We start from the raw sequence: 144,179 nt of genomic DNA, 5'->3' as shown, positions 1-144,179 counted from the left end.
ATGCGTTCGTCATCGTGCTCCTCGCTCAGTGTTGGTGTTTGTATTTGCTCTTAGCTTTGTTTATGTGCAACACTGAATCCTTCTCCTTTCACTCACTTATTATCTGACATCCCCTGAAGTTTTCTGTCATAATCAGTTTGATTAATAATTGATAACCTATGAGAAACACAAGTCAGGTTACTGTCAAAGTACAGTCAAATGTTCGATGTCGGTATGGATGTTGCATAAAGTCATTAATTCGTACTGTACCTAAATGTACCATGTGCATATCCTGCTAGAGAAATGAAGTATTTTAATTGCCAAAATCTTGCAGTATCTAATACCCTTGCAGCTGTTTTCCAGGACCAGACTTTATGACTCACTATATAAATATTTTATCTGCACCATAAATATAGCTCCAGTCTGTGATGTTAGCTTTGGTCAAGTGCTTATTTTGGATCATCAAGAGAGCTACAGAGACTGAATTGGTTTTGGCTCATCTATCTTTTTCACTTTTCACCTCTCGGTTTCTGTTACTTTTCCGCAGCTGTGTGTGTGAGGCTTCTGATACAACCCATTTTTATTGGCAACGCAGAAAGGAAACACTAATAGCAACGAGCAACAACGCGAAACAGATCATTTTTTATAAAAAAAATGTATTAATATGTGTTCTCAGCACAAGATGTTGCTATGTCATTAAATGTGTAGTTCTGGGCAGCTCCTCGCTGTCTGGATGTGCTGTATGGACATATTTTGCTGTTTGAGTCATGTTCAGTTGCGCAAATCTTAGAGGCATTCGAACGTATCCTGTCCTCTGACTTAGAGTCCCGACGAATGATTTGTAAGAGTGTTCTTTGGATGACCAAAACTTGCACAGGTTTCATTATTAATGCTTTTTTTTTTTTTTTTAATTACGTCAAGTTTCCTCCAGTGTGTCTTCGTCCTTTGCTGCTGCTGTTGTTACTGTACATTCCTCTACTTAAACCTGAGACACGCACTAATTACCTGGGTCTCTCATAATGAATGTCCTCATGTTTTATTTACCTGACGAGACTTTAATCAGCTCCCTGATTTCCTCTGTTGTTCCACACTTACCGTGAAACATAGCCTGTGTATATCCTCTTATCTGACGCCGGTGCCCACTGCGCTCGCCAGCCGGCTGCCAACAGGAGGCCGGGAGGTGGCAGACAGTGTTGGAGGGGTAGGATGAGGAGGAGGTGGAGGAGGAGGAGGATGTGTTTGCCTGTGTTTGTGCAGGTCTGTAGACGGAAGTGTTTTTTTTTTTTGTTGGATGGTGCCTTTTTGTGAAATACTCATTTTATACACATGTGTTTGTGTGTACTGTATTCGCGAGTGTTAACGTGTGTGACAGGTGCCAACTCCTATGTCAGGGGTGAGGTCGCACCCTCCCGTCTCAGCCTATAGGTGTCTGCAGAGGTTTGTATCAACTCAGCAAGTGACAGGGTGAACACCTTTTACCCCTCCGCACACACACACACACACACACCCATACCAATATGCATACACACATTCACATACACAGCCCCCCAGATATCATTAGCCTTTACACTAACAGCAGGCCCCGAGACAAGTTGGGAAAATGAGGAGGGTCATGAGCAATTCTTGAGCACATGTTTTTTTTTTTTTTTTTTTTTAGCGATGCATGCAAATGTTGAGCGTTGTGCATTTGCTGCTGGGATGTCAGTAATGTCACCAAGGTCTAAATGCCAACAGAGGTGACGCCTATTGGCAGAGATGTTTACAGAGCGATGCGTTTAGGTGAAGCATGTCAGCTGCTCAGCAAAGAAAGTGTCGCCAGCTTAATTAATCAGCATTCGTAACATCTGAGGACGCAGTCACACCCTTCAGATTGTTTTTTAGGGGTCTTGCAGAAAAAAGTTTTGATTGGAGCAAAATCTTTGCAAAAACAGCAAAGTGATATGAACTCAGAAGTATTTTAAGAGCACTTTGAGTCACTTGACTTCTCCGTGACACTGTCGGGGCCTCTCCACCAGTTCAGGAAACAGTTAGAAATGTGAGGAGCTGCTGGCTGGGAGATGGTTAAATCCACATCAATAAAAGTGAGGCCTATGTGGCCTTCAACCACAGTTCACTTGGAAGACAACAACGGTATCATAACTGTATTCTGGTGCAGTTATATGGCTTCGATCACATTATTCACCTCTGCTCCAACAACGCTTACTGTAGGATGCTTGATGTGACTCCACGCTCAGTATCAACATCTCAGTGTCTGGTTCTCTCATATTTGACCCTGCCTCTCTCTCTCTCCCTCTGATGTCCCAAAAAGGTGCTGGGATAATACCTCTGCATTTTTTCTTTGACTCATCTGCTGTGACGTACACACATCCAAGTCGTAACACCTTCTCGCTTTTCTTTAATATAAACTCAGCGGTAGCTTCACTGAGCTGTGATGTGTGTAAAAGCCAAACATAACACTGAATTTGGCCATAACCTTCAAGGTGTGACACAGAAATCACGCTCCATGCAGAGTATGACATCTGATTTACACTAAAAGTTGTCATTTACTTTATAAACACTCGGGTAGGGAGAAGAGTCTTTTTGACTAAGTTCCCATCGAAGTCTGTACGTGCGATGTGCACACGGCATCATTCGTGACCTAATATGGGCATAAGGTGCTGGCACTGCAAACTGTCAGTTCAAATATCTTGATTTAGGTCTCATTCAGTTTAAGCTTTTATACACACACTGATACCAAGTGACTGAGTGGCCACGCTGTCACGAATAAACCCCTTAGCAGCAGCACTGCAAACAGAGCTGCTCTCCTGCTGCTGTATTCCTGACTTATATATTATATATATATAATTCCTGAGGATATACAGTACCAGGGATTAATAAAGTGGCGTTGAGATGTTTGGTTGAAATCAAATTCCTACAATGTTTTTGCAAGTTTTAAAACCACTGGTGAAAATATATTTCAGTGCCACTGTAACCTGTTCAGCAAATATTCAGAAGCTGCAGGTGCCTCAACACCCTCCAGTTCCTGTATCATTCTGTGCATTTATAGGCGGTGAATCCATATTTTACAACCTATAACGTCCTGTTTTGACTGAAGAGGATGCTGGACATTCCTCGCACATTTCTGATGTGCAGTTTCTGATCCCAGTTTGATCTAGAGAAGTAAAACTCTCCAAGCTGAAAAGCAACCAGAAATATCTGGTTCAAAAAGGAAGCAAGCAATAAAGCAGAATGATTTATGTTTGTCATTTGACTTGATTTTTATTAGACTATATTGGCTCTGTTTGCAAGCAAGTAGAGCCAGTAGCGATTGTGGAAATGCTGTGGAGTTGTGCCACGAGTTTCTGATGAATGACACAGTAACTTTAAAAAAAAAAGATTATTCTCTTGCACTTATGACGTTAAACTGGTGGATTTCGCAAAAAGCACTGAACAAATTTGCACGAAATGCGGTGGAGGGATTAGATACGGGTCTGGGAAGCTCCACTGAGTCCCATTTCAATTAGTTCAATAAAGTAGAAAACTAACCTGGCTGAAATTGAAACAGGTCAGTTGGTAGTCTGGTGCTTTCTCTGCATCACATTCACACACAGCAGCTTGTTGTTTGGTTGGATACAGAGATTAAATCTGATACGGAGCCATCACTCTCTGATCTGTCGTCACTTGGAAAGCTATGGTTAACTCTCACGCTGCTCCAGATACAGTGGAAACGCAAACTGTGGTTTGGCCGCAGAGCTTTAGTTTCTGCAGTTCCTATAAGAAGAACCACACGTCACTGCATGTGTGTGTGATACAGTATCAATTAAATATTACTCATCAGGAATATGAATGATCCTAGTTTGACAAATCACTTTGACAGGAGGCAGAGTAATCACAGGGATGTGTCAATATTACTCTGTAAATGTCACGCACACGTGCAGGTGTGTATTTAACATTTAACTACAAAGATATTTGCCCATTGATATGTCTTCATGGTGTGTGTGTCTGTGTGTGTTGTTACTGAAACACAACTGGAGCAATTTGATTTTAAATATTTATACTGGGTGCAAATGGTGCGTAATATCCATTTTGCAAATAATAACAGGTGGCTTAAATGGTTTTCAGGCTGCTCTCCAGCCGCAGAATCTTTTTCTTTTTTCATATTCCCTTTCACTGTCACTGTTCGACCCTACAGTATTTATTTACACTGTCTTTCTCTCACACATTCCTTCCCAGTGAGCCAGCAGGCCTTGGGCTGCCAGCGGAGGACGTGAAGTCAAGCCAGGGAGCCAAGGCCACTGTCAGCTCTCAGTGTTTAGAATAACCCAGTAAAAACCTCCTGGGAACCCCGGGCTGGGATCGGACCGGCGTTGGCAACGAAAATGAGTGAGAGGTAAGAGCAAAGATGAAAGAGAAGAAGTTGAAGGAGAAACTGAACCTAGGTTGAATATGTGGAAATAAAAAGAGGACCCCTGACAATCGGAGATCTTTGATATCTGCAGAAATTTGGATATCGCGCTCGTTCACACGGTTTCTCTTAACATCCCTGCAGTTTGTATTAAATTTACTAGATTTCACTATTAAGCTGAGTTTTTTTTGGTACCCACTGACTTAATGATCTTTTACATTCTTGAAATATACCGTCACAAATGGCCTTACTTCATAATATTAGAAGTTTTTAGTTTGTTATATTTGTTATAAATCAAGTCAGAGGTATTTTTACATTGCGTTAATTCTTCCCTGATCAGACTGTGTGAAGAAGTTAATCAAAATCTGCAGATGGATTTTTATTATTATATTTATATGTCAGTCTTCACATGCCCACATGCAACTGTGCACCTGACATCGTGGACGTTAGGATGAATCAGCCTGCTGCATCTAAAATGTATTGATACAGCGTCTGAAGACGGTTTTCTGTTTTGACAAAATTCTCTTTAAACACTGAAGGGATTTTCAGTGTCTCCACAAACACGATTAAAATAATTCTTTTTCCTGATGGCACGCTAATGCTTCTTGCCACATGTCGCCACTTTTCAACCTACTGTACCAGACAAAAGCCAGTCTGGAGTTTCCCTACGTTTAGTGAACTATTTCTGTCAGGGGCGGCTGCGATCAGTTCAGCTGTTTAAAAAAGTACTGGACAGAGTAAAGTTAATCACCTCATGCAGAGTTATATATATAACACACTTTACTCAAACACTTTGCACACGGTTTAAAATCTTCTTATCACGAATTTGCACCTTTCACAGTGTTACAATACAGATGCAGAGTGAGTTTTGTGGTTTATTTTGAAATATTATCCTCCATGTGCAGCTTTCCAAATACATATCAATAGTTTTCCATTCACAAGAATAAAATTGAGTGGACTGGCCTCCACTGTTATCTGCTGCTTATCCAACTACAGTACACAGCTCCTCCACTCACATGACTCCAGTTATAAACTGTCACACATTATCTTAGATCTGTCTCTCTCTCTCTCTTCTTGTTCATTATTCTCAGTCTCGCTCGCCCCCCTCCTCAGTTCCCCCCCCTCCCCCCTGTGACAGTGCGCGCCTTTGACACGTGTGCAGGAAGGACGCACTATCAGTTTTTCTAATTACTTATTGGTCATGATCAATTAGCAACATTTTAAGGCACTTCAGTAACCTTGTATAAATACACTGGTGGAGTTCAACAGCCATCATGGTTGACAATTAAATTGGTCTGTCACTGCTGGGCCCTTCATTAATCTCAACTTGTCATTCTTGTTTATGCTGGTTATAATGGCTATGTGGGTGTGTGAGAGGAGTTTTCTTCAGTGTGTGTGTGTGTGTCTGAGTGTGTGTGTGTGTGTCCATGCTTGTGTGCAGAGGAAATCAGATCTGTGATGTGAGAGAAGTTGGAAGTTGTGTGTACATATGTGTCATACGCACACATGTGTTTATTTGCATGGATCCGTACGTGCACATGTGCAGCAAAGTGTATATTTTCTGTGAGCGTGCGTGTGGACGTGTGGTATGTGGAAATCTTTTTAATCGCAACTGTCATGTTGAAGCCAGTTGGCACCCTGAAGCAATTACCTCATGTGTCCTTGAGTATTTTTTTAAATTGCTCGGCGATGTTTAGAGCCTCTCCAAATGACTTTCATAATCGTGCAGTAACGCAGCCACTTACACCATGTGAGAAAATTCCCACTCACTTAAATCCGCCTTTACATCGATTGAATGAGACAGAAAAGCTTTTGTATGTTGCGTTTAGTTTCACATCCTTAATCCTCTCTCCGTTTCCCCTCAGATTTCCCTGAGTGTGTAATTACCTCCGTATACAAATTCAAGCATTAAGTTGCAGCATAACTATTTAAATTAGTCACATTGTTGCTAATTGTATTAACATTTTGCTTAACTGGGTACTAATGCGATCTCTTAAGTGATGTAGGCACTGCGAAGTAAGATGCACGCACACGCACACACACACACACACACACACACGCACACGGATGGGAAACAATAGTCAGAGCCACACATACACATTCAAACTCACTCTTTTGCTGCTGACCTCTCACCCTCTTCACTATCTTCTGACCCTTGCGGGGTGACCCCCCTCTTGGCAACAGGGTGGTTTGGCATTGGTCACATATCTCCGACCCCCCCACCTCCCCCCACTCAGCCCCTCTGTCATTGTTTCTGACTGGAGACGAACAAAGGAGCGTGTGGGTGCTCGCGGACACAGGCTCGCCTCTGCTCTGCATTTACATATGAATGTCAGCACCTATTTTGTAACTTGTCTCTTATATGCAGCTTTCAGCAGTGATATGATGAGTGTGTAGATTTAGGGATGTGTGCACCCGTGTGTGTGTGTGTGTGTGAAGGGAGTCAGTTAGTGAACTTTCTGGCCTCATCAATTGACGTGGAAATACTTTAAACGTGTTTTTTGGGCCAATAATACCGCCTCTGATGAATCTGTTTTTGTGAAACATTTCCATTCAGTTAAAAGGAAGAATTAAAAAGCTTGTTTTTAACTCATTAACTTTATCTAGTTTCTGCCTTGTAACCCTCTGAGGTTGTAACTACAGAAGATGACAAGCTGAAACTTGTTTGATGAGTTTAATAACTGATGAAGATGTATTTTATTTTGAAAGCCTTCTATTACCTCTTTTTAACCAAGCCAGTTAGTTAATATATTAAATACAAGCATATGTACATATCATGCAATAAGTTAGCATGATCAAATAATATTCCATACTTGATGTATTTCATAATAACAAAGTTACCATATGCGTTAAAGCAAACTATAAATGCAAACTCAATCAGAGGCAAATGTGTAAAAATGTATTAATTAAATCAATCATTTGATAAATAAAGACCAAAATAAATTCAGTTTGTTTAAAATTCAAAGAGTGTGTAGTTACGAGTAAAATATGCAGAAAATTATACAATATACTGTATATAAAAATATATATATTAGCTCTTTGTTCTTAATTGCTGCCAAGAACAGACCAGCTAATGATAATGAATTGAGGGGGAGGGAGGGTGGGAAGGGAGGGGGCGTACGGGTGGGGGGTCACACTAATATGGACAGACTCGTCCAAACCGTGGGTGACTGGCATGTGGACCCAGAGGACGGAGACGCTCCTCGCTAATTATAAATCCTTCATATGAAGTGTTGTGTGTGTGTGTGTGTGTGTGTGTCTGTCTGTGTGTGTGCGTTTATGTAAATGTGTCTGTATCTATTGTGTGTGACTACGGAGAGGTGAGCAGTGAGCGTTTACTGTACGTGTGAGTAGGTGAGAGTTCATCCTCACTGACATATTGTCGGTCTATGATGTCCACTGTCTAACATTAAACAAACTGGACTTTCAAAGTAAGAGCGTGCTGCAGTCTGCTGAGCTCTAACCCTGAACATCTGACTGTGTAACACAAAGTATTTGACTGATGAAGCTTGTTGTTGTGGTTATAGACCACGATCTGGGAGGAGAAGCCACCTGGGAAACGACTAACCCAGCAGAAGTCAGCACGCACTAAAGAAGCAATTAAACTCCATTGTGGAAAAATTTCAACATTACATATTTCACAATTTATCTCCAGCGACACAAGAGATGAGTCTTTTTAAATTTCTGAGATTGAAAGACACGGTCTCTACAAAAACATCCACCAAACCTAAATAGATGTTTATTCTTTTACAGTACACTGTGTGCATTTACGATGTGCATAAAGAGACGTCGTCCTGCTTTCTATGTGTGTGCGCTGTCATTCTCCGGTCCCGAGTGCAGACAGACCCTCATTAGGGTCACTGGCTGGTAATTGGAGGGAGGTGGCTGTGATTAAAATTCATATTTTACCCCCGCCCGTCACATCAGCGTAGCCACGGGACAGGCCTGCAGCCGCCCCGCCGTGTCTGGGACAGGCGGCTGGTGGAGTTTCTGCATTTGAGAACCACTAGTCACACGTCAGTGGATGTATCAACACACGTAAACACTCATGCATATACACAACCTCTAATAACACACACACATACACATGCACATGCACTTACACACATGGTCACCCTGTGCCCTCCCTCCTCTCCCCCCTGGTTCCAGCTGAGTAAGACCAGGCCCGCGTCGTTTCACCTCAGGGTGCCGGCCGGGGTCAGAGGTCATGTGTAATGGCCCAGTGCATCTCCCAGCACAGTAAGCCTATACTCCAGGAGCTGACACACTCCGCTACTCCCTTCTCCCCACCTCCCAGCCCCTTTATCAAAGCCTATACAAAGAGAAGGAGCGTGTGTATGCATGTGTGTGTGTGTGTGTGTGTGTGTGTGTGTGTGGTGAGTGTAAGTCAGTCAGTCAAAAGATCACATTCAGAGTCTCAAGTTGCTGAACCACAAGGTGGGACAGAGCTGTGACCTGCCTCGTGCCCACAACTGACACTTCACTGCGATTATGAACCGTGGCCAACATTCACTTTGTCTGCTTAGTTTATTTAAAGTTGCACTCGACTCAACTCGTACTTGTAATAAAATCGCCTGTCAGTCAAAAACAACAGGATTGTGTAAATCACAGACCTCCCAGTGAAAACGTCATGTCATGAGCAGGTTCCTGATCAAGTTGTTGGTGTAGGAGATTGTCCTGTTTGTTCCACCTTCATCAACAGAGACATGTTTCGTCATGTTCCACTGACTGAACTCACAAGTTTTATATCGAAATATCAAAAACAGCAGTAATGTAGTTCAACCCCCCCCCCCCTCCTTTTTTTTTCTTAATCAACAAGGATTGTTTAGGAAAGACTGTCTGATCGGCTTAATGTCCCATAAAGTGTGTTTACATACACTCTAATAATGTGATTGTAACCAGAGAAAGGCAAACACCTAAACTGAGTTACTTTCTGACTTGAGGCCATGATTGGAGTGAGCATTACTTCACTTTCAGAGCCGGGTCACTTGTCAAATGAAGTTGACTCATAAAGCAACCTATAAACAGTGGAGTCATTCAACTTGGCAGATCTCTACACAGTGAAAGTTGTGTTTGTGGTTTTCTTTCTTCCGACTTTCTTCTCTTTATCTCTCCCACCACCATCGACGGTGGATCAGCGGCACCGACATGTCGGCCGCTTCACAAGCTCGTCATGAGATCAGACATGTGAACAGTTTATCTGCAGGGATGCATGTGACGGTAAACTTGACCTAGTTTTGATTTGCATCCGGTTGTCACTTTTGCAATTCATGTGCATTAAGATTTTTAGGAATTTCGCATTAATGTTTATGAGACTGACAGATCGGAGGAGGTGGGTGTCGTGTTGAAAGCAGGATATGAACCCTGTGTGTCTCCACAGCAGTGACGGGACAACCTGCCCATTTCAAGCAGTAAAGACCATGCAATATACTTTGTGTTATTTGCATTTGCTTAATAATTTATTACTGCGTGGGCCTTTTTTTTATGTGAATGTGTGTGTTATTACGCTGTGGTTGACGGTGACAGTTAAAGTAGCAGGGAAACTGTCGCTGCTGAGATAGAGAGAGATAGAGAGAGAGAGAGAGAGCGGGGGGAATGAATAATGAGCCATAAGGTTATGAATTATGGTTTGATGCGACATTGGTTTAGCTTCCTCTTAAGTTTTACGCAAGGTCGTGTCAGTCTTATTTTAAACAGATGACAATCCCAGAAAAGGGACGACGGTGGAAAAATCAGATGCGTTTATTTCTTGTTTATCATCTAAACAAGTGAGATGGATTCAGAGTAGAGTATATATCTAAACTATATTCTTAAAGGGACAACGAGGAGTTTTGGAAAAGCGAAGCGTTTTCACACTACATTTATGAGCCTCCGTGCGCACCGTAGATTTCTTTGACCGGGCGCAAGACGGACTCATGTTTTCATTCATCAATAATTAAAGTCAGAGGTTCAAAGAGGTTCACATACCACCGTAGTTCCGACCATAAACGGCGATGCGGCTGCGTTATTCTCATGATTCGCAACGAAGGAAACGCTGGTCGGCTCGACCAGCACTTCCGCCACCACTAATAATAACAAAATAACGATAGAGACAGAATGATATATTTATCGAAAATGGGCCCATTAACAAGTGTGGGTAGCGGAGATTCATCCACATTAACGTGAGACTTTTTTATAACCGAATAGAAACTCCTCGTTGTCCCTTTAAACTTAAAGTGACAATATTAATATATTATTTATGTAAGAAATTATTTGTAACTGTTTATATAAATGAAAACCAATTATGAATTTAATGAGCTCGAGTCTAGATGATGTCGCCATAACAACACTGTCCACCATGCACCGTCTCCTTTACACCTGCAGCCAGGTTTCCCTCAGATGTGATGACTTTGTGTAAAACTCCCTCTCTCTGCCTAATTCTCACCTCTCCTAACCGCTTCCTCTCTTCACCTGTGCTCCCTTCGTAAGTGGCAGCCTTGCTAATTGCACCAGTAGTACGATGGGAACTCATGAATGTAGCTGACACTTGTAACAGCAGACCAGTAGGTGAGACCCACGCTGGCTGTTTTGTGAGAAAAACAACAGCCCATTTATAATTTATAGGACAATGATAATCTTTTTCTTTTTTGCCTCATTAAGGAATTCATGAAAATGATGTGCTTTGCCAAAACACACCTTTTTTGTTTTTATAATACATGATATTATTTTTTATTACATTCAGCTTCAGGAGTTTTTAGACTCTACATTTTTAGCTGAGACTGACATAATTTTCTAATAGATATTGGCCAATCATAAATAATGATAACATCTATTGGATCACATATTTAAGGCAATGTACACTCTGATGTGTACTACTTGGGTTTTTTATTTTTATTTTTTATATATATATTTTTTTTTCTTAATTCTAATTAGTCAAAAGTTTGTGTTTCTGTGAAAACTAGATAAATCATTGTATAATGCAAAAGTCCATTAATTGTATATGATGCAAAGGCCTCAGCAACTCTGTGTTGTTGAGCAGTTCTCACTGTAAGACTTAGTATTTACTGGTTTAAACAACTGGTGTCAGAGTCACCTGGGAGAGGGTCCAGCCACCAGCGACCCAAACCATACACATGTAGGGTTAACGAATGGATGGATACAGTGTCCTCCTTTAGGCTGTATAGATATTATATTTTTATTAGTTTTGGTTTTACTGGGGAAATTCGACATCACATTCTTCTCCAGTTACAGTCTTTCAAAGGGCTGAACAGCTGAAACTGTGACAATGGCCGAATGTAAAAATGGCTCAAATTAGCACAAAACAGCAGCTGCTAACAACTTTAACACAAATACAGTGTGTTGCTCAGTGAGAGGTTGAGTTTTGCCGCCCACTCAAAACATTCACACACTGAGTTTTTAGTGTGTTTATGTAAGTGCGTGCTTGTACTGTAGCACAGGCCAGTGGTCACTTTACTGAAACTCGATCGTTGAGCTTTTATTCAAGAGCGATTCTTGAACGAACATCAAAATCTTTCTTTGATTAGACTTAAATATAGTCTAACGGCGTGTTTTGATTTCTCTACTGTCATTATGGTGACACATATCGAGGGAACTGCATTTCCCCCCAAAAAAACCCCCGTTGGTTGGTTCAGTAATGGGAGTCGGTGCAGAGACGGGCAGACAAACAGTCTGTGTAGGCCTCACATGCCTAAGACCGGGGATTAGTGTGAGTGTGTGTGTGTGAATGTGTGTGTGTGTGAGGTAGCTAGCTAGCTAAGTGACACAGTGATGTCATATTCCTTGTGTTTTCACATGGGAACCTGATAGCTCTGAACAATCCAAGGCGAGCAATTTTTGGCTCAAGCGCACTTGACATAACAGAGAGATAATTGTAGACTTTGTGTCCGTGGACCCTCCAGAGATCCCCAGGATCAAACCCTCTAGGATTTCGGACACTTTGATGACGCGTTAATGCCTGGAAAAACATTTACCGCCTCAGAGATCACAGATGGAATGATGTAAATGTAATGCGGTTCAAGTTAACTGCCCCCTGATATCAGGAGATGATGTAAAAGTTTAGCTAGCTAGCTCGCTTTTCGAGATATTTCGTCTCAACTATTGCCAAGAGCGTTGAATATAAAATACATTCATATTGTATTCCACTTTCACACCTTTGATCCACAGAGTCGCCATTATATATATGACATAATGAATGATATTATTTTGTGTAATTTAGTAATGGGAACTCCAGTGTATAGTGACTAATTCCGGTGAGGTCAGCCGAACTCAGTCATTATCATTAAAGCCTAGGACGACTGGAGCCTTCATCTGATTCTCTGGACAGGAGTTGACATTAATGAAACCGTAATAGCAGATCATATTGACCGCGCTTTAGCCGTGAAGATTTATTTCACTTTTTATATATATTGGTGAAATTTCTTGGAGCGCACATGTTATTTCTCAGCAATTGCACATGTTCACACCAGGCAGCTGGCCAGTGCTGTACATCTGTGCACTCCTGGAAACACGCAAAGCTGCATTTCAGACTCAGTCTCCTATCTTCCAAGACACGAAACCCAGTGTCGGTAACTTTGCAAAAACAAACATATTAACGTAACTTAAGAAAAGAGGATACATCTGCAAGAGTGAAAATGACTTCACCCACAACTCATCAATTACCCTGTATCAATTACATAAACCAGCAAAATGTTTTACCCACCAAAATAAATGTAAGTTGTCTCAACTCAAGGTCCAAGTACTGAAACTTGATTTGAGATTACACAGCTTTTATTTAGATAAAATGCATTTGATTGTGTTTCATGGGATCAGATAGACTGAGGTTGAATTAATGTTTGTTTTGATTGAACTCTAATTGCAAAACACTACATGCAACGATCTCTGGCCAAGGTTTTGTTTTATGAAAATATCTCCACGTCGAAAAGTTATGTCAGATATGTCACTGGGATTCAACTATAGGTAGAAGTTGAAATAATATATATTCATATTATTCTTGTGTGGACAAGGATCAACAAAAGACTTAAGGAACAATATGTTTTGGTGGCTCACTTGATTGACTGTTCCTGCTTTAAAACTTTAGAAAAAATGGAAACAAACGGTTTTCGAGTTTCCCTTCGTTACTCTGAAACCTGTAGAACCGGAGTCTGCTCAATAAATATTTATCGATGATAATTATGAGAAGACATTCTTAACCTTTTCATGTCTTGACATTTTGCACTTTGCACGCAGGAGGAATAAAAGTATCAGCTTCTCTGACTTTTACAAGAAGGATGAAAAAGAGGTTTTTAAGGATGCTGGTTGCCTCGGAGCGAAGCAGAAATACCTCCTGGATTGTAAAACATCTTTGAAAAGGTGTGAGAATGAGAGATGCGTCATTTTAAAGCTATGTTTAAGATTTAACAGTCCTCTTTATATTACTTGACACCTGGCGTTAATGACAAGCTTTGACAAGCAGGTTACTTTTACTTTAGGGCTTTCCATACACACGATCATCAGCACTCAGCCTGTGGGTGTGTTTGTTTGTCTTTAGTGGAAATGTCTTGTCAATTTATTTGATCTACGTTTTCAATCACAGCGTGTCTGGATAAATATAATGACTGAGATCAAACAGACTCTCTCAGAAAGGCCAGAGACAGCTGATGGATCTGAACTTCTCTTAGTGACAGTAAAAGCAACTTGATTTCAGAAAGACTGTATGCACACGGCCAAGGCATAAATCAATACGTATTATGGATATGTCTAATGATGACTTCGCCAAAGAAGTGACGAAAATCAGCACAACTGCAGTCCAGCTGTAGAGCTGTCTCCCTGCATTATCAAAAACTCTATAAACAGATTCATCCCAGAATTTAGCTCTTTTCCTTGACATGTTTATGAGCTGTGGCGTGCTTATTAGTGCTGTTGGACTGTGTTTTGATTATGCAGCTTATAATGAAGATGTATCCTTGAGTTATTTTAATTTATTGCTCGCAGTCTAGACAAGTTAAAAAACGCCAGCAGTGCTAGAAGTAGCAGTAGTGGTAGTGATATAAATAGAAAACACAATACCGACAAATTAAGCAGCATAGGTAGGTGTAACAGAGGTGGAGATCAGAGCAACTATTGTTAGGGTTGTTTTGGAGGGATGTAAATACACAGGGGAGTGAAAGGACTTAACTGTGGTTGAGTCTTGTTTGTGTGGGAATTTATATGAGAGGAAATTTGGGTTTTATATGATATTCTTTTTGTCCAGTGATTGATCTCATACTTTCCGTTATTATTTGTTTTGGTCAGACTTTGACTCTGGCTGGCACCCCAGACTTATGATCAAAACTGTTACAAAGTAGTGATAGAAGAGACTTTCAATAAATAATAGTATTAATGCTGTTTCATGTGGTAATTGTGGTACTAAGATGTCAATATATATAACTTTTATCTTTAATTAAAAGGTCCATTCTTGAGTTTATTGTGTAGCCAATGAGAAAATAATTTAAACTCAAGGTCACCTCCCGACTTCTTTTTTGAGCTTTCACTCACTCAGTTCATTTTCAGTTCTGGAAAAGTAAAAGTAAAACTCGATATGAGATTTGAATAACACACCTGATTGTGTTGCATGAATTCAGATAGAGCTGAGATTAAATCAATATTGTGTTGGTTTTAATTGCACTAGCATAACATTGTTTTTTTAATAGTATTTGTTGTATTTATAGTGAAATAAGTGGTAATAATAGTGAATGTTTTCCCCCAAGTGGCCATTGAAAATGTCTGTTATAGCTGTAGTCACAGTTAAAGTGCAGAGGATGTTGCACTGCTTGTTATAGTTGTGTATTTGTGCACAACAACGCTTGTAATATTGTTAGTTGTGTTATTATTATTTTCATTACCATCTCTGTGTAAAGTTAAATCTGTGCCGTTATTATTTATCCCAGCAGACGTGTCATGTCTGTCTCGTGTTATCAGTGCATGTAGGAGTTCAGCCTGTTCACTCTGATTTATGGCCCAGAGGTCTAACAGTGTATATTTACAGTCTCATGACCTGGGAATGACACCCACTGTGCTCAACAAGGAGGGGAGTGAGGGGCAGGGGGGTCACACACTGAAGCACGCACACACACACACACACACACACACACACACTGAAGCACACACACACACACACACACACACACAATAAATGTTTCATCTTGTACAGTCACACAGGAATACACGTTTACTTTGACAACAAAGATGCTTCCGCCCGTACACGGACAACAAGATAAAAAGTTTCCACTTTATTCAAACATGATTTTGTTAATCATGTCGGATGTAACTTTAGAAGTAGATGTGTCGCTGTGATGTGCAATTATTTGTGATTAAGTTGACTCTCCTTGCTGATTTTGACTGAAAGTATAGGCCTGTTCAAGGAAAAATGAGACGGTGATAAGTGCGGTACAATTAGCTGCAGCAGTCCTGGGACTCTGCGTCTCAGACATCACAGACACAGTGAAGTGGTGGATAAGAAAATGGCTGAGCGTTAAATAAGGCGACAGCTGCCTGTTTACACATCCCAGCATCCCCGGGTGATCTGCTGCTGGTGGATTGACACCTCAGCTTCAGGCTGTCACAGGCCTCTTTCCAGAGAGGCAAATGGCGCTTGGCAGAAAGTACAGTTCACATGGGTTTGATTAAACCGCTGCCGATGGTTTGTACCTTCGCAGCGTTGTGCTAAAAAGGTCGAGGGCAGTGTGTGTGTGTGATTTACATGTGTGTGTGAAACTCTACCGAGATAAATAGCACGGCCTCATTTGTGGTCGACGCTTTTTCTGTCTTTTCTCACCCTGCTCTCTCCTTTTTTCCTCTGTTTTTCTAACTCCACAGCCTCGATTCTCCTCTTTTATCAGTGGTTTCTTCTCTTTCCTTGAAGTTTTTTTCTCTCCTCTTCCTCCTCTATTTACCTGCTCCTTCTCAAGATTTAAATGAGTTGTTAAAAGTTTTAGAATAAAATGTTCTGTTACGAAGAGTGATATCAAAAAATGATCCAACCACCACCTCTATAACTCACTAATTTAGCAATTACAGATGTGAAAATACATTATTTTCTGGTTGTAAGTGCAGAAACTACTTCTTTGTGAACAACAGTAAGCAGCTTCTTGAAGTCTTATCTTCAGAGTGTAGTTGCCAGGTTTGCTGCCATCAATTGCAAAAATCAAAAGTTTGATCGCGATTTTTGGAAACCGCCACCGCTGCTGCTGCTGCTCAGAAATACTCATCTCAGATTGTCAGATTGTCTCACTCATCTGTTTGTTCACATGTTGAACAGATGAGATCTGTGTTGGTTATTTCTGACCGACACTGACACTCAAATACGCCACTTCTCCCAAAAAATGTCAAACTATTCCTTTAACTCCCCTCTGTTTCTCCCCCTATCCTCCTCCTCCTCCTCCTCCTCCTCTCTCTCTGCCTCCCTCTCTGTGTTTGGAGATTGAAGCGATCTGATTGGTCGAGCAGGAATAAATGCTGTGAAGCTGGGCTTGGAGAAGGAGTCACTGTGTTTTATGAGCCATTAAAGTTTTATTCATCCCTGCACTGAGGCAGCCTTCGGCCACGGGGTCACCATGCTTTAAATAAACTCCCATCATTCCTCTACCCCCCTCCTCCCCCTCCCCCTCCTCCTCCTCCCCAATATCTGCCTTGCCACCCCCCCCACTCCCCCACCCCTGAACCTCTCCACCCACAGACTTAATGGACTGTTTATTGTTTGATGTTCAAGTCCGACTTCATCATTTTTTCCCTCTCTCTCGCTGGCTCTCTGATTCTTACCCTCCACTTGTTCGGTTGTGTCGAGGTTTGAGTGATGTGGTCGGCCCGTGTGTTTGTACGACATGTGTTGATTCATTTTGTGTGTGGGTGAGTCCATGCCTGTGCTATTCTATACATGCAGTACGTCTATAAATTCCTTTGGTGTGTCGTGTTTTGTCTTCATCAACTCGTCCCTCAGATGAAACTTTTGTATTATAACCCAGGTGATGGCGTAATAGTTAAAGAGACCCCGAGGAGTTTGTATTTGGTTATAAAAGAGTCTCATATTGATGTGGATGAATCTATGTTACCAATACTTGTTAATGGGTCCATTTTCGATAAATATATCATTTTGTCTTTATAGTTATTTTGATATTATTTAGTGGTCGACTCGCCCAGCATTTCCTACTTTCGGTTTCGCGGTCGCATGCCCGGCGGGTCATGGGAATAATGTCACCGAATCGCAGTTTATGGTCATAACTCGACGGTATGTGATCGTCTTCAAACCTCCGACTTTCGTTCTAGATTAATGAAAACATTCTTGGCAAGTGTTTTCTCTTTCGTCCGTCTTGCACCGGTCCAAGAATTTCACCGTGCGTGCGGAGGCTCATGGGAAATGTAGTGTGAAAACACTTTGCTTTCCAAAACTCCTCGTAGTCCCTTTAAATGTCCATGGTTGTAGATTTATTAGGTTAAAAATACATCAATGAGGCAGATCTACACCGGATGACGCATTCCCTTTATTACCATCAACTCAGCCACTGTAGTTTATTTTGACCACCGACCGTCCTGCAGCCATAAATACACAGCTGAAAATGGTTCCCAGTAAATAAATGTCCTCTTCTCTTCAACTCTTGTTTCAGTTAAAAACTACAAACCTCAGCTGTTGATTTTACCTTTTTATATAAATAAACACAAGCTGTACAGGGTGAGTAGGATCCAATGGGTTTGGTGATGAGTTCAGTGGATGTTGGAAAGTAAAGCACATCAGCAGCAGGTTGAGAAAAGTGCCTTCACCTCTGTGTGTGTGTGTGTGTGTGTGTGTGTGTGCAGGATAGTGTTGTTGTTGAAGCTGAGCTGCACCAACAACAATAACAACACCACAAAAAAACTGCAGGGTTGTGTGACAGAGAATCTGATCCTGGTTCAGACTTTTACACGACACAATGCAGCATCATGTTGGCCACATGTGCAAACACACGTTTCTGGTTGGATTCCTTTCTGAAATCGATGTCGACGTGGTGATAACTTACCACACTTGGCCGATAATCCCTCTAATTTACGGCGATGCGGATCAGAGTGGACTTCCTGGTTTCATACCTGTTTTTGTGTAACACAGTCTGCGCGCTTCGGTATTATTCGGTAATGCTCAGTTGGTTCTTCTTAACTCCTCTCATGGGTTTTTGTTGACAATAATCTTATCTTTATACTTTAAAGTTGCAATAGTTCATCACCTCCGGAGGTTGTGATGCACTCTTCGGGGCCAAGAGACAGAGTGATAGAGGAGGGAGAGAGGGAGAGAGGGAGAGTTTACGGAGTTCTCCTGCATGTTGTGATACAGCTGACCCTGTCCTCAACTCTGACCCCTGACTCCAGCACAGATCTGTCATGAGAGGGAGCTGCTTAACACAAAATGGAGCCTGGTTCAAGAGTCAGGAGAGAGAGAGAGAGAAACATAGACGGAGCAGGAGAGAGAAAGAGAGGGAGAGAGGCACACAGATGACTCATTTATCTTCGCTCTCTCAACCACAGTTTTTTTTTCTTCCTCTCGTTTGCTTTCTCTTTTGTTTTCACTGCACAGAAACTGTTGCCCTTTCTTCCTATACATCTCTTCTCTTTCTCTCTGCCCCCCCACCCCCTAACCCTCTCACCCCCACCCTACTTCATCCCCCTCACCCATTCGCCTGGTTGCTCTTGGACAACAGCATGCCATCATCAGCGGCCGCCACCACCGCCACCGCCACCACCACCACAGGTACTACGGATTCATGGCGGCGAGGACCAGCAGGATTCTGGGAGGGAATTTGTGAGACGAGGCTTTAATGAGAGTGAGAGAGAGAGACGGAGAGAGAGACAGAGAGAGAGAAAGAGAGAGAGAGAGAGAGAGGCCTCATCAGCCGGAGAGAAATGTATGCAAATGAGATGCACACACCAAAAAGGACCCTGGGTAGGCGAGGCGAGCGCCGGCCGAGCTCCCGCTGAGCTCTAAGGAAAGATGAGCGGCTCAGGTCAGAAGAATGGCAACAAAACACCTCCTACTCCTTTTCTTCTCCTTCTTCTTCTTCTTCTTCTTCTTCCTCTGCCTCTTTCTTTCTTTCTTTTCCTGCAGCCTGCGTCTGTGAGCGAAGAGACGAAACAAACTGGTTAACACATGAACTGAGAGACACGGCTGCAGTGTTGCTCCACAGTGATGCTGCTGTTGATGTGTTTTCATTTCTGGACTGCAGTTGCTAGGTAGATTTTTTTTTTTTACTCATCTTTGTAAGCACACTGGCATTTGTGGGATGAACTAGCTGGAGATTAAACATCTGTTTTCCTCTTTTAATTGTCATAAATGATGACAGTAAAAAAAAAATGAATAAAAGGCAGCAGAGAACTTTTTTGTCATTGGATAAATCTGACAATTTCTGTTGACACTTAATTTGGTCATTCAAGCTCACAACATGATTATTTGCTCATGTGATTTAATTAAAAAACCTGCTTTAATTCTACAATAAAATGCATTTGTCCATGATTACTGGTAGTTATTTCATGCTAAATGTGGTGTAAATTTACTTTTGGTATTTTCAAAACTGCTTCTAATATTGTGTATTGTAAAAATTATGAATTGAATATGATTTTTCTTTAAATATCCTACATAGAAAAAAACGTAGCATTTTTCATTATTAGTCTGTTTCCTAATTCAGTAAATGAAACGCATTTATTTCTCTTTAAATCTAATTAAATAAATGAAAATAAATTTTAACTTAAATTAATATTTTAAAATGCAATTTTTTCTGACTTCATAATAATTATGTTTTATTTTAGGCAACTTAATTGAGGTTTTAAATCACGGTGTTTATACCTAAAATGACGCTCTCAATCCAGAGAAGAATAAAAATACACAGATTTCCTCCGCATTGAACAAAACACATTGTTTTCATCTTTAATTGGTCTGAAAATGATTTAGTTAATTTGGAATAATAATTTAACCTGTCAGGGTTTTTTTTTATTTAATTTTTTTAAGCAGCTGAGCAACATCAGCCGCAGCCCCCCGCTCTGCTCCGAGCATCGCTCCTGCACTTAAATGCACCGTCGAAGGAGAAGAAAGAAGAAAAAAACATAGAAAAAAGGGAGAAATAGAAACGAATAAAGGATGATGGGACACGTCGCTACGACAATCTCCACAGCGTTAACTAGTGCGCCTCCGTCCAGACGCATCACACATGGAAACCTCTTTTCTTTTTTTCCACCGTCGCCTTCGGCTGGAATAAACAAGAAGAAACGGGAGGAGAAGCAGAAGAAAAGGAGGAAGAAGAAGAAGGAGGAGGAGGAGGAAAAAAAACATCCAATGAGTCTTGGGAAGAAAATGAGAGTGGCACCTGATGATGTCGACTTTGACACGTGTTAATTGCTGCTCAGCTCTCCTCATTAGGGAGTCTCAAATTATTTTAGCGCTCCGGGCCACAACGCCTTGTTTGCTTTGCTTTGCTGAGGACAGGAGGCAATCTGGTCCAAACCTGACACGGTGAGAGCTTTGGCCACGAGAAGGAGGAAAGGAGGAGGATTTTGGCGTCAAATATCACAAGAAATGAAATTATAAACGAACCTAGAAAGATTTTATATTTACTGACAAAATAATAAAAAAGAAAGGAAAGGGAAAAATGCCGAAAATAAGAAAATTATCCATTTATAGTAGCTACTAGTTAATTGCTGTGGCTGTAGGCTGTGTTTATGAGGGAGGAAAATAATTAATTAGTTTCATTTAATTTGACATAAATTCAGATTTAAATCTAATTTGTTTTATTGAAATAAATTACAATCCCTCTGTTTTCTCTCCAATTAGGATTTTTATTTTTGCTCCTCTGCCAATAATGAAGACTCTGAGTATCATCTTACTCTCTGATAATCAAAGATTTACAGTGGAGTATTTGCCTCTATTGCTAAATCAATAACATGTTCAAAATCAATAACATTCCCAGATAAAAATGGCCTCATCAATAGTGTGACAGAACTGCTTCACTGCGTTTCAGCCTCCAACAAATTGTGACTTGCGCTCAGTCAAACGTATATACATTCACACACACACTAAAGTCCTCTTCCTCATGTGATTATTATATATATTCAAATGTGTGTTTGCAGCCTCGACTTCAGTGTGTCGCTGCATCCTCACAGCAGACACACACACACACACACACTATAACACACACACTGATTCAGTCCAGTGCTTGAGAGCACCAACCCTCATCCATTCAGCTAGATTACTTGTTACCTGTTGACATGTATTTATATGGCCTTGCATGGTGAATTATAAAGCCTTTGTTATTGCCCTGGCTTGGGGTCGGCCACTTGTTTATGACACCAGTAATGGCGGTAATTGTTATTGTTGAGATTACCTGTCAAGAGGACCCGGGCGGCGAGCTCGGAGAAGGCGTCCCTCTCTTGACAAGGGGTGACAGGGAGGGGATGGGGGGTGGAAAGTATAGAGAGATTGGGGATCTGGTGGGGTGGGAGAGGAGAGGAGGGGAGGAAGGGGGGAGAGGCTGGGACACCCTGATGACTTCTCCGCTGATAATCAGTTGCCGCGGCCTGTGGGATAATTCAGCTGTCAATGCCACCTAGCAGGGCCCAGCATCAGCCGGCCGACCCCAGCTGGCGTCATTCATTTGGACCCAAGATGGGGACGGAGAGGAGGAGAGGAGGCGAGAACCGGGCGGGGGGGTGAAGAAGAAGAAGAAGAAGCAGCAGGGATGGAGGGATGGAGGGAGCGGTGGTGGTGGTGGTGGTGGTGGAGGCGGTGTCTCCATGTCATGGCCTTCAAATGCACTAAATTCAGCCATCATGAACCATTTTGCAGTTCCGACGTGAAATATCTCGGCTTTTAAAAAATGTCTGTCCCCCATCATTTCATCATTACAAAATGACACCATCAGTTATCTTTAATATGCATTGGATGCTCTGACTCCTGTCTGCAACACTCAATATCAGAAACTCAAAGCTTCCAGTGGTGATTTTCTGAATATGTTTACCAGACACTAACCCCATCTTTATCATCAAGACCATAAACCTCCTATATTCACTTTTTCACAGGATAACAGTTGTGTTTTTTTTATGTTTTACAAATGAAATTAATATCAATGAAAGGGAATTGATTTTAATACGTGTGTAGCAGCTCCTCTGTGGTGAATAATCCGAACGATGAGTTGAAGCATTCCTGCAAACACCACCCACTAAAGCGACTGCGACAGATTCTGCAGACGTGGCCTTATAGTTGCATCTGAAAATGAATGTGACACTGTAATGGTGGATTTTTTTTTTTTCTTCTCAACTTTAAATTGATTCACTCGATCAAATATGGAAGTTTAATAATGCAAAGATTAATTGCATTTAATATTTCATGTACATAAATGGGGAGGGGAAAGTTGAGCACCTATTTGTGCCCTTTTAAGGTCCCACCTAATTCCTCCTGTATAAGCAGTCTCGTTGTCTTCCCGGACACGTGTGCATCATAAAGAGGGCAGCGGCAGCTAAAATGGCAGGCAAATCACTTTTCGAATGGTTTTGGAGCAGCTATCAGTGTCATCCCTGAAAGGCTGTCTTTATCAATGATTCTGCCTGATATGGAGGAGGAGGAGGAGGAGGTGGCGGGGCAGTGGGTAGAGGGGTTTCGGGGCTGGTGGGGGTTTCCCTGTATCTGTCGCTGGAATCTTTCACAGTTTAAGAGCTGGGAGCTGCTAAGAAACTGTCAAAGATTTGGACAGCTGAAGTCCCCGGGTAGCGAGCGCTGAGCTGTTCTCTATCTGTATTCCACTGTGGCAACACGCAGGGTTGTAACACCGCGCCACTGCTATTCCAGTGGGATAATGTCACTGAGGAAATAGTGCCAGGAAATTGTCTGCACTGTGTGTGTGTGTGTCTGTGTTTCTTCATCATATGCAGGATTGAGGTATTTTTGGTTCCTATTCTCTTTAACTTCCTATATAAAACAATAGTGAAAATGCACAGTTTCTAAATATAATGAAATGAATGAGCACTTTACACTGATGTGGTGTGAATAACATGGTTCTCCTCACTCAGGTCACGAAGGTAGCGTTTAATAAATTAGACAAAATACAGCAAACACCTCACACAGTGTGACTATTAACACATATTTTTGGTGTTTTCACTGTTATTTGGTTCAGAATTACATAAATAATAATTCAGTTTCCTGCTGGATCATCCAGTTATTCTGTGAGGTTAATGATGATTCTTAAATTAAAAGTTTTAAGTGAGTGACTGAACTTTTTCTCTTTTTTTTCTTCTTTTAGTCCATTTAGCAATCAACACGTTCAATATTTCATCCAGCTGAAGCGTGATATTATTTTCATAACAGCTCCTGTGTTATTGTGATGATGTTTCGAGCGAGATTTGCTTTTCCTCCGTCACTTTAACAGCTCCAAAAAACTGCACTTCGCTGCATTGGATCTGATGTTATACGGCCGAGGCAGTTTTAGTAAATGCGTCAGAATGGAAAATAAACACAGCGAGAACTTCTGCACATACATCAGAGCTCATGTGAGCGAGGTTGGATTTAGAGAAACCTGTTTCAGCGTTTGAGTAATGCTCACAGAGCATTTTGTTTTCTTTCTTTCTTTTTTTTAATTTTTTAATGTCTGACTCAGTAAATCCACTTTTCACTTCAATGCAATTCCCTTTTTTTGCTTTTAACCACTCCTGTTTATATCTTATTGTCACGGCCCATGAATCACAAACAATTGCTTCATAACTTCATTTTGCATCTTCACAGTTTTATTGCCACGGCTTAATCCTTTGGCTGCTTGACAAAATGGAACATCATCATCATCATCATCATCATCATCCTCAGCATAATCATCACAACTTTACCAAGAAATTTATATTAACACAATCTCTCCCCGATATTAAAATAAAGCACAATCTCATTTCTTATTCTAATGATAGCATTAGGCGCGTATGCATTTATCACCCCATACAGGAGTGAGGTTATAAACAATGCCATTCATTATCTGGCCCAGATGCAGCGATTGTTGATTAAAGGGGCTCTGAATATAACAGCCACACACACACACGCGCACACTTATACACACACTTACACACACACAGATGGGTGGACATTAGGAAAAGAGAGAGGCCATCTGAATAGGCTGGAGGGACATTAACGGCAACAATGATTGATATTTGCCGCACAGGCTTTTTAATGGTATTGTTATTCCTCAGAGTTATACCCCGTCCTCCCCACGTCTCGTCTCGCAGATAAATGGAGGTGTAATAATGAATAGAAATTATCCTGATTATTTTGGTGGTGGTGGTGGTGAGAGAGCCACAGCAAGGAGGGGAGGGGTGTGTGATTCATAATCTAACATGAGGCTTAAAGCTTAGTCAACAGTGTGTTATGGATATTCTTTAATGTTGAAGGAGAAAAATATGTTAATGTTTTGAATGCTGCATTTTTTTTCTTCCTTTAATCAAAATTTATTCAGATTGCTCAGTATTAAAAAGCATAATGCACAATTTGCATAGTCCCAGCAAATAAATGAAGGTATATATTAACCTGAAAGAGATTAAATATTCATATTTATAATCAAATGTAGAATAAATTTGTTTTTTGTTGTTTTTATAAAGGGTTGAATAAGTCAACCAGAGACCACAGGTAATATTAAAATACAGATGAATATACATTATTCTTTATTAATTTAAGCTGCACAATGTTGGCATAAAAGATGCAAGAAACAGACATGAAATATTTTCAGAATTTTTAATAATATATATGATCAAATTGTGTAACGCTCATTTCAAAATAAAAGTCTCCATTTACCAGATTTGATACAGTGGTTGAGAGGAGGCACCATGCAACAGAGGAGCTGTGACTGAACCAGAATGAGACTTTACTATCGATGTTGTGGTGCTGGAGGATCCCTGCTTCCCTGTGAGAAACTGTAATATTAATTAGTGGCGTTTCCTTGAGAGGCTTCGCCGCTGCTGAGTGTTGATCGTGAGAACAGCTGAGGTGGACATCGCCAGAACACATTATTTGATGTGAGAGGCCAGCTTGTCCAAAGCAGTTGTGTTTATTACACACTCCTCTGGCACCTGCTGCAGTGAGTCGGTCTGCCAGGACACACACACACACACACACGCACTCAGACACACACAGTCTTCCAAAAGCTCTTCTCCATTTAGCCACTTTCCACTCAAATGACGGCCATTATCACTTTCCAATTACATTTGCAGGACTCAGCTGTTGTTTCAGTGGCGAGCTGCACTGTAAGTGTGAAGCTTGAAGATATGCAACCAAAACACTATGAGCCTGACGTCTTTTAATTTAAACTTTTATTATCACATCATACACCTGGAAAAATGTCATTAAAATAACATTTTTAGAACAATGAAGCACTTTATTGATCTTTAATGTGCTGCAGAAATGCAAGAAAAGAACCTAAAGCTGCAGAATGAATATTATCCCATTGACCCGTCTCTTGATGCTCGTCCTCTGCGGCTGTCACCTGTTGTTCCCTATTCTCTATGTCTCTATTTTCTCCTCTTCTTTTTTATTCTCCCTCCCTCCCTCCCTCCCTTAGTCATTGTTGTCTGTCTCGATCACACCACTGGAAACTGACATAGTTCTTGCTTGAAGGAATAATTCTTTTTGCTTTACGGCCACAGTGAGAACATGACGGTCCGTACTTTGTTACTCCCATGCTACGGCTCCTCGGCTCATCTTGCTTCTTGTTTGCAGAAATGAAACGCTGCATTTTTTTTTCATTCTTTCTTTTTTTTTTTTTTTTTTTTTGTCTTTTTCTTGGCATCTTGCGTTGATCGGATTTTCACTTGAACCAGAACAAAAAATGCGGCCCAGTTCCCCATTAAAGCTCGTCTACTGGACACACTCACAATAAAGTGAAATGAAATTTCTTTGACTGCTACTTATTGTCGTCTCTCTCTCCAGACCACTTGGACGTCTCCTGGTCTTCTTATCCTTTTATTTTATTTTTAACATCCTTATTCTCTCCATTTCCCCCCCTGAGGTGTTCTTCCTCTCCCCTCCTCCTCCTCCTCTTCCTCCTCCTCCATACCAACATGTTGTGCATCATCCACTCACTCCCTCCATCCCTCCTTCCTCTCTCCTTTTCCTCTCCTAGGGTGTAATGGTGTGATGCTTCCCTCCAGCGCCCCCCCCCCCCCCCCCCCACTCCACCCCACCTCAACCCAGCCCACCCCGCCCCACCACACCACCCTTCCACTCTCCCAGTAATCAGGGCCAGATGGAGGCAGAGATGGAGTGATGGAGGGAGGGAGGATTGGGTTTGGTCCTAGCAGTGTCTTAGAACGTGGGGAGCTGTCAGCCCTGCAGGGAGAGAGGAATTCTCCAGCAATAAAATAGGGATTTATCACCACTCTACCACAGAGAGAGAGGAGAGAGATGGAGGGAGTGGGTGTGAGGTGGAGAAAGGGACGAAGAGATCAAGAAAGTCAGATAGAGACGGGTGACGTGGGGGAGAAAAGGATATGGAGGGGAGCAGAAAGAGAAACCCACACAGGGATAAAGAGAGAGGCAACAAAAAAATAAAAAAAGATAGAAAACTCTTCATCATTGTAAAGCTCGAGACAGATGAGGGAGGTTGAAGGAAGGAACGTGCGCCGTGCGGGGATGATAGACACCGAGAAAGGTCTGGAAGGAAGGAGGACAAAGTCAGAAGACGAGAGGGGGAACGAAATTGAGAGAGACAGTTGTGTGATGACACCCGCGGCTCATCTGCTCACTTTCTCGCAGCCTGACAATTTCTCTCCCGCCATCTGTAGCATCAGGAGACAGGCGAGCGTCTGTCCACAAAGTAATGCCCGGTTGTGTTGTGTTCGAACGAAGGGGATGGGGTGTTAAGCAAAAAAAAAAAGACTCAACCTCCCCTACTGGGCCAAATGAACCTGCTAAAATAACCAGCTCTCCACAATCGGCTGTGTAATTGAAACCAGAATGTGCAGGATTTGATAAATTGCTTGACCCTGCAGGAATGTTAAGGTCGTAAATTTTTAGTGCATTTTGGCCGTGCTGAGGTGTGCAGAGGTGTACGTTAAGAGCATGTCCATTGGTGTGTGTGTGTGTGCGAGTCTGAGATTCACACAGAGACGCCGTGTGTGTATTTATTGTTTCAAAACATAAAGGTCCTCCAGAGTTGTGTCGGAGGTGGCAAGACGCAAAACACTGGTGCATACATACCCACACTGTGTAGAGACACACACATGCACATACCTACAAATTACACTGCATGTTCCCCCTCCAGTGACCAGATAGACTATAAATTGTGCAGCAGCCGTTTACATCAAAGGAGTCAATTTGGAGATCTTCCTAAAGCAGAAATGCAGCTGCTCAGAGTGCACACATATAAAAACATACATGTGTATAGTGTTCAGTTTTAAATTTACCACATCAGATATCTTCAAATCTCAAAAGGACATCGCTGATAAAACTACACAGTTTAAAGTCGGTGGATTTTAGCAGTTCATCCAGAACTTGATGCACGCAATAAATACACCATTTTCAAGAATGTACCTGAGTAAAGCCTCCATCTGCTCTGATGATACGTTTAAAATGTTTATGTCCCTCTCTAGGAGGAGGCAGTAAAGCGCTGCCTTACTCCTCTGCATGCGTGATAAACTGAAAGCTACTTTCCTTAAAAGAGCTTCTTTCTTTCTTTCTTTCTTTACAGTTGAAAACATCTTCCCCTCTTTCTGTCTGGAGCGAACGGTGGTGGTAATGAGCGTTTTTTTCACACGAGTTGGACTTTATGACTGCTGCTCACACGCGGCTCCGACTCTTCCAAATGCTCTGCGGCTGGCAAACATTTCTGTTCACTCAATAGTCTCGTGTTCGTAAAAGCTGTTTGAAATGATCTCTCGAAACGTGCGTCGGTCCATAACTAACCCTTGCGCAGTCAGCTGTAAAGCCTCGGGGTCAGGTCTCAGACATCGGTGATATTCAAGAGTTGAGAGGTGGTAAAAATAAAAAAATCATTCAGATTCGTCTCGATTTTATTCAGTTGCTGATTTGTTTGTAAATCAGTCTGTGGGTATAGACATAGTTTATTAGCAGGATATCAGTCAAGCAGTTTGCACTTGTTTACCTTATAAAACAGATTAGTCCTAGACTGTTGCCTTGACCTTGACCTCGTCTTTCTCCACTACCAAAATCCCTATCAGTGCAGATACCATAAGTGCACAGGAAGTCTGCAGTTGCAGAGGCAGAATAATAAATCTGTGGACTATGTCAAAAGGCAAATTTGTTGGTACCTGGTCCAGGCCTCTCCTGAGCATCCATGCTGCTGCTGCTGCTCTTGTTTGGCGTGAAAAGAGACAGAGGTAGACGTGTTAAAAAAGAAAAAAAAATTATAACTTTGACTGAAAAAGTTCAAAACCTGCATACTTTCTCACTCCTGCATACCAGTCGCTGAGTAAAATGGATGTTCCTCGGTGGTTCTGCCAGTTGGATGAAGCTACAAAAAAATAGTCCGACGATGTTCAACAATTCAACAACCACCTTGTTTGAATCATATCATTGCCTCAAGTGCTTCTTCTCATCTCTCTGGTGGGTGCCAGACAAAAACCTGGCTAATGTAGAAGCTGATTATCCACTAATCAGATGATGGCTGCCACACCCCCAATGTGGACTCAGTGGTCTTCCTCGAGCCAATGGCTTCACCACCTTAGACCAAGGCAGCAACCTGGACCAAACAGGACCATCAGTAACAACCATCCTTAGCTCCCAAAGCCATCAAGACAAGCCCAACACATACTGCACATGCATAATTACTGTACTTTAGTGAAAACAGAGGTCACAGGATGAACAGTCTGACTACAAAAGCCAGTGGCATCACAATATGAATGGAAACAACAACAAAAAAGCGTACGAAAATATGGAAAATGGTCTAAAATCATCCCGGTGCAGACATAACACAAGTCATGGAAGTTTAGCAAACTCATACAGTGCATGTATATATGTGCACTAGGCTCCATGTGTATGTATGTCAACAGTGCTGAGGGCATGGAGAGCCCAGCCAGGACCAGAGGGCATCCAGAGGTCAACCCAATGTAAACACACAGCGCCACACGATTTACGATGTTTGCTGGCTGCTAAGACGAGGGTCTGCACATTCTCACAATCATAATTGCTTTTTGCAGCTTTTCAATCAGCCCGACTCCGTGGACATTGTTTTTGTATTTTTTCACCTCTCATTTTTGTCCCCCCCCACCCCACCCCCCCCCCCCCCCCCCCTCTGTGTCGTCGGAGGGGGAGGGAGGCCGCTCTGTGTGTCAGTAGCTACCCTTGCGTAGCCGTGACTCAAGTCTAAACGTAAGCAAAAGTCTAAAACTCAGAGATCCTTTCTCTTTTTTTTCTTCCCGTCTCTTTTTTCGTAATTAGGAGCAGACATTGTTTCTCTCTCTCTCTCTCTCTCCCTCTGCTCCCCTCGTTCTTTCGAAACCCCGACATTGGCCACTCTGGCTAACTGAAAAGGGGAAACCCAATCACACATATGGACATCTGGTTGGACACAGGGATCGTGCAGCTGGTTGGACACGGCGAGCATGCAGTCGACCCCCTTCTTCCCCCACCACCACCGCCACCTCCTTGCCTGTTGACAGTCGTTACCTGTGCCCCAACGGGCCCTCGCTGCCCCAAGATAAAACGACGTCTATCCAGAGCCAGACGCATAAATATTTCTCTTTCTATTTTCCAAAATAGCTTTTAATTTTACAAGTTTTATGACCCTAATATTAAGTGCACATGTTTTACAAGACACTGTGTCCTCTGCCTCACCCCTCAGGTTCACTATTGCAGTTTTTTTTTCCCCTTCGTCTTCTAAAGAAAGAAGGGAAGAAAAGTAAAAAGCATAAATGGAGGAGGGGAGAGGTAAGCCAGAGAGGGATTCTTCTGCGTATCTTTGCGAGGAACCTTTCCACCTTCATACCTGTGGGGTTCACTTAATGAGTATGTTTCATTTCCCTGCTAATGCTAATGCTAATGATTTTTAAATAACAGCTGACATGCTCATCGTCATGACAAGGAAATGAAACGAAAATATCAAAAAGGGCGTTTTCTCTCCGACTGCTTCGCTTTTCCATGTGTATCTGTGTTCATAGCCTCCCCGTGACCTCCCTCTCTCCCTCTCTCTCTCCTCACTGACATGTGTTTCACTGACCAGTCACAGCACCGAGCTCTGATTCATCTTACAGGCCAACAGATTTTAAAATTTCATCAGCATATGCAACCCAACGGCAGGAGGTCGAGTTCACTTCACTTGAAAAGAGCTTCCTCTGAGAAAATAATAGGATCAATATTCACTTAACACATCATGACAAGCTTATTTATTGGATAATTCAAAAGTCCAAAATACAAACATAAAGAAAAGTTATCTGCCTCTCTGTAATTAATGCGTCACAGATTTATCAGTCTGCGATAACATCACTAATGTGAAAAGAAATAAAGAACATGTGACACGTAGACAAATTGGAAATGATAAACATCATAAAAATGTTACAACTGTCGCTTCAAGTGAGGTTCGGTTGAGCGATCTGAGTGTGTTTTTAATTCTTCTCGTGTTTTAAGTCGTTTACCATTAAATAGTGCACATTTGACTCGATTCTTCATTTTTCTCTGGCACAGCCACAAGTGAGATCACACTTTTTTTATAGATCATATACTGACGAGCGTATGCCTTGAGTCTTTGTTGCATGAATCCTCAAGATGTTGGAAACGTATCTTTGAGATCTGCTCCATGTTGACACGACCGCTTCACAGCATTTCTGCAGATTTGTCAGTTGCCCGTTCACGCTGCGAATCCCCCGTTCAAAACCATGATTGGTTCTTAGTAAGGGGGCCGAAGCGAGCCAAGGAAACAATCTGTTGTTGCAGTACGTACTGTCTGCGTATACCTCAGTGGAGATCCAGACTCAACAGACCAGGCTATGCTTTCCCGGTCTCTGGTGAGTGAGTTTGTGTCCACTACAGACTTAGATTTCTGCTCGTCTGCTGTGCACCATCCACTTCATGTTGTGTTCTCTGAGGTGCTGTTGCATTACAATAGTAATGGTGCAGTTTTGAGTGGTTCTCTGTGTTACTGTAGCCTTTCTGTCAGCTCCAACAAGCCTGGCCTCCTCTGAACCCTCTCACCAACAAGCTGTTTCTGTCTGCAAATGTATTTTTTTGGGCTTCATTCTTAGGAAAAGTTCCCAGGAGTTTCAGAAACCAGCCCAACTGACACCAGCAATCCCAATCCTGACATTTACCCACTCGGATGCTCCTGACTGATTCTGTTCATTGCCCGCTACCACCTGATAGCTGATTGACTGGCTGCTAGCATGAATAAGCAGGTGCACGAGCCTTATACAGTGCTTGGTGAGTGTATACAGAGTAGGCCTGTCAGTTGATTAAAAAGTGTAATCATGATTAATTGCATGAGTCTCCGTGAGTAATCAGCAGTTAATCACAAGTTAATGTTTTGTAATTGTTCAAAATGAACCTTTTTAAAGTGATATTTTTCAAGTGTTTAATTTTGGACAAAGATGCAGCTTTTTTGCAAGTGGAACTTTTATTCTACATTAACCAAATATTGTCCAGACACCCTCAAATGCCTCACTGCTTTTGGCTTAAAACGATTATGATAAATTGCATGAAGGCTGTGTCCAAGTGGTGACTGTTAGCAGAGACGGTTTAGCTTTCTATTGTGAATTGATTAATTTCCATGACCAACTAATTCAAGTTCAATACAACAGATGTGTGTGTTAATTGCATGTTAAGAAAATAGGACTTTGCTTTAATGTGTGTTTATTGTGTTAACTTTGACATCCTTGATATAGAGATCATAAAGTTATGATGTTAAATCAAATGAAACGAGACAAAGTCATGAGGAGAGTGTTTACGTACCTTGATGCTGTTTGTCGTACGACACCGCTGTCCCGGTGCCACTCTGCACAACGATCCCAGCCCACAAGTGCAAAACAGACATCAGAGCAAGACCCTGCATTTGCCTCGGATGAAATATGCCACCATAAATCCCCCCGTGTATATCTCCAACATGCTTGCATCACGTTGTCCGCTGTGCTCAGATTGAGCTCCAGTGGCGACATGAGTTACGGTGCTTTGTCTGAAACCACCTTGTGAGGATTTATGACTATGGCATACAACTCTGAAAGGAGGAGTATTTTGGACGGGGCAGAAAAGGGGACAAGCAGGAAAATTCATCCATTTTGCTTTTGAGTGGAGACAGAGGCATTTGGATGAAGGACAGTGGCAGGATTGTGGCAAAGTATGAAATTGAGCGAATATGGTCTTGTTCCAAAATGAGATATTCACAGTTTGATAAAGATGACACACATCACAAGAAGATTGATAGAAAAATGAAAACAAAGTAATGATATCTTAAAGCTAATAAATAACTGGATGTCTGTTAATGACACATTGATGAAACTGTGATCGAGTCTCTTATATTTTAGATATATCGACTGATGAACTTTGGTATTTTTTTCTTTCCAATGAAACAGATGTTTTCAAATGTTTTTTTGATAAATGGGAGATGTATACGAGGGAGCAATGGAAAAGTCGTTGCTTTTGTTTTATCGCTTCCACTTTACAGATGGTGGAGACAGAGAATAATGAGAGAAATGAGAGTCAGGCAGAAAAAGTCCCCCCATCCTTTATATTATTTGTCTTTTGCTACTTTCTACGACGAGCTGATATAAAACAACTGTGATTCGGCCATGTGAGTTCGGTTCATGTGAGTTTCTACATCTGCTCTTCCAGCCACCAGATGCTTGATAATTCTTTTCTCGGAAAAAATAGTCTCTGGCAAACAGGAAGTGAAACGTTTTAAATATTATTTGCGGAAAACAATAAAAGAAATATTGATATATGTATACATACATGGGCCTATAGTTTATTCAGTAAAGGGCAACGACAGCAAGATAGAAAGCAAAGAGGGCACAGAGAATATCTAAAGAAGATGAATGGCCTTTGGCATCAGATGAAATTCCCAGGAATCCTGAATCAGTTTTCAGGAACTTTTGACAAGAGCAGAAATTGGGTTTGAATTTTGGCTCCTGGTCTGTTTTTCCTGGTGATAACAGCAGGAGAGGAAAATTTATTGTAATGTTTATTTACATTGTTTGACCTTCTTGTGTCCTTTCTCTTTAAAAGAAAATTTGTAATAAAGTGGAAAAACTTTGCTTTTTATATTAGGAACAGTACCAGATACCAGAAAATTTGAAAATCTTTCATACCGTTTGTCTGTTTGTCCAGTCTTCCTGTTTGCTTTTGCACATCTCCTTCTCAAATATCACATTCTCATAGCAAGAAATAACCAACATAAAGACACTGACTCCTGACCTCTGCATTTATTAACATGTTGCACAAATCTGAGTTAGTTGTTTTGTTCCTGGGACAATTTGCTTGAAAATAACCAGAGGTGACTGGGAGCATTACGACACAATGAGCTTTAAAGTTGCTCATTATTGTTTTTTTGCAGCTTCTCACTTTGTATCTAAACTGAATGCGGAACAAAGTCTGCAGGATTTAATCTGGCAGTTTCAGACCGTTAGACTCGTTCATCAGGCCACAGTCGTCCATTTGTTCGTCTCTTTCATTTCTCCTCAGATTCAAAGGATCCCTAGCTGACTGTGTCTTCCAGATGTTTTCTAAAACTTGTTGGTAAGTGCCCTCTCATTATCTCAAGTGGTGAAAATCTGACAAAACAGCTGGAAGAAATGAGGAGAGCTGATTTGGAACAAAAAACAAGTTCTGAGTGTAAGATTATTTTTTTTCTTGTGCATAATGTAAGCACACACACTCTCTGTCATGGCACGGAGATTACTCACAGCACGGATTTGTTTTATTCTCAGTCAAATGTTTTGTCATCAACGACCTTCCATATAACTGGGAGGAGTGCAAAAAACTGTCCGTGACCCTTTTTATCACCATGGATCTCGCCAAAATAAAAACATAACAGTCTCTCGGACGATCACAAGTTCGTTTACAAGGCTCATTTAAGACAACAGTGCGTCAGACTCTGAGTCAAGGAGAGCTGCTCAGTACGACTGTGATCGTCTGTTTGCTATACTCACCTGTAAATTCAGGTGTAAAGTGCCTTGCTCGAGGACACGTCGGAGTTCGTTCTGCAGGGAGAGGAGGCAGTGTGTCTTTTCCAGCTTGTCCCATCCAGATGTTTTGAGGGGGGGGGGGAGACAGACAGAGAGAGAAGAATAAGAAGAAGAAGAAGAGCTTTTGGCCGGGAAACGGAGAGGGGAGAGGGTTTTGGGAACTTGGCCTGGGGCCCCTCCCCTACAGGGACAAATTGATGTCAAGTCTCTGTATCCAGGAGGATTAAGTGTGTGTTTGCTTTGCGTTCACACGTGGCACCGAGGACAAAACAGCTTGAGTCCCCACACGTCCTCACAAAGACACTGAGACCAGTGTGTAAGCTCAGACCGGGAGGAGATAGCTAATCTTTCCACCTAATCTGTGCACACACACACACACTGTGTTCTTGGACATTTAAATGAACTAAACCAAGAGCTACCATGCTCAACCTGCAGATAAATACACAACAGCCAAACGGGGAACATGTAAAGCAGCGTAGTAGTAGTAGTATTAGTAGTAGTAGTCGTATGTGGTGTCGAGTATCTACAGACCATTTGCTGGTCATTTCATCACCTTCATCCTTTGCACACCATAATATTTGATTTGCCGGTAAATGTCAGTGCATTAATTACCACAATGTTATCCATCAGCATTACTGCATAGCCACAAATTATTACACAGACAATGTGACTTGTGTTCCACCTCCCAGCTCCTCTCACCTCCTAACAACAACATCGCCCCCACATCTGAATTTAAATACTGGACACTAATGAAATAAAATGAGTTTGAGTTTGCTCTGCTCCATTAGTTTTATATTGAGCGCAAGTCCACTGAGAGATTTTTATCAGACTTCTCTCATAATATAATAGTTATATAACTTGTGTTTGTCAAGTTTTATATTTGTAGACTTTATCCGAGAGATGAAATAAGAATTAAAATGAATCACTTGTGTGCATGGGGATCACAAAAGAGTGTCTTAATGTGGACACTAAAGAGACTCGCCCTCAGATTAAGCCCGTAATTCCTCTCTTTAATGGTAGACTGGATGTGCAGATTAGATTTCGGATGTAGAGTTTATATGATATCAACATATCATACGTATGAGATATACACAGAAATTTGTTATAATACACCCTTTATGAAAACAGGCCTGTCTCTAATTTCTTTACTGAGGCTACAGGAATAATTTGGAAATATGTCACAAACAAATCAGTTTTATTTTGTCCCTCTTTGTGTTTTTTTTTTTTTCTTCTTTATTTTTTTTTAAATTCCAGGTTGAAGTCTTGTCCAGATTGTCAAACACAAACACAAACTCAAACCAGCGTTTCTGTTCAAACCTTTCGTCTCCAAGTGACGCTTCATTTTTCTCCTCTGCTCAACAGACCATAAACCCCCGGTCTTGGACCGCACTCCTCCAGCCTGTGTGTTTTTAGAGAGCCTCCTTGTCCATAATGCTATATAACATAAACACATTGTGTTTGATTGGTAGACATAAACATTGACTGTGGCTGGAGCACAGTTTAATGCCAGGCCACAACTCATGGCCGCTGTTAACGGGCTCGCTGCCATAACGGAGGGAAGCCAAGGTCGACCGCTGCCCCGCGCGCTCAGGGTCACAGAGGAAGACGAGAGAGAGATGGGGAGGAATGCTGGGAAAAGGGGCGTGAAAAAAAATGACACCTGCTTTTGTAGAGATGGATAGATGAGGAGAAGACAAGAAAGTAGAGGTGAAGTAAATGTGATGACGAAGCTGCGATTTACCAACACGCTGTGGTGTGAGCAGCTTCGTTAACATACATAACTTAACCTGTTGGCAGCCACGGAGGTTGCTGTGTTCATAATGTTAAGATGATGGCAGACGTTACTTCACTTAATAATTGATTTCTGATTGAACACAAACATGGAGTGAGGAGTGAGCGGCCATATTGGCAGCCCTTAGTGAACGGGCAGTTGGATGTATGGTTTATGATACTGTACATTTGATCATTGCATTGTGTTTCAACTGTTGTTGGGTGATTGATGTCTTGTAGATATAAAAAACAATGCACACAAGCTAATGTGAAGTCAGAGTTGGTGGTGACTGCCTGTGATGTATCAGGCACTTCAATTTTTACTAAAGCTATGAATGCACAGATGTAATGGCAACATAGATCCACATACATTTAAAATAATCCACGGCTATAGACCACACTCAGTCACCTGCACCTTAATAATTGCCCCAAATGACTTGCTAAGTGATCTTCGAGTCAGGATATATAGCGGTTATTATTCAATCAGGATAGCATGTAGAGTTTGACTAACCACACTCTGGTGGGACATGTGTATCCCCATGTTTTGATCTGTGGGGATATGTTGGAATAAACAATGTAGGTCTTGTTTACAAAGACTTGTGAACTGTTACTTATGTCCTCTTGATATAAGTAAACTCCGATTTCACTGGTACCGTCGGTCCACATGGTGCGCAAAGATGAGCTTTAGGGATCGTCCAACACAGGAACAACTTATCCTTATTTTTTGTAATTGCAATATATTTTATATTTAGCTGCAACGATCTAATGTCACAAAATAATTTGAATATCGCGTACACTTTCACTGTAGGTAGTATTTTCATGTCTCATTATTTGGTCATGTTGCGCTGAATTCTTAAGTTACTCTTTGAAATGCAGCGCTGGCGTTTTTACAACCTCACCACAGACACAGATCCCGTCTTCACAAAGCAACGCAAATGACACAAAATCCACTGACATGTGACACTACAGACTGGAGGTGTAATGTGTTTTATCACAGCTACAATCCTGCTGTTTTCACCGACTCTTCAGATTCTGTCCTCACTTTCCTGTTTTATAGGAAAATAACATGCAGTCCCCCCCCCCCCCCAACCCCCCTCTCCCTCTTCAACCAGCCACCCTCAGTCCACAGTAATACTAAACCATAATGTACTCCATGTTCATGTTCAGGTTACCTTCTCACACAAGTGCTCCTTATTTACCTTTAAATTGTATTTGGCTCATTGGCGTTCCATTTGGAGGTGATGACCCTGCTTATCCGCAGCCTAATAAATTCAGCCGTGTTGTAGTCGGTTAACACTAACATACCTCCGCTTCATCCATCACAGAGCTTAACAATAGCTGCGTCTTCAGCTGCTCCTGCTCTGCTAAAAGCTTTTCATGAGAAACCTGCAGACCTGCTGTGTGTGTATATGTGTATGTATGTGTGTCTCCAGGGCTGTGCATGTGCTCATGTATGTGTAAGTGTGTGTGTGTGTGTAAGTGTGTGTGTGTGTGTGTTTGTGTGTCCTGAGGCCTGCAGTTCTCGTTTAAACCTCTTATCAGATGGATGTGTTTGATAACTCTGCTGCCAAGGATTTCCCATATATACATAAACAACGTCTGAACCGCTGGCAGGTTGCACCGACGGAGGCACGCCGTTGAAACTCTCCCATGTTTAGGAGTTCAGTTTCAGAGCTCTTATGTCGCCCACTTTCTGCTTCAATCTTTCCCCTAAGCTACATTAAACAATATAAACCCAGTTGATGAAAAATGGCCTCATATTCGATTTTTCTCTCTCTTGACACCGGAGCTGCTTTATTCAAAAACAAAAAAAACAAAAGACGTTTGAGTATGTGAGCAGCAACGTGCCGCCCATGACATCTTCATTGATGTCAAGCTACAGCTAGCAGTTTGGCCTGTCAGTGTCTCACGGGGGACGAATCCCTGCACCCCCAACCCCACCCCCATTTGCATAACAAGCCGCCCTGGTGACACCGACGCCTCGACAGATGTCAGGCCTGTGAGGGAAGTTGTTGGTCACATCCTTGTATGATTTAGTTGTGGCTCCTTGTTCTCTAGCTGCCTCTGCAACAAACATTGTTATTTTGAGGTGAGTCACGTCTCATCGAGCCTTTGCCTCGGAGTCGTCACAGTGTTTGAGGAGTCACTTGACAGTCATAAACATCATGTGAGGACATAATAAAAGTGGATCATTTTTCAGAGGGAACATATAAAGTTTCATACTCGATTTTATTGGAATGGAGGAGCTGTTTTATTTTGGTTTCAGATAACAAGTCGTTTGGGCTATTATAAATTATATATGACATATGTATTATGAACTGTAATAACTATTCTCCTCCTCTGTCTGTAAAGCTGCGGCTGTGTCTTTTTAAAAGAAAAGTGTTTTCGAGGTGAAGCTTCCTCTCAGATGATTGCACGGTGCGGAGAATCTCCATCTTACTCATTGCTGACAAAAAACCTGCAGGCACAATACAAATTCCTACCTGTTTCCAACTCGCTCCAAGTATTTCCTAGAATTCAGAGCTTTTATTTTGAAAACAAGAAACATGAAGACCAGTGGCTGCAGAAGACACATGATTTTTAGAAGATGCATTGGCTGAAACTTGTTGTAAAGATACTTCTTTGCATACTTGCCCTACATTTAAGTAAGTGTGCAGCTGTTACAAGTCAAACTTGCAGCAGATGTAGTAGCGCTGGTATTTAATAGTGGCAGGCAGCAGAAGCCTAGGGGCAGTATTTTTTATGGCTAAATTGGTATTGGACTTATGTCCACACATTGAGATACTGCATAATAAACTATTGATGTCATGCTCTTTTCAGTAATTATCCTCTACATCCTGACTCAAATACCACTGACAATTACTTTTGGGAACTGAACTGAGTGATGAAACAGCCCACAAGCACCACAATCTCAACATCTCCACATTTCACACAAAGCACACACTGGAGGCAAAAAAAAAGAAGTATGGCAGCTCAAAGACTCTCTTTCATATTTGGTTGGAATAGTAAGTGGCCGTTGGTGCTCCCCGCTGTTTTACGTCACAGGGGAAACATCTTTATCACGGCGTATATTATTCCAAAACACAGCTTCCTGCATGGAAACGAATCCCCCCTGTCCTCACTTCGCCTGCCTCTCTGATAGACTACATTGCTTCTTATAAACTGTCCATGGTCCATAAATTGTGCAGCGCCGAGCATAACACTGCACAGTGTTGGCCTGCAGGGACACGCACATTCAGGGCCCCCGCCTCTTCTCTCTCCCCTGGCTGAGATTTGCTTAGTAAATTGTGCGATGAGATCCCCGGGTTCAGAGCAAAGACAGGGAAAGATCGACGTAGAGAGAAGTCTTGAAACGTGCCATCTCTGTGTGAGCGACCGAGTGAGAGTGCTTCACCTAAACGTCTGCTGATGAGGCACATAGTCACTGTTTATATGCAAAACACAGACTATGACTATAGTATACTGTGAGTGAAGCCATAGAGATAGTACATGCCTTACTAATAGTCTGCAGTAGTTTTTGTTCTTTATTTATATTGTGCTTCAATTATATTATTTATGCAGACATGTTGCCTTAGCTCCAGTTTTGTATCAGGTGTGTTTTGAAAAGCTTTTACTTCTAGTTGTTGTGAATAAATAAAACTCCCAGTCATCGAATTTGCACAGTATTTTGCAGAAGAGCTAGAGGATTATTATTATATGTAATGTGCAGTTTACAAATGAATATCAATCAGTATTTATAAAATCTGACATATGACAATATGAATTATAGCACTATAAAACTACCCCTAATGACCACCAGACATCTTAAAAAGAGAAAACACAATGCATACACTGCAATGACCATACATGTGTTACTCCAGGAGTCACATCTGTGTTACACTGAGCAGTTTAAATAAAGGACAGAACTGCAGTAATGAGGCATATTTCTTTGATCCATAGGTCCATAGGATCATAAGTGCAGACAGAAGAGGCAAATAGGACAGAGTTGTGTTGTAGAGACAAGACAGACATCACAACAATATTACAGGATATACCACAGCTGAAAGTTTAAGACGAGGAAGAGGAGGAGGAGGAGGGGAAGGAAAAAGCTTTCGTCCGAGACTCTGACAGAATACAAACCAACGATTGGAAGAAAAAACTCTACTTCAGGTGTAACGTTTGTCTGTAAACTAGAGCACAAGAGTCTGAATCTGCTGAAACTCGCTGTAATTAAACTTTTACCTAATTAGAAAAAGGTGTAAAAAAAAAAAAATTGAATCAGGAGAGAGACAGGGAATACCCTGCTGCTTCGTCCTGTTACTCTGTCCACGTCCACAAATTAGACCAGAACTAAGATTCTCTGTAAATGACAAGGTCACACACACACACACACACACACACACACACACACACACACACATACAGACACACACACACAGTCCCAAAGCTGCATTTTCCAGCAGACAGGGAGAAATGGAGACAGAACAGCAGCAGCAGCAGAGATGAAGACGCACATTGTCACGGCTGGAGGGTGGAAAGCGGCTGACAGGGTGAGAGCGCGTGGAGCTGACATTTTTCTTCTACCCATCACTGTTGTGAGGCTGATGAATATGCGAGATGGGTCGCACATTCACCAGCTCCAGCAGGAGTGTGTGTGTGTGTGTGTGTGTGTGTGTGTGTGTTGGGGGGATGTTTCACTAACTGTTTCACTTCCCGGCTTTATTTAGATGAATTTCCAGATGCAAATGTAGCTGTTCATATGTGTATTAAAAAAAAGAACAACTCCTTTATTGAGATCAGAGATTATTTCTGAATGAAAATCAACTTTAAAATGAACCTTTATGTTGTTAAAGGTTCATTTCCATCTTAAAACACATTAAAAATGTCAAATACTTCTCTTATCTGTATGGTATTAGAGTAAAAGTGTTGCATTTAGTGACTCATTCCAGTATATTGCACTTTAAAGCAGCTGTTCTCCTTCCTACAAATAATAAACTCACTATTTCACTCACTTTTTTTTAACAGCCCAGCGACTCCCTAAACACTCCCAATCACCACCATCACCCTAAACACAGAGTGAGATTATAGAGCACGGATTGGATTGTGGGACAGTGTATGATGAATGGTGAAGTAGCCTCCACGTATAAACTTAATGACAGACGTGGCTCTGGGCCAATAATTTATCAGTATTGTGCCGTGGCTGGAATTCAGCCCCTCTGTCCTGTCTCGACTCGCCTCCTCGCTGTTTACTTTCGGAGGCCGAGCCAGTCGCTCACTTCCCCGCAGCCGCTCAATGGCGCGTCTGTCTGTGCTGCAGAGGAGGCGGCGGCGGCGGCGCGCGGCCCTGCCACTGCACACGCAGGCCAGGCGCGAGACAACAGAATTAAAAGTCAGCCATGCACGAGCTGATTGATGAGGGCGGCGGCTCCTCATCCTAAAGCGCAAAACTGGTTTGACGCACTGGAAAGCTGGAAACGTGAATCTTCATTTAGATCATGATGTTGCTTTGAAGGTAATAGAAAATTATAAGTGATTCCCACATTAATCTTTTTTGTTTTTAACGCACAAAAAAAACAAAAAAAGAGTAATCTATAAATGTCGTATACTAATTGTTTGGGAAAGTAAACATATTGTTCAGACGCAGTGCTTGGAGCCTGTTGGTGACGTCCGTTTTTACACACAACTACAAACAATGGCGCCTTTCTTTCTTGTCAGACCTGGTCTCAGAGCTTGGCAGCGACACCGAAGTTTTTTTTTTTTTTTTCAAGATCCTCTTCCTACAGGACTCGAGGCCGAAGCTGAACGGCTGAGTCACAGCTTCTTGTTGCAGTGGATCATTCACTGACGGGCTACTTGGAGAAGAGAGGCGGGGAGGGGGGGTAGAGAGAGAGAGTGCTGCTGGTTGTAAATAAGCGTTTACTTTATGAAGAAAAACAAAACAAGGAGCTGTGAGACTCTTGTGCCAAAGCTGCTGCTGCTGCTGTTATTATATCCGCGAGCAGGTGGGAGGGAGGGGGCGAGATAGGTGGGAAGCGTGAGCGTGTGTCTGAGAGGAGAGGAGGGGCGGGGTGGGATGGGGGGGTCACTATTATTGGATCCGGCCTCACCAGGTGAGCTGAGGAGCCGACATCCCCCACCCCACCTCACCACCCCTCCTCACCCCCTGCTCCTCTGGCTCTCCCTCCCTCTGCCTGGCGCTGCCAAGGTGACTTTCCAGTGTGTGTGTGTGTGTGTGTGTGTGTGTGCGTGTGTGCGTGTGTGTGTGAGAGAGAGAGAGAGAGAGGCGGATATTCAGGAAGGTGCTGACAGGAACATCTCTGGTTATGAAGCAGCCGTGGTTTGCTTCTCTCCGCTGGAAAGGTGCGCTGCCAGCGGCGTCTCTCTCCTCTCCTCCCGGCAGGAGCAGCGGAGCACGGGTGGGGTGGGGAGGGGGGGTGGGGAGGGGGCACCGAGGCCAAACCCGTGTGTTGTCCCGTCTCTGGTCTCTGGTTTGGAACCGGAGAGAGAGGGAAACACACCGAGCCGCCACAAAAAAAAAGAACACCCCGCGCTGCAGAAGTCAGTTTCTCCACAAACCGGTCACAGGGCTGTTTACCTGTGTGTGTGTGTGTGTGTGTGTGTGTGTGTGTGTGTGTGTGTGTGTGTGTGTGTGTGTGTGTGTGTGTGTGTGTGTGTGTGTGTGTGTGTGTGTGTGTGTGTGTGTGTCTCTGAGTCCGGCTTTTTGCCACGTACCGCCGCTGTCTGGCTCATGATGCCCACCACACATCCACTCTGCTACCTGCTGACAGGCCCCCCACCTTTTGGGCGCCGCGAGGGCCAAGCGCCCAGCAGCAGCCGCAGCTTCTCTCCCACAGAAACTAAAACAGATCACTGAGAGAGAGGGAGAGAGGGTTTCTCAGAGCATGCAAGGAAGCACGGGAAAAAAATATTCCCCCAAGTAGCAAAGGAACCTTTCAATCCACGGTGACTCCCCCATTTAATTTTATATTTCAAGAAGCAGAAGATGTGAAAATGCGAAGGAACCACCGAAGAACCGCACTTAACTTTAATGGGAAATGTTGTGTTCATGCGCATCAGTCACGTCTCTGACAGGATGAATAACTTCAGCATCTGATTCCTCCACCAGAGCCCTGAGAAAGACTTTGTGATAAGAGATGTGGGTCCTGTGCCCGTGAAGATGCGGTGGTAGGGTGGATGTGGATGTGTATGTGGGTTGGGATGGGGTGGTGGGGGGGTTATGGGCCTATACTTGAAGCTATACCACGTCACAGTAATTATGTCGGTTTTCCTTATGGTCGTTTGGAGAGGGAGGGTATCACATTCTGTTTGACGCAGGAGAGGGGGGGTCGGTTGGCCTCTGAAACTGGATCTCATGACTTCATACCCCCCAACAAGACCAAGAAACAACCTCTGATGCCCCGTATCCCACAAGTCCCAAACCTTGGTGATCCCAAACGCATCACTTCAGACGTTTCTCTCTCTCACACACACAGATTCTCCACTTCTCTTCTCTTCTCTTCTCTTCTCTTCTCTTCTCTTCATATGCATAAGGTCAATTTAAAGGCTTTAAGCACGAGGGCATATTGTTATAGATATTTTAAATCATCACAGGTTATATGACCAGTACAAGACGGATGCCCAAGGGCTTAAAGCTGTGCGCTTTAATTCAGAATCTCGTTTTTCAGACTTAATGGAACTAATAACATAACACTTAATCACGTTACTTTCACTCTCCCTCTCTTTCTGTCTCTCCTTTGCATTTCTAATTTTTTATCTGCAGTGGCTTGGGGTTAAACAAATGAAACGAGCTGTTCCCCCCCCTCTCCTCCTCCTCCTCCTCCTCCTCTTCCTCCTCTCTCTGTGAAACCTCAGAGGGGAGCAGACCAAACGTTACTTAGCCTGAACGCAGAGAGGCTGCAGATAATGAGAGCCTGGTTGCATTAAATGGACAAACAGCAATCCGGCATCTCCTGACCCCTCGATGCTCCTCTCGGCTCCATTGATCATCCCCCCTTATGAGATAATGCAATTACAAACATCAATAAGGAGCTGCGAGGGGAATCATTATGTGGTGACAGTGATAAATGATGCTGCAGAAAATAGCGGGCTCCTCTCAAACAATCCGTGCGCCCAAGGGGCTTTTGAGGGCCGGGGCCCCGTCGCCAAGGAGACAGATGACATCCAAAATGGCCCCCGCTCAACAGTCCTCCTCTCTTCTTCTCCTTCTTCTTCTCTCTAACAGATTTTTCTGTTTTTCTCTCCCTCCCTCTTTCCCCCCCCTCCTCCTTTTGTTTCAAAACCAGCTGCCGCTCGACCTTTGAAGGTTTGAGGGTTTTTTTTTTTTTTTTTTGAGGGGTTTGGAAAGTTTGTCCTGTGAGGCGTTTGGAGGCCGCAGTTTAATTTGTGCTTGTGTCTATATTGATTTCACAAAGCACTTGTCATCTCGGCCACGTGTGTAATTCCTTTATTATACATTTCTATTGGAAATCATGGGAAGTTGATTGGCTGGTTATTGTCTTGTTGTGCGTTCACCTCACATCTTCACTGTCTCCTTCCTGCAGTGGCCGTGAGCAGAGGCATATCTACATAATCTGCACATTTTATGACCAACATTTAACTTTCGGGCTCTCAGGAGGAGAGTATAAATGTAAAATAAAAATATCTATGGCTATATCGCTTTTTGTGTTCAGTCACTTTATGAATGAATTTACAGTCTAACTTGTGATTTTAATTTCATTTCATTTTCTAAAAAAAAGCAGACAAACAATCTAATAAACTCTCAACTGAAACATCCGGTGTAAAAACACAGCTAAAATCGTTTCTACTGACAAAATATCAACATGAATATCTTGGTGAGAAAAGATACATAATGCTGCAAGTGCGCGTATTTCAGCATGAGAGAAAAAAAATACATTGAAATAAAAGCAGTTAGACGTGAAACACGCTCAGCACAGAGAGAGAGAGAGGAGCAGCTTGATTAACAGGCCGCGTCTCAGCAACCGGTGACAAATCGCTGCTTTGAATTAATAAGCTCACACACACGTTATTGCAGCCGAGATTTGTCATGGCTTGTAGGCAAGTGAAGCAGAGAGAGAGAGAGAGAGAGCACGAGGCGCACGGTGACTTGTCCAAGTTCCCGCTTCAACCAAGAAAAGACGCATAAATATCTGCGTTGTTGTGGGAGGAAGACAGGCCTGTCCGGGCACCTCCACTGCTCTGGAACACATTTCTGCTCCATTCATTACTCTGACAGTTCACTCCGCGGTCAGTGTGTGTGTGTGTGTGTGTGTGTGTGTGTGTGTGTACAGACCGACCACCGTCATACTTCAAATTACATTTTGTGACTTTCAGCTTTAAAAAAAAAAACTGGCACAAGTCAAACTCTATGTGCACTTTTACGCATCAAATCTGTTTCAGACAAAAAACCAACACGTCAGAAGTTTGAGTTGTTGATCAGCTGTGACTAAAAATGCACCCAAACATGCAACATCACAGTCATGTAAACGTTTCTACATCTGAAAAAACAAAAGACAATTTACACCAGTGCTCACAATAAAAGCTCCATATTTAAATAAATATATAAATGATAATACATTATTATTATTTAATGGCGTATTAAGACATTTTAAAAACTTTTGAAACGTAAAAAAAACTCGTTAATTCAAGAATTTATTGAATCAAATGTCTGTATCATTCATGGACACAAGTGTTTGGTTTATAACAGTCAAACTTGCTGAAAAGAAAATCAAATGAAAAAAAGCAAACAATAATTTTACATGACTCAAAAAACTTTTAAAAGATCATAAAAAAAAAATCTGGATTTCCATATTGCATTTCAGACATGTGTAGGCCTTGGTGAGAAAATAGTTTTCATTTGACTTCACTGTTGCAGTGCACTTTTTTAAAAAAAGCAACGCACTTTCTCTGTAACTTGGCGTTTACACTTCACTTCCAAACGCGTTTTTTGTGCGGTTACGTCCGTGCGTAAAAAGGAGGGTTTGGTGCTGTGCTGTGCGCCATCTCCAAACGCCCCTTACCCCGGACAGTTACCAGGCCTCCCTAAAGAGGGCAGTCAAGTATGGGCTTTCTCCTCCTGTCTCCACAGCTCCCAGCGGCCACAGGCTCAGGAATTCACATTTCACAGCCTCGGATTTTCCAGCCATGGTGGAGAGGCGAAGCAATTAAAACGTCGCCTGGGTTTTTTAAGAGCGTGTCTTTATTCCTTCTTCTTCTTCTTTTTCTTTAGTGTAAATATCATTCAATTCGGCAAAGGCAGTAAAAACACAATAGTTGCGCGGGGCACAGATAGAGAGGGAGAAGGGGAGAGTATTGATTTATACGCGTATATTGTTATGGATAAAACAGACTCTCTCTTGTTCGCTTGTTTTTGAAAAAACACAAGACACTGACTTTGGGATTCTGGGCTGCTTCTCCGAAAATGTATCAATTAGACTATAAACTCGCTCCTCGGCTTCTCCTCCTCTCCTCTCGTCTCGCCTCGTCTCGTCAGTCGGCTCAGCCTCTCTGCCTCCTGAAGTGGAGTGTATCCCGGAGACAACATCGGCTGCAGAGCGCTGGGCTTCAAGCGGAGCCCTTTGACTGCGGGCAACAAGGCGTGAGGGAGAACTAATCTTCCCATTTACATGTTTGTAGCAATTTTACCTAAATGAATTTTAATGCTAAATGAAGGATAATTCGCTTTCTGGCCGAGCCCCTCTTTCCTCGCCTCCTCCTCTCCATGTGTGAGAAAATTACTGCATAACGCATGCATTAGCTCCACATTATCCACAGCAGTGGGAGGAAGGTTGACTTAAGTGCATGTTCCTTTAAGTTCAGAAGTGAACCTCCTGTTTTCTTCACTGGGCATTTGTTGACATGTAAACATGTTTGTGCCTAATTTAGCTTCACAACATTGGGTTAAAAATGACTTGGGAAGTAATAAATGTCTTAGGAAGTCATATCTGTAAACAGGAAGATAATGTGAGACTAGTTATGATTCTGTTATTTGAACAAAAAGTATTTATTTACAACACAGATGCACATATATACCCTTCAAAGTAAAAGCATAAGAAACATGACTTGTCTTCAAAGGAATCTTAAAGATGTGCGTTATACATGTTTGAAGCAATGGATAATGGATGCATTGATAACCCACACAAGGATGTATGCACACACACGCACACACACACATACATGTACCCTCTCGCATACATACTGCGCCCCACACACACACGCACACGCACACATTGTGACTTTTACATTCTCTCCTGTCTGTTGATCAGCATTACATCATCTGGTTAAATCAAAGTGGACTGTGGTTTAAATGGTGTTTTCCCATAGCCTCTGCCTCTCCCTGTTATCAGGCCGCATCAAACACTGAGGGGGAGAGAATCCATTGGTCAAGCGAGTGCTCGGCCTTGTGACATAAAACACATCAATAGGACACTAGAATAGACTTTCAGAGGCCCTCAATCATAGACACAGAGAAAAACAGGAAACAACATGTTTGCGGGACACACACTTGTAGTTTCCCATCCACAGTGACTTTTTTTTTTTCTTTTTCAAGATTGTTTGTGAGCTTTGACCGAAGCTCTGTCTCATGTTTGTTAGCCTGTCAGGATGTTAGACCATGTCGACACCTTTACATTAAGTGTCTGTCCTCATTTGAACCAAGTAAAAAAAAAAAAAAAAGATCAAACGAAGAATTGGACAGTGGCAATTGGATTAAAAGCCTTCTACATCCAAAATGTTAGCGTCTCGAAAAACTTGTATTTATCTTGATATCACTGTGTGTGTGGAAGTTAATCCACAGATTTATACTGTAAGAGTTTAAAGTCCCCAAATAGTCAAGATAATTTTCTATCCCAATAAAGTCATTGCACCAATAGAGGAACATATAATCAACTGATATGACAATATCTTTAAAAATAATCACCAAAATTAAAGTCAGAAGGTGAAGACACAGCAACAGTAATACACTAAGCTTCACCCTGCCAGTATGTGGATGGGCTGTGTACTGTATGTAAAAAAAAAAAAAAATTAAAGAAAAGAAAAGAAAAAAAAACAACAGGACGTCTGACTCGCCATCACACTCTCTTTACCATCCAAAAAAAAGGCTTGCGAGAAATGACAGACTGATCGAATTGTCTGTTTATTCACTTTTTTTTCTTTTAAAAATGCATCGTGATTTAATGGAGGGAGGGGGCAGGAGATCAAATTCGATGGAGAGACGGCACACACACATAGTGTGGAAAGAAACCAGAAAAAAAACAGAAAAAAGTTCACATCCTTTTTTTAAAAAATCTATTAGAAACAACATAATATGCAGAACAATACAATAGCATTTACAATACTTAAATTCCCAGTTCTTGTGAGAGTCCAGCGTAATTTTACAACAGTATACAGTATATTTTCTTTCTCCACTCGTTTCCCAAACTAGGGTTTGATATAGTTATACTTTTAATTTCTTTTCTCTTGCTTTCCCTCTTTCCATGTTTCAATCCACTATATTTTTTAAAGGGCACCTCTGTTGCTTTGTTAGTGTCCTGTCAGATACAGACATTGGCTTCTCCTTGGTCCAATTCCATCGTCCCAAAGAGTGGAGTGCTCTTCGCAGGAAGTCTCTTGTGTTCGCCAAAGAGTCTAGAAAATATCACCAAGTGCCACATTTGCCGAAGGTACAGGCGGAGGACCCAGTGTGTCTCTCGTTTGTCATCTGTTCTCGCAATCGCAATCACTTTCATTGGAGGAATCCGTGTAAAACTAGTGGGCAGCAAGGGGGGGCTGGGGGTGGTGGTGGCAAAGTCTAGTGCCCACCAGAGAAGAAGCAGGGAAGGGAAAGGTGGTTGGGTGGGTGGGTTGGGAGGCGGGGCGGTCGAATCTGGATCAGGTGAGGTTTGATCTTCTGTGCATCACCATCACTGGATACATAGACATACGTAGGATTGCAGGCAGCCATGGAGGGTTTCCATGTTGCAGATATCAGCCGAATAAAAATGACGTCGGGTCTTGGAAGTTGACAGAGGGGTCACCGTTGGTTGATGTCATCAGGGAGTCCCGTTCCCGTGCTCTGTAGGCCTCTGTGAGACTGGTGATCCCCGGTTTGCCCTGCAGTTCTGAAGACAGAGAAATCAAAAATGGTTAATCAATGATCTAATCATCCGAGAAATTACTCAACTTCAACAACTTCAAACCAACTCATCAGGGATTGTGTGTGTTCCACCTGGCAGCAGTGATATGTAAATGCAGTTGATGTATGAAGCTGAACAAATGAAAAGCTCAACTGTAAGTGCAAAGTCATGCAAATATTTTCAAGCCCTTAGCGCGCCGGCGTTTTGTCTCCAGCGCTGTGGCTGAAAGCGTTTAACTGCAGAAGAAAACTATTGAATGAGTTCGATATCATTAATCATTCATTAAACACGACAATAGACACACACACACACACTAGACTTCAGAGAGCAGACTCTCATGTTACAGCTCCGGGCCAGACCATGCTGATAAGACCACAGAGGAGCAATAGCCTATAGTATATGGCAAACGCAACATCGTGTTAATCCAGGTCAGAATACAGAGTGTGGCCGGCTCTTCACTAAACACTGTGTGGACGTCTGAGAGACAGAGAAGGCATTGGAAGGGTTTAGCGAGTTAATCCTACACCCTCAGTAATGCTACTTTAACAGTAGGAGAGGACTTAGAGACCAAACACATGATCAAGTTGAAGTGATACCAAGGTCCAGTACTTAACATTTCCTGGATAATCTGTTTAAACGGGCTGCAGGGAAATTTAAAATTAGCCTTTGATTGTTTACAGTCGGCGTTTGACTAAATAAGATTCCTGCATAAGCGAAGCTAAGGTATTTCAGGTTTAACCTACTAAGCTGAGTCAGTTTAACCTAAACTGTCACCAAAACCTCCTCATAGAATGAAAAATGAGGCAAAGAAATCCATCTTCACCCTCTTCTCTCCCTACAGCCCTCTCTTTAAAGCCAACAATAGCCTCCATCCATCTCTGAAGGTGGAAAGTCACCGCTGAGAAACCGCGGCCATTGTTGTCAAAACCAAAGAGGAGAGGTGAGGCTCGCGGCCGCCCGTCACCTGAGAGCGCCCGGGGCCCGTCCACGTGTTCACCACGCACAAGAGCGCCACTACGGATGACACAAAGGCAGGCAGGGAAAAGGACAAGGTGGTGCAGCGGGGGGAGGACAATAGGGGAGCGAGTGCAAGGACCCTCGGTTTGTTATTCCTCTCATCCATCAGTGTTCACCTGGACTACTGAGGAGAATAGGTGCGACTTGTGTAAGAGAAGGGCGAGCTATTATGTGAGCCGCGCTCGCTTCAATTAGCTTGCTTTCAATGCATGAGTTGGCGGCGGTGACATAGCTTTCTGCACCGGCTGGCATCAAACCTGTGACCTTTTCTATTGTGGGGTCTAACCTGTGGTGCTACAACAAGCTAAGCCATTAGCGATGCTAGCTTAAATGCAGTGCAGAGAAAGCTCATCCTTAAAGCAATGATCCATAATCAAATATTGCAAGTTACTGATCACTCAAGTCAATCAAAGAATCTGTTGGAGATAACTAAACTACTAGGCTCTAATAAACGCTATGCGTGCTTGAAAGAGCACACATTGCTAATACGGTTTTCACCTAATAAGCCAATCAATACATTGAGCTGTAGGCCTCCATTCTCAGACCCCAGGGGGGAATCCAGAGGGGCCAAATCAACAGGGACACACATTCACACGGACAATACAAGGGGGCACAAAATCCCCATTGGGATTTTTTCCCAATGTTCGTTAATAGTAAAAGTTCATCCACCAGAAAGAGAAGTTGAGGGTGGGGGGGTGGGGATGACGGTGTGGGGGGGGGAGATGAGTGGGGATGGAGGTGGGGGTGAGGGGAGATCTTGACCCCTCAGCAGAAGGTTAACAAATTTGTGCTTAATGATTGAAGCAATGAATCATGGGACAAAAGGTCTCCAGCCGCGGCTGGCAGCAAAGGGGTTACAGGCAGCGTTCACTCAAGCGTTGTGCCCGACATTTTGGGGAAAAGCTCTGAGCGGAGCGAGAGAGAGAGAGGGCCGGAGAAAATTCCATACGCTCTGCGCCATAATTAATTCTTCCACCCTGTGATAACTATTGTCCTGAAACTGAAAATTACAGTTTTCGGGGGCCACCCTCGGCTAATTTCGTGGAAGAGGGGAAAGCAGGGGAGAGAGGAAGAAGGGAAAAGGGGGTAAGGGTCATCTGAGAGTCATTTTCGTTGCTATCAAAGGCTCGGCTCGCTTCTGCTTCACTTGCTGGGCTTCATCTCTGCTGACAGGTGTATTGTTTCGCAAGGGGATATAAGCTCTGTAATCATCATTGGGTGGAAAGCATAACGCTCTTCACTAAGCAGGACTAATTGGCTTTAGTTTTAACTAATGTTGCAGTGTGACTGCTAGGCACACCTTCTGTATCAAGGCTCAGCACTCCCCAGCACAATAACCGCTCAATTTAGCCCCGCGGTAACAAAACCTCAACTCTGCTAATGAAAATTGCTTATAAAATATAATGAACCTGTGCTCTCTTAATCAAATAAGATAACCGTTTCCCCCCCCCTCCCGTAATAACCTATTAATTTAATTGGTCATGAAAGAATATAACACATCACTTACATTTAATTGACCTAGAAAGGAAAGTAGCAATTTGACGGCTATGCTAGCAACTAGCATCGGCTAGCTGATGAAGCTGTAAAGAAAACGCTTAGTTGCGAGGAAGAGTAGACATATTTCTGTCACCATCTCTCTCCCAGCTTCTCTCTACTTCTCTCCCTCCTCCTCCTTCTTTCTTCCACCCTCCCTCTTGTCATTTACTCTTTTCTCTCTAGCCATCTCTTCATCCGCCCCTCCCTCCCAATATCTACCCCACACTCTCTCCCTCCCTCCCTCTGTCTTTTTTTTTTCTCTCTCCGCCGTCTACTCGTCTTCTCTGCGCTTTGCCCGTCTCGCAGAGGATTCCTCTGGTGGCCCAATTACGAGATTCAGCAGGCAAATTGAGGCTGTTTAAAGCAAGGTCTGCTGGGAAGGCTAGCAGCTGCTGGAAAGAGGCTGCTTGGACACGGCGAACCAGCCCTCATGTTTACACACTCGCTCGCATAAACACAGACACACACACAGACACACACACACGTCTCATTCTGAAAGCACAGCCGCTCTATTACCATGTCTCCCTGCATTTCAAACCTGAAAGATGCCATTCGATGTGAGATTTTCTGTTTTTGTTTTGGCCGTGGACATTTGTGACGGAAACAAGGGCGACATATTTTCATCATGACACGCACACGCATGCACGCGCGTTCTGTGGAGGGTTAATGGTCTCTATTTTTGTAAACCGAATAAGTCAAATCCATTGGTCACACCTCTGGTGATGGCATATTTAATTTGGATCTAGTCAATTAGGCCCAGCTAAGCTCCATACCCTGCTGGCTACGTCCTCCATTTTGCACTAGTTTGTGTCCCCTCCCTGTGCCAGGAGTAATCCTATTACCATACACACACATGCACATACACACACACACACACTCACAGTTGTACAGACCCACACGTTTGTACGCGTGCACACACCCACACATGGATAGATGCATGTATTCCACATATGGATGTTTGTGTATGGTATAGATGCATCAACGCAGGTATAGACACACACACACACACAGAGACACAGGTGTGCACACATATGGCGTAAAAACACACACACACACACACACACACACACACACACACACACACACACACACACACACACACACACACACACACACACACAAACACACACTCAAAACAATGACATTTCAGAACGATTGGACCCTGAGCCACTTTATACACTGTGTTCACTGTGACAACACCAAGCCTGTATACATCCAGAATTATGTGGGAGTCTATTTGGCCCTGGGGCGAGAGAGGGAGGGAGGGAGAGAGGGAGAGGGGGGGGGGGGGGGAGAGAGACAGAGAGAGAGAGAGAGAGAATTAAAGAGAGACAGAAAAAAGGTGTTTGTGAAAGAGAAAGAGACAGTGAGAGAAACCACAAAAGAGGGAGTGAGAGAGAGAGAGAGAGAGAGCATTAGACAGAGAGAGAAGGTTGGGTGGTGAGGGGGGGAGGGGGGGGGGCTCTTCTAGCTGGTTAGTGTGTGTATTAATGTGGCTCATGCATCAACAGCAACCCGGCAGATTTATGACACTTAAGGGGCGCTCACTTCTCTCCCTCTCCTTCTCCTCCTTGCACCAGCGACGACTGCTTACATTTTTGCCAATCAGTCTGTTACCATGGCAACGTCCTACCTGCCCCCCCCACCACCACCTTAGTCCCCCCCCCCACCCCAACCAGCCCTACCCCACCTCACCTCACCCCCACCACTGCCTCCTTTCCTTCTCATCACTCCCCCCAGCCCACTTTTTATTTTTTATTTTTTATTTTTTTGCCCCATTCGCCTTCTCAAACACAAACCAAAAAGAGTGGTTGTTTAATATGAACACGTGTGTGTGCAACAAAACCACAGCTTGATTTTTTTTTTAAAGATTTTCAATTCACATGTACTGTTGATACACAAAACGCAGTCGTATCACTGATTATCATTTGTGTATCGTATACGAGCAGCGAACACGTGTTCAAACTGTCTGTTTCTTCCTTCTCTCTCTTTTTCTTGTGGCTTTTGTTTTTTTTTTTATCCTGAAAAACATTCTCTTCTTTCCTGTCCTCCCTGATATGCAGGATGTTTAGTCCTGTAGCTACTGGATATGTGAGAGAGCTGCACACATGCACACACACACACACACACACGCACACACACACACACACACACACACACACACACATTACATACACATAGAGTTACAAGGTTGTGATCAAAGGCTCTTATCACCACACCGAGGGTGGGAGAGTTAGAGAGAGAGAGAAAAATCAGCCTGGCAAGAACAAGAGGCTGTTTGTAACAAAAAAAAAAAACCCATTTAAACACAGAGGGGGGAAAAGTAAGAGTGAATTATTCCTGAATATATCAGAATGGATAACAGACACTTACAGCACATTATTTTATAGGAGCATACTGGTACAAAACGTCAGAGATTATAGGTGTTTTAAACAAACAGCTAGAAGCTGATCCACACCTGAAGTGTACATGTCCGTGTTGACATGAGTACTGTGCTGTAAACCCGAGTCTAAGACCCCCATTCAAAATGTTGTAGCTGTAGCTGTGTCTCTGCTGATGTGGAAAGTTCAATAAATCTGCACGTGCAAAGCAGTGTGTGTCAGTTTGTACTTACATCCCCCTATGTGTTGCGATTGGCCGGACTGGGGCGGGGCTACATGTAGTGCCACTGACCTTCCATGCCCATGTTCATGCCCATTCCACCCATTGGTCCTGAGAGACAAAGAGGGAGTCAGTTTAAATGTGTGTCTACGTGTGCGACCGAATCTCAGTTTACGGCAGTTACTGCAATCAACTGTGTGCGTGTTTGCACACTGAAAGTGAAAACACTGTGGTAAAAATACCAGAGATGGTCTCACCCTGAGCATAACTTGACAGACAACATAGCAGAGGAGCAAAACTGGCTTAAACCTGGCAGAGCGAGGAGGAGGAGGTGGAGGTGGAGTGGGTGAGGAGGGGTGAAGGGGGGGGGTGAGGAGGGGTGGGTTAAGTAGCCTGGCAGTTTATCCAAACCTGCTGACTTTGAGTGGAGGGTGAGATAGGGTTAGAGACTTGAGAGAATCCCAGAAAACAGGGGATAGAGGAGGAGGAGAGGAGCTTAAGGACAAACTCTGGGATTAGACCTGATGGCGTGAGAGAGAGGGACTGAGGAGTGCGAGGGAGTAGAGGAAGGAGATGGTTGTGTAATGTGATTGACCACACCTGTTCTGGTTTGTGTGTGTGGAGGGAGTGGGAGGTATCAGTGTGTGTGTGTGTGTGTGTGTTTGTGTACATTACATGTGCCTGTGCAGAGTGTATCTTTATCACTGTGTTGAGGGTGCACAAGCTGCACAAGCTTACACTTAAATCACCACACAGTGACCATATAGCTTCCACTAAGTACTCGTGTGTGTGAGAAAAGACAAGGAGCACGCTGCTAGAATCAACCATAATAATGGCAGATGCTGCTGCTGCGTGAAAAACACACCGACACCTTAGAGGTATTGTTAGAAGGCGAGAAAGGTGAGCGAGAGAGAGAGAGAGAGAGGAAAAGATGAAAGCGATGAGACGGGAGTGCAACTACGTGAGGAAGGACTGATGAGGGAGGGAAAGGAGGACAAAGGCGTGAAAATGAGCTCAGGACAGTAAGGGAAAAAAAGAAGGAGCAAGACGGGAAGAGAGAGGGAGGAAAGAAAGGGACAGACACGCAGAGAAAGCCTTACCAGGTGGTCTGATTCCCATGTGCTGCTGGCCGTCCATGACGAAGCCCCCCATCGGCTGGCCATCTGGATTGTAGGGAGCTCCTTGACTTACTGTGGATGGAGGAGGAGGAGGAGGAGACAGAGGGAGGGAGGGATAGAGGGATTGGAGGGAGGGGATGGAGTGGTCAATTAGTGCTTTTAATTAAGGCTCAGTGGCCGAAGCAGGATCATCTGTTGGCCGGTGCACGCACAGGGAGCCGCCGTTGTCTCTGAACGCCATTGTGCTCCGTGTCTCTGCAGCCGACTCTGCACTGTAAGCCCCTGGTAGACTTTAATGCGTCTAATGCTCTAATAGGGATCGGACTGAGAGAGTTCAACGCACACTGAGGTGCATTTAAGACACACACAAGGACTTTTGTTTTAAAATGAGATTTGACCCACGTGGATGAAGTTTTGACATGATGACTTTTTTTTTCTTCCCCTCTAAGGTTGTTAAAATCATCATAATCCACACTGTCTGACAATATGAGACATATTGTCTGTCAGTTTCTTTCAACGCTAATTGATGTTTATACTACAAAGCCCAAACTGTGATTTTTAACGGCTGCTCCATCCAATCAAATGGGAGCACTCAAGATCTTTAATTTCATAATTAAAAAACTTCAGCTTGATATATTTGGGATCTTTGGTAACTCCAGAATAATTGAAAGTTGTGAGGGTTCAGAACAACTGACCTACAACTGAGTATGGTTGAGGTTGTATGTGTACATTTTATCATCCACAGAAGAAAAATAACATCACTCAAAGAATAAAAAAATGTATACATTTTCATTCAAACATTCAAACATGGTTGCTTTTTAATAAATAAAAAAAAGGCACTGAAACTTTTTATGTAGCACAAACTCACACTTGATTATACATGTGATCAAACAGAACAAAATGAACTCCAGGCTAAAGCTCTAATTGGTTTCCCTTTGTGACAACACTAAGTTATTCTTGCTGACTGGCCTCAGAATCTGCTCCTACCTAAATGCTTTATCTAATAAATGCTGCCTATAACTGAGCAGCAACGATAAGTGAAACCCGATAGGGTTCCTATTTTTCGCTCGCCTCCATTGTTCTGCTCTCATAGAAATCCACTTACCTTCGATTTAGGCTGTTTGGGGGTCAGTCAAGCAAGAGCAAGAACTCAGCCCCACTGAATGCCTTTGAACTTTACTGCGCCCCTAATGCCACCCTGACCTCTGACCCCTATTACAGGTAATAAAGTTTACGGCAGTCCAAACCAAGCCATGCACCAGGGGGACCGCTCACTCACTCCCCTCGCTCCCTGAAACAGCCACAAATAGGGTCGAGGTGGGGAGTTTAAAGGAGTGAGGGGGGGTGGGGGGTGGGTAAAAACAGGTCTGGAGCCAAAAAGCCAAACAACGGTCACCCAAAAAAAGAAACGGGTGTAGCTCTCTTTATGTTTTGGTTTGAGCCCAGGGAGGAAGGGTTGAGTGTTTTTTTTCCTTTGCCTGGTTGGCAAAGGGGGGAGGAAGGGGTTAAGAGCAAACTTGACTGGGAACACAGCGAGTTTTGTTTATGGGCTAAGAAAAATAAATCCACTCATCGTTAACTCATTTTCAAATGATTATATTTTATAATTAATAAATAGTTTCTCACCCCAAATGTCACGTCAAAGTTGATTAATGATTGATGTTAATGTTGTAACGTTAATGTAACGCAGGGGACAGCCCCTGGAGGTTTTGGACATTCCAGGATGGGGGAGGGGGGAGAGGGGGTCAGTCCTGTATTTACCAGCTGAGAGGCCTCCGAGTGCATGGATTGTGGACGGCTTTCGCCTGCGCGACTTGAATACAGTAACTATAGGAGACTTGCCTGCACGGTTTGACTGGTCGATCATGGGCTGGACTATTCTCCTCCTCGCGTTAATGAACCTGGAGGAGATGAAGAGGAGCGGGGAGGGAGGAAGAGGGAGGAAGCAGAGGGGACAGAGACAAAAGAGATCAGGCAAATATTGCTTACTAAGACATAGGAAATCTTGGCACACAGCATGAAAACAAACACATTGCCAAACCAGCCTCTGTCTCTTAGCTAACCATAACAGTGATATGGAGAAATGATTCTCCTCTAAGCAACCCTGAGCCCTCGTAAAGCCGCTGCAGAGCCACAGCGAAAGTCACATCTTAATAACCTTAACAACCGAGGCGGTTGTCTTTCAAAACGCAAGAACTCAACGACTTGTGCAAACTTGCACAGCCTCAGTGTATACACAGTCACATCGACCTAAACACTGGGGTCTTTGTGGGGCGAGGCTTAACCGGGATTTTCTCTCTCTGCCTGTTTGAAACATGTCGACCCATCTCGCTTTGTTGGAGACGTTCCATCTCACGACGAGCTGAGATTGCTGACTGTTTAACACACTTGGCTTCGAGCGCAGCAGTGTGGCAAGTGTTGCTGACAGAAACATGTCACGTTGCCACTGGTGCGAGGCATTGTTTTGGGTGATACTCTGCTAAGACAGGTGACCATGTGTTACTCTGTGACAGCAGGAGCTTTTTTTAGCGTGTGTGTGTGCATGTGCATGTGTGTGTGTGTGTGTGTGTGTGAGTTTCCACAGAAGCAGGATTTGGTACATACAGCCTTGGACCAACCCCTTTACCCCATGACCTCCAATAAAAGCACACGGTCAGACCATTTATTGTGCACGCAACCACTAACACACACATACACACACACCATTACTCATATTCAAGTCTCCTGCTCGCTCATTTTCAACAGCATACACACACACACACACACACATACACACACACACTCTTAATCTCCCTCTCCTACCTCCATTCACACACATTCACGCCCTCGCACACACTCGGCCATGCAGGCAGCGCTCTGGCCTTGCTCAGCCTAACCCCTTGTGAAATGACCCTTTGACCTGTAATGACCCCAAGGAGAGAGGGGCTTTTGGGGCTTCTGACTTGATTTATGTGTTCCTGCTGTTGCCCCACCGGACTCTTCTATTTCATCTCTAAAAGGGGAGCATTAGCTAAACTTTAAGGAAACAATAGCCCCCGCTGCACTTCTGAAGCCGGAGAATGGAGCGTTTCAAGGGGGCGAAGGAAAGAAGAGCAGGAGGAAGAGAAACAAAAGGAGACTAGCTGGTGGATCAGTTTGACTCCTAATTAGTGAATGGGAACTCTCTTGTTTTATATCTCTCCAATATTCCCTCTCTAGCTGCTTCGTGGTGTTTCCTTTGCTTTTTTTTTTTTCCTGCCTGCTATCTCTCCTGTATCACCTTCTAAAGACAGAGCTGCAGGGAAATGACGGGAGTGTGGGAGACAGATAGCAAAGAGAAAGAGAGAACGATTAGCAGCTTAATTGTTTCCCTGCTTTATTTTTGTATAATTGCTTTGTTATATCTTGTAAGCTGCTCTAGAAAAAAAAATGTTAATTTGTTAAATTGTTAAAAGTGGAGTTTCTCCTTGAGATAAAATGATGAGAGAGGGAGAGAGAAAAAAAAACTGACAGTGATCTTGTGAATCTTTGAGCTAAATTTTTTTTGTTCTGTATTTGTTATAATAAAGTGTTGAATTGGAATTTTTCTTTGTGGGGGGAGAGAAGCAGAAAAAGCCAGGGAGGAATGCGAGAATGCACTGACATGGCAGAGCACCATCAAATGAGGGAACGTCTGGAGTTTTATCACCAACACCCCCCCATCCCTCCCTCTCTCCCTCTCTCCCCCCTCTCTCCCTCCCTTTCTCGCTGCCCCTGTTTTGTTGGGGGAGATATGGGAGGAGCAGCGAGGGAGAGAGAGGGCAAGGAGGGTTGAGGAGGCCTGAGCATTCCTTTAGCTCTCCTCTCCTCTCCACTCCTCCTCTCATGGTCCTATATAGAAGGATGAGGTCAACCCGAGGCCAGCGCTGGCTAACTGTTGACCTCTCCCTCTCTTCACCTCCTTCCTCTTGTCTTTTATTGCCGACTCCTCGCCTCTGTTCTCCCCCTCTCTCTCTTTCTCTTTCTGCCTCTTTTGCTTTTCTTTCCTTCCTCTTTAGTTCTCTCCTGCACAAAAACCCCGGTCCTCCTTCCTTCGCACTGCACTGATGCAACAAAGGAGGTTGCTTTGGCAATAGGTGTGTGCACGTCGGTCTCATCAAGCCAGGGTGTGTTCATGATACAGCTGAGCTCATCTTCATGTGACCCCCTCCCCACCCAACCCCATCACATCCCATCTCTCAAAATATGGCACCAGCACTTATAAGGATTAAACAGACTATGTATCAGTGAAGTAATAATTCAACCGTCACTGTTACGAGCTGTTATACTACAGAACAACTGCAGTGACTCTCATACCTCCCTCCCTGTCCCCCCTCTCTCTATCTGTTTCCTTCTCCTGCTCGCTCCCTCCTTATCATTCCTTCCCTGTATGGTGGAAAGTGGCGGTCCACCTCCCAGCAATGAACCCACTCTCTAACCCACAAACCCCCAACCCGCCCCGCCTCCTTGCAAAAACTCTCGCCGGTTTCCTGTCCCCTTCGTCCCCATATCTGAGGCCAGATGCACCATGGGGGCTGGAACAAAGGATAAAATGCCTCTCATAATAGCAGCCAGGGGAACGGAGCGATGGAGAGCGGGAGAATGGGAGGGAAGGAGGAGTGAGAGAGAGAGAGAGTGACGGGGGGGAAAAAAAGGCAAAAGGGGCTCTGGTCTGCAAACCAGACACTCTTGCTGTGACCATTAATAAGCTAACAGAGAGGGAGACTGTGAGAGGGGGGAGAGGTTGGGGTGAGGAGGAGAAAAGAAAGGAGGGGAGGAAACAAGAAAGGGAGAAGACTCGCAGAGATAAAGAGTGATGGAGAGACAGAGAGGAAGGAGAGAGGGAGAGAGAGAGAGCGGGAGAGAGAGGGGAGAAAAGCGGAGCTCCTCTATTAGGGGAGTGAGGCTTCACCTTTGCACGACCCCTGGGTGCTATAGGGCCAGTGTTTATGGCCTGTTCATTCCCCTGCCTCCCATCACAACACAATGAGCTGCACTATTCAGCTCCGCTCGGTGCAACAATAGCTGGGCTATTTTGGCGTGACACACCCCTGGTGGTACGGCTAAAGTTGGGCAAAAACACCGGAGCACAAGAGGGAGGAAGGGGGCAACAAAAAAAAAAAAAATTTGGCCATGTGTAGCTGAGCTGAGCTGACCCAGCCTGGTGCAAAAAGCCCTGCCAGGGGTTTGATTCCCAGCATGGGCACACGTGCTTGACACATGCACCCGTGGTAAAGTGCATCAAGCAACATGTCAGCCATATGTTACGCCAGAGCTGACGCCTCTTAAAAGTCATGTAGGAAGACTGGGTGAATTTATTCTTTGTTGTTTCTTTTTTGTTTTTTTTTGCCTCCAATCTATTTCTCCTTCTCAGATTGCTAATGTCTGGATTAATCCTCCCGCCCCTTCTCCCTCCTTCTCTCTGGAAAGAGTGGAACTGATTGCGACGGCGTCTGCCAAGCCCTTGCTAATGTCCTATTCTCATTACACCCGAGACACGCACACACACATACACAGGCACACTGAGCCGAGGCAGCCGCACACAGGTGTACACGAAGCACACGTGAAATGCCCAATTAAAAGCAAGAAATTGTCTTTTTCATCAGCTGCCTTTGATGCGTGACCAATTAGGGGATAATTTAATAACGAGCAGTGGAAAGATGCAGATTGGATATACAAAAGGTTACTCTGCGAGCTCGTTGATTTAAATTCATGTGGAGTTCTCAATTTCTGTGGCACACATACTCGCACACACGCACGCACGCACACCTCCTGAGCCTACTACCAATATTATATTAGTAATATGAGACACACCGAATCGCACATTCACAAACGTGCACATGCACATACTGTATGTACACACATGTCCTCGGCACTCGCTACCAATATTACATTAGTAATCTGAGAGAATGTGCACGGGGCGCACGCACGCGCACCTCACGTTTTATGGACAACCAGATATTTCAGCATAACGCGCACTCATCAGGACCCGCCATTGGATGTCAGTGCATGCCAGCAGAGGTTTACATGCATATTCAAAACCGAGAGCCGCTTAAAATAACTGTGTAACCGCACGCTCCTCCTGGCTGCCAATCAATGTGATTTAAAAGCACTAAAAAAGAAAGCGAGCTCCTGACGGGTAGAATCATGTAGCTTATCATCAGGTTGTCACTGCGCGGCCAGCATCGATTGTCTGCTGCTCAACCACAATTAACGCCTTGCCCATATATCCTTCCTTTTTTCACTGCTGAACACACACAGACACACAAGCACGCACTCACTCATGCATACTAAAAACAATGTTCTGTTCTTTTTATACCAGTTCAATGCCTTTGTTTTGCCGGGAAGAACTCGACATAACTTAATGCTGCATAAAATAATTATTTAAAAAGAAAAAAAACTTAAACTACACAGAAGCGCTTGTGCACCCACACAAATACAGTTACCTGCCTGAAATCACAAGATAAGCAATCACACACAAAGTTATCGCTACACACACACACACACACTACACTACACACTCAATTCTATTGCCGTGTCACACATTGTATCCCTGCAGTACTTTATTATCCTGTCCTGTGTCCCAGCACATCTCCATCTTCTTAAGTAATTAGTTATTTTATTATAGAGCTCACATATTCTCTTATGTGCAGCAGGGGGTGGCAATGCATTCATCTGCACGTACCTGCACAGTGAATGTGTGTGTAGATATACAGTTATATGCGTGTGTGTGCTGCGTGTGGGTGTGTGAGGGAATTACAGTTATGAGTTTCTCCCCTTGTTCTGCTCAGTTGACAAGTTAACTCGTAAATCACCTCCTTCTCTTTTCCCCACATCCATCCTCCCCCTCCTCCTCTTCCTCCTCCTCCTCCTGCCTCCCTCTCTCCTCCTCAGTGTCGTTCTCAGGTCAGATACTTGGATTTGATGCTTCAGACAGGTTTAAATAGACTAAAACAGCTGCTTGCAGAACAAATCCACAAACAGTTAAGAGGTGAGGAACGTCTCGAACACTGTACATGAAACAAATGTCACTACTTTTACCATTACTGCTTCATTAATAGTGCTCGAATGATCTGGATGTGGATCAACGCTGCTAAAACAACTTAGACAGTATTAAAAACACTGAGGAGTGAATTCCTTAGCACTGGGGTGAAAAGTCTTGGGATTATATTAGGAAAAAGAATATCTTCTCATGAGAAAAAAAAGATTTTATCTTCTTTGTTTTTTTTTTTAAATGTTTGCTATTGTGGAGGTGTAGAACGATGATTTCAAGTGATTAAGATTTGGGAACGTTTACAATAAATAAGAAAACTTGTGACCCCTCATCTCAGGTCGTTGCCTTAGTATGGACATGAGCATGAGTATCTCAACCAAAAGGGAGAAGAAAGAAGATTTATCTTGGAACAATCTGGACGGGTCCTGACCTCCAGGCTGCCAGGAATTTTAAGCTTCGAGCTGAGATGTGGATTGTGCAAAAAAAAAAAAAAAAAAAACTGCAACCGTCTTTGAGTAATCCATAACTAATATTGTGCAAAGAGACTGTTTTCTTCCTAATGTGTCTGCTCAGCCTTCAACAGGTACAAACACCTACACACACACACACAGCCACATGCACTCACATGTTGACGAAAAGCATCGTTTTTTTCCCCCAAAGCCGCTCAAACAGCTTCAAATAGCCACAGGTTTTAGGTCCATACCACTCCTACACACACACACACACACACACTCATTCCCGTGATCCTCTCTGTTTCTAAACCTCCACCTCCTATAGAAAAGGGCTGTGTGAGTATTACGCTGGGGTTAGCTGTGGCGAAAACAAGCAGACGAAAACATACAAGCATGTTCACACACGCACAGACGTACAGACACACTTGAGACAGGAGGCCTGTGTTTCCAGTCACCGATATACTACATATTTATATATATATATATTTATCCTGTGAGTCTTTATTGGCAGGCAAACAGTTCCTGAACCATCTCCAAACGCAGCCTCAGACACTCCCACTCCAGTACACGCCGCTCTGCTGATCCAGCTCCTAATAACATGAGGTGGATTAGTTGGATCCAGAGCCACAGAAGGAGGAGGGAAACATAAGAAAACTGTGAAATTTAAAAGCAGCGTTAGAGCGAGAGCAGCCATGGGGTCACTTAATCCCCATTACTGCACACACATAAAATACAAGTATGTAAGCACCCACACATACACACACACATACACAGTCCCTGTTGCTCCACTACCTAAGAGCCCAGTGTCCATTAAGAGAGCCATGAATCTACCACTAAAGCTGGTTTTACAGAGTGGAGCGACAGGCTGGGCAACCACACACACACACACACACACACACACACACACACAAACTGGAGAAGAGCTCAGTGTGTGTATGTGTGTGTGTGTGTTTAGTGTGTACGTGTGTGTCCATGACAACCAGGTGCCTCACAGAGTTACAGAGAAGAAATGTTGGCCATTTGAAAAACATACATGAACTCATTGGCCGGGCCGGCTTCAACAACACTCGCTGACTTTTAAATAGGATTTGCCAACAGGCGAAAATATAAACAGAGGGTGGGCGAGAAAGAGAGAAAGAAAGAAAGAAAGAAAGAGAAGTTCTGAAAACAGGAGACAAAGACGAAAAAGAAAACGCAGAGAAAAGGAATAAGACGTGAGAGGGGAGTGTGTAGCTCTCACTTACGACCTCTGTCACTCTCTTTATCTCTGTTCCTGCTTCCCTTCACACACATTCAGACATTCTTGGACTCAGCTCGCCGGTCATCCATCACTGCCACACAGAGGGGATGGCTCCACGCCTGACTTTACCCAGAAACAACATGGCTGCCCTGCGCTGCCCACTCCACAAACACAAACACAACACTGGACTGGAGAGCCCGTGTCCTTTAGCCTTTGGGCTTGGATCGAAATATGTTGCACAAGCGACCGTGTAGCTCTATATGTGTGTGTGTAGAAACTCGATTAGCATCATAGCCTTGTATGTGTATTTGTTAATGCAAAGGCTCTGGCATTTAAAAACATACTGTGTGTGTGTTCTTGTGAAGAATAAATACACAAACATACAGTAGCTACCAAAAAAAATACAGTTCACACACACACACACACAAACACACACAGATGACCACAGTGTCACACTGAGCCAGTATTGCTGACAGGGCTTGCAGTGGGGACTGCTGCAAACACAGTGGTTGACCTAAATCCCCTCACACTACCCGTGTCATATCCTGTCTGTGCGCGTGTCACTTCCCCCCGCTGGCTCACAGCAGCCATCACTATGGGGATCCCTCCCAGTGCCCAGAAACAAGCAAAAGGCAGTTTTTTTTTCTAAGCACTTTACTGTCCACAAACACAAAAAGAAAGTGAAGGAAAACAGGGAATATTGTAAGAGAAAACCGACTGATCTTAACAAACGTGCTGTATTCAGAAATAACAACATGTTTCAATGAACCTATGTTGAATCTATGTAACAATTAACCAGGCACCGCTGAGGCTTTCTGATGTATTTTAGAACAAACCCTGATTCAGTTCAGTGTGTTACTGTAGCCTCGTCGTTTTTATGCTTTGTCTACAAATCCTTTACAGTACATAGAGCCGTCACTTCTCTTAATTGCATGAAATCAATGTCAGTCTTCTGCCTGTTAATTGTAAGGGTAGGTGTCCTAATTTTTTTCCTAGATATTTAATTTTGGCACCAAACACTTTGCGCTGCGCCGCACCGCAACCCCCCCACCCCCACCCCCACCCGCTGCGCCGCTCCACAACAGCGTTTGATCAACACTATAAAACATCAGCGTGAGAACAACAACTGACTGACGGTGGCGGTTAAGACAGCGACCATGTGTGCCTCCGACAGACACAGACCCTGGCATTCACGTTCTGCCGCCTTTCATGTTTTTGGACCCCTACCCCACCCCTCCCGTTCCCCCCCCACACCCCCACCCCACTTCTGTACTACAAAAGGAGGTTGAAAAGCAAGGGGAGAGGAGTGGGGAGAAAGGAGCAGGGAATAAAAAAGACAGAGAGAGAGAGAGAGAGAGAGAGAGGCGAATGAAGAGAAATGCAGGTTTGGCCTCGGGCAGCGTGCTGTGATGTAAGAGAAACAGAGAGAGTGAGAGGAAGAAAGGGGGGGGGGAGGAAAGTGGGGGTGGGTGGGTGGGTAGGGTCGGTTCAGAGAGTGTCTTTGCACATGGACACCTATATGTGTGTGTAAGCGCACCCACACGTCGTCTACACACATTTTCTGTTGACATAATACAGTAAAAGACAGGGTCGTGTCTGCACAAGCTAAAGATTCCTGTTAAAGGCCGATTGGTAGCAACAACTCACTTCAGACTCGGGGAGAAAAATATCGTTTCTGACACGATTCTCGCTTTTTAACTTCAGTGTTGAAATATAAGGGTGAGGTCATATCTAGTAAATCTAGTGTCTCTTCAACTGTGTGTGTGTGTGTGTTGTGAGTTGTGTGTGATCTGCTGTAATGTCAGGGAGTTTCAGGCTGAAGCAACTTGACAGAGCTGCAGTGTCTGTAACAGGCTTTAGGGCATGGACTGAAACTGGGCCTGCTAATTCCAAAAACACACATACAGACACACACACACTTACACACACCTCTGATGGATTTCTGTGAACAAGTTCCAGCATCTCTCTCTCTCCCTCTGACTTGTCAATATGTTGAATAATACAACTCATCTCACCCGACCTGTTTGTCTTATAGCTCTTTATTATCTAAAGCAGGATCTAGATAGTTCTACTGTAGATAGTCTTTATTGTCATTGTGTCGACATCTATACAATGAAATTGTGCAGATTCTTTGTCCTTCGTGTTGTCTTGTCTGTCATAATCTCGTCGTTCTGACAGCAACATGTGCTCGCTGAACCGAATACCTACAGCTCCTGATCAGAAAATCAGTAAGTAGCTTGTAAACAGGGCAGATTTCTACTGTAATTCCTTCAATTGGAAAGAAAACAGGAAGTAATTGCAGACAAAACGTCGCTAATAATTCAAAACCGCGTAAGAAATCTGTGAACGTGCAGCAATGCTAAGTAGGTCAAAGTGTGCAATGCATCAGGATTTCAGTATGTCAAAGGTGTGTGAGTGTGGTTTACAGTTAAGGAGACCATCAGTGTGATCCTGTCTCTGTTGTTTTCTCTTGCTATGTCTTTGAAAACCTGTCTGATCATCTGACTTGTCCTGCCAGTCTTGTTTTTAGCTTTGTCAACAGTCAGGAGGAGGAGGAGGAACACGCTGTTATCAGAGCCACAACCTGAAATAATAGACCCAAGCTGTAATAAACCGGAATTATCCTTTAATTAGATTCAATACGCTTTGTTGCATGTACCATGTTGTTACTAAAAAACTGTGATGGGATTTGTTAGGAATAATAAAAAAACAAAACAGGAAGTGTTTCTCTCCCTCCTCCCTCCTCCATCAGTTTCTCGCTCTCCTCCCCTTCCCTCACCTCTGCTCGTCCTTTCAGAAACCTGATAAGAGACGTATATGTACGCGCCGCGCTGCTCCTTCCTAAGTAGCCTCCGCGTCCATCCGCTCTGCCCCTCTTAAATACTACCTCTCTCTCTCTCTCTCTTTCTCTCTCCCTCGCTCTTTGCCCGTCCATGCTTTTAAGACGTTCGTAAAAGGAGGTCTTATTGACAAAACAATCGCTCGGCGAGGCTTAAACACTGCCTTTAAAGGGGCATTATTAAATTGCAGGCAGGAAGGGGAGGGGCGGCCAACAAGGGAAACCTGATGACCCCCGCCATCGATTTTTACATCACCGGAGCGTTAGGAGAACTTAGCACAGAGATACTGACTGCCTGCAGAAGAAGAAGGAGAGGGAGAAGGAGGAAGTCGACAGAGAGAGAGGGAAAGACCTTGGATGTGTCGCACTCTGCTGATTTAGCTTAAACGTGGGAGCAGGGACGGGCTGTTGATAAACATGAATGTGGGACAAACTTAAAAAATCGCAGTCATCTTAAAATTTCAAGTGGTTTCTTGTCGAGTGACCGATGGAGTCAACTCATCCCAATTTTCATGCTGGTACCACCACAGCAACTTTATATACTGTAGCCTATATATACCCATGCTGTCAAAACGGTGGAATTTATGCAGATTTATGGAAATTTGCTCATGTTAACAAACAATTTCAAAAAACTTGTAATACATTTTTTGTTAGTCTTAATGTAAGTAATCAACTGGGTAATTTTCATGGAGATATCTAAAGGTTAAAAATTTGACCCTATTCACGTGAGAAAAATAATGAATAGGCGTATGAATGGGCTATGCAGTATTTTGGTCTTTTGTTCAAGCCATTTTGGACTAACTGGTAGCTTTTATGATCTGATGTCCTATATTCATATCACGTCCATTATGGCGTCTCTAATTTATCTGTATTTATCACAAATGCTGTAAAGAGTAAAAAAAAAAAAGTCCCCTAAAAGTATCCAGAGTGAACACCTACATGTGTATAGATGTGTTTTTTAATTAATACACAGTGGTGACTTACCTGTGTGTGTCTGTTGTATGGGTGTGTGTGTGCTTTGTGTGCATACCCTAATGTTTCAAGTGCGTGACGATGCATTAATGTGTGTGTTGTGCTGTTCAGACAAACTGTGTCGGGATGTGTTTGCATTTGGGTGTGTACAGTATTGTGTGTACATTCTCGATATATGATTCAGCTGTGCAAATGTGGACATGTATTACCACACACACACACACACACAGACACACACACACACACACACACACACACACACACACACACACACACACACACACACACACACACACACACACACAGAGAGACACTTTCTCCATTCAGAATGAGATTCCCTGGTGCAGAGTATTTCTGCCAATAATTCATGAGTGATCTGCGCCCCTTGCCGGCCTTTAGCATTTTTATTTAATCTGCTGAGCCCTACCGCGTGCTCGCTCATCAATAATACACACCGACATGTGTGTTAACACATCTATGGTGTGTGTGAGTGCGTGAGAGAGAGAGAGACAGACAGAGAGGGGGAGAGAGAGTTGTTATTATAAATGTGAATAAAGAGATTGTGTGCGTCTGTGTGTCCATAATGTTCCGTGCTGTAACATGTGATAGGATTCAGCTCTGTCCCTTTCAACTGTCTGTCGTCCATGTTTTTCATGGTGAGGTCTTCCCCCTGTCGGGACAACAAACATGGCCGACCCACAGTTCATCTGCGGCCATTCAATGTGAATTCAATTCACTTCTGATGGTCTGCGTATGACCGTGTAACACACTCCCACTAAGTGTTTTATGCCTCCTGAAGTCTCTTTGGCTTGATGTCACAGTTGTAGACCTGATTTGGTGCAAGTGAACGCATGAGAAAATGTGTGTATGTGTGTGTGTGTATGTGTGTGTGTGTGTGTGTGTGACAGAATTTGGACATGCACACATTTGTGTATAAGTGTGTGTGTGTGTGTGTGTGTGTGTGTGGGAGCGTGAGTGTGTGTTCTTCAACAGCACTGACAAACAGAATCACAGCTCGGGAAATTGACTTCAACAAATCAGTGGGTCAGGAGGTAACATCACCGGGGGTTGCTATGGAGACACCCAATGACGGGGCTTCCCAATCAGCACAACAACACGCCTGCGAAATGGCAGTTCCCCTAACGTAACCTCTCTCTCTCTCTCCTTCACTCTCTCTCTCAGTGATTGTCTCTTTCTCTCTCTCTCCTCTACCTCCATCCCTCCATTCTCTCTTTACGTCCATCTCTTTGTCTTTATCTCTACGTCATCCCATCTTTTCACTTTATTGTTTTCCCTCTCAATCACCCTTCCATGCTACAACCACGTATCGCTTGCTCAAACAACCATGCATGGAAATATGCCTGTGGACAAGCGTACACACACACACACACAAACACACACACACTTGTGTACAACAAAATGTGAGGGGGCAGCGGGATCCCAGCATGCAGGGTTTAACAGCTAATACCCCTTAGATTAACCACCCCCGGTTCCTCTCTCTCTCTGACACACACACACTTACACACAAACACACAACATCTTCCACAAACCAAGATTAACCTCCCACGATTTACACTGTGTGTGTTGGTCTTGCACACACACACACGTACGTACACACACACACACACGTACGTACACACACATGCACACACACACACATACACCTTCAGGGTGTGTTGCTATCCCCCTACCAATAAAAATAACAAACAGAATGAGAGCACACAGTCAGCCTTAAGTGACCAAGCTACTGTTCATGTGACTGTCTGTCTGACTCACACACACACACACACACATGTACAAAGCGCGCACACACACACACACACACACACAGACACACACAGCTTGGCTTTATCTCAGCTGTAAGAATTGATCCCCCATAGATTTCAGAGGGGTCACGTGATTTGATAACCTCGACAGGATTCCCTCTGGTCAGGAGGCCTTTTACTGCTTCTACAGTGTGTGTGTGTTGGTGTGTGTGTGTGTGTTTGTGTGTGTGTGCATTGTTTTTGGCCTGGTATAAAATGAATTCTCCATAGACTGATACACCATACCCTAATCTAACGTCTGTCTGTCTCTGAGGTCTCAGATTGAACAATGGCTGGGAATAATGTTAACATCATTAGACTGCTGGTAATGGGGATTTATCGTGTCTCATCTCTTTCTCTCCCTCTCTCCTTATCTTTCTCTCTTTTCTCTTCATCTCATTCTCACTCCGTCTGGCTCTCTAACTCTCTCTCTCTGCTGCCGCTGCTGCCCTTTGCCTTTCTGCAGTCTCCACTTTCAAGCTCGTACCCACCAACTGACTGATACTTTCAAGGATTATTTTAAGGGCCGCTCAGATCAAACACCCTCTGCCCGGGCCCTGCCTCCGTTACCCAGACTCCAGCCCATTTAATTAGACATGGCTAATAACACTAAGCATGTGCTGATAGCCATCTCTCTGATAAGACTAGCCGCACAAGGACATAGGGCCCCTTTCTACCTTTTACAGTGCTACCTAAGGTTAAAAACGGCTAGTTAGCAACCGTATTTTATGGCCCCGGCCAGTCACGCTTGTGCCCAATTAACAGGCTAGTTGGCACTTACAGAACATTAATTTGCAAAGGCAGGTTAGCAATCAGGCACCGCGCCTCTAATACAGGCTCCTCTCTAACAAGGACAACTCCACATGCTACATGCATTATGAAAGAGGTACTCGATAATATGTAAAAGGATATATGGTCATTTGACACCCAATAAAAACGGCTTTCAACCGTAACACTCAGATGAAAATGAGCAGCTACAGCAGCCCAAGTCCTTCTTGTCTCTTAATTAAAGTTTAAAGTTTAAACTGCAGGACCATGTCAGAGAAAATGGACTTTTTAGGAGAAAAGTTAATAAATGTTAGTTTTACCATGGGAGCGAGATGTTCACATTTTATTAAAACAAATGTAAAAGGAGCAAACCCGCCCAAAAATAAGTCAGCCAAAGTAAAATCCTATAATTAGTCTCAGAGCTACCACTTTCCAGTAATCATTCTTGTATAACTTGTGCATGTTGGATGTTTTTATTGGATGTTTTCAGAAATGTAGTTTGACTCTTAATTAACATGGATGCCTCATGTTTGGGGCTGAGTTAGGCTGTTGGTCTGGAAAATCACTCCAGGCCATATCTCTTTAGATGGATTGATCTAGATGAGGATGATTCGGTAAGTGGTGTGTGCGTGTGTGTGTGTGGGATGAAAACAGGGGTGGAGTGGAGGCATTAATTCCAATCATTAAGAACTGGGATAGCCTGGGGGGCCGAACGAACCCCCTGAAAAATCGACTACGTGTAAACTCTGAGATGACTTACCAGTTGTTCACTTGTAGGATGGTGAGGCCTGTGTCTTGCGCCAGCTGTTTCTTCTGTTCTTCTGACGGGTAGGGATGCTGCAGGAGAGGAAGAGACAACACAACATGTATGAGATAAAGGCTGACCGCAAATTGTTAAATGAAGCTTCCTGTTTTCTTTTAAAAACAGGGGGGGTCTGATGTGCTTTTTAGTAGAGAGAGAGATGTTGCAGGGGCACAGGTTACACACACAGAGAGACACACACTGCATAATGAGAGGTAGCGAATAAGACGTGTGCTCATGCTCACTGGTGCGTAGGTGTCAGTATGCGACTGTGTCTACGTCTATCCGAACGTATATATGTGTGCGTGCGTGCGCGTTGTCGTGCCTTTCTACCCCTCCACCCTCCCTCCAATCATTAATGGAATATGAAATCTTGTAATTAATGGCAGCCAAAAAGGCAAGCCAATTAGAAAGTTAAGTGAAGTGGAGAACCAGCTCTGGTAATTAGGCAGCCTCTTACACAAATATATTCGCGTCGACGGCCCCCCTCTCACCCCGCTGCATATGTAATCAGTGAGCTGGGAATATGTAATGTTAACCCGATGGAATACAGACAAGAGAATGTAAAAAATCTCTTGTCTTTATTGCCGCTGCTTGCTTTTATCCTTATTGCAGTTGGTGCAATAACATGACTCTGTTAAGTTTGCCACTTTGCTGGAATCATTTCTCCAGGCACAGAACTGTGAGGAACCGTGAGCACAGAGAGCCGCCGAGGTTTCATTATTTTTTTTAAAGGACCACCGGCTTATTATAGAACAGGAATTCCCCCCTCCCAAAAAAAAAAAAAATACATATTGCCATGTCAGCAAGTCATTTAATCTAATTTTGAGTCTTTTAAAGCTTAAATATCTGCCACCAGGAGGATAAATCAATTTAAACTTTGATTTACTTTTTTTTATCTTGTCTTACTTTTGTCACTTTGTCAGGAATTTGTATAAGATAAGCAAAAAATGACGATTTGCACTGATACACGATAGGTTTTTAAAGATTATTTTTTTATTATAATTTGAATACTCATAAATGACACACGAGCGCACGATAAACAAGTATTGGACTGTCGGAGGGACAACCCAAACTGACCCAGTGTTTAAATAGAAACTACTGACTCCATCCTCCTGACAGCTGAGAACAGTTAAAGTCGAGCCACCTGTTTAAATATATAGAATGAATAAATTGGATAAATGTGAACTTGGGGAGTGTGTTGATTTATATTAGAGTGAAGGGAGGGTGGGGGGGGTCGCAGATGCACGGAGCCTTGTTCATGGAGGACAATGTGCTGTTCATGACTGAGACAAGACATGGACTGTGCTGAACACACCATAGGCAGGGCCATAAAAAAGGAGGAGAGGAGGGAGGAGTGGAGGGGGGGCGAGGGAGAGAATAGCACAAACTGGACAACTATGTATATTTCAAAATGCTGTGTATACATTTAGGAAAGACACATAAATAGATTGGTGATCATTAATCACAGATGAATGATCCATTCTTCAAGAGTTTTCATTCGGACAACCGGAGTTTGAGTTTGATTTCGGAGGATTGCAGAGAAATAACAAAAAAAAGTGTTAATTTTCCACATATGTGTCGACTTATTTAAAACCAAAAGTGAAAATAAAGAGGGAACGTCATATTTCGATGGAGCAGAAACCGTTTTTAAAAAGTCTAAACCAGCGATTTCATCAAAACCAGCGACTCATGTTCTTTGACTTCATGCATCTGACTGATAGGAAGAGGATACACAAGACAAGACCCTGACATTTATCCAGTTATCATCGCATGTCACGGCAACCAACAGTTGTGTGCCGCTCATATGGCTTCTGTACAGTATGTCTACCAAGAACACACACACACACATACACACACACACACACGCACTAAATAGTCAATCAGACGTGCAAAATCAGTGCGGCGCCAGTGTTTTCATTTTTTCATTACAGTTTTTTCGGCGCATAATGAGCAGGATTGTGTTTAATGCTGGGACAACCCAGCGGAGAGAGAGAGGAGACACATTTTTCTTTTCCCAGCCTTCCCCTTGTCCATGTGATTGGTTGTGGGGGAATGGGAACACAAGGAGGCTAATTTCACGCGCTAAGATATAATTGCATTGTTGCCTCTGGCCAAATGTGTGTCCACTTCTCTTCTTTGTCCATTTTTGTGTGCATTTATGTGTGTGTGTTAATGACGTGTCCACTCATATGTACTGTACGTGTGTGCGTGTCTCTGTGTGTGTGTGTGTGTGCTGCAGACTGATCGGATAATATCAGAATTAAAATGAGTGCAGCAAATCTGGGGCGCCACTCGCCTCGCCGTGTGTGTGTGTGTGTGTGTTGCGAGTGAGAAATCATTCTTTAGGGCGTGTGTCATGTGATGTGTTGACGCACTGAGCACTTTACATACAGACGCCACACACACACACTGCTGTCATATTAAAGCTAATCGTGTGAATAACATGTCTTTTAAGTCTTTCCCTTTCAACAGCAAACACAGCTGATGGGACATGAAAACATCAATGTGTCCATTCTACATCTTGCAGATCTGTGGGAGCAGGAGTGTCTGCCTCGTGATATATGGGGGCTGCGGCCATGCCAGGGGCCACAATACAGCACAAATACACCCTGTTTCAATGCTTCCGTCCCCCCAAGCTCCTCAGCACACACAGATATACACAACTAGTCACACACACATACAAGCACGCACGCACAATCTCAATCTCACACAGCTGGGAGAAAAATGTGCTTGCTGCAATGAGTGTGTTCTCTTCAACACACATCCTGCCTGAGGTGAAATGTAACCAAGTCTATTTACTCAAGCACAGTTTTGAGGTTCTTGTATTTATATTACTCATTACACTGAGTTATCCCAATGTATATAATGTTGTTAGACTTTAACACCATGGACGTGAATGCACCGTCTAATGTAATCTAACACATATGGGAGCCGTTCTGCTGCATCATGAATATTCTAACTTTTAATATTTGAGCGTTTTTACATTGTGGTAGAACTATTTTTTACCTAAAGGATCAGAAAATGTCCTCCGCCGCTGAAAATCCTCCTCCTAATACAACTTTTAATGCGCTGGATTTACCAGAAAGAGCTGCCCCACGAAACATCCAAACTGTTTTTCTCCTCCTCCTCCTCCTCCTTTTTTTTTTCTAAAACCACCAAATTAGCTGCTATCTGTCAAAACACTGTGATTTAGGCAGCGAGTCGCCCAGTTTTAATATTGTCTGTGAGTGATTCTGGTCTCTTTTAACGGCCTTTGGCTGTGGAGAGGGAGAGAGGGAGAGACAGAGAGGCAGAGAGAGAGAGACCTTCAGTGAGAAAAGCAATAACATGTTCTTTAAAAGAGCAGATGGAAAGTTTCTGCGCATCCTTCCCTCCCTTCCCCTCTTCCCTCCGCCTATCTTAATGATATGTCTTCTCCAAATATACAACTCCTTTCATGAGAATTTCCACCCTGCTCGCCGCGGAGCATGTGGGTGCCAGGAGGGGTGTGTGTTTTCACTTCTCTCCCCTCTGTGTGTCTTATCAATCCCAGTGTGTGTGTGTGTGTGTCATGAGAGTGAGTGTGCATGCGTGGGTGTGCGCATGCATGTCTGTTATGTTGCGTGTGTCCACTCGAGTCAAAGATTTTGCTTGTGCGCGCCTGTATTAGTAAGTTTGACTGTGCACAGACATGAGTATGTGTGTGTGTGTGTGTGTGTGTTTGTTCTCCTCTGAGCCACTGAGCTTGCTGGGTGTACGAGTGAGTTCAGCCGTGCATGGTCATCTCTCTGTGTGTGTGTGTGTGTGTTATGTGTATGTGTGTGTGTGTGAGTAACAGAGCATCAGTAACATCCCCTCCCTGTCTGACCGTCTTCCTCTCTGACCCCCTCAGACGAGAACAAGAGAGGGACAGATAGACGGAGAAGAAGAAGGAAGGAGAGGACGAGGGAAGGGGGGAGGCAGGGGAGGAGACATGGAAATGGATATCTGGAGCCCCAGGGGTTTAACAGAGAGATAAGAGCATAAATATTCTGCAAGACCCCCTCTTCTTTACTCCCCCCTGTCCCATGGCTAACCCAGGAGGAAACTATTCTGGGCGAGGTGGTAGAGCCGACCGTTCCAGTTACCAATTACGTATTTAATATGCTACAAGAACAAGAGTAAACACAGTGTAGTGTTTCCCTCTTTTTCATGTAGGTTTCAGAAACCTGATGCACCAGGTGCTGACCGGACTGAACTGAACCGAACCGAAATCTTAATCTCATCTGCAGAAGCAACAGCTCGCTCAAACTTTTGCCGACTTTAACTTCCCGGTTCTGATTTTTTTTTTTTTTTTGCACCTTGTACAGTAAACCACATCGAGCCTCGTCTTAGTCCCTCGGTGGCAATAAGAGGCGGAGAGAGGGGGGGGGAACAAAACAAAAAACGAGTCTGAGTCACTCTTTTTGTCGGGGATGCTCCACTTCACCACAAGGGGAAGGCTATTTCAGAAATGTCTTTTATCTCGCTGATGTTCTCCCTTCTCTTCTCATCTCGCCTCCTCAGCAAAACCAGCTCCATTTTCTCCTCCCTCTCTCTCTCTCTTTCTCTCTCTGGCTGTCTCTTACCCTCACTCTTCCAAATACAGTTAATATTATCCCGGCTTTGCTTTCAAAAATAAGGTATACATCCTTTAATAAGGACATAAACACAGATAAAATTACACTTTGATATATGATTTTACATGGTTTTCTATTCTGGCTCCTGAAACCCTACATAAATGTTAAACCATTTTGTTATATTTAGATCTATATATATTTTATATGTTCATATATTTATATATAAACATCTTCCGTGTAGGCCTGTTACATCTCTATCTTAATATGTGTGACTCCATCCTTATTAACCAATTCACCAGCCAGAGTCCTGCTCCCTCTCTCAGCCATTAGTGTTATGGTGTTATCGTTGCATATATTTCTATTTAAGGCTGCGCTTCCCAAGCCTCTGTGCATCCCATTAAAAAGGCTTGACATGCCACATTAGCTTTATAAAACTGCTTCCATGAGACAGGATGGAGGGGTGGAGGGGGGTGGGGGGTATAAGAGAGAGGAAAATCATATGTTGTCACAGTCATGTGATGTCCCTCAAAAAAAGAGACCATGACACTGCACAATCTGTGGACAACAGCCATGGGTCAATGGTATTTCGAGTTAGCTGCTTTACCACCAGATGGTTGGGGTTAGCCACAAGGCATACGGACGGCAGAAAATGCAACAAATCGCAGTAAACAACTTGTGAATGTGCGACACTTCGCTACAGTGAGCGCACTTATTAATAAGATATTCTTGGCTGCTTCCTCTCCCTGCACACTTATAAAAGAATTAACTGCCCCAATCAAAAAAGAAGAAGAAAAAAACCCCCAAAAGTTGCAGCAAACACCAGTACAACCACATTATTCATGGTTATTGACTGTTGAGGTACAAGTGAACAGCCTTGGCTTAGCCAGGTCTGCTCCCCTCGCTGTTCCCAGGTCAAATCTCTGTGGAAACTGAGCTGCCCATCAGGAATGCCTGACGGCTAATCCGGGGGCCTTTTTGGCTAGAAGGGCATCAGAGTATCATACCAAACTGTCTTTTTACACACACTCACTCACACACACACACACACACACACACGTACGTACACGAGCACACGGTTTACTGGAAGTGTAGTATTGCTCCTGCCAGAAGTGTATGAGATTACCTTAAATATTTGGGGAGGCAAGCACATTGTTATGCTAACAACAAATGCCCAGAACCCCCGAGCATGAGCAGACTTTGAAACAGGCGTTCCAAACTGTAAGCCTGTTGTATCTCATACAGCAAGCTTCCAATTTCCCCAAATTTCTTGCTCATTCAGTGGAAGTTTCATCCTCCGTGTGTGTGCTCACACTGCGCTGGGAGAGCTACGCCATTTCAAATTCCTTTCTGTGTAGGTGGCATCGACTGACATCCCTTTGACTTCATTAGGGAGCAGGGACCCGGCAACAAAGCTGGCTCTGGGAGAAAGGGGGGATTAAAGAAAAAAAAAGAAAAGGGAGTGAGGGCGAACAAAACAACAACAGAAAAAAACAAAGCACCCCTAACCTAATTTCCTCTGATTCGGGCTGCTCCGATGCAAAATAACAAAACAGAGCAAAAACGGATCTTTTGAGAGACTCAAAATGAACCAACTTCAGGATGAGAGCTGCAGCGTGCCCTCTGCGCAAAATAAACGCTGCCTGTCTTAATTCTGTAAAGCACAAAAAAGCAGAAAAGTCGTATTTTATGGCACTTGGGCTATGGTAAACCAACTCAAAGCTTGTCGCATGAATAATTCACTGCTGCTCTTTTCTTAAAGCCCCGATATTCGCCCCAAAAATGGCAAAAGAAACCCCCCTACAAACTGTTTGTGCCGTCAAATCTCTCCATCTCTTCTGGAAATAAAGACAATGGAGGAAAAAAAAACAGATGTTCTTGGGCTCTTTATTCATTAATGAGCATTTTCCCTCTCAAAAAAACAGCTTTTGTTGATTTAGGGAAATCTCACAGCGCTCTCGCCTATGGGAATGAGATAAATCTAGTTAGCTGGAGAGGCAAAGGGTGAAAAGTATGTCATTAAAGCTCTAGTACAAAGTGGATTAGACAATGTACGGCGTTCTCCGCTATGATAATTGATGATTAGCATCATTCATGGCTTTTCTAAAACTCTACGGGCACGTAACATAATGCAGGGCAGCAGCCACCTCTGGAGCTGGAGCTGGAGCTGCAACCGCTGCTACAGGGTGTGAACAATGATCCGTGTGCTTTACAGCTGGGTGGGTCTCCGGTCTATGTGTATACTGAAGCTTATAGCATGTATGCACATGACCAAGTCTCAAGTCTTAACAAAGTACTGTATTGTCGCACAGAATGTGACGGGTAAGGTTTGTTGATACTGAAGAAAAAAGCATCTCATATTGTGTGGTGTCTGTGCTTTCTGGTTGCTTTCACTAAGAGCAAGGGCGTGCTTCATTAGTCCTCCCTATTCCAGCTCAGGGGAGGCTAAATTTATTAAGGGGGCCGGATGTTGCACAACACCTGCTGCTGTGCTTCCCTCCGTGCAATAAAGGGAAGGGGGTGCGGCGCGATAGCTAGTGGTAGTGGTAAGCGCTGCTCGTTGGACTGAGGCTGATGAGCTGGGGCTAATTCAGGGGGTGATTATGTAGTTTGCTGGACCACTAAACCTCTTTAAGCCCATAATTACCGCCTATTTGAGCGAGGGGAGGCACTCCAAAGCAATCGGTACTTGCACCAAGCGGCGCAGTGAACGGCAGCCACAGCTGGAGGTGGGCTGCCTCAGGGCTGCCTGGGATGGAGGGGGTGTGTAAATGGGGAGTAGGAGGGATCCGCGAAGCCTCATCCCAGTCAGGTAGCACATGGCTGAGGAGAGAAAACAGCAGGACGCACCTCAGAGCACCGCGGCGTGCCATCTTCAAGCTTACGGCGCTCGTCGGAGCTAGCATTCTAGCAGTGATCTCTAAAAACCTAAAAAACAAATGGTCTCTTGTTACGCTGCACAGCTGCAGAGAAACACCGTGCAATCAAAGCGTTTAAAGCAACAAAATAGAAACAAGCAGACCTCCGAAACTTCTTTCAGACTCAAGAGGAAGGAATCAGACTCTCAGATTGCACCTCGACCGTGAGGGAATCCATTTTCATTTCACCTGACTTTCAAGGAAATTTGACTTTACGTAATGCCACTGAAATCTGATCTCTCCGAGGAAGCAATTTGGGGACCACAGAACATTCTAATAACCCTGGCGATATTATTATGTTATTATCATAATTACCCTTTTGCTCCCGACGTTTTAATTAGAAACTCACCGTTGGCCCCTAGGGGGGTTAAAAAGAACCTGGGTTGGGGGGTGGTTGCAGGAGAGGGGGGGGTGGCGGGCGCTGAAACTAGGTAAAGGTATTTCACAATTGCTCCCTTATGCTCTTTGGAGCGGCAAGCATGAGAGGGAAGGAGGACGCAGCCGCTGCCATTGAAAAGATGAAGCGTATTCTCACCCTGCCTCTGTCTGACATCTCTGTCATTCAGAGTACACCTACACCCATCCCTCCCCTGTCTCCCAATCTTCCTCACCCGTCTCCGCCCCCTTCCATCCCTCTGTTCTATATTTAGCATTTTGCTTAAAGCAGATATCAGCTTCACGGCCGTTTCGGCTAATGCTGCGTTCAAGGCAGGCTTTTGAAACCGTAAGTTACAGCTTCAAGTCACAACTACGACTTGGTAGCGTTCCAGGTAACCCGTAGCTCGTGTTTTTACCATCCTGTTGTCTGTGAAAGTTCCCTATAACGGCCACTCGTAACTTCCGACCCGTGAACTCGTACCAGATCGAACTGGTATGACTTCACAGGAAGGAAAAACACAAAGTACGAGTTTCTTTGAACGCACCATGAGTTAGCAGCCCCCGCCCTTGTCAGGCATCAATTGGTCCTCGTGCTACGTCACCACATTCACGCGCATCCCTTGGCTGCACACACAGCCCTTCATGCCGTTCTCTCTCCTCATTGGATAACACTTATATCCCACAAGGAAAATTTTCTCCTCGGGTTACAGCAGAGCAGAGTGACGGAGAGACTCGTGTTTAGGCTGAAATACTTCATGTAAGTGATTGCTGACGGAAAATAGGACTATTTAGGACTTATATTAACAAAAACATTCCACTGATATCTGCTTTAACTATCTCATAGTGCCTCCTTTTTCTCCCCTCTTTTTCTTCCTTCCCCACTTAACTCCTGTCTTTTACCGTTAGCTCTCATCTTTTCCTTCGATTTTAATATCCTCGCCTCCTTTCCCTCCATCTCGCTCCTCTGCTTCCTCCCTCTCTCTCTCTCCCGCTCTCTCTCTGCGCTCGTCTTCAGCAGCAGAGGGCCTTCTCCATCAGTGCACCGCTTTTACAAATCAATGACTTAATCTGTCGTAACAAACAAGTGAGCAGCACCCTCAGCCGTGTTCACTTCCCCCCACCATCGCTAACACTACAACAGCACGCCTCAAAGAGAGACAGAGAGCGGGGGAAAAGAGGAAAGCTGACAAATATGCCATGTGATTGTGAAACACACATGTAGCAGAGAGAGTACTGTATGTCAGAGGACAGTGAAGATTAAGATAAAGATGGGAGGAATAAAAACCTTAGAAATAAGGGGTCATGGCAGAAAAGAAAGACAGGATAATAATAGATGGTGAGGAAAATCAAAGTGTAGCTATAGTACGTCAGTGAGGGTTTTCCCACCACATCTCCTCAGCCCTCAGCTCTGTCCAACTCCTCTACCATGAGTTATTTCCTGTCTGCATTCACCACCTGGTTCACTAGCTATGATTTCTCTCACTCCACTGGACACACAAACACACACACACACACACGTCCACGTGCATACTTTTGTGTTTGCTTGTGTCACAGATGCACTTACAACACACACCTGACCGTCCCCTTCCAAAGGGGCAGATTGGGTCAGCTGGCCAAGTGTAAACACACTACCAGCCTATGGCCATATACCTTCCCATGATGCCACCTGCCTCTACGACGTATAGCGGATCTGGAGCTTCACGGTGTTTAATGCAGAAAACTTCAATCACAAAACGATAAGATAAGTAGGTGTGAATGATGAGTTGTGGGTTGATATCACAGGATCTCATCTATAAACCACAGCGCTGTGCCGGATGCCTTTGAAACAGCACAAGTGCAACTATATTGCTATGATATCATGGTTCAAAGCCATTAAAATGTAAGGCAACACAGCTGTACATTATAGAAAACTGGAATGAGAAAGGGAGTCATGGAAGAAAGGAGGAGAGGGAGAGCAAAGTCAGATAGGCAGAAGGCATGCATAAAAGATCGGAAACCCTTTTTCAGAAAGAAGTGTTTTGTCTGAGGGAGAGACGGAGACAGAGACGGAGCGAGGGGGGAAAGAGAGAGAGGGAGAGAGTTCACGCATGGGAGAGAATACAAGTGGGAGGAACTGAATTGATAAATTAGTTCAGCCAACGCGCAAACTGATTACCACGACGGCAAAGCCACAGGATCCATCGAGCACACGCATGGAACCAGGCGCACGCACACACTCACTCACAAGCACTTACAAAAGAGACATAAAGCTGACACATACAAATAATAGCACGACTGCATATGCAATCACAGACAGATGCACACACACACTCTCACACACACACACACACACACACACACACACACACACTCACACACACCAAATGTATCTAGGGCAGGCTGCTGCAGTTGCTGTAAGTAAAAGGTATTGAGCTGCTGACTCCAGCCAGAAAAGATCCCACAATCCTCTGGATCACCAAACACAGCCTAATGGATAATGGCTAACAGCTAGCGCTAATGTGATTTCACACTTAGCAGAGTTAATATATCACTGGCTGAACAAAATCATGCTACACCCCAGCTATGCTAAAACTCTGGTTCTTGAAAAGGTGGCGAACATTTTTTTTTTTTTTGGCAGCCAAAGCTTCATTTAAGGAGTTTTAAACAACAACTAAACTATTATGGAGGTTGTGTGTTTTGCTTGTGGGTAAGAATGAGAGGCTGGTGAAGCTAATCTTAAAGCGTCGGATAGCAGCATACCATCAAGCTAACCACAGACTTATGACAATATTTTTCCCTGACTCTTCCACACGTCAACTTGCCACTCACTCTCCAATAAATACCACAGTGATGGTGGGGAACTCCACACCCCACACAGCCACTGACGTCGCCTCTAAGAGCCTATAAGTGTGTGTGTGTGTAATGTTTGCATCCTAGTGTGTGTGTTTATGTGTTTGTGTGTGTCTGAGAGCTGAGACCGAGCCTCTTCTTCGGATTTGCAAATCATCGTAAACTGATTAGTGGGTACCAAACCAAGAGTGATTTCGCACATCCGAGTTAATGGGCCTTTGTCCCGCTCTGAGGACGCGCACGTTCATGCACACACATACACACACACGCACACACACACGTATCACACACAGCTGATAATGAAAAATAGAACTAGTGTGAAACACAGCTTCAGCATGAAGCCATCAATCATTCTGACGTACAACAATGAAACCACACACTGAACTGTTTCATAGTTTCCCAACTATGAAATTATATGAGGCGCTGGGGAGAGGGAGAGAAGGATGACAAAGAGAGGAGAAGAGAGATGGTCGACGGCGGCGACGATGGTGACAAGGTGATTGAGAAATCAAGGCTGATATTCAATATTCCCTCACCTTTATGTTTAACCAAGACATTAACAACCACTGAAGTGTTACTGAGCTAAAATGAGTTTCTCCAAACAGGATTTTCTCACCAGACAACTTTTAAAAATGGCAAAACATAAACTAAGAAGCTTCTAAAGTTTCAATATGAACAGATCTTGGTGTGTTTGTGTGTTCTTGACAGCCATATTAGATCTCTTGTGACTGCTGATCCCCTCCAGTGCTACTGACCGACCTTGAGGGTCTGTAAAGTTCTCACGTTCTCAAAGAAACCCATCGACCCACCCCTCGACGAAGGCCAGATCAACACACACACACACACACACAGAGACACACACACATGCATGCTTGCGTTCAGTCTAGCTCTATGGCAGCCATTTTGAAAAGGTTCAAAGGTGACTTGAATTAAAAGTTAACTGCCCTGGAGGGCTTTTAAATAGAGGGGTAAAATGATACAAGAGGAAGAAAGAGGAGAAAGTGGGAGAATAAGCTGAGATGAAGGGATGTCAGAAATGTAAAGAGACTTCGTAAAAACACCCGACCTGCACGTATTGTTATATAAATGTTTACAACTTATTCTTCTGTCTGTTTTAAGATATACTTTATTTTGACTCTTATGTGATTGACAGCTATCCAACCTGCTGAAATGTCAAGCAAGTTAAAAGAATTATATCCTTCAAGCTTCAACCGATATGATGTTTATTTACACAGAGGTTTGAATATTAGAATTTGGTTTTATGAGACTAAATATTTTTTCTACAATCCGGATGGAAACGCCTTTGACAACCGTCACTGGACACCATGGAAACCCAGACTTATGAAACGCATTAAAACAGGCCAGCAGGTCATAAACCACATCCTTATAAAGGCCTGGAGGGAGCCACTGGTTTTAAATGAATGAAATAAACCGTAAAAGCAAACAGGGGGGGGGTTGTTTTTTCTAAACATTATAGTTTCAATAGGAAGAATGAATCTCAGCACACAGCATCAACTAATTCCTGCAAACTCTTTTGCACGTCTCCATCTGCCATGTGTCAGTCTTTGTACCCAACTACTGTATCCCACTATCATCTTCTCAGCCATCCATCACTCCATCCATCAATCATGAAACAGATGGCCTTTCAGGAGCCCATGTCAGGACTGATGGCTTCCCCCTGCCTGCCCTGACCATGCCATTACCCCTCCCTCTGCCGACACCCCCAGAGAGACACACCTCCTGCCCCCTACACCTCCACCAGATGGACCAGACTCACTATCTACTATCTACTCACAACCGTCCTGCAGAGATGGATGGGTCACCGGCCTATCAGCTTTTAATACACATACAAAAAAAACCAACATGCATGCACCATATGAAATGGTTGCAAATAGCCAAGTGTGTGAGAAGCAAGTATGTGTGTGTGTGTGTGTGTGTGTGTGTGTGAGAGAGAGAGTGAGAGGGTCAGTTCACAAAGAGAAGCCCCCAAAGAGAGCTGTCTGCCTTTGGTCCCTGGGGCCTGTCAAGAGGGATAATTGATGATGTTTTCATTACAAGGTGTGGGGTAATGTGGGGGTTGGAGCACAGTATGAGTGTGTGTGCATGTGTGTGTGTGTGTGTGTGTGTGTGTGTGTGTGTGTGTGTGTGTGTAGTGGGGGGTAGGCAGGTTGACTCAGCTGCCTCCTCTTTGACACCAACCACTCCTGCGATTGGTACGGACAAGTCATTGCTTCCAAATGCCCTCATACACACACACACACACTACACACACACATGCACACGCACTAAAGCAATCGCACACACACATTTACACACATTACACAACCCCTCACAAACAGATACAGACGTGCACAAACACACAGCCTAAAGCCAATTCCATTCCTAGAGATAAAGTATCTGAAACCAAATAAAAATGCTAAGAATAAGACTAACTTGTTCTCTTGTTTTCCCCTGCCGCTCTGTCTCGTCACAGTGTCACGCAAGGCCTTTGGCAGATCTGTCCGTCTGTCTGTCGTCTCTTAAGGCCTCTTTGAAATCCTAATGCTGTGGCGCCTAAGATTCTGACTGCCACTTAGATTGAATTAAGACCTAATCGGAGACACCAGGCCACATAGACCGCCATATTATTTACAGTATCAAGATGGACATCGTGCCTTTGTTGTCGCTTATGAATAAATTAATGAAAACACTTAAAAAGTCAGCTGATGTCCTCCTTTTTTTTAAAGCGCTCCTTCCTGATGTCTTTTCAAAGCTATTAACGAGGCATCCCGGCAGCTTGGAAGGTCAATTGAAATTATTTTTCATGAGAAACTTAATTTGTGCCGTGGATAACTAAGACAAACAAGTCTAACAGCAATCACAGGACAGCCGCGTTCATAAACATGAAAAAAAAAAAAAAAAAATGCATGTGAAGCCTTCTGTGTTATGGATTCAATTCAAGCATTGTACCTTTGTAGTTGGAGGCACACAAATGGAAGCCCAGAAGGAAGTATGAAGACAGGGCCAGTGTGGGATAACACCCCGTCCAGGCCTGCATGCGTCGTCGCCGTGGCGGGGGTTAAGGTTGCCGCGGGTGACCAGGGTGCTGACATGTCCAGGCTCCAGCAATAAACAGCCGAAGACTAATGGCATCTGAGGCGATGTCGAACTCTGACCTCTGGGAAACTGTTTTTTTTCCCCTCACTTTGTGTTGTTTAGATGGAAGTTCAGCTACACCAATAATATGAATCTTCATATGAATCGATGCGAATAAAGCAACAACAACAACAGCAGCATCTCCTGTCACTGGTCTGTTTCCCAGAATGCCCTCTGTTCTGTTCTGTTCTGTTCTGTGCGATTCCGACCTCGACCGTTTGTGACACAATGGAAAATATTTGGTAACACTTTACTAGAATAGGTATTCATAAGATTGACATAACACCGTCATAAACATCAATGAATACTTATGACAGCTGTTGTTAAGTGTCATTCGGTAAGTTATGACACTTTTAATGCAAAGTTGACATTGTTTGAGATGTTTTTGTTCTGACAACTTGACATAAAGACAATTTAAACTGTCATAGCAGACCTAATTGCCAAACTTTAAAAATTATGTCACGTTCTCATAACAAGGACATCTCAAACAATGTCAACTTTGCATCAAAAGTGACATAACTTACCGAATGACACTTAACGACAGCTGTCATAAGTATTCATTGATGTTTATGACAGCTGTTATGTCATGGTTATGACAGTTTTATGTCAATCTTATGAATACCTATTCAAGTAAAGTGTTACAGAATTTTCATATGAATCAATACGAATAAAGAAGCAACAACAGCACCAGCCTGTTTCCCAGAATGCCCTCTGTTCTGTTCTGTTCTTTTCTGTTCTGTGCAATCCCAACCTCGACCGTTTGTGACACGATGGAAAATATTTTGTCTCTAATCATTAGCGCACCTATCCATCTGTCCATCCATATATCACCTCCTCTCAACCCTGCCTCCTATACCGCCCCCCTCCCCTTTACCCCCCAGTCTAGATTCCTCCGCCACCCAGGGCCCACAGCAGCGAGGCTCCTGGCCTCCTCTGCCAGCGCAGAAATGAATTATATCACTTTTCACACCTGTTTCTGCTCAAAACCCCCGCTGCACGCTGCTGCTGCTGTTGCTGTGGTGGTGGTGGTGGTGGGGGGGCGAAACAGCTCTCCCCCAGCTCAGCTACATCTGCGTACGCGAGCGGTTAAATTAGACTCTAATTGTATTAACGGGGGATTATGCCTTCCAGTTGGATTTTTTATACTCTCTCTCTTTCTCTCTGTGCGTTTTACACGTTTTTTTTGGAGAGAAAGGAGAAGGAGAAGGAGAAGGAGGAGGAGGAGGAGGAGGGGGGATGTGGAGGTGTAGGGGGGGGGGCAGCTCATTGAGGGTTTGCGGGTTGGCTTCTTTTATGAGCTGCGATCACGGCTGCCCCTCGTTACACTGAGTCTGTGTACAAATAGGAGGGGAGGAGAGCCAGAATGAGAGAGTGTTAGTGATAATGTGTATGAGAGTGTGCGGTGTCCCAGTCTGCCAGGCTAATATACTGATGCTAACACTGTGAATGCCAACCCCCCACCCCCACCCCCCCTCCCCTTGCCCTTCCTTTCCAGACACACACACACACACATACACACACACACCTCCTTCAGTTTAGCAAGGCAACAATCTAAACGGGGATACGGGTGGTGCGCGTAGCAGGGAGGCGGGGGTGAATTCCATCTAATTACTCTATCACATAATTTCACAAATTGCCTTTTCATAGGGGAGTGGAGAGCAGAGCACAGGGCGCGTTGGGGATTTGAGGCCTGAGCTTTCATTTACTACTCATTTCTTGTTAAATTAAACAAGAAAATACCATTTGTGAGGAGAGGAGGGTGCAAGCAAGGGGGGGTTGAAGGTGGTGGAGGTGGATTCCAACCGCACAATAGGAGCGATGGATGAAAAAGAGATTGGGTCTTTGCTATTTCTTCATCTCGACGCTTGTCGCTTTGATTGTAACACAAAGCGAGGAGGTAGCTCAGCCAGTTATGCAATCAGCGCAGAGCCACATCTACTGCTTCAATTATTTTGTTAAACATATGTTTATAATAAAGCTGTTGCCACAAAAAAAAAAAACATTACTGCGCTCCCGATCAATATTAACAGGATTAAACACATCCTCACTGATGTCAAGCCAATATAAAGGTGAAGTCTGTCAATAGAAGAAAAGCATTTTTTTCCCCGACATCCCATTGATTTAATCAGTAAAAAAAAAAAGAAAATGACTGCTTGTTGTCTCATATGTTTAATTAAGAACGTCGATGGAAAACAAACATCAAAATGAGATGAGGACACAACCCCCCACCTCTTTTATTTTGGTTCCCCACCAAGTTTACAGCTGCATGTCAAGCTGGCAGCGAGCTCGCGCCGCGCGGCCATTTGTGACGAGCGGTAAACGCTAATGTTTTGTAGTGGCTCCAAGTCGGAGCAGCCAAATTCTTCCGATGAACTTGTCCCACAAGCGCCGTCGACAACATATGAGCTCATTGGGCGTGTTGGAGGAGAGAGAAGTCAGCGAGCTGCGACTGTCGTCATTGTCACAAATTCAATACCGCTGCTGCTCTGCCTGTCTGTCTGTCACTCTACTCTACCCGTCACACAGGAGACAGCGGCTCAGTGGAGAAGCTGCTCTACCCACTCTTCCCACTTATTCCCATCTCTTAACTTGTTTTTTTTTTTTTTTTTTGATTCCTACACAGCCTGCTCATCACATGGGAAACACTGATCACACCCAAAACACTGCGGCTTCGGCTCTTTGGCACTGATGATACCTAGTGATGTTTATTAATGCTTATAACAAACATGGCACTGCTTTTTTTCCCCCCTCTTTCATTTCCTGCTAGAATAAGTCATCTGAAATTAGCTGGATTGATGGGTACGTGAGCAGAGATGCAGAAATAATTTCAAAACAAGCTTTAAAAAAAAAAAAAAACAGACATATGAATGCCACCTACCACCTACTACCCCTGCTGGTGCTCTCACTGCCTCAGTTTGCCACCCACCTTCCCCTTCCGCTTCAGTACAATAGGAACTCCCTCGAGGGTCCAAGTGTGAGGGCGAACAACAGAAAAACACACCAAGGTGGGTATCGAAACATCTGCCCAAGTCGATTCTATTGTGATTCTGGTTTATTCTGTCCTGTAGTGTCAGAATCCAGCGTATTTATATTATACTTGAGACGATTCCCTCGCTCTTTTTATTCAAGCGCGTCTTTGCGAATATGTGTGTGTATATGTGGGTGCATGCATGCATCTGTGTGTGCCTAATTGGCATTGTGTCTATCTCTAAGAGGCCAGACTCGCATCTTCCGTCCCTGTGAATCCATGTGAAACAAAGGCAAGGCAAAAAAAAAAAAAAGCAAGTTGATGGTTGTGTGGAGGAGCCTGCATGGATCATCTGCACACGCAGTGTAAGAGATACTGTAAATGTTTTTGCATTAGAGGTGCTTCGTGTAGCACTTATAAACACAAACGGTGATTAAATTAATCGTGACACTGAAGAATGATTAGTGTAAACAAATGAGGCCACTGTGAGCGTTTATCTGACACCAGCGGTATCGTCCGTGCCAATGTTTGCTCAAAATTAAGACCACATTTCCCATAAACAAAGAGGATATTGCTGCTCTCCTGCCTGGGTTTCATTTCTCTTTGGCTTCGCCGACGAGCATCGACATATTGGAAGTGATTTTTTCATCAACTTTTCACTTTACCTCTGAGTTTTATAAGCGGCTGGCACAGAAGGAAGCGTATCCCTCCTGTTTTGCCATAAAGCAATTTAACCTATGTGCCATTGTGTGCCTGTATGAGTGCATGTTTTAGCTAAACCCCCCCTACCCCCTCTCTGCCTGGGAGAAGGAAAAGGTTGATGGATCCTCCTTATCCTCCCACTTCATCTCCTTGCCTTCTCCTCCTCTTCTTCTTCTCTTCTCCCTCACTCCCCTGACACTCACTTATATCCTTCCCACTGTTTGAGATCTAACAGTGCAGAAGCCTCCCATAAGCCCAACTCATGGTGTAATATGACACAGTAGGTGTGCTGCTGCTGTGTGTATGTGTGTGTGTTTCGCCAGGCATGTGTGTGATGAACTGTATTTCCACAGACAGGATGTGTGTATGTTTCAAACACCTTTCCTCTGTGGCCCTGAAGGTTTCGGGGGGAGAAGGGGAGGGAGGAGGGAGGAGGGGGGGTGTACGGGCTGAGGTCAGGGGAGCTGGAGGAGAGGTTATAGTGTATGTGTGTGATGGGAGAGCTGGTGGTTTGTTTAGGATATGGAGGGGGTGAAATGGGAAGGGTGAGTACAAAGAGAAACAAAAAGTGTAAAAAGGCTTGTGAGATGTTTTTGTATATGTGCTGTGTATATATATATGTGTGTGTGTGTGTGTGTGTGTGTGTGTGTGTGTGTGTGTGTGTGTGTGTATGCAGTGCACACATATACACCACATATCTTGTGGCCGAGCTGCCTCCTGAAAGTGTACACACTAGCGAAAAAAAAAAAAAGTTCCTCTCAATTTTCCACTGTTGGAGACGCAGGAAGACGCCGTACAGCACATACACATGCCATCAACATCAAAGACAGGCTACAAATAAATAAATAAAAAGCCGAGCCTGTGCAATATCCATAATCCAACAACCAAATTACTTTCCCCAGCATCCTCCCTGTTGGCTTGTGCAATTCAAACCAACACCCACTCAGCCAAACTGTATCATGTTCTGCACAAACTCCTGACATAGGCAGAATCCATTAGTTTTGAAACATATTCATGGGGAATTCTTTAACAGGAATTTGACTGAGTAAAGATGTCACTGTGTCAAGCTTTTCTCTTTTTCTTTTTTTTAAATGACACTTTTACTTATGTAAGTTCAACTTCCATCAGTGTCTTTGTGCATTACCATATGTACTTTTTTTTTTTTTTTTAATGGGAACTTTGCGACATCAATCTTTTCTGATATTCAGTCTGAATTTCCAATTTATTTTCTTTTGGTGTTCAAGTGGAAAAATTGAACTAAAAAAAGAGACGTCAGCAGTGACTGAGGTTAGAAACCTGCTGTTGTGGAACTTTTTTTTTTTTTTTACATTTGCAGCCAATTTCAATTAGTTTAAAAAAAATGAAGATTTTATCCACCTTTGAGGATTTAACGTCTTATCATGATCCTCAATGTGGATTATAAAACATAATTTCCCCCAAAGGGATGAATAAAATGTAACATCAGTGTTATGGTTATATGCTCTATCTATGCATTAGCACAGAACAAACTAAAAGACTACAGAGTGACTCCTTAACGGAGCCACTGGTGCAAATCAGTCATACAGAGGAGTTTGTTTTGACCTTATGAGGCTCTATAAACTGTAATGTTTTTAACTCAATATGAGAACAAGTCTCCTTTCTTTCCCTTTGATAGGTATTAAGACATGTTGGGACAATGTCTAGCCATGCTAACTGTAGCCAGTGCATTTCAAATGAAGCTTTCGCTAAAGAAGTTAGCATTCCATTTAGTACTGTCTCCATTTTCACTTTGTGATCTTCCACTGTCAAAATAAATTTCTTCCCACACCATTTTTCCCCCCTCAGACTGTTTGGGATGCCGTCAGCTGGTGCTAAAGGCATTGGTATTCTCTGCTATAATTGAGCAGAAATAAAGCCAAACCACAGGCCTTTGCAGCATCCCAGGCATCTGTTAAATAATGACAGATTTGTTCTTAATAAGGTTCATCTATGTATCTGCAGCAGTTATGGCCAGGGGCGTCTCTCCTTGGCTTCAACCTTATTCAGTTTCAGCAGATGAGGAGCGAGAGCGCAGGCTGCCGAGATCGCCGGCAGATTACACAGCCCCGTGTCTTTGAAGTGTTCACCGTACAAACCGGGATACATTGTGGAGAAGAAGAGGGGGCTGCTCTGGTGTGTGTGCGTGTCAATGAGTGTGTCGGCGTCTGAGGGTGTGTGCGTATATGTGTTCCTTTGTGTGCGAGTGTACTTGTGTCAAATGAGAGAGGAGCAGAGCTAGAAAGACAGAGAATGTGTGTGAGAGTGTGTGTGTGTGTGTGTGGGTAAGAAAGCCTGTGGCTGTGAAGTGAAGTTCAGTGTGCACACGTGATATGAAACCGAGAGCGATCGAGAACAAATGCCGTTTCATTCAACTCACCGTTAGGTGCTGGAAGAGCCATGCTCTCATGATGTTGGTGGCCACCTTAGGGAAGATCCCTCTCTTCTTGTTGCGTTTCTTCTCTTTATCCGGGTCATCGTCATCCCCCGTGCTCGGTGAGGCCACACTGTTGTCCAGGCCGTCGCCTGTCACATGACAAGAAACAGGAAGAGACAGCGGAGATCAGACTCACAGTTTGTTTACTTCCTGCATTCGCTGCGCCTCTGCGTTCAAAGGGAATAAATACGATTTCGAAGGAATTCTGGAGGGCTTTGTATGCACAGACGGAGGGGTATAGAGACACAACAATGGCAAGCAGAGAATGGCTGGAAAACAGCACCTCATAAATGCATTCATTTTTAATACATTTATAAATAACCCTGCCTTTCATTTTTCTCCCCCTGCCACTTGAAAACACAGCGAGCGCTCGCATCTTTCTGCGAGAAAGAGCGGGAGAAGGGGAGCACAAAGGACTTGTAAGGTCGCATTTCCCCACTCTCCCATCCAAGCCCGCGCAGAATTGAAAATGACAGAGAGATTTAGTCTTTATTATCCTGAGGGGAAAATAGTTATTGAAGCGTCGCCCCGGCGCATTCTGCCATTTTACCTGAGGTGGAAAGAGTAACATGGCACTACAAAAGGGGAGGTTGCGAGGAGGGGGAAGGCAGAAAATAAAAGGAAAATGGGTGGAAAAAAAAGAAAGTCAGAGGCACAAACAGCGCTAACAAAGCTAGCTGCTTTTCATAACAATGGCGTCATGGCTGCTTACAGCAACCTGTAGGGCTTCGATAAGGCTCTATTAAGGCCAGTTAACCTCACCTGAGGGGAACACTGAGACAGCTTAGAGAATTTGAGCACTGAGAGGAAAAGTGAAAGGTGTGCTCCACGGGCCTATTCTCTGCATTCACACTCAACAACATCCACCCAAACACACACACACACACACACTGCACATATTCAAAACGACCCAATTACTGTACGCTTTCTATACAGCTCCCATCTGTGGCTATGAAAAGCCTAATTGTTATTATCATTATTCAAAAATGCGAGCCACCCTCAATGAAGACGATAATCATAAAAGAAACATGAGAGGGTATAAACAAGTGGCACCCTCACTGCCTTTCTTGACTGGAAGTGAGGGGAAGGAAAGAAGAAGAAGAAGAAGAGAAAGAAAAAAAACGCTGAAGCAGTGCACAGAATTGGATCCAGTTATTTATTGATTACACACAAAGCACTTCTAAAGCTTCTAGTTCTGTTCACTGTGGTGGGAGCAGATAACTGCATTCAAGCGGGGCCTGCACTCCGCTAACTTGCACAGGGCGACACCCAGCACCTAGCTAAACCCTAAGCCCCCGATTCATCGATAATTAATGGGGATGTTGGCGCTAATCCGGTTGGAGATGACTTTTTTCCAGCCTGCCACATCAATGGAATAATCATGGGCCGAAAATCCAGGCCTTTGCTCCCCATTACCTCAGGCAAAAGAATTCCTGAAAGCATGCCTGGAGGGCACCTGAATTATATACACCATTAGGAGAGAGAGGCTCTCAACGATCCATACGAAACAACATTCTTGGCTAGCTCTCACTCCCTCTCGCTCTCTCTCTCTTTCCGACTGTTCTGGCAGAAGGAGATACATATGCACACATATTGAAGGCTTTTTAATGAACCTCGTGTGGAAGTGGAGGTGACTCTACGCCGGGCGGGGGGGGGGATAAAACAAGAGCGTGCTTTCTTTTCTTTTTTTTACATAGATGCCGCGATCCTGATGCAAACAGCAGCCGCTGCACATTAATAATGCACATATTCATGTGAGGCTGGTGGCTGCAACAACATCACCAAGAGGTCAAAAGTTGGATTTAGGCAACCGCCATGTGGCAGGGTGAAGTTCATGTGACCCAGTCTGTGACTTCTCCACGGTCATGGTTAATGCTACACACACACATTCAATCATTATCATCCTGCAGCTGAAATTACCATCATTGATTACTCTGTTTGTTATTATCCAGATTATTCAATTAATGATTTAGCCTATTGAACAAGCTGATCCGATAATCAATTAAATGATCCACTGACACTTTTGTGTTCCACTGCACACACAATGAGCCACGTCCAGCCGGCGCAGAGACTCTCGCCGCGCTCTCTGTGCCTAAAAACACACTCGCATTGCAGGCTTCGGTTACATCATTAGCCTGGGACAAACACAGCCCGGGCTTAACAAGTGAAGTTTTTCCTGCCTACTGTTTCACGGCTAAAATACACCCACCCTCTCTGTCTGTCTGTCTCTCCGCACCGGCCCGCTGGAAAAAGAGGGGTGAGCTGAGCCGAGGCCCTGTAATCTAAGACCAGATTTTCATTGGAAGCAAATGCTTTCAATCCGTTGTAAAGACCGGCTCATGTTCAGCAAAGCCTACAATAACAAACCTAGGGGCTCGTCCCATGCGAGTTGGGGGAAACAGAAGCAAACGGCCGGACTATCAGCTCAGAGCAGGAGTGAATGTGCGAGCGGGGTGGGAGAGAAAGTGAGCGGGTGAAAGAGAGGATGAGTGAGTGAAGGAGGGAAAGAGAGAGTGGGTGAGCGAGTGAGCAGGGAAGGAAGAGGTGAGAAATCGTGAGAGGCATGGAGAGAAGGGGGGAGCAGAGGGAGGAAGAGAGAGAGCACATAATAACTAATAAAAGTGTGTATTTGCAGACAACTGTCACAAGAAATTGCAGGATTCTGGGTGTGCTGTGCATCTTCCACCGCACACTCCTCCTTTGATCCTCTCAGCCTACTTTGATCGTTAAACCTTCATCTTACTTTATCATCGTCTATACGATTGAATCTGTTAGACACTTTATTTATTTTTATCTTTTAACCTTCATTTAAACAGGGGGAAGCATCGCGGTGGAGAGAACTCTTCGCAGTCTAGTAATCAAACCGCTAACCTTCCAGTCACAAGCTGCCTCTCTAACCTTGAGGCTGCCACTGCCTCGTAGACACTGGTACAATATCATGCTGCATGATTATTGCCCATATTTTTTAAAGTAGTACATCGCGTCTATTGATTTATGGTGAATGAAATGGTATGCAAGCAGCAAGTGTAATGTTTAAAACTCATAATCATGAGCCTACAGAATGTAAAATAACCCCAAAGACCTAATTAATCACACACCAAAAATGATGTATAATGTGAGACGTTGCATGCATTAGATACTCATATCATATCTGTGAATCAAAGAACATACATCTCCTCAATACGTCTACACAAAGTGTGAATGAAAATGGAAACGACGACCCTGATGTAACAGATTTTAGGGCCTAAGTCAGAGCCTCTGCTCTTAACACCTCCCACTCTTCCCTCTTTTCTGCAATGGGCTCTGACCTATCGACACTTATTTTACCTAGAAGGGGGAAAAGGAAAGGAGGAAGGCTGGGTGAAGGGCCGTCAATTTTATTGGCATTTCCATTTTCACCGCAATTTGATACCAATCACCTCCGCAAGGTCTGGGGCTAATTTCTGCTTTTCTTTAACCCCAGCGAGCGAGCGAGGGAAGAGTGGGAGGAGAGAAAAGAGAAAAAGAGACTGTGGGGGTGAGCAGCGAGGGCGAGGCGGCAGGCAGCGAGAGGTGCTGAAGTTGTGTCTGGCAGCCATGTTGGGGAAATGTCAATGGCGTTAACTCAGCATGTTAAGAGACAGAGAGAGAGAGAAGAAGAAGAAGAAGAAGGGGATGGGAGTCGGTGAAGAAGAGAGGAGGGCGAAGGAGGGATGAGGAATATTCAGTGAGAGCGGGACAAAAAGTAGAAGCTCACTCATGCCACTGAAGGAGGCAATGAAGGGGGAGAAAATAATGGATAGGAGGCGGAAGAGACGCTGCGTGGCACACTGGAGTTAATCAGATGAAACAAATTGGACACAGGACAGTCAGTCAGGACATGTCCGCTCCGTCCACTGTAATGTAAATAATTTTTTTTCTCTGTTTTGGCTTTTGAGGCCGACAACCACAACAACTTTTCAGAAAAAGCTCCTCCATCAAAAAAGTCATGTGACTCATGCAGAGTTTTGTCATTTGATGCTCAAGTACAGACCGATATGATGAACTTATGAGGTTTTTATCCTGATATAAAAACAATGGGTGCAAGGTTTTGCCATTAAAGCTCGTAGCTCAAGCATCAGAGCGATAATCAATAGTCCACAGTTAAAGATTTATCACTCCTTGTGGACTGTCTGCTCGAATGGGCAGGAAACTTCTGACACATAAGCAGCAGATTTCATATGCAACCATGTCGATGTCAACATGGCCTCAGCGGCGCCGCGGTCACCTCATCGTTCAGCCAATCAGCCGTTCGGTTGCTCAGTCAGGCAGATTGTCCACCGTTAGCCATTCAAGCAGTATAGCCATTAGCCAGTTAGCTATAGTGACCAAGCCAGTCGAGTCAGTCATACAGAAATCTCAGTCAGTCAGCCGATCACTCACTCAGCCAGTCAGACTGCTGCTACCCAGGCAGCTAGCAAGCCGGTCAGCCAATGAATCAGTCCGTCAACTCTCCATGCGCAGGCTACCAGGCTCATTAAGAGCATCAGCAGGCTGTAACCCAGGGCTGCGTACACACGGCGCGGGGCAGCTAGGCTAGCGAGCTCCAGTCTCCCCACGAGGAAAAGCCAGAGGCACAACTCTGGGCCTGGCCCACTGATCGGCCATGACAACGTCTTTGCAACTAGTTAGAGGAGGGGGAGGGGGAGGGGGTGGGGTGGGGTGGGGTGGGATGTGGGGTAGGGGTGGTTGTGGTGGTGGTGGGGGTGAATCAATGCAGGACGGTGGGGGTGCATGTTCATGTGTGAAGAATGCATGCATGCATGGATGTGCATCGGTCTGTATGTGTGTGTCTATCTGTCTCTCTTTATGCATGTGTCTTTCCAGCCACAGAAGCCCCGAATGTCGTGTGTGTGTGTGAGTGTGTGCATGAGTGTGCATGTGTGCATGTGTGTGTGTGTGTGCGTGTGTTTCAATTAGGGAGCAGGCCAGTGACTGGAAGGAGCCAGGGGCAGTTGAAATGCCCCGGGGCCAACCAAGGGAAGGAATATTTTATCAGTCCCCTCGCACGCTGTATACACAAATACACACTTGCACACAAACACACACAGTGAGCAAACACATAATGACGTAAAAACTAGGTTAGCCTTCTTCATGCATTTCCATGAGCTTCGTTAGCATTAGCTAAACAGACACTTACTTCTATGCTCATTCAGCTTCGATGGCTTTTATTTAAGCCTTTCCTCCACTTCATGTTTCATTCTGGCCTCCCCCCTCCTCCCCACTTCATTACCTCCCTCTCTCCTCTTTCTCTCTGTCCGCTGGAGTGAGGGGTTGGGATGGAGGATATCTGCACAGTGTTGAGGCATTGTTATCTTTCCTCACTGTTAGTTTGAAGTTTTTCCTCTTCACAAAACAACTGAATATTTCCCTTACATTTTAAAGCAACCTGTGTGAACACTGTTCAACACCCTCGGTCTTAACGTTTTCTGTCTTCCTCCATAACTACTGAGTACTAATAACGCTTCTTCTCTTCATGTCTTTATCACTTCTCTACATCTCTCTGTCTCAAGGCATCCCCTGACATTATCAAGCAGTATCTAGGCTAATCTCTCATGATCTGATTATGAACCATATCTCAGCGTTGCTACTACCTGCCCCCTCTGAGAGGGCACATGTGCCATTCCAAGGTGTCAGCCATTTTTCTGCTGCCTGGCAAATTAACAGCCACGCATCCATCTGCAAACAGTGATCTTGTCAGACACGTTTGCTTCGAGTGCGGCGCGAGAGATTTATGACATTTAGCTTTCTAATAATTGCTTTTTCTTCTTCGAAGCGCCGCTGAGTTTGAGGAGCAGAGGTTGTGAATATTAGCTTTGTGCCAGATGTCATGAGTGGGAATCTGGGCGAGTGTGAGGAATCATTCACATATGGCTAAACGCTTTTTGGAGGTTACTGTGAGATGTTTTTGCGAGGTTTTATAGGCCGTGGATGGACTGGAGAGGGAGAAGAGGTGGGGACAGGTCTTTTGAGTTTACGACAGTGCATTTAGTCCAAGGGCTATTTGTTGTGAGAGAGGGAGTAAGGGGAGAGAGAGCGTGTCTTTCACTATGAGTGCGAGTGACCTGCAGCTGATCCCTCATGGGCCACTCCTAGAGTTTCACACCCCAGAAAGCTCACATGACCCTGGGTTGGCTGGCCAGGCAAGACGCAGGCCTCAGGGGCCTGCTATCCTGTTCCACATGGGATACACACATCTCATATTGGCAGGCGAGAAATTCATGCACATAGACACACTCAAAACATGATACACAAAACACACACACACACACACGTGCTGAGGTGTACTCACTAAAGTGCTCCCCTTCTCACTACTTTTCTCTCTTGCGCTCACACACACACATACACATGCATTGCATTCCCAGAAATCCTGAGAGGGGTAAAGAAGGGCTCGCAAGAGAGAGGGAGGGAGGGAGGGAAGAAAAAAAAAGTGGCGTTTATTGTATTCAGGCCATTCATAAGCTCTAGACCCGAGGAGGGAGGTGGTGGTGGGGTGTATAGAGGGGTTGTAGGCAGTGGGGGGTTCCCTTTGCATGGCTCTGCATGGAGGCCCCTCCCATCTCCAAATATTCTGAACATGCAGGAATTCCTTGCAACGCAATTCCCAAGTAGGGGCACATTTTCAAAAGCGTCCCCTCTGCCTTCCTTTACTGCACCGAAAACACACTTGAACACACTCACACATTGCACATGCAGCAGCACCCACTTCCTCGGATCTTCCACGAGGCAGCTTTCCAATAATGACTAGCAAAGTATTTCCAAAGCAACACACACACTCACTCGCTTCAATACAAAACACTCTCTGTGACCAATGCTGTTTCGCCTCCTTTTTTATTCCCGAGGAGGAGGAGGAGGAGGAGGAGAGACACAGAGAAATCCCCTCCACTGTTCTGCCGGATAATGACATGCGCTGTCGACAAAACAATATGGCCAGTCTAGACTTCCCTTCCTGCCTGTGCCAGAGAGACACCCCACTATTTTCAGATCTTTGCTTTAAAACTTCAGCCAATGCGTTTTGGAATCGCATCACTGTGAAAGCGTAGATTAATCACAACACCGGCAACAACTTAATGAATAAATAGATTAGGTAGTCACAGAAAGTTGCCATTACTACAAAAGAAGAAAAAAAAAAGGTGGGAGGGGGGGGGGGGGAGGAGGGGGGTTGCCAGGTAAACAATCAGGGGAGAGCTAAGTAATTGCTTCCTGTAATCAAAGACAATTCCATTGAAGTAATTACAGTAAATAACGAGTGCTTTGCAATAACAAAGCGGGTTACTTTGAATGATGACAGTTGTGTGGATCAGCGCTGACAGATTCAATAATGACAGTAACTAGTGAGTCATTTACAAGGGTTATTTGTAATTAAAGCACACTGGAGACTTCTTGTTGTGAGAATCCGAGCCAAGTTTGGAGCAATTATTTCATTTGTGGTGATCAGATGAGGAGAAGATCAGGAAGCCAGTCGCACGGAGAATGTGTTTAGCGACAACAACAGCAACAGCAACAACAACAAAAATACCAAACACAGGCCATGCAGCTATCGTATTTGTGAGTTAATTAAAAGTGCTTGTCAAATCCTCTGATCTGTCAGATTTGTCAGGCTATTGTTGGGTGAATGTAAGTGGACATGTGTGCATACTTTCGTTTCATGTTAACATGTGTGTACAAGGAGACGGATGTATTGATCTGCCAATCTTAGAGCTGAGATCAAATCAGTTTGTCAGCGAGCAAAATACCAAAACATGCAACGACAATGACGACTTTTGCTTAGCGAGGTTGTGTAACAAGTATCTTGTCGTTTTGAATGAGCGGCACGCAACCGAGCCGAGCATTTCTCTGTTTTATTATGACACATTTGTGGTGCGAATGTTTTAACCTTTAAGTAAAAATATTGAATATTAGAGCCGCGTTAATGGTCATTTCTCTGTGTGAAAGTGTTTCTGTGCCTCTGTGTGTGTTGTTGCTGAGGCCCGTCCACTGTTGTCTGTGAGGGGGCGGGATGGGATGGGGGGGTGTGGGGAGATGGGAGGGGGGGGGATCAGGCCTGTTGACATAGCCATAGGTGATGGCAAAAATGTCAGTGTAAATGTGACTGCTCTCTCTGTGCCATTTTCCCCCCGTAAAGGGTCATCACCACAGGCTGCCTGACACGCTGGAAACTGCCTGAAGCGCAGGGCACCGACACGACATTAAACTGCAGTATGCCTCCACGCACACAAACACACACACACACACACACACACATATACACACAGAGCGACTGCCTTTTATTCCCACTTCCAGATCAGTCCAGAGAGAAAGAATAAGAGAGAAAGAGGCAGACGGTACAAGCTAAAATGAAAGTGTAGGGCGATGAATTCACCCTTTCATGTTGAGCACTTTTGCTGTGTAACTATTGATTTTTCCCCCTCTTCCCTTTGTGTTGCCGTTTTTTTCTTTTTTTTCTAACCTGAAGATGGAAGGCCAGGCTCGGTTCAAATGGGAGCACTTGTGAGGGGGGCCCACAGATTCTTCGCCTCAGTGAAGGGGAGTCCTCACACTCACACACTGACACACACACAGAGACACACACACACACACACACACACACTGATACACACAAAATGGTTCCTAAAATTATGACAAGATCCCTGAAATTGTGCCTCTTCTGCTGCTTTCTCACTCTTAACTCGCAATCTCTCAACTGCTTTGCTTCTTCTCCGATGGCTTTTGACACCTTCGACTCTCTGAGCCTCAATCTCAACACACAACAAATGCACAGAGAGAGAGAGAGGGGCAAATGCACTATGGAAGAAGAGGGGAGGTGGGGGCGGGTGTAGGGGGGGGTGGATGGCAGAGAGGACAAGGACTATAACAAAAGCTAAGAGCACTTAACAGCACAATGGCACGGCGGTCCTTTCCAAAAGTCAGCTGATGTGCTGAAGGGCGTTCCAAAGTCCTTCAGTGTCGACGTGCGACAAAAAGAAGGAACCCTCGGCTGAACTAAAGCAAAAACATCCTGTTTTAATTTCTGCTGTGGACTCACCTTCAGTCAACGTGTAGGGAAAACTAAACATACACACGTGAGCCCTGTAATAAACCCAAAGAACAGCCTTTTTAGTCAACTTGAACTCTCTGTAAACGTCTTAGACATTCTCTTAACTTTCAGGATCTGTACTAAACTACTGAATAAAGAGTATCATTTTTTTTAGCCAACATCAATTTACTGAAAAGAAATCCTTTCATGTGATCTATGCATCTTTTTACAATGAGCTACATTTAGTGAAATTATATCTTGCAGCACTAACTTCTTTGACTTGTACCAGCCTATCAAAACCACCAGTTTAATTAACTCAAATTAAGTGGAACTGTATCATCTCAGCACCGACAGTCGAGTCTGTTCCGTCTGTAATCATCTCCTCATGTTTGGGGTGTAGAGATCTATTAACCGGGCTTAAGTCTCCCCCCACTGCCCCCCCAGAGCTTATTTCTCAGAGCCAACGTGTACAGCTCTGGTCTGTGTGTGTGCATTTTTCCACATGGTAACTATCTGAATGGCGCAGCCTCTGATAAACACTTATAATGCACAAGGATTTTCCCACTCATGCTAACCTATCAGCGCCAGCCAAACTGCAGTATGTAGTTAGATAATGCAGGCACGCTAACCCTGCGGTGGCACAAGCTAATAATAGCGCATTAGCTTCCAGTGAGTTTTTTTTTTCCTTTTTTTGGGGGGAATAACAGACGGTTTTAGTATTAGAGAGGGAGTATAATATGGTCTGCACCCACAAGATCAGGTTACTGAGGAGGTGGTTAGAAAAACAGGATAAGTCATTATCTGAGCAACAACCTACTCCATTTAAATACATTTGGTTGCGGAGTTGTTGCATTTACATTTTGGGGTTTTGGCTGATTTTTAATGAGTAAACACATGAGTAAAGCAGACAAAAGGCGCTCTTGCACTGTTGCGATGATTGAGCGTTTGTCATTTTTATCATGGGAAGCCCTCACACGGACTCCTACTCTGAGACAGGAGCTCCTCAGCTTCACAATCTCATAGGTATTAAATGAATATTACAGGTCGTCCCTTCGTCTCCGTGTCCCCCATCCTTGTCAGCGTGTCTTTGATCGGCACAGGATGTGCCGTTTGCGGGGATGCGGGGGATTTGTAGTCCTATCACCATCCACATACGCAGACCTGATAAGACTTTCGGGACAGAGGAAGAGGAAGTGAGTGGGGTTTACAGCGGTCCTACTTCCTGTGGAGCATGTAGCCCATGTGGTCCGGAGTGATATGCCCCCCGTGGACACGGGCGCTCTCGCCACACAGTCCCACCAAGTCACTTCCTGAAAAGAGCAGCCCTCGGTGGGGGTGACTTCCTGTAAGAGTATGACCTCTCTGCCGCTTAAGAGAACCTCAGTGGAACAAAGAGGGCTGCCCATGGGGGCTAGTGTGTACAATTTATATATATCTGTATGCAGAGTGTGTGTGTGTGTGTGTGTGTGTGTGTGTGTGTGTGTGTGTGTGTGTGTGTGTGTGTGTGTGTGTGTGTGTGTGTGTGTGTGTGTGTGTGTGTGTGTGTGTGTGTGTGTGTGTGTGTGTTTAACACTGCCACTCAGGCCTTTACTCTAAAGGTTATCACTAGTGAGAATCTCAGCCCCCAGTCCCTGCTCATCTCTTTGAGTTTCACTGGCTCGGAGCGAGAGGGGATGATCGGGTTACATCCAAATGTGTGCGTTCACAAGTGTGTGTACCGCAAGTGGCATGGCTTTGTGTTGTTCTCTGCAAACACACTAAAGTAAACGCCCATGCTGCCCTCCAGCCCACCCTGCTGCTTTTGTGTTTACCTGCAGGTATTTGTTATCTAAGACCTCTCTCCGCTCTCTTTCTCTCCCCTCTCCCTCTAAACTTTTAGAAAAGCTCGCTGAGGTGTTTATCTCTCCGTTAAATCCCTATAGCAGGTATCCATGTCAAAAGGGCCGAGGGGAGGGGGCCTCAGGGGGCAGCATGTTTGGTCTGGGTCAGCCCTGGGTCAAGCTTCGGCCCTGTTGACATACTTTACCTCCGACATCCTGCAGCCCAGGTTACCTGCACTCACAACACACCACAGCTCAGCCTTTGGTATTTCACATCTTAATGCTTTTTAACTGACGTAAATTGAAACAACACATTTGAGCGAGTAGCTGCCCAGCATCACCGCAGCAACATAAACGGTTGTAAAAATGTGCTGCAGGGATCAAGTGTGTGACCGATCCAGGAGGAGGTCTGACTGATGCTGTTCCTCTCTGTCACTTTTAAATGAGTGAACACCTGTGAAGCAGCGCCTGGTTTGAATGTTAGAAGCAAAAGCAGTTGCATGTGTCATATCGGGGTTATGAAATAAGCCCTAACAGAAAATTAAAGTAGCATCGACCCATATTTAGTGATAAAGAAAATCCACAGGGATGCAGGTTTTGACCAGAGCTGGCGCTTCTGCTGGTGTTTTCCCGGCATGAAATTGGCTTTGTGTGGGTGTCGTTTGGAGAGCCGGCTGGTAAATTCTCCCGTTCTTTTGTTAGAGAAGGGGAGGGAGGGAGAGAGAGGGGGGGGGGGGACTCCATGCATAATGGTCTTAGCCAGGGAGGTCTGGAACTGTGTCCATAAATTGAATTATTTCAATTTGAGGGAGAGAGAGTGAGAGAGAGTGAGAGAATAATGGAGAGTTGCTGTGTGAGTGTGAGTGTGTGTTGCATTTACATGTGAACATATGCATGTGTGTTGATGGAGAGAGATGCAGAGAGAGACTCATTCTTATTCTTCTACAGGGCTTATATTTTCAAATGAGAATATAACCCAAGTTGCAGGAGATTACAGAAGAGGCCAAATGTTACCTTGCAGCTGGAAGCTACTGGATAAAAAAAAGGAGAGAGAGAGAGAAAAAAAAACCGACTGCAGGTTGAAGCCGCCACCTCTAAGACGACAATATCCTGCCTGAAAATTACAGTTTCCATCTAATCTGACGTCTATTATTACACACAGATAAACTGCATCAATAAAAACCAACTGTGGGACGTCACGTTACAGTGATGGCGAAACAAACACCCCCTCAGGTGTGAAAACCCGCCGTTCATCTGTCTAATAATTGCAAAAACATTTGGAAATTATCTCGACAGTCGCATCTACACGTTAATATATAAAGCATCATTAGCGGGTGAAACAACAGATATGAGGCTGTGTTGGTGTGTAAATGTGTATATGTGTATGTTTGTTGTGTTGGGGCCGGGGTGGGGGTGGGGTGAAAATATTCCTGACACAATATAATCGGCGGGGGACCATATGGCAAACTGGCAGCAAGCTATTTATCCTTATCCTCTTTGGAGGCTAAAATTAGCACTTCGCTGTTTGTAGCTTTAAGCTGGACTCCAACCACTGTGATAGGGCTAATAATAAAGAAAAAAAAAAAAAAAAAAAAGAGGCAGCCCAGCTGGCACAGCTACTCCGCCTCCTCTACCTCATTCTGCTTCCAACCTTTTCACTCTTTCAGTAACTTTCTGGCCGTCTCTCTCTGTCTCTCTGTCTCTCTGTCTCGCTCTCTGTCCACAGAAAGACACAAATCTGACCAAACCTCGCCTCCATGTCCAGGCCTAACCTTGTTAATCTGACCATTAGGAATTGTATTAATATCACATAAGTGTTGCTTGAGCCAGGTTTCCCTATAAGCCCATGTGTCAGGAAAGCCAGGATTTCCTGAACATGGACCCCCTTGGCTAGCTTAAGAGCGTAGGATGATGGGGCTAATCTCTTTATCAAAAGCTTAAATAAACGTTGCTGCTCTGTGCATGTGTGTGTGTGTGTGTGTGTGCGAGAGTTGCTTATTTGTGTGTGTTCTTGTGTGTGCCAAGGGGCCAAACAATGCTTCCCTACTGAACAAAGTGCTAATACCCTGTCTCTTTGCTCTCTCTCTCTCTCTCTCTCCCCCTCCCTCCTCCGTTCCTGCTCTCCCTCTCCTTCCTCTCACTCAGTCTCCCACCACACAACTACAGTTCGCCTCTATCGTGCCCATCTAAAATTAATACTCTGGAAAAACTCTAATTGTAGCTTTTGCCAAGATAAAATAAGAAGGAAAAGACTAATAAAAAGGCTCATCTGGTCTTTAACCGTCCATTAGCAGAGGTGATGGTCTCCAGCCTGCTATCAGGGCTTTCCCTCAAAAGTTGACATCTATCTGATCAGAGGCTTCCTGGGTCCTGAGCTCAGCTTCTCTTCAGGGGAGGAGGAGGAGGGAGGAGGACGGGAAAAAAGGGGGGAGGATGGAGACACAGACAGCAGAGAGATGGAAAGATAGAAAGAAGTGAGAGAGTTTGGGGTGGTTTTATCGTCCAGATGTAATGCGTTGTGACACATCAGTGATGAGTCGCTGTGATTTCACTGTCAGATTCCCTATGAACCTGTACTGGCCACGATTAAGAAACCGGGGCATTTTCTGTCTGTGAGAGACTCTGTGAGTGTGTGTGTCTGTGTGTGAGTGTGAGTGTGTGTGTAAGTGTGTGTACGTTCCAGGCAATTTGGAGCTGAATTGAAAGCAGACAAAATAAAGAGCGCAAACTGGTCACAAATTTGGAATTTGTCACATTTCTATTTCCATCTACAGTACACTATGAGGAGGACCCAACACCCTACACACACACACTTAGACACACACACACAAGCACGCGCATGCCCACAAACGCGTGCACGCACACACACAAATACACAAATGATTTCACAAGTGAATGACTATCCTTCAACCTTACATCCTATTCATTTGCATGACAAGTGCATTACCACATCTCAACTTGTTTACATTTGCAAATCAGAGCTGCAGCGTTCTGTTCCAAAAGGAGATATCCAGTAATTTGACAAAAGTGGCATCTTCTTTTAGGACACGATTACACAAGAATGGCGCAAATTATGGTCCTTCATACCAAAATAAACCTGAATGGAGTCCTCGGATGACACTTTTCAAACAAGATCTCAAATGTTGATGGGCCTGAATGAAAATATCTTCAGTTTTAAATGGACAAATCATTGGCGGACAATAAATGCTTTTATCCTAATTTTTATTTCCTGCTCACGGACAGTAATAAAAATTGAGAAAACTAATCTCAACCAGGCTTTCATGTCAAACTTTTTCTCGTCATAATCTCTCTACCCCCGACACACAAGAGACCTCTACGAAGCAAAAAAAAAGAAAAAAGTGTATGTAAATAGTATCTTTTAGCAAACACCAGTAATTAGATATAGGCATTTGGCATTCACACCAGTCGCAAATTAAAGAAGAGCGTTTCCTGTAAACAGACAGTGAGAATGTGTCTACATCATTAGCGTGCCACAATTACAACATGGGAGCTAAAGATACATTTCCCTCCCGCATGAACTCCCTCGCTGGAGCAAATGAAGTAGAACCTCTCTCTTTTTTATTTTTTATTTTTATTTTGAAATGAACGGCTGTTGTGCTCGTTCTTGGAGCGGCACCAAAGCTACATGGTGCGATCCAAAGTGCCTTTATGGGTAAAATAAGGATGACAAATGGCAAAACATACAGAAACAAAGAAGAGACGCACAGTTTTCATGTGAAAACTTTGAGAGAGAAAAACACGTCCTGAGCAACAAAGACCGAGAAAAAGGCACAAGAGATGAGGCGAGATGGAAAAGGAGAGAAGGGAGAGAAGCTGCTCCGTGTGCACACATGTCATGAATGAATATGTATTTCATGTAAATTGTGCACACAAGGCATATTGTAATGGTCTGGGCTCGACTTTGCATTTCTTTGGTCATGCAAACATGCCCACATGTAACCAACAGACAAGAGAGAGGCAGACGGGATGAGTGCAGGGGAGATTTAAAGTAACAGAGAGGAAGAGGGGGAAACATTTTATTCACCTTCAAAATGTGCATGACATTCTTCTGCATATCATTAGAGAGAGGCAAAACCAAGGGCATAGTGACAGCAGAGGGCTGATGGGAAAATACAGACGATATAGAAGACAAATATGAGGCTCACATGATGATCTTATGTAAACACGCAGCAGATACTGTAAATCCCAAAGCCAAACAGTCAAATAGGCTCTGACACCTTATCAAACAGTTTTATGAGATGAGACGATCACCCAGGACAATAAAAATGTAGGTTTCACATGAGAGGAGAGGAGAGGAGAGGAGAGGAGAGGAGAGGAGAGGAGGAGGAGGAGGGTGCAGGAAGTCACTTTGTTTACTTGTATTTCTGACTCTTTCTTCCACGCGACCCCAGCCGCCCGGTGACACCGGCCCTAATCCTAAAAGCAAACTGGCCCCTCGCTGTGGGAACCTGATACAATTTCCTCTTTTTTCAAGAGGGGCAAACTCAGGCCACTCCTATAGTTTACTTATTGCCCGTGAGGCAATAAAATGCCATCGAAGGGCCATCATTTTTTTCTGCCCCCCCGGCGAGTCACTACACGTAGGCTGACACAGCAGCAGCAGCAGCGGCGTTGTCGGCGTTGCGCTGCTGCTGTGATAAAACCCGGGTCGTAAAAAGATCTCAGTGAATCTGAGAAGAGGAAGGTCGTGATTGGACACAGAGAAGCCAAACATCTCTTTTCCCAGGTAACCACAGATAATAATGTTTGAGATGCAGTAAATCCAGCTGAGGCTCAATAAACACTGCTACCGGCAGCACAGAGTTGCTGAGGGATGTTTTCTCAAGGTGTTTCGAGACACATTTACCTTTTTATGCCTCTCTGATATTGATTTTCATAAACAGCATATGAACAGGAAAGAAAGTGTATACGTGTGCGTGCAGCTTACACATGCTTACACACACACACATACACTCTTGACACACAGAGTGAGCTTCAGACTTCAGTTTGCCATTGACTGTCACTTATTCATCTGTTCATTTTGATTAATATATAAGCACTGCCTTGTCATAACAATAAAGCTATTTAAATTGAAATTGAGTGAGCTTCAGGTGTCCTGGCCACAGCTCCTCCACCTCTGGACTGGTGGTGGTGGTGGATGGAGAAGATCTAGCAGCGGTGAAGTCGCCTCAATAGACTCCTGAACAACACTCAGCAGCACTTAACACGCTCATCAGGGATAACTGCTCGGCCTCACTATCTCTCACTATAAGACTTTCTCTCACACACATACGGTGCTCCAGTCAGCATCAAAATGCTTTCACAGCATCATTCACCCTCAGATTCTCTCCCCTCCTTATCTTACACTCTCATTTCGCTTGTTTTCTTTCTGTCTTTTTCTTTCACTGACATCTTTTTTTTTCTCTCTCTCTCTCTCTCTCTTTCCCATGTTCAGGCTCTGAGGAAATCAAAGAGAGACTTCATGTTTGTGTGTCTGCCAGCTACTGTGCTGCTGACACACACATACACACACACACTCAGGCGTGCACACACACCTCCAGTAATACAGACTGCTAGACTAATCAAGGGAGCCACATACCTTTTATCTACCCACAGAGCCTCACATTTAAACAGATTACCGGGAAAGCTGGACACCAGTAAGACAATTACTGGACTGAGGATCTTCCTTGATAACGTCTAGACAACGTCTAGACAACACAAACACACACACGATACGACGTGCTGCTTCCCTCAGGTACTGTATTAATATTTGCAGGTTTATGCATATTTAAGGTTGCATATTTCTTAAAAACATCTTATTGACTCATTTCTTGTTACTTTCTGATCAATAACTCGCTGATAATGTTCAATTTAACATCACACCACTGCACTTTCTTAGCGTGCAAGTGTCCGTGTGTGCCGATGAAACAAACACACAATTCTCTTTGCAGCACTTTACTTCTTATTCTCTCTTTAAAGGGATAGTTCAACATTTTTGAAAATTGGCCCATCGCCATGATCCCCCTAGTAATAGCAGTAGGTTCGTTACCTTTAATTGTTGGTCCAAGCTGCTTTTAGATCGGGGGAGAAGAATACCGAGCGGCGCAGCTACACTACGGAGGCTAATGGAATTTCTTGGTTTTGCTCATCAAACTCAGCAAATACACAACCAAAAAACTCAAAAACGCTGTGGTGGACAAGTTGTGACCTGCACATTTACCAGGCTATGAGATAATAGCGGAAAGTTAAGAGAAGTGAAGCAAATACTCGGAACTACTTTCTTCAGTGAACGTATCTGCAGTAAACAGGCGCTTTTGAAATCACTCCGCCGAGCAGCCGTCTAGAGTGTAAAGTCCGACTTTGCCTCTAAAACAACTCCATCTCGCAACTTTCCGCTATTATCTCATAGCGTGGTGAATGTGCAGGTCACAACTTGTCCACCACAGCGTTTTTGAGTTTTTTAGTTGTGTATTTGCTGAGTTTGATGAGCAAAACCAAGAAATTCCATTAGCCTCCGTAGTGTAGCTGCGCCGCTCGGTATTCTTCTCCCCCGATCTAAAAGCAGCTTGGACCAACAATTAAAGGTAACGAACCTACTGCTATTACTAGGGGGATCATGGCGATGGGCCAATTTTCAAAAATGCTGAACTATCCCTTTAACTCCTTGTTTCAAACAGAACATTTTCAGGAGCAGCGGCCACTGGGAGAGAGGAAAAGCAAAGTCAGGGAGGAGGGGGGGATACGGGATACACACAGTTCTCTCTTCCAGTCTACTGGACAATCGGACCAATTAATCGGTGACTTTGAGGGGGCCACGTGAAGCCGAGTGATTGGACGAGCTGGCTCTAGCCGCTGATTGCCTGGCACCCCTGTCCGTGTCCCCGTTTGCCCGCCCCGGCCCTGGAGACCGGCCAATGAGACGACGGAGAGCAACAGCTCCTCTGTGGCCTGACCTTGTTGGAGGGTACAGAGGTCGGACTCTGGATGGATGGATGGATGGATGGATGGATGGATGGATGGATGGATGAGAGGATGACAACATCAAGAATATTCCCGCTTGATCGATGTGGAGTCAAAGCCAGTGGAGGTTATATATATATATATACACAGTGATTCAGATTGAATATAGATCAGCACGTGATTCAAACACATATCAGATCAAGTGCCACTTCTTCCACCGAGATGATCCCAGCTAACAACCGCCGCCCTAGCAACCTGTTTCCTGCTCCACCTGTCTTTTCATTTGTGTTTTCCATAGTTTACAGGGATCTATTCATTCAGTCATTTACTCAAACATCAAAGTTAAATTCCCTCTAATCATCAGGTACAGTAATTAATGCAGGAATTTCATAGCAGAGCAGATTGGAACAATTAGCTGGAGGATAACAGGATAACAGGATAACAGGACCTCATGTGCAAGAGAAATGAACTACATGTTAGACTAAAGGACACACACACAAAAACAGTTTAGGTCTGTCGAATGGCAAATATCAGCATAAATTTTGTGTCCAACATTCCTCCAATTACACCAGGCAAAGAAAAGAAAACCCTCAGAGCTCGATATCAGACCAACAACCCAGAAATCTCAGGCCAGTACTCAGACAGCAGAAATGTATGCAGACACTAACACATCGCCTTACAGGGAGCTATTTGCCTTGGCGCAGCACACTGTACTCTTTACAAACGGTCTGGGTAATTGGTGATACATATCTAATATCGCCAGTCATCGCCTCGCTCCCTGGATGTTTCTGACAAGCGGAGAGGGAAACCCTGTAGCTTTCAAAAACAGAGCAAACCCTCTGCTCCGGCTCGTCTGCTCCCGCTCGCATCCACACCGCCGCAGCTGCCCGACTCGGTGCCTGAATGTTATTCTGTTTCCCTCGCACGCCAGGCCCTCGGAGAAGCCGAGGGGTGTCCTTACAAATTCACACAGGCAAAGAGGAGTACTTTATACTGCGAGAAAAAGAGAAGGCCCGCTCATGTCCGTGAGGGACCCCCCCTCCTTCCATCGCATGCATATATGATCTGTTAGCTTTTCCTCTGCCCTTCGAGCATTACTCTTCACAGAAAGGCATGATCCAAGGCACAAAAGCTACAATGAGGCTTCTCCAGAGGGCTTCTGGGTATTAAACAAAGAGGCCTGTTGGTAGGAACTAGCTAACAAACAGCTGGGCTAATAGAGTGGGACTAATTAACTACAGGGCCACTCTCCGACTCTCCGTGTCGGAGCTTGCTGGATGTTTACAAAGATCTCCCAGAGAAAGGGAGGAGAAAAATAAGAGGCTTTCTTCTTTGTCTGCTCTTTAGGGAGAGAGGAGACACCCAGGACTGATTTTAATGACATGTGTGAAGCAAATGTGATCCTCCCTCCATTTTTTTCAACTGCCAATGGAATTTAGTGCTAAAAAATACCATCGCCATTGTGGTCAAAGCATAAACAAAATACCGAGGAGCTCGGCATGTGAGCATTGTCAACACATGCAGAAGTTAAAGAAAAGTCTTTTTTTTTAACTGCACACATTATCACAGAGGCACGAAGCACTGCAAAACATCTGCTGATGAGTAAGAGAGTCCAAGACTTATCATTCATTATCACATTAGGCTCTGGAAGGAGCATCTCCTCCCCTGCACACACAGCTCCACGACGTGCACGCACAGACCTCTGATCTTACGTAATGCGGAGACCTCCTCATGATTCCTGCAGCTCCTGCATTAGAGAGCGCGAGTGCTACATTTGCGGGGTAGATATGGGGATTTTTATACCAGTGGGCAGTGAACCGTTGAGAGAAGGGGGCAGAGCAGAGCATGTGTTTCTCTCAGGAATAGCCTCAGAATAAAGCCTGGGAGAGAGAGGAGGAGGCTGGAGTTCACTAGTTAAAGGCCCTCGACCGTCCAGCATCCTTCCTCGGAGCTGTTTCGCTCTGCTGGAGGGGCAGGATGGAGGAGGAGGAGGAGGAGGAGGAGAAGGAGGCGACAGAGACACAAACCAGGAGGAATCAGAGAAAGACTGAGTGCAGGAGGAGGTGTAGAAAGTGTGAGGCTGGATTGAAGGATGGATGAAAGGAAAAAACAGAGGAGAGAGACGGCTATTAGCTGTGCAGCTCTACGGGCAGAGGGGAGGAAAATGAAGAAAGTGTAAGAGAGAGACAGAGGGAAAGGTCAGTGAGAAAGCAATCTGTTAAAGGTAGAGGAGAGAGGGAAAGATCAGAAATAACAGAAACAAAGAAAAGGAAATAAGGAAAGAGGTAAGAGAGAAGGAGAGCAGGAGGATGAGTGAAATAGAAAAGACGAAGGATGGAGGGTGAAAGGGAAGAGGAAAAATGAGTGAGAGGGAATGAGTTAAAAAGGTGATAAGATGGAAAAAAACACAAAGAGGGAAAAGATGTGCAAATGGAAGAGATGGAGAAGAACAAGAGTGCGAAAGGAACAAAGAGAGGTGAGAGAAAGGGAAAGAAGAAGGATAAACAAAGGTAGTGTTTAAGAGCGAGTGGGAGGCATGGAAGAAAAAAGGGGGAGGAGAGAGAGAAAAGCACGGGGATACACAAGGAGAGAGAAACCGACTGAGAGCAAAATGAAAGAGAGGAGACGCGAGAGTAGGTGGGAGACAAGGGAAAACTGGAGAAGAGAGGGAGGATGTGAAGATGAAAGAGCAAGAGAGAGACAGAGAGAGTGAGAGAGAGAGTGAGTGAGTGAGGGAGGAAAAGACAGTGGGGTGAAGCTGTCGGGGAGGGAGCGAGCAAAGTGCCAAACAGATAAATAACCAGCTTACTGGGATTACCAAGTGACTGACACACAATTTGCCAGAGCCAATATGACGTGGCAGTGATAGCGCTTAACCCATATAAACCTGAAACCAGTCCAAGATGTCCTCCGGTATTTACTGTTGTCACTGTGTCCTGATGCTCTGCACTGTGCATGTTTCTGTTCCTGTGTGTGTGTGTGTGTGTGTGTGTGTCTGTGTATGTGCATGTGTGTCTGTTTGTATGTGTGCACCCACATAAACAAAACAGACGCACACACATTTGTACCGGTCGACATCAGGGTATCTGCAGGCTGCAGGAAGACACTGACTGAGCTGTTTAATGCTGGATGCCGACTTAAAGCCAGTGTAAAAAGCTTGAATTAAAACACACACAGCATCATCAAAAGTATGTAGACACTTGAATGTCACAGTATGCCCATCTATTGTTATTAATTTAAACTTTATTCCAAAACTACAGGCATTAATATGCTGCTATAATGACTTCATTGTGCTTGTGCAGCTTCGGGAAAATACTAAATGAAACTTTAAAGACAATAAAGAGATGATAAAAGTGTTAATACACATGAAACTGAGAAAATGAAGACTTAAATGTCTCAGCTCAGATCATTCAGTGACTCTAAAGTTTCATTATGTCTTAGAAGCTGCAGATACACTCATACCTACATGCACAAATCATGTTTGCCCCCCCCACCACCCACCACTCTCCAGCCCCGAACTCTAATGTAACACTTGGACAAATCAAAGCACCTCATTCATTAAGCTGACACACACCAACACAGGGGCGCATGCAGACTGTGCACATACATACACACACTATAGCCTACATTTTACCCTCTAATGAACTCCAACAACAAACAAACCCCCAACAATGGCCGGGGAGAGTCGGAGGGAGAATGGAGAGATATGAGGAGATGGAGAGAAAGAGAGAGAGAGAGAGATGATGATGAGAGAGAGAGAGTGAGTGAGAGGAGGCGGGTCAACATAAGGAGTGGGCCTATAATTGGAAAGATGTGAAAAATGAAGTGTCAGTTTGGTCAATAGAGGGCAAAGGTCAGAGAAGCAGGAGCCCAAACTCGGCACAGAGCACACTCATTAGAGCGACCAATCAGATCTTGCCTGGCTGCCCCAGACCATTAGTCATCAGAGGCAGAAGCGTGCACACACACAACCACACACACACACTGACCCACACACACACACACAATATTCATTTGTCTTCCCCTGTTTCACTGTGATTTCACTGTTTCCTATGAGTGCGTTCTCCTCTTCCACATCATCTGTCTGTCCGTCTGTCTTTTATTTTTATCTCGGCTCATGTCTCACCTCTCAGTCCCTCAGCTCCTCGGCGAGAGCGAGGGAGAAAGACGAACAGAATGCGAGGGAAGGAGAGGAAGAGAGGGAGAGAATGAGTGTGAAAGACATAGGGGGAGAGGATGAGACCGAGTGTGAGACAGACAGAGAGACAAAGACACAGAGAGTGTGTGTGTTGACTATATAAATGGCTGCTCGTTGGAGTGGAAGTGCATGGCGGCGCTCTCTGCTCCCACCCAGGCTCTGCCTCCTGGCATTGGCAACCCTGCAAACTGCTCGCCTTGACATCGCCTTCAATAATATATGAAGTTGCTTTTTTGCCTACAGTTTGTTTGCAACGCCGCCGCCCCCCCCCCCCTACCACCACCACCACTACCAACCCATTCTCTCTCTCTCTGTGTGTGTGCTTCCCTTTAACACCGACACACACATACACACCAGTGTGGTCAAAGAGGGAGCCTTTAAATTCAAATTTGAGGTTACAACCAATATCATTAAATAAAAAATGAAGTCAATTATAATCAAATTGTGTGCACATTTTGCATTCTTGCAAATTTAAAAATGCAGATTTTTATCCACAAAATTTGCCTCTAGAATAAATTCAAGTACATCGATGTAAATGATACAGGCAACCCGTAGTAACGGGTGCAAGATTTAAAGCTGTCGTTCCTTAATATGACATGTGACTCATCATCAGTGTCATAAAAACATCTTCAACCTGTCACCTCTTTTCATAAACTGTAAGAATCTAATATCATGTGTCCACAACATGAGAATCACCGTCAGTGGGGGGGGGAAAAAACAGAGACGGGAAGCAAAAGAAAAGTCAGAGTAACAGAGAACAGATCGTTTGACCTGGCCAGTGTGAGATAAAGTGCAAACAGGTGCACAGACACAGACGCAGCCACAAATCTGCTCAGATGTAAAACTACCTGCAGGACTTTAGCATGGAGCTGCAGTATAACAACAGCCAGGATGGCAGCGGGAAAACAGAAACCATGTTCTAGTGCACACGAGTAAAAAAGCCACAGACCAGGTCCAGAGGAGATCCCACATGTCTGACTGTGACCTCTGACCTTTCTAGCAGCAGCTGTGATCTAACGCACAAACAGACTGAGCCTGCCAAACCTCACCTGACTGCACCATGAAGTCTTCAATCATCTGTGTGTGCGTGTGCGTGTGTGTTTGATGTCTGTGATACGACCTACGTATGTGATGTCACACGCTCGGCAGCTCAGTCTGTGTTTACACCGACGCCTCTGAGCCCGTTTGCCTCTGACAGCTGGTGCAGATGAAGACGAAGAAGAAGAAGACGAAGAAGACGCAGAAGACAAAAGAAAAACTCGGTCACGTACCCTGTTCGCTGCTGTTGTCTCCGCTGTGCGATGTGTGTCCACCGCTGGACGGTCCCGGTGTTCCTCCGGAGCGTGTGGACGCCGTGTCGTCATGATCTCTGTTCCAGGACGTCTGTTGCACAGAGAGACAGAGACACAGAGGGAGAGAGAGAGAGAGAGAGAATGTCAGCACCTCGTTTTCTTTTTTTTTCCATCATTAGCTGTGTTGATTTTATTTGCTTTTTTTTTTTTTAATTGTGCAGATTTTATTATCTGTCTACATAAACTGTACATTCTGTGGAAGAAAGCCCGCTCACAAAATCACAAACAAACTTATAATTTGCCAGCTCTCGACCCAGTCACGCAGTATGTATGTGTATGTGTGTGTGTGTGTGTGTGTGTGTGTGTGTGAGTGTGTGTGAGAGAGAGAGAGAAAGCCCCTGCAACAATCCTGCGGAATGAGGACTGCTGGGGCTCGATGAGGAGAAAGACCCAGACGAATAGCGAGCGAACATGTTGTATTAGTTCCCAGCTTTCTGAGGCATGCAATGCACGGCTGCCTCCATTTGGCTCAAACCACTAGCAGATGAAAATACAAAACAGCTACAACTTAAGATAGGCCGCGGCGAGAGCGCCAGGGAGTGATGTCATCCGAGCAGAGCAGACCAGAGACAGAGGGAGAGAGAGGTAAACTAACTGAAGTATTGCTACATACGTATAAATCCTCGGGTTTTATTCGCAAACGACAAAAGAAATGCATGTCCAATCTGGCTAATGTAGATTTAAATTTCATTTTCGGGAAGCAGAGCCAAGACACAGACAGAACCAAACAAGATGAAGTTTTCCCACAGTCCGGGCGAGACGAAAATATTGCATGGGCGGCCGAACTGACGCCCATTTAAAACTTTATAAAGACAAATGGAGAAGTCTGAGTATTATGGACGTCCATTACTTTTCCCTGTGACAAGACAGATGAGACTCATCTGATGTTAAACTGAGACGAGTTGGTGTCATCAAACGTCAGCAGCTGACGAGACCAAAGAGACTCTGGAGACCTGGGTTTATATATAGTAAGCTGTATGTGTGTGTGTGTGTGTGTGTGTGTAGGGGACAGTCTTAGGCCAGATGAGTGTCAGCTGCACAGCGGACAGTGGGGAGCAAATGGTCCAGACAGGGAACACACACACACACACAAACACACATACACAACAAACAGTATTCAGACACACAAACAGGTAGACGTCAAGTACAAAATATAAATCCTCTGATTCGGTGCTTACATCTATACACATACATAGTACAAACACACACACATACACAGTGTGTAATCTGTCAAACAAACACACTCCAATCACACTCTGCCCCATACGAAGCTGCTACATAATATTGAAACTAAACCAGATGTTACCTCTTATCTCTCTGTGCCTCTGAAAAGCAACATTAGCGCCGAGGACGGGAGAGAAAAGAGACTTCAAAATCGAAGGAAATGGGATCTTGTGTCTTATCGCACGCAGCCAGCTATCACAAACAAACACAACAAACAAAACATACACTTACTGGAGCCTCCTCTACCGCCCGCGTGAGCCTATCTTTGCTCTGTCAAATCAAATGAAGCAGATATCAAGGGGGGGCAATGTGGTGTTTGCATCGCGCTTTTAGGGGCTAAGCGACGAAATGAGTGATAGAAACCCACACGGAAGACGAGAGGAAGGAGAGGAGGGAGAGAAGAGAGAGAGAGAGAAACACACTGGGGAACAACTGGTTTCAATTGGAATACTACGAGCAGCGCTGCCTGTGCGAGGAGGATTTGGAGCTGAGTTTAGCATCATAAAAAAAGTAGACATTAATTCATCGCGCAGGGTTTGTTTAAAACAAAATGCAGAGGGAATAAAGTCACAGAAAAGAAAATACAAGTCAGCAAATTCAACACATTTGGGGCCTATTAGAGCCCGCTTGATGTTCCTGGGCTATGAAATTATAATCCAGTGCTTACATGGACGATATAATCGTTGTTTTCCAAATTAGGCTTTGAGGCTTTGCAATAAAGAGGAAACTCACTGCACTGCACAAAGGCATGACTGGTGACGGTGATTGGGAAGATAAATGTTGATTTTAACAGAGATAAGATAGCGAGAGAGGGGTCTTTTTTTTTCTTCTTTCTCCACCTCTTACAAATTCTTTTTTGCTGACCGTGGGGACGGGAGAACACTGAAAAATGAAACACCCGTGCATGACTGAGTAACTCCAGAGAACATCAGAAGTGAGGTAATCCAGACCACATGCTCAGCACGCAAACAGTTAACACGGGGTTTTGCCAGCTCCTCCAAAAAAAGTGCAGCTTTTAAAAAAAATTAGTAGAACTTGTTTATTCAGAGCTCTGTGAAAAAAAAAAAAAAAAAAAAAGAATAGCACAGCAGCACCCCGGGGACGACGAACCCAAGAGCCTCAGCTCGCAGAAAGGATGTGTTTCTTTTTTTCTCTCATTGTCTTTTTGTTTTAATTCTGTAACAAATTCCACTTGAAAATATAATTAGAAAGATGAGGAGGGAGGGGGGGGACGGCAAACTACTGCATTAGCTGTAATTGAACAAAAGAGCGCTTTGCCTGCTGGGAGGTGGCCGCTGAGGCCCCATGGGAAAGGGGGCGGGGCTGAGACAGGGCCTGGTGGCATCTCCACAGGGAGAGGGAGTTTATTTATAATCACAGGCCACCCTTGGACAGAACAGGGCCCAGCACTGATCTAACACGCAATTAATACACACACAGCTGAGATCACACACTCACACACACACACATATACACACACAGGTCACACAGCATGTTGTGCACACTTTTTTTGGTCACTTAGCTTGTACACACCCACTGACACAAATACTTTTAATCTACCTTGTGCAAACATCACAGAGCCGCCGCACTTTAACAAGAGCACAAACACTGACCTCAAGACACACAACGACAAGAAAGAACACACACACACACACAGGGACACACACAGAGACACACACACCTTGTGCCAACAAGTCCGCGGCTCACAATGCAGGAGGTCCACCTTTAAAAACGTGGGATATGTAAATGCACAAGGTGAATAGATGCATAAACAGAAAGCTGGAGGTGTCCCAGTGCACACTGACTGAGCACACACTTGATTTATTCTGTCCCCTTAATGAGCTGCTCTCTCTCTCTCTCTCTCTCTCTCTCTCTCTCTCCCCCTCTGTTTCCCTCTATGTCTCTCTCCCCTCCCTCGCTCGCTCTCTCCTGTGCAGGATATAGATTAATTCAAAGCTTAATTGTTTAGTAAATTCAATTTTCCACATTCTATTCTGCCTAGCTTTAGCTAAAGTTCTTAAATCTGCCGCGCCAAGCCGAGGGAACCCTGTTTGTGAGCCATGCATACCTTTTTTTCTCTCTCTCTCTCTCTCCCTCTCTCTCTTTCTCTCTCTCTCTCTTTTTCTTTTTTTTTCATTACCATTTTTCTTCCCTCCACCACCCTAATTCACCATGAAAAGATTTTCCTTGCTGGAAATTCTGATTCCGCTATGATCGGTGAGGCATTCCAATCCAATGCATTCTCATTGTGCCGCGTCTAAGATGCAAGAGGGGGTCGGAGAGGGGGGGCGGGGGGGGGCTTCCCTTTCTCGCTGTGCCAGGCCCCATATCATACAAGCGCTCATGCAAGAAATGTTGCCTTGCCAATTCATTTGCAATAATAAAGAAAATGGTTAAGGTTGTTGTGCTTTGCCCCCCCACCACCCCTCTCTTCTTTCCTCACTCTGAAATATCTTTTGTGATGATATGGATATTTACTTTTCACTCTGTGCCAGCAAGCGTGCGGGAATAATCATATGTGCATACTTAACGGCACCAGACATAAATATCCAAATAACCCCCCACATACACACACACATACACATACACTCCTCAGTGGTGGTACATCTGAATCAAAGATGACAGTTGGACTACTCCATCCCCCAGAATGCTTTGGTGCATCTGTTCTCTGCAGTTTTTTTAACACATTTTCTTTAACACATTTTTGACCTTTTGCAACAGCGCCGCCCGCTTCCTCCGGTTGGGAGATCTGCGAGAACGCCATGTGTTGTATGTATGCAGCAGAGAGATGGCTCGCTAGACTAGAAGCTCCGGACACATTCTCCCACTCTGCTGCTGCTGCTGAACGCTGGTGAGGAAGCTGTTAGTGAAAGGAGCTGAAAAGGCCGCCTATTGTAAACTCTTGTTTACTTTGGTTTCCACTGTGACTAGATAAAGCAGGATCTGCCTCTCTGATAACCGGCCAGGCAAGCGCTTGCCCAACAACCACCTCCGCTGCTCCCTCTCTCCACCCCGCTCCTCCCTTCCCTGCAATATTAGTACTTCCAAAAAAGAAAAAAGAGGGGCTGATAATGGTATGCATGGTGCAAAGAAAAGAGGAAGGGGAAGAAAAAAAAAAGGCAAAAGACCCCACCCCTCCCCTCCCATTCCTCTCTAACTCTTCACAATAGACAAAGAAAGAAGAAATAACCTTATAATTGCTGAAGGGGGTGAGGGAGAAAACTGGATTTGGTCTCTTGAGTAAGTAAAGTATGCTACATTGAATAGCCGTCAGGTACTCTTCAATCGGCTTTTTAAAACCGGTGGGTTAACCTCATAGAGACAAGCAAAGATAATTACATGTTTGAGATAATTACCAGAGCTTTCAAAGTCCATTTAAATGACACTCACGGAAACTGATTTTCTTTCTGATTTTCTTTCTCTGTGGCCTCTTCGCCTTCAGCTCTCGCTACAGACTCCTTGTTTACTCTCTGTGAGCTGAAATCCAAACAAAAACATTAACTTGAGTGCCCTCCCCCTCCACGCTATCTAACCCCAAACAGAGCATATTCCTTTTTTCTTTTCTTTTCTTTTTTTTCCCCCTCCTTCCTCCTCAGCTGTGAATGAAAAGGCGGGCGTAATTTCTTAATGACATGTTTTGTTGTGGCTCCATCGTTAGCTTAGCCTAGCTTGACTTACAGCCGCCGCGCCGGGGATGTTCTCTGTGGATTCCTTGGAGACGGGCTGTTTGTGATGGTGGCCATTGTCAGAGGCTCGCAGGGGGTTAAGGGGGGAGAGGAACTTTCCATTAGCTAAGTACACATGTGTTAAGCCAGGTTATTGTTTACTTAGCCAAAGAAACCACAGCAGGCCTCAGGGACAGACATGGCCGCCCATCATAAGTAACTCGAGACACTAGCCAAGAACTTTATTTGCAATCGGGATCTTGTGGCCATATCACGACGGAGTATCTGTGACACAGAGCGGCTCCGCTGAGTTTCCAGCAATAATGCACGACTTTAAAAAACATCTAATAAATCAACCGGAGGAATCTAGAAACGAGTAGAAAAAAAACAAGCGCCCCGTGGACGTCTGAGAATATATGAAGGCGTATAAGAAGCTCCTGACGTTCCTATTCTTTGAAGTCTCTCTCTGGCCTTGATTTGCTTAATCAGAATCACCCCTACTTGCTATTCCACCACAATAATAAAGAGGCTAAGAAACACACAAGTCACGTGGTCGCCTCTTTGTATCACTTGTTGAATCCTTAACAGCCGCCCCACATTCACTCCCCAATGGAAAAAAAAAAGCAGGGGGGGGGGAGTTCAGGAGGGAGGGAGGGAGGAAAGGGGGGGTGAGTGGGGGTCAAACCTCTCCTCTATTCATCTACAAAAGCTGCTATTACCAACAATCACCGCGATGATTCAAAAGTTTGTATTAAGAACAGCAGCGTGCCACTGTAGGAGAGAGAGGGGCTGAAAACAGAGAGAGAGTAAGCGCCTGTTAAGTCGGGTGTAACTCGATCCATACTTCAACGAGAAGCGGATAGATTAGCGATAGCGGTGTACTGATTAGGAAAATAGTGGCTGACCCCGGCGGTCAGGGTTTCCATTGAGTTAGGAGGCGGGCGGGTGGGTGGTTAGGGTAGGGGGGGGTGGAGGGGAGGGGGGGGGCCAGGGGTCACTCTTTGACCGCCAGAGTTACCTAAACCAACACTGCTGGGTCTCACTGACCTGGAAACCAGCACTTGTATGGCATAACAGTGCCAATTGTTGGGGAAAAGATACCGCGATAGCGCTATCAAGAGAAAATTCTTACACAGTGACCACAACACTAAGCTCACACAGGCTGGGGTTTGTTTAGGAAAGATTGTGTGAGACATAAGGGGGAGAATGTAAAAAAAAAAAAAAAAAGCAAAATATATCTAGTTATTTCAGAGGCGACTCCACATTCTTTACACATGATTTCAACAGTCAAAAAAAACAAAACAACAACATAATGCTCTGAAAATGCCAGCGCCACAAAGCCTCTCTAATACAAAAATACCTCTCCACTAAATTAACTCAGCAGATCAACTGCTGAGCGTTCATAATCATTTAAGTCTCCCTCACATCCACAAAAAGTCAGGCGCAGAATATTTTTAACGGAAATTTCAATTATTTCCAGCCCCACTTCAGCCTGCATGGCTCAATCAAGTAGAGGAGCTCTTGAGACTTGGAGTGAGTCCTCAGCACCATTAGTAGTGTTCTGCTCTACAGTGGAGAGCCCGGGCCCTCCCGAGTTCATTAGCAAATTGCTCTGCCCCTCCTCTTGCTCTCTGTGCAATTAAAGGCAACTGTGCAAATGACGTACAGCGCCGTGGAAATGCCTCCTCGCTTCTCCAGGCTGAGGTGAACATGTGTGCCGGGCAAATAGGGATGGCAATCAGCGACCACACTCCCACAACAGCAGCAACAACAACAACAACAACAACAGCAGAAGGGCCAGGAGAGATGCATTCAGTGTGGACACAAGCCTCTCCACATTAAAAAAGGCCACTGCAAAATTCACTCAGAATAATAGAGTTTTATTGTGCCTTTAGTGTTTATACACAGCTGAGCTGGGAGCAGGATGTATATGTCTAATGGGGCAGCTGAAAATGTGCTGCTCAAGTGAAGAAATGAGGCAAACGTGTTGGGAAGCTCTCCAGGGAGCGGCAGGGAAGGGGTTAACAAAGTCCAACTGGTGCTAACCAGTCACTCCACTCACATAGCACCTGAGGGGGGTGCTGCATTTATCAGGCCAGTCTGAACACACACATGCACATGCTCATGCAGCGGCGTACACACAAACACACAGACATATATGCATACACTTACAGACAGCTTGTGAACATTTGCACACACACACACACACACACATTCACACACACACGCGCACATACAAGCACAGGAGGGTGAGCCCAAACTGGCTGGGCTGCATTCACAAGCCAGCGCAGAGCCTCTCTGACTTTTTCACCTCTCAGCTATGCTCTGCTTTTCTTTTGAAAGGGGCGCTCAGCGTCCCTCCATACTCGCCTGCATAGGCAGACTAAGAAAACAATGTAAAGAATATTCAGAAAATTACTCTTATGACGCAAGGGTGCATAATACGGCAAGAGAGTCAGCGTTGTTGAATTGTTGAGTTTAATAAATTCAAAGTATTTTTTTTTTCCTCTGACATTTTTTTTTCTCCTCTGCTACAGTCGCCTCACTGGAATAAATTGCTTTATGAATAAATGAGCCTGCTTTCTCCGTCTTGTTAACATTGTTCTTTTGTGCAAATTCTCAGCATTTTTTTCCAGTCCACTTCAACTTTATGCCCGAGGGCATATATTAAAAATACATATGGAAAGAGATAATGCCCACACAACGCAAATTCGTTAAGGATGTCACTGCCTAACAACTGCAGATAAGATGTCACACAAAAATAGCCCACAAAATTCACAAAAAATATATATATTCAGCCGAGAGTAAGTCATGAAGTGCAGTGCCATTAGATTGACAATATAAGTATTCAGCAGTGAGAGGCATGCAACCTCTCTCTCCCTGTTTAGATATGCCCATTTACACACAGGCTGCTGCTGTGGACGCTCTCTATGTTATTGTACTGGAACATCAGCCCATTCCTCAATATTACACATCTGTCAAAAAGTTTTCCCTGCATTTTAATGCAAACTCTGCCTGTGGCTCATTTATATTATTCTGTCAGCGTAAACATGAGCTCATGTGGTTTAGTCCTGAATTGCCTATATATGTATATAGATATACTATATATATATAAATATATATATGGAGGGACCATCATTATATTAAATTAGGCCATGTCTTCATCTTACAGTCAATTAAAGATCGGCATCAGAGCCCCAAGCACAACGTCATTTTCCTCATACACCTTGAAACCCATGGGTTTTTAACACAGTCCATTTCCATATCTATGCACCGTAAGACTTCACTTCATGTCCTGACCTGTCTATTAAAAAAAAAAAAAAAAAACTTTTGACAACAGAATCCCCGAGAGAATACAACGAGCCCCGTTCAATGAGACACTTAAATGCACAAGTGGCGTCTGTGTTATTTAATTCTGGCTTCTGGATTAAATGAAGTATTATCTTCCGGGTGATCTTTCTCATTTCCATAATCAGACATAAGGGCCGGGGATGGAGGAGTGCATGCGCGCCGGGGTGGTGGTGGGGTGGGGGGTGAGGGGGGGCTCCCAAGTCGGGCCCCAGTCCGGCTCTGAGTCCTGCTGCCATTGAGCCCAGGACATAAAAGCCGGTGGCTCTCTCTCTCTCTGCACTCAGACCAGCCACTCAACCATATGGAAGTCCGCGGATTTAAATTATTTAGCCTAATCGCTTCATTACTTTTTATGTGGGACTATCCAACTAATCCCTTTAATTTGGACACTTGTTTTTTTTTTTCCTTCGCTCTCTCTCTCGTCGGTTTCCATAGGTTAAAGCTGCTACTTTCCAAAAAAAAAAAAAAAAACTATTCTTTAAAACTCTGGGATAGTTGAACTTATTGAAACATCGTCTCATAGCCTGCAACCACGTCTCAAATGACTCCAGCTATTAATGGCCGAAAATCCAGATTTGCATAATTCTAATCATCGGTTGCTGTTATCATTATTTAACGGCAGTGTGTGGACCATTAGGGTCATGCCTGTGCGCACACTACAATGTCCCCGGAGTGCCAACAGTCAGTGGAGCACATAATGAAGGCTGTGGTTATCTGTGATATCTGCACAAAGGGAAACACTCCCTAATCTACCTTTAATACCCGCTGCTTCTATGGCTGCTTCGAAAAATAAACGCTCTTATTGGCGCTGAATCTGTGCGCTCTGAGCGAAATGAAGGAGAGAGGAGAAGAAGAGGAAGAGGAGGGGAGCAGGGAGAGGAGAGGGGAGGGGGGGTCCTCGATAAGCAATGTGCACTCATGTCTAAGGAAAAATACTGACAAGACGCGTAATGAACCGTGAACTTCACAGTGGAGAAACCGAGGCACCTAAACCACAGTTTGCAGCCCATCCTCTCTCTCTCGGGCTGCACAACAACACAGGAGCTCATCACGTTTGGTTTTTGTTTCAAAAAAGAGAAAAAAAGAAGAGAGAGAGAGAAAGACAGAGACTGATAGAGAAAGAGAGAGAGAGAGAGGTGCTAAATTAAAATCGACATGAAACAGGTCAAGTTTATGGCGATGCTTTTTCGAGCTAATCTCCTCAGGTCGGTTCCGGGTTCAAGTCTTAATGGGCCAATAATAGCAACGTTATTCAGAAAATTTTTCATTCCGATGGATGGAATGTAAAACGGCCCTAATCATATGCAAATAACAGCGCAGCAGAGTAGTGACCCAGAATAGCTGAATAACCAGCAGGGAGAACACACACACACATAACACTCACACACACACACACACACACACACACACACACACACACACACACACACACACACACACACACACACACACACACACACACACACACACACACACACACACACACACACACACAGAGGGAGAGAGAGAGGGAGGGAGAGAGGGAGAGAGAGAAAGAGAGAGAGATGTACCTGATCAAGGGCCACCGATGATCTCGTGATTTCCTCGTTGTCTGATTTGGACCCGCCCTCTCTGTCGTCTATGACCAAGTCGATGGGCATCTTGCCTTTCAAGCAGCTGATGTACCGGTGACAGAAATTATCACACAGCTCGTGTACCTACAGGGAGGAGAAGGAGGCACAGGCGTCACACACACATACACACTCACCCTGAAAGGGACATCATCACACACAAGCAGTGACATGTGCGCACACGCACAGACACAGACACACATACACTGCAGCCTTTGACATGCAAAATAGCCCCGAAGAGTTTTAAGGCAATTTGTGGAAGAGCTAAAAATAAAAATAATAAATAAACCTGATGATCGCAGCACAGTTGTTGCTTCAACTCTTTCAAACGCTGAATCGACGCATGACGCTTTGACTCATTATAAAATATGATCCACAAAAAAAACTATTATTATTAATTATTTATTCCCACACCTAAACGTTTTCTTTTATGTTGTTTCGGTAATTTAAATAAAAGCTGAAAATAGATGACTCGTGGACGCCTCCAGGCTGAGGTGTGTCCAGATCCCGTGCCGTGCCGTGCTGGCAGCGCGCGCCATCCATCCGGACTGTGACACCAACTTTATTATATTTTTTCCTCCCCTCCTCCTCCTCCTCCTCTTCTCAAAATAGAGATATCGTTGAAAATTGACAGTGACAAGAGGGGCTCAGGGGCTACAACGCACTCAACACCCGTGTTAAATTCATCACCGGTGCCCCGGGTAGTGGCCATTAGAGCAGGGTGACCCGCTTGACTGACATTTAAGGTAAACTGTTTGATTTCGTCCTACTTATTACATTATCAGCGCTAATGCGGCGCGTCCTGCTGCACTGGAGACTCAAGTGTCATATGCACATGCAGGGGGGAATAAAGAGAGGCTGAAACTTTATTTAAACTACTGTTTGTCTTCAAATATGCTCAGCGTAGGCTTCAGCTTATGTGTTCAGTCTCCAACCTGATCTGAGAGAGTTTAGAGGAGTTTCTTCAAGTGAAATAAAACTTTGAACAGCTTTGCCAGTGTTAGAGTCGAGGTTAGAGTTGACTGTAGAGACTACTGTAGTCCATCTGCATGATACGCAGGCAAAAGCAGAGAGTTTTACACCCACCACTCCTTCTATCCACAGATGGCTGCCTGGGGCCTTTTGCCCTCCGCAGAGAATCGTTTCTAAAAAACCCGCAAAAAAAAAAAAAAAAAAAAAGTTCGCCTATATGTTTCACCTTGCATGCAATTTCTGCCAGCATTAAACTTCATTAAAACACGCGGGGAGATTTGGGCACAGAGATATCCGTTCCAGTTGTAACAGCTTGCGTCGTGATTAAACGCGGAAGAGAAATGGCCCCATGATTGATTTTGACGCTAATTATAACCGACTAGCAAAAATACATTTATGCAAATACAGCCCATAGGTCTGAAGTGGCACACTGGACAGAAATGGCGAGAGAAAGAATATTACCTTCTCCAGCTCCAGAAGATGAAATCGTAAAACTTGAATGGCTTGAATCATCTGAAAAATTAAAATAACAATAAAAAATGAGCTGCTCACATCTCTTGATATTAAACAGGCACGTTTCTCTCAATACAAGTAACTGCAGATGAGGAAAATATTCATGTGAATGGGGTTTTATGTGGAACTGATATTAAAACTTGGACGTTATTGCAATATGGAGAGCAGGCAGCGCAGTGCAGGCTGGCGCTGCAATAAGCCTCAGAGTCAGAGATCTATTAGCCACCAACTACTACAACTACAGTCGTGAGGGGGGGAAAAAAGCCTTTCCTCTCATATCACAGTCGAAAAACTGCACAAAGTGAGCGAGGAGCAGGAACTGAAGAAGTTTCCAGGCAGAGTTCAAAGGTTTGTGACAGCTGCCAAACAGCGGCCCTTCATCTGCAGATACAACCGGGGGCCATCGTGATATCAAACAGCCCAAAAAGAGGAACATCACCTCCACTCTGCTCTGCACTGCTCTGCACTGTTCAGCACCACACGCATGGCTCTGACACACATGTACAGCCAATCAACAGCTGCTACGCTAAAAACTCTGATCACATACTAGTAAAATAAATATATAATAAATAGATAGAAGCATCTTACCAGATTATCCAACTCTGGATTCGATGAAAATAAAGGTTTTTCTGCCCGAATCTAAAAGCAAAAACATTTTTTTCAATAAAATACAAAATTATAAACTGTTATAAAGTTATACATAATAAATAATATAAGATTAAATATAACATGCACGTGCTGGAAAATATGTGTGTTAATTCCCACTTTACGCACAGACAGACGCACAGTATGAAATGAAAACATTTAACATAACTTTTAATTTTTCTTTACTTTTTCTTTTATGTAAATCTGTGAGTCGTTTTATTTTCTCTCACTTTGAGCACAAAAGTCAGAGCTCCACACTTTGGACGTGCAGGTAAGAAGAGCTCAACGACCAGCCCGAGCATGCAGATGAGAGAGGGAGAAGAAGGAGAAGAAGAAGGAGAAAAAGAGAGAGAGTCAAACTCTCCTGACCTGTTTTGCAAACACTGCTATGTCTTCATTGAAAGATTCCGATGAACAGACGTCTCCTCCCGCCACCCCGGGCTCTCTGGGGGTGCAAGTCGCTAATTCACATTTCTCAAAAATCAGTGCAAGCAAGGGGAACAGGGGGTGCCTGGGAACACACACAATAGCAAATGTCACCAGAGAGAACAGTGCCGGGGTCAAGACTACTCCAGGCTAGATTTAGCCAGCCCATGCTACTCTTCAGCAAACTCGCCCATGGGGACCGTTGCTGCTGCTGCTGCTGCTGCCTCTGCTATTATATTATGCAGAGAGGCTCGGAGGAGAAGGGCTGCAAACAGCGGGCAGACTTCTGTGATTAAATCTAGGCGCGCCTAATAGTATAAAAGCTTTAGAGTCAGTCAAACAATTTCTTGCACAGGTCTCCGTTTGGATCGTGTGTGTGTATGTGTATATGTGTGTGTGTTTAGTTAAAAAAGAAAAAGAAAAACCCTCTGACACTGTATGTGAACGTGAGCGCGCACATTTGTGTGTTGTTTGCTGTTGGGGTCAGCAGAGTGGATAGGTGCAGCGTGGTGGAGCTGCAGCTCCTCAACTTGTGACACTGTGGCGTCAGATGGTGAAACTCTTCGTGGCGCGTTCAGCCACCGTGAAAACACGAGGCTGAAGGTTTTTAATTGACCTCTGTAAAATAATAAATGGCGTGCATATGGTCATGTTCCTCTTAAACGTTATATATTTATATAGTTTAAATTTCCACACAATTACGCACAATTAATTAGACTGGTTCAAAGGCAGAGGGTAATTGTTTTTGGTCATATGGAAAAAGAAACTGAGTTACAACCAATTATAAATAAAAATAAAAATTTGAAGTTCTAATTAAATAAAACTTTGTGTTGCCATTTTCTCTTTGGAGTGAAAATACTTTTTTTTAACTGAGGAGCAGGACCTCCACGAGACATGAGCCCTCAACAAGTTTCCTTTCTGCTCCTCCACTTGTTTGTTCAGTTGTTTACTCAGCAGAAACATGTGGTAAACATGAGTGACGCTAAAAGCATTAAAGTCCAAACTGTGCAAAAAAAAATTAAGGGGACAACAAAAGCCCCAGCCGTGCAGCAGCAGCAGCAGCAGCAGCCCCACACTGCTCGTGTTGCTGCTGCAGCAACCTGGGCTCCAGTCAGTTCAGTGTTGCTGCTCCGACTCTGGGAGCGGGACACGCGGCTGTGTCCCGGGCACCGAGCCGCTGTTGTGCCGTGGTTGTGGACCGGAGCTCCCCTGCAGAGAGAAGCAGCAGCCCCTGTACATTTGGCGTTGTTTTTCCTGTTACGGGACTGACTGACTTCACACCCCCCACTCCTCCTCTTCCTACTATTACTATATAGCCCACCCCGGCTGCTCTGCTCTGCTCTGCTCCCTCCGGGGCCTGGATCCACGGCTGCTGCCCCGGCGAGTTTTCCCCCTCACTCACTCCCCGCGCTGAACCGGAGGCTTTTGCACCACCTACCCGTATATAGCGTCTTTATCTCTCTTGAGAGCGTCGTTAACGGAGGAGCCCATACTGGGAGGCATGGTGTTGGTGTGGGCGGTGTGCGGGTACTGGTGAGAGTGCAGCTGGGGCCCGTGGTTGAGGTGCACCGCCTGCATGGACCGGGCGCCGTGCGGGTCTCCGTACATGGTGGTCGGGATGCCCACCCCGTCCATGGCGTAGTGGGGCAAATCTTCGTACTGTACAACACAACACAATAAAACAAAAGAAAACAAAACAACGCGGGGTCCACAAGTGAATACACATGCATAAGAATATATATCTATATCACACTCTGGGCTGCAACTTTGCTGCAAATGCACAAGTCAGAAAAATATTACAAAAGTTGTGGTGGAAGGCTCCAGGAGAGAGTTTCTCCTTTCTTTTCTAAAACTCTGTTAACTGAGCGAAAATAGTTTCATTAATTTCCAACATTTTCTTTATTAAAAGTGTTTTTTTCCTCCACCTCACACGCATGTATTGATCAGCTTTTTTAATCTGCTTTCAAACTATTGATACAACCAGACAAAACATTAGAAACAACTCTAAGTTATTTAATTTTTTTTTTTATAGTTACTGAAAACAAGTTTTACAGAGTGAGGTCGAAGTGGCTCGTGCAGCAGCAGTGTGTTGTTGACAGAGGGAAAAAACTACAGCAACTTATTCTGCTGTTAAAACTAGTTAGTTTTGTCCTCAGCTCATTCACACAGACAATAAACATGAATTATTCAACATGTTCAAAATTACTGAGGGAAGCTACAGTAACGTGGCTCTGTTCTCTTAATTGTCCTTATTATTAATATTATTACCATTAAGCCAGTGGCTTTAATGCGCCTGGTGTTTTATGTTTTCTCCGTGCAGCACAACAACAAATGTCTTAAAACTTGTTAATTGCAATGTTTCCTAATTTTAAAGGCTCATAATTGTGCAGCATGTTATTACCCATCAAGCACACTGTGATTATAGAGCCATGCAGCAAAAGCAAGTCGACGCGTGTTGTGTATTTTTCAGACCCTGTTCAACCGGAGCTGGATATTCAAACTTTTTTTTTCACGTGTCAGTTTAGACTTCAATAATGCAGTGTGGTCTCTGCCCTTGTTGTTTGCTGGTTATTAAACACGCTGCTGGGCTGTTAACACGCCGGGCTGTTTTTTGGGGGGGCAGGTTCTGTACGAGCTGAAATATATAAAAAAATATATTTTATTTGACTCTGCTTCTCTAAGAGATTATAAGAAAAGAGAGAGCGAGAGATGGGGAGGGCTGAATTATTGATGGTGCTCTCTGAAAGTGACAAACAAGACTTAAAAAAAAAAAAAAAAAGCATTATCGCTTAAAAACCTCGAGCATTTCGACCCTCAAGGCAAAAGAGGTGCAAACCCCAGCGTGGTGCAGCTCCAGTGCCAGACCGAGGCAGCTAAATGTGCCCAGTGTGTCCACAACATCTCCGCTGTTTACCAGCCGAGTGAGGATCCAGCCGCTGTTTCTGAAGCAGGACCCGGAGTGTATGAATCAAAGCGTTTGTCATCACCTCATTACTAAAAACTGCCCCACTGGCATTATGCTAATATTGCGTGTTTTTTAGCACACTTTACGCCGGCGAGAGGCTGAGCGTGGAGCAGAGAGGAGCTGACGGTGGAATTAAGGATTTTTTTGTTGTTGGTTTGTTTGTTTGGTTCTGTTTTTGTTTTGCTGATAAATGCTCCGCTCGAGCTGAAATCTTTGACGGAGCAAGTCTGAGGAGAAATGTGGAGATTTGTTTTGCCTCTCTGCCCTCCCCCCCATTTCGCTTCCAGTAACTGGCCTGTCATAACTAATCTAAAAAACATAGCCGATGTGAGATATGATCACGCTTCCAATGTCCCTCGGTGGGCCGGTTTGTGGAGCAAACGAGTTCGGCCGTGCGTAATACCGTGCCAAAAAGACAACAAACGTGAAATTGTGTCTCCATGTGTCAGCGAGACTGCAGAAACTTTCGCCGCGAGTGTGTGTGTGTCCGTGCGGGTATGTGTGTCATTAAGCCACGTTACAGTGCAGGATTGCATTCAAGCACAGTAAGACTTGGAGAAACTTTTTTTTTTCTTTTTTTTTAGGGGGGATAGCCCTACGTACCCGTTGCGCCATAACCCTCCTCACTCCCTGGTCGTCCTTTCACTTTAGATAAATCCCCTCTGAGGCCAGGGTGGAGACGAAATGAAGAAAGAAAATCCAAATAAATGGGAAGATGTTTCAGCCAAAATCCCGTATGCCGTTTCTTTTTTTTCCACGGAGCGATGAAGCCAGCCCCCGCTTTCTGCGCAAGTTTAGCCCAGGCGCGGCGAATAGGTCCTCGGCTATCCTCGGGGCAGCGGCGCCAGACTCCTTTTCCAAAACCAGGGTGAAAATAAAATAGCCCCTCAAACAGAACTGGCGACTCTCATGGCTTTTTGCCACTCCGCCTGTCAGTCAAAACGCGAGGGCTTGTCAAAAGTACCGGATGAATGATGGTCCGACGCGCGTCTCCACGGGATCGGCACCACCTAAATGTTAATGGTCACAATCACAGTTAAAAAATGAAGCAGCTCTCCTCTCGTTTTCTTTGATCACTCTCGGCTCCCGGCTTGATTTTCTTATGCAAAAGCGTCTAGAGATCAAGAGGAGGTGGGGTGATAATTCTGGCTTAGGCTTTCTTAAAGGAGCCACGATCGATGCTGTGTGCGTGTGTGCGTCTGTGTAATGTGTGTGTGTGTGTGTATCAGAGTGAGTGAGTGTGTGTGTATGTGTCTGCATGTGTGTGAGTGCGTGTGTATGCGTGAGCCGCCTGCCCGTTTGTGTACAATGGATGTGTGTGTTGAGCTGAGGAGGAGCGGAGGATCTCGACCAGACTGCTGAAACCCGGAAGTAGTGGTGGCCATAACAGGTCGCGTCTTACACAACGCACCGGGCTGCAGCAAGTCGTGCGGAGAGGAGGGGGGTGGTGGGAGGACCAGCCGCGCTGCGAGCTCCAACAACACGGGGATAAAAAACAGCAGAATATCCAGCCATGACTCCGGCTCCGTGTCTCATCCTCATAAAAGTGACTTTAACTCTTCAACACGGACTCGTTTGCAAACACTGAGGGCGTTTGAGTCTCGCGGGATGACGCGTTCAGCATCCACCTCTCTTGCCTGTAAACACTTTATTCTTTACGACTTTATTGAACCTGCTCTCAACTTTGATGTGAGCTGTTGTCAGGTAGGCTATGTTATATCCACAGAGCATAGTATACACAGTATGCGCCCTGAGCTGTAGATTAAGGCTTGATCTGGGTTTTGACTTCCTAACCAATCATTTCATTCCTATCACCATATGTTAAATTATGATCCTAAAAACCGGTTCATTTCAGTAGTTTCATGTTCAGCCCAGGGCTCTGATAAGCTGTCAGCGTCAGGTCTGCGTGAAATCCACACTGTGCTGCAGCCACAATCCAGTCCTGCAGGTTCTGGGGCCTCTTGTACTTGCAGCTCATTAGCTGTCAACTTCACAGCCTGTTTGTTTCCACTTTTGCATTAAAGATAGAAGGCAGGAAATGCACGAAGCATGCAAAAGAGTTCAGAGAACAATAAATGCAACTTCTTTCAAGTTATTTGAGAGCACTGTCTGGCTGGATTTAAATTCAAGTAGTTTGTTGTTTTTTAAAAATGCAAAAGCTGTGTAATTAGTCTTAATCTCCACACTGGGTGCAGATCTGAGGTCTGAGTCTGAAACATGAAAATGTTACAGAGGATTTTTCTAAGCATCTCTTTTTTACGTCTAAACAACAGGCTCTCATTCCGTCTGTCCCTCTCTCCCCCACAGCAGCGCCGAATGGGTCGCTCCAGTCTGCCCGGGCTGTCCAATGGCAGAGAGGCACAGGGATGGGAGCCCCCTATTGGCTCCCCACATGATCGATCCGCGGGGCTGATTGATCGGTTATGGGCCACATTGGCGAGAAAGCAGCAAAACAAAGCGTCGTCCGTGAATGGGGAAAACACACACTTTTGTGTTTCCCGTCACTTTTTTTTTGCAGGCAGTGAACTCACCAAAAACACACAATGTTTGACCAGGGTCTCTCTCTCTTTATCACTCTCTGTCTCCCTCACACACACACACACACACACACATACACACTAATTTTCACACCACCAGCTTAATTACCAACTTGTAAATGCACTCACACGTTGACTGAACTTCTACAAACCAAACACACACACACACACACACACACACACCAACACACACATTAGGACTCTGTAACTTTCTCCTCAGACACTGATTCAACTTCAGTCTCTTCATAATGAACCGCTCGCTCGAGTCTTCCCTAGTATTTTTTTGCACAGATTGTAAAAGTTTGGTCAAATATTGATGAGCTTTAATTTATGGAAGGGGAAATCTGGATTCTTGAGTAATTTCCCGAGAGCAGTAATGACAGCACTCAGTTAATGTGTGGATGTAAATGAAGACGCTTTGAATTTACGTTATCTCGTTATGTTTGATTCCTCACTGGGATATAAAGGGGTGCAAATCTTATTTCATTTAAGTTTATCAAGTTTTTTTAATTAGGAAAAAGTTACTTTAACTGCCTCAAAATGTGTCTGAGATATTTATGAGATGGGAAGTAATTTAAAAACTGGATAAATGACATGAGCAGGGATTCATCTGAACGCGCGTAAAAGCGTTTCCTGAAATTCAAGTAGATTGTTGTTTATTTTTGTGCTTAGTTTCCTCATGATGAGAGGTTGACTCAACTTTTTTTTCTCTTCTATTTAATTCTCAGCTCATCACACGTGGATGAGGAGTCGAGTGTGTAAAAGAGCCACATTATCTCCTGATTATGCTCATGAGGTGTTGCTGGTCGGTGACAGCCTGTTTGAAGGAGTTTTTTCTCTCTCTTCCCCCCCCCTCACCCTCGCCCCACCATCCAGTGCAGCGCGTCCACTCATCGATCATCTGCCCCCGGTGCCAGAGACGGTGTCATAACATGATAATGCGGCTTCACACATTCGCCGGTGATTCAGAGACAAAAAAAAAAAAAAAAAACTGGAAAGAAAAGGGAAAAAACCCCGTGCGCTGGGATCCGATGGGACAATTTTACAGGCATGAAATGACGATCAAAGCCTCCCGCAGTCCAGCCGGCGAGGCTCCGGGGGGCGCGAGCTGCACAGAAGCCGAGAAGCCGCGCAGGACGCACGGACTTTTACGCACAGAGACACCGGATCAAATAATAATCCTGTGTGAGCGTGCTCATCGAGTTTGTTAATTCACCCATTCGTTGGTGAGTAGAAGCTCTCCTTCTCACATTCCTCTGTGTGTGTGTGTGTGTGTGTGTTTCTTTTTTTTTTCTTTTTTTTTACTGCATATTAAATTATTAAAAAAATCTTTATCACTGCCACTGAGATATTTTTCCCACAAGGAGAAGTCATTTTTAATTAAAGGAGAAGCTGGTGTTTTAATCCACGCTCAGATAAACGTGTGTGTCTAGTGTAAAACAAACAGGATAACACACACCACAAGGTACACTCAAATTTTTTAGTGAGTGGCCCCAAAATTAACATGAAAGGAGATCACAGTGTAAAATAACTACCATGGCGTTATAAAGCAATTAAGCTCCTTCAATTAGCGCTTGTAAAAAAGGAAGAAAAAAAAGCAGCACTTTCTCTCCTGGAGTTGCTTTTTCGTGAGGGTCAGCGCATTTTGGCATCCTGAAAAGAGAGCAGGGAGGAGGGAGGAGAGGAGGAGGGGGGGCAAATACCGTCATTTCTGTTTAATCCGCTTTGCGTTGACGGTAATGCTTTGAGTCGTTTCAATAAAATCAGCAGGTATTACTTTCAGACGCTTGAATGTAAATTGACAGCATGTTTGACTGGAGAGCGTTATTAGGTGGCCTGTGCGCCTTTGACTTGTGCTGTTTGGAGACAAAGGCAACTTGCAGCCTTTATGTGTCAGTTCATGAAAACATTAAGTGTGTGTTCCTCACTCAGTGTTAGATTTCACTATTTTTAGTCAGCACCTGTTATTTTGAGCTGAGAGAAACGTCGTTAGAAATGACGCAAAATTGAACTTTATTTTTTTTAACCCGAGCAAGTTTGGAGTTAGAATAAACAGATAAATAAATAAAAAAGCAAAAGAGATGTGAGTCACTGTCCGGCTGCATGTGATCGTCTGTATCGCTGCATGTCCGAGCGGCTGTTTGAAGAACCAAGGAGCAAACTGGCAGCCCCGAGGAGTCAAACTGAGGTCAAACTTTTTGCAGCCCCGCAGCTCTGAGCCCAGACGTGTTGGGATCTGCAGCAAAAAAAAAAAGAAAAGGCCACTGAGCCTCTGTTTTGTGTCACTGCTGCTGCAGCACAGGCAGACACAGAGACCTGCTGCAAAGTTTTCACAGCTTATCTAATTACATGAAACTACTAGTATATTATCGTCTGTCAGGACATCCAGCCGGAATCATTATGGTGCGTTCAGGGCGCACGGTCTGAGGGGGTTCAGTCAGAAAAAAGAAAGACGCTCGGGCTTTGTGAAAGTAAAAAAAAAAATCTCTTCCTTGGGAGATTTATTTGAAAAGTGTGTGTAATGAGCTATATAATGCAGCAGGTATAGCAGGTATAGCGCGCCCTGATCTCCGCTCATACTCGATTTCAAATGGTTACTAATTAATGAAAGTACAGGAAATTATTCCAATATTCACTTTGTATTCATTTCTAGTGACGTGAGGTTTAGCAGGATTTTTTTTCATGTTTTATTTTTTATTTTTTGCAAAAGTGTGATTATTTTTAAAAAGAAAAGAAAATAAATAAAAGAATGACACTAATATCTCGGGAGAAAAATGAAATGACATGGCACCGAAAAACATCATAGTGAATACACCGGCCTGTGGTTACTGGTGTAAAATGACCAGCTTGTGGTGCAGTGGAAATAAATATCATCTATCAGCAACATTCATTTTTAAACCGTGGAACCAGCTCCATTATTTTTAAATCATGTGTAACTCTTTTCTCTGGGAGAGTAGCTATTCACTTGACTTGTGCTGGATCCTGCAGTTTGGCCCAAATGTTCATCTGAGCTGCTCTCGTCTCGTCTCGTCTCTCACACACATTAATGCTTAATCATTTGCGCCTTCTACCGGAGCTGCTGGAAATTACAGGTCATGCAAAAAAAAAAAAAAAAAATACAGATGAGAAGTCCTGCTCAGATAATTGAGATAAAAAGCTGTTTTTTATTTTACTATTTTATGCTGAACCCAATGAAGAGTAAACTGTTTGACTCTATATGGAAATTAATTGTTTTATTTCTCATTATTACTGTTTCTGTTCATAATAAAACATACTAATAAAACCTACAAGTGTGCCTGGTGTCTTTTGGTGTGTTGCCTTTTGTTGGAAACTTCCACTTTCTGTATAGTTTTCATGTGTTGAAAACCGACTGACAGGCTACCAGAGAAATAAAGTATACATCTGTATTTACTGTGGATACGATACAAGTAAGATTTTATGTGGAATTGACCTCTGAGCTTCTGTGGAGCTGCTACAATAATAAACAACTTCTAAATACAGACACAACTCCACCGACAGAAGAAGCCTGAGATTGAGTTTGGTTCACTAATCAAACTAAAGTCGCCTCCTTGTCGACGTTTAGTGTAAAAACTGTGATGTGATTTGAGTCTAAAGAGTCACTTAAAGCTTCATTTAGTTCTGTCAAAGCCTCAAAGTAAGAAAACTGCTGCTGCTGTTGTTTTGTTCTCCACGAACAGTTGATATGTAGGTGTTGTGTTAATGTGAACATGTGGACTCAACGATAAAGAACTGCAAACTGCTGAACCTGAACAGATTACAAAGAGCTGCCGGGGATGTGACAGTCACACGCTGACACCGCCGCATCACACCTATAGATGCATAGTGACGAACAGCTGCTTCGCCATGTGAGAATTATGTGAAATTAGATCCATTCCTATATTTAAATATACACACATATAGACATATAAACCTACACATTCAGGCAAATATTCACACACACACACACACATAGAGGAGAGGAGAGGCCGGCTGCAGCAGTAGTGGTGCTGAACGCTGCCAGTCAATTTTCACATTGTGCCACCGGCCACCAGGTCAGCAGCTCCACTTTTACTCTGAAAGGCTGCTGAGTCTGAATTAACCCCACAGATAGACAGAGAGCTCATCACTCTGTCACACACACACACTTCCTTTAACTCCCTCACTCTCTCTTCCTCTCTCCCAGTGTCTCTCGCCCTCCCCTTCAAGCAGCATTTGTCACCACTGCTATTATTTCAGGTGTGCTAATGGTGTTGCAGACACTTCTGCAGAAAGAGAGCGAGGGAGAGGAAGAGGCAAGATGGAGTGAGAGAGGAGGAAGAATTGGAGGAAAAGAGGAAATTGTCATCATCATCCTCACACGAGTCAAAAATGGAGGGGTGAGGGGTTTGGGTGAGGGGAGGGAGGGTAAGGGCTGTCACATGTGGGGCAGTCGCACCGTTCAGGGTGGAGGGGTGAGGGTGGCAGTGGGTGAATGGGTGAGGACGGAGGGGGAGGGTGGGGGGTTGTCACACCTCCCACAGATACTGTGAATTGATCAGCACCTTAGAGAGAGAAAGAGAGGGAGAGAGAAAAGGAGGGAGGGAGGTAGGGAGAGGGGGAGTGAGGAAGGGAAAGTGAGAAAAAAGGGAAAGCGGCAAAGCAAAGAGATGAAGGATGACGATGAGGAGTGGAAAAAGCTGGGTGTTGGAGCCGGGGCTATAAAACCAGGAGGGGGAGAAAGAAAAAAACACACACACACACACACACACATACATACAGGGCGATAGGAAGGGAGGAGTGAGGGAAGGCTGCAGAAGAGGTGTGAAGACTCATCTTTTCCTGGATGGGTGTGAGTTTAGGCTGGAGCGGGGAGAGTGGCCTGGGAGCACAGCATAGCCTAGTGGTAATAAACCAGCAAACCCCAGCAGAGACGCAGCCGACATCAGCTACAACATGCAGCACCGGCCTCCATTCACAATATAAGACAAAAATTGTTTAGTAAAATAGATCCAAATAACAAATTTGTGTGGTTAGACGATGCTGAGAAGCTAAAACTTCTTTTTCATTTGAATATTTTTGCATTTTCTCTATTTCTTGAAAAGGCTTGGGCAATGAGACGAAGAGTGATATATAGTTGAGTACCGAAAGTGATCTTAAATTGTTTATTTATTTCACACCTGTGTGGCAGGTAACACCGACAGGAAGGACTGTCTAGTCTTTGTTTTTGTATTTGTTATTGTGTCTTGTTATCTCATATGGGATGGGCCACAGTGGTGGCATGACACGAAAAAAAAAAATTCATTCATTCATTCATTCACAATATGAGAGGTTAGACTTCACATGCAGCAGGTCACCGTGTTAGAGGTCATTTAACTGTCTGACTGTGTCATAACGGATGCTACGTATATAGATATTAACTTTAAATAGAATAAAAATGAAGACAGAGAGTTATCTTAAATTTCAGTCCTGTGTCGGATTGTTTTAAACACTGTGTCCTCAATATAAATAAATACTAGCTGTTACCTATAGGAAGCAGTTCAATATCATTCAAAGGATGGTCAGCAGAGGGCTTTTATTTTGACAACCCAACCTGTGTTGTTGCTGTTTAGTGCGTGTGATGTTTCTCTTCAATGATAGATATTTAAGTTGAAGAGAAAAGTAATATAAAGAAAAGACATTGATTTTTTTTTCTTCCTCAGGCTTTACAGCCACATGATCCCCTGTTTTTGCAGTTTCACAGTAAAACCCATTCCTCCACATGACGGGCGGTTTCTTAGCCCGAGCGGCTGGTAGAATATAAAAACCTTTACAGTACCACGAGCAGCGTCGGGCTTGTGGCTGATCTGTATCTCCCTGCCTGCAGTAAACACATGGTCACCATGAAAGTTCAACTCTTAACACACACACGCAAACACACACATGCCACGAAACCACTGTGCAGTACTTACAGCAGAATGAAGGTGATAAAAGCTCGAGCTCTTCAGCTGCCTCTCTGATTCATCACTGGTTAATTATTTGCCAATACAATTTTACTTTGACAGGATCCCTTTATTCTATTTATCACTTGTAAGACTGTAATTTAAAGGTTATATTGTATAAATATGAACAATATATAATAAATACTGTAGATACTACACAAATATAGTAATATGGGTTTATCAATAATGTAAAAATACACAAAATAAAAGGGGAAAATGTTATATAAAAGGTGTTTAATTGTATAATATCATCAGATACAGGTCCTGTGGTGGACAGCTATAGAAACCAGGGCCATGCAGACTGTACGCTGCCTCCTCACTGGTCTTAATCTTGACCTGCCGGGTGCCAAAAGTCAGGAGATATCATGTCTAACATGTATTCAGGCACGAGGCTGCTACTGATTTGAAAACCAATAACAGATTCGCAAAAAAAAAAACTTTCCTAAAACAAGCGGGCAACCAACAACAAAAAAAGGGATCGGATCTAGACGTGTGTGGTTCTTCACATGTAGAGATCAGCAGCTTGAAGGATCTGCAGTTCCTCTCCAACGTGGCATAGGTTAAGATTTGTCTGTCAACTTCGCAATATGCTTCGGATAAAGAGCGAGGTTTGCTGATGGTTGCGATGGCAGACTTCAAAATACATTTTAATCAGTCGGTCAAAAACGCGGAGGAAAGAAATCGAGAGCAAATATTTGGCATATCAGCTCAGATGCTTCAGATACTCCAGTTCAGCAGCGGGGCACTCGTCCATCCTGGCAGCAGTGAATCAGATTACCAAACACACTGATTGACTGCAGCGGTTGCTAGTGAACCTACAGCCATCTCTCCTAAACAAAAAGTCTCTACCGAAGTTCATGAGGAGGTCAGCGGTCACATCATCTCATCTAAGATCCCTCGTATACTGTACAACTCTGCAGGGTCCTAATAAAGAAGCTTTCAAAGCATAAATTCCTGTCATAACAACAAATGTCAGAGACACGCTGAAGTACAGACGACTGCTTCTGCTGCGCACTAACTGTGGCTTTGCTGCAATAAATGGAAGCAATTGTTCTGCTCGTGTGCAATAAAAAAAATAAAAAAAACTACACTAAGGCTTTTCAAACAATGACACGCAAACTTGTTTTCCGCGAAAAGTTCTTCCAAACCCACATAGAAAACTGTCAAAGAATCAAGGTAGTGTGATTTGTTGTAAATTTATTCCACTTAGCTTTTGTTAATTATCACAAGTGTCATAACCATCAAAAGACAACAACAGACGACTTGGCACTCGCTAATGTTTGACACTTCTATCTTTATACTCTTTGTTCTGTCGCTTTTTCTTTCCTCCTTTGTTTATCACACATTATACCACACCTGCCTCAGATAATTATTCCTCCCTCCCACTTTTTTTTTTTTTTCTTACCTCGTCCTTGAATTTCTAAATGCAGACAGAACCAGTAAATTTCTATTCCACTGAGCCATTTACTGTGTCAACTCTGGGGCTGAAGAAAAGTCATTAAATTGTCATAAAGATTCACTGATTTATCGAAGCTGTGTGTATGTGTGTATGTGTGTATGTGTGTGTGTCTGTGTGTGTGCGTGTGTGAAATCTTTAAACTGGTTTGATTGTCTGCAAATCCGTCTGCCAGCATCGGTCTGATTTACTTTACATGCTAATTAATTGACTCGGGGAATTAACCTCCTCATGTGTTGTGTTTTCAAAAGAGTAGAAAACTTCAGTCACGTATGGAGGTTAAAGTGCACCAAAAAAAACCTATACATTAGTATTATTTTGTTTAAACAACCCCAGTATAGATTGATTTGTATTTATTGTATTGCTGCTTAACCTGGTTTAAAGTTGCAGAAAATTAAAAATGTACATTAACACTGCTTTTCCACAACACGATTCAATTTTCAAACAATTGTCAAAGGTCAATTATCTACAGATTTCACTTCAAAAGGAAAAAAAATCCACAAATATATAAATACTTATACTAAATCTAATAAATAAAACAGGTATTTTTTCTTTGCCCCTTAAAACGTCAGATGAGGAAGTCATATTTTTTGTTAAATAAGTTAAATAAGATTAATTAAGTTTAGATTAACTTTTGAAAAAACAGAAAAGAAGTAGAAAACAGAGTTTAAATAATTCAGTAATTCAACAAAGAGACAAACGCAGCAGCAGCTGTGGCGACATCTGACCACTCGTGCTTCACAGAGAGGGAAAGAGAGAGAGAGAGGAAAAAAGAAAAACCTCCAAACATTTCCATCCAGAAACAGTGACAGAGTTAATCAGAGTGAATCGACATGTTCGCGGTAATTACATTTGTGCCTGGATTTGCTCCTCGCCACCAAAACCACCGAGAGCTTCCATTGCAACAGCGGTTCAGGTTCATGGTTCCCGTCATTTCCACCAAACTCTGGTATCACAACCTAAAATCAAACATCCTCCACATGCTAAGTGTCACAGTTTCACAGCACAAAACGCAGTTAACTCTAACTATCCTCGGTGAGGGGAAATAACTTAGCTTATTACTCAAGTACTGCACTTAAGTACTTCCATTTTTATGGTACTTAATACTTCGACTCCAGAGGGAAATATTCTATTGATGAATATGATGCATTTTTATAGGCAAGGCATCTTTATTTTATTTAAATAAATAAATAAATTAAATTACCTGACAGCATGTGAAGGGGTTGGAAATTAGCCCTTCTTCGACCAGCTGCAACATTAAAATGGTGCTTTCACATTAATGCATCAAGATTAACAATCCAACAGTGTAATATATATAAGAATAAAGCAGCCTGAAAAGCTCCGTTCTGCATAATGAGTACTTTTTTACTTCTCCTTAGGATGCGAATACTTCTCTGCCACTGCCTACCTGTGATATAAATCCCAGTTGGACTAAGTGCAAGAATTATTTGCGAGTATTTTCTGACCTGTGTCTGTAAAATAATATGGAAATATAAAATCTACCGGTGATTTAAGGAGCCGTGTGGGTTTCATCCCGAGGGAATCGACATCACAGGGCCACACATAAACATTTTAGAGATTGACCTTTCACCTATCAGGGCACTGGAAAAGAGTCTGTTGGAGGAGGGCGAGGCGGCGGGGGGGTCCAACGTCCAAAACCATTACACATCACCAGCTAATTCCCCCCTCTGATATCCAGACAGGTAAACTGTGTGCATGCATAGCTAATGAGTCGCATAGTCGGACCACGAAACCAAACGCCCCTCAAAGAAACATCTATCAACAAACACACAGAGAGAGTCTGAGAGTCAGTCTCCGGCTGACAACATCAGTGCAACCTGATCTGGCTTAATAAAGACCCTTACCTGCATTTACTGCTCCGTTAAAACGCCCTCTTGTTGTTCTACCAATTCACCACACTATAATTGCACCGAGGCTGCATATGGTCCTCATCTACTGCCCGGTGCAAGATAAAAGCCAACAGGGCTGCGAGTGTACAACACAGGGGAGCAGTGAGTTGTGCTCTTGTGTGTGCTTGTGCTTGTGCGTATACGTAGCCTACTATGTATGTAAGCATTTTAGGGCAAATTGGACTCAACATAACTCAGGGGATAGTTAGGAAAACTGCATGATGTCACCGTTATTACACTGTAAACGCAGTTGATTCGGCTTTGAGGATTTCTGCACACCGCCGCCGCCGCCGCCGCCCTGACATGTGGGCCCGGGCTGGTTCACAGATCCCACCTCCACATCGCCGGCTTTGAACTGCTCGCTGAGAACCACAGTGAAGTATTAACACATCAAGCCAAATTAGTCCGCTAATTAGTCACTTATTGAGGGTGTTTTATTACTTTTCCAGGAATATTTGGGGCAGTTTTACTGTAAAACGAGATAAGAAAAGGCTACTAGAGAGTAATTAAAAGTGCAAAATTAAACATCCTCCAGTTGTTTTTAAAGGATAGTAGGTCACTTCCATCCTTGGCTGATATAACTGCACCACTTGTACAGACCGGGGCCTCTTATTTTTCTAAATTATGACCTTAAGGTGATGACTTTGGCAAGAAACTAAATAAACTAAATAAACAGTTCAATAACTGGATTAAGACTGACAGGAGATTGGCTTGTGGACAACCCCACAGTGCTTCCTTCGTGCTAATGCCAGTGCTTTTGCCTGCTCTGCCCAGTCAGGTTTATGAAAGTCAGCCGGATTAGAGCCCAGCTGGGGCTCAGTAAACCAACACTCGGTCCTCAGACTCACACCACCATACATGACTTCCCAAACAAATCTCGACGTCCACCCCGCCCTCTTTTTTTTGTAAAAATTCTGTGGCTCCGTCACCGTTTTCTCTCCCCTGGCTGTTTTTCCCCCTTTCACACAAACGCGGCCTTTACACAGCAACTCACACAAAGACCCCACAAACACACACATGCACACATGCACATACGTTCTGCTCCAAATTAAAATACGAAGGCTTATTGAGCAATACTCCTCTAATGGTTTCATCCCCCAATGGTTTTATCTTTGCACACATAAACACACATGCAGCCTCTCATCTCCGACCAAAAGGAGCTGCTCTCCTTCTCTTCTTACGTAAGCTGGCAGAAAATCTCCTAAATCCCTCTCTTTTGCTGTTGTTGTGTTGCGTCTCGGCTGGCGCGCCCCTCTCCAAGAGCATCTGAGACCGGGGCAATTAGAACCTGAGCGGGGGCCTTTGGCGCATCAGACCATTTAGCATAGAGGCTAATAAGGCTGGCTATCAAAAAAAAAAAAAAAAGGCAGGCAGAACCCACTGGCACAGCAGCGCTGCGCGGTATTGACGGCGATTTGACGGCGCTGAATCGTATCAAAGAGCTTCAAGATGTTTGATTCTCCCCGCGAGAGCTCAAATTTCGACACTTTTTCTGGAGCCATGTGAAGAATCCTGACTTCTAAAGAATTTACAGCACTGTCATCTGCTCCTGTTATTTCGGTTTTCTTTAATATATTGGAAAAAAGTTGAATATTTTCACTCTTTTGTTGGATACAAAAGATTTTTTTCTTTTTTTTTTTCTCAGAAAAACCAGGTGTGGAAGCAGCTGTAGAGAGAAATGTTACATAAGGACACGGCCTTCTCTGTCATGTAATAAGCTTAAACTTGGACACCGATCTAAAATTTATAAGGAGAAGAATGAATTTTAGGCAGCGGTGGGTTTGTAAAACTATGACAGGTGCTCACGGCTCTCAGATCTGACCGAAAGGGAAAGGGAAAGGGAAAGGCAAGGGCTGGAAGAAAGCGTTAGAGTGTTACAAGAGATCCAGCCACAATGTGTATGCAAGAGACAATGAGAGGAAAGGTCATAAAGACAGAGAAGAGGAGGAAAGAAGGAGTGAACAAGGCAGGAGAAAGGCAAGAAAGAGAGAAAGAAAGAGCAATGGAAGGTTGCTGCTAATTCTTCCATATCTAAGCCTCTTTGCAGAAACTCCCTTTGTCTTCCAAGTCCCAGTCATTAGAGCCTAATCCTATCAACCAGGGGCTAATCTGAGGGCAGAGGGTTCAG

General features: G+C 44.0%; 1 protein-coding gene across 1 annotated transcript; it reads right to left on the bottom strand.

The window, feature by feature from the left end:
* Nucleotides 1-48,666: 48,666 nt before the first annotated feature.
* Nucleotides 48,667-131,514, bottom strand: meis1b (Meis homeobox 1 b). Its single transcript, XM_083988414.1, has 13 exons — nt 130,795-131,514; nt 128,665-128,885; nt 127,170-127,311; nt 126,744-126,794; nt 126,105-126,155; nt 124,611-124,757; nt 114,740-114,851; nt 91,400-91,545; nt 71,456-71,532; nt 57,467-57,529; nt 55,611-55,696; nt 54,524-54,621; nt 48,667-49,341 (listed from the first exon to the last, which is right to left on the bottom strand). The coding sequence occupies exons 1-12, from the start codon at nt 130,804-130,806 to the stop codon at nt 54,563-54,565; spliced, it is 1,167 nt and encodes a 388-aa protein (XP_083844540.1). The 5' UTR covers nt 130,807-131,514; the 3' UTR covers nt 48,667-49,341; nt 54,524-54,562.
* Nucleotides 131,515-144,179: the final 12,665 nt, after the last annotated feature.

The sequence above is a fragment of the Trachurus trachurus genome (assembly GCF_905171665.1).
Source record: "Trachurus trachurus genome assembly, chromosome: 15".
NCBI classification, from domain to species: Eukaryota; Metazoa; Chordata; class Actinopteri; order Carangiformes; family Carangidae; genus Trachurus; species Trachurus trachurus.
Note: the sequence above shows the minus strand (reverse complement) of the source record. Positions and strands in the feature narration are given on the sequence as shown.

Coding starts and splice junctions, on each gene's coding strand:
- meis1b (XM_083988414.1), bottom strand. Junction 127,312..128,664: donor GATAAAGACGCTATATACGG/GTAGGTGGTGCA, acceptor GTGTGTTCCCAG/GCACCCCCTGTTCCCCTTGC. Junction 91,546..114,739: donor AGACAACAGCAGCGAACAGG/GTACGTGACCGA, acceptor GTCATGTGACAG/GCGACGGCCTGGACAACAGT.